The 119,139-nt window shown below is 35.1% G+C and overlaps 6 protein-coding genes, 4 long non-coding RNA genes and 1 pseudogene across 10 annotated transcripts; 5 read left to right on the forward strand and 6 right to left on the reverse strand.

The window, feature by feature from the left end:
- The first annotated feature begins 4,555 nt into the window (after positions 1-4,555).
- LOC25493080 (uncharacterized) lies at positions 4,556-5,211 on the forward strand. Its single transcript, XR_003010907.2, has 3 exons — positions 4,556-4,700; positions 4,803-4,947; positions 5,049-5,211. It is a non-coding gene; the product is annotated as an uncharacterized lncRNA (long non-coding RNA).
- Positions 5,212-10,370: 5,159 nt separating this feature from the next.
- On the reverse strand, positions 10,371-10,971 carry LOC25493082 (uncharacterized). Its single transcript, XR_003010837.2, has 2 exons — positions 10,815-10,971; positions 10,371-10,712 (listed from the first exon to the last, which is right to left on the reverse strand). It is a non-coding gene; the product is annotated as an uncharacterized lncRNA (long non-coding RNA).
- A 7,941-nt stretch (positions 10,972-18,912) lies between these two features.
- On the reverse strand, positions 18,913-19,499 carry LOC25493084 (uncharacterized). Its single transcript, XR_003010914.2, has 2 exons — positions 19,359-19,499; positions 18,913-19,268 (listed from the first exon to the last, which is right to left on the reverse strand). It is a non-coding gene; the product is annotated as an uncharacterized lncRNA (long non-coding RNA).
- Positions 19,500-22,529: 3,030 nt separating this feature from the next.
- LOC25493085 (uncharacterized) lies at positions 22,530-23,121 on the forward strand. The gene is made up of 2 exons (XR_003011715.2): positions 22,530-22,638; positions 22,751-23,121. It is a non-coding gene; the product is annotated as an uncharacterized lncRNA (long non-coding RNA).
- A 42,900-nt stretch (positions 23,122-66,021) lies between these two features.
- On the reverse strand, positions 66,022-70,059 carry LOC25493086 (receptor-like protein kinase HSL1). Its single transcript, XM_013601494.3, has 2 exons — positions 67,355-70,059; positions 66,022-66,919 (listed from the first exon to the last, which is right to left on the reverse strand). Exons 1-2 carry the CDS (start codon positions 69,960-69,962, stop codon positions 66,528-66,530), a joined length of 3,000 nt encoding a protein of 999 aa, XP_013456948.1. The 5' UTR covers positions 69,963-70,059; the 3' UTR covers positions 66,022-66,527.
- Positions 70,060-89,069: 19,010 nt separating this feature from the next.
- LOC25493087 (protein DMP4) lies at positions 89,070-89,690 on the forward strand. Its single transcript, XM_013601495.1, has one exon. The coding sequence runs from the start codon at positions 89,070-89,072 to the stop codon at positions 89,688-89,690; it is 621 nt and encodes a 206-aa protein (XP_013456949.1).
- Positions 89,691-90,016: 326 nt separating this feature from the next.
- On the reverse strand, positions 90,017-92,542 carry LOC25493088 (isoflavone-7-O-methyltransferase 9). Its single transcript, XM_013601496.3, has 2 exons — positions 91,665-92,542; positions 90,017-90,524 (listed from the first exon to the last, which is right to left on the reverse strand). Exons 1-2 carry the CDS (start codon positions 92,430-92,432, stop codon positions 90,222-90,224), a joined length of 1,071 nt encoding a protein of 356 aa, XP_013456950.2. The 5' UTR covers positions 92,433-92,542; the 3' UTR covers positions 90,017-90,221.
- Positions 92,482-93,921, forward strand: LOC112420903 (protein DMP6-like; annotated as a pseudogene).
- Positions 93,922-94,447: 526 nt separating this feature from the next.
- Positions 94,448-96,965, reverse strand: LOC25493089 (isoflavone-7-O-methyltransferase 9). Its single transcript, XM_013601497.3, has 2 exons — positions 96,152-96,965; positions 94,448-94,924 (listed from the first exon to the last, which is right to left on the reverse strand). Exons 1-2 carry the CDS (start codon positions 96,917-96,919, stop codon positions 94,622-94,624), a joined length of 1,071 nt encoding a protein of 356 aa, XP_013456951.1. The 5' UTR covers positions 96,920-96,965; the 3' UTR covers positions 94,448-94,621.
- A 10,254-nt stretch (positions 96,966-107,219) lies between these two features.
- LOC25493090 (triose phosphate/phosphate translocator, chloroplastic) lies at positions 107,220-111,395 on the forward strand. The gene is made up of 12 exons (XM_013601498.3): positions 107,220-107,576; positions 107,656-107,730; positions 108,115-108,180; positions 108,999-109,077; positions 109,473-109,593; positions 109,682-109,777; positions 110,025-110,137; positions 110,240-110,317; positions 110,450-110,566; positions 110,671-110,770; positions 110,893-110,993; positions 111,087-111,395. The coding sequence occupies exons 1-12, from the start codon at positions 107,335-107,337 to the stop codon at positions 111,102-111,104; spliced, it is 1,206 nt and encodes a 401-aa protein (XP_013456952.1). The 5' UTR covers positions 107,220-107,334; the 3' UTR covers positions 111,105-111,395.
- Positions 111,396-115,605: 4,210 nt separating this feature from the next.
- LOC25493091 (berberine bridge enzyme-like 17) lies at positions 115,606-117,225 on the reverse strand. The gene has a single exon (XM_013601500.3). The coding sequence runs from the start codon at positions 117,223-117,225 to the stop codon at positions 115,606-115,608; it is 1,620 nt and encodes a 539-aa protein (XP_013456954.1).
- Positions 117,226-119,139: the final 1,914 nt, after the last annotated feature.

Here is a 119,139-nt window from a genome sequence, read left to right on the forward strand (position 1 = left end):
ATCGTCTGTGTAGGGTTTTAGGGCTTTTTTAACGATGCTGTTTTTCGAGATATATACGCGTACAATGCATGATCATTTTGAGGCTTTCCCAAATGTCCACTTGTCTTGAGTTGTTGTGGATGGGGGAATATTTGGTTGAGGAGTTAGGGAAGAGCCAAAGAGGCACAAAAAACTGATATATATATATATATATATATATATATATAACATAATGCATTTTATGTGGGAGATCATAGGTGATAATTTTTTTTTCTTCAAAGAATCAGACATAATATTTTGTAAAAATGTGTTTCGCCTTTGGCAGTTGCTGCTTTCAAATACAAACATACTCATCCCTTGGATGTTAAGAAATTATGCTTAAACTGCATAAAGCTCACTGCTAAAATGTGATTATTATATTTTCATATTTTTAGGGTAGGAAATACTTATGCAGATCTGTAAGATAATTTTGGTATTTCAAACCTAGAATTTGTCTAATGTAATCTAATCCCGCCATTTATTTTTGAGAATATTTATAGAGGTAGGAATCTCCTTTCTAAATTTTTTTTACTATCATAAGTTTAGTTTATGCCCCCATGTTTTGTATTTTCTATTTTATTTTTAGGGTTAATTGTTGAAATAGCTCCTATAATATACACAAAGTCTGGAGATATGCCTCAATAAAAACACAGATTCCACTTTGTATTTCAGGATTATTTTCATCTTAATCATCCGATAGCCCAATCGCACATGAGGCGCTAATACGAAAGGGACATAGATGTCGTATTTTTTTAATGCTTTTTTACAGGTATGTATACGACATTAATATAAGGCATCCTACATAAAATTAGAATTTTCCGACAAAGAACAAATTGATTATCAATTTCTAAAGCGTCAAAAACTCAAAAACCAAAACAACTAAAACCTTAACTTTGAAATCATAATTTTAGCGGGTTTTTTTGGTGATACCTATATGTCATACCCCAAATTTGGACCGTTTAAAATCTTTTTTGTCCATATTTTGAAATAGTCCACTTTGTCTTTTATTCGTTTTTTTACCATTTAAAACTTGTGTTTTTTTGTCTTTAATCATTTAAAAAACTTTTATCTTGCATTTAAGTCCCCGCTTGCATTTTTACAACATTTAAAATCACTTCATCTGCATTTATATAACGCATTTTATAGTGTTTTTAGTCTTAACAGTCAAATGTATGAAATTTCGACAGAGAGGTTACTTTGGAGTACCTCATTTTGGTTTCCGAAAGAGACAATTTTTAATTTTATTAATTCATTTTTCTCCATCTTTATTATTATCTTTGATTCTCATAATTTAATTTCCTCTTTTATTTTTTCATCATTTGATTTTAACTTCCTTCTTTTCTTTGAATGTCACGTTTTTCATTTTCACTACAAGTATTTCCTTTTTAACTTTTTTTTATTGTTTTTTTAAGTCTTTAGTTTCAGTCATGTCCAGGTACAAAATCTATTGGTCCTTTAATCCAAAACCCTAGTTTTTAGCAGTATAAATAGCTGCAATTACTGCTACAAGAAAGGAGAGAAAAAAGAGTCAGAAAAACGCATCAGAGTCAGAAAACGGGTCAGATTGGTCCCTATCACATACAAACACCTTTTCCCTTTCTCTCTCATCTAGTTACAGATCAAAACACCACCAAATGATGAACACTCCATGAATCCTCATGAACATTCATGAACACAAAATCACAGAAATCCCATAAACAACAACAATTTTCCTTTGATTCACATATTCCGAATTTCAACAGAAACAACACTAATCATCATCATCGATTCCGACACACAAATCCAACTCAAACCGAACCGGATCTAAGCAAAATGAACCGAACCGGAGCCAAAGGAAAGCAAATCGGACTGGATTCGAGCTGGATCGGAGGAATTTAGCAAGAAGAAAGTGAATCCGAGCTTAAAGTAGTAGATCCGGTCTTCTCCGTTTTGAAACCGAAGGTAATTTCACTCAAACTTTCTTTGCTAGATCTAACTCAAATCTCTCTACCCTTTTTAAAACTAACACCGGATTTGTATAGAGGAGAAGGAGAAGAAGCTTTTGATGTAAAAAAATTTCAAAAAAAAAATTAAAAAAGCTCCGACGCGGCGGCGCTATGGCCGACCACCGCGCCGGAGCAGCTCCGACCACGCCTCCTCATCTTCTCCGACGACGTTTTTTTTAGAGAGAAGGGAGAGCTTCTCTCTCTAAGTTTAACTTAGGGTGTGTTTGGTTGTGAGAAGAGAGAAATAGGTGAGAGAGAGTTTGAGAAGAGAGAAATAGATGAGAAATAGAGTAGATTTGATGGGTTGTTTGATATAAGAGAAATTGAAGAGAAAGAGATACTACTATTTTTTGAAAAGACAAAATATCCTCAAATAGAAACAACATATAATTTATGATTAATTAAGTTGTTTTTTGTACAAATTAAATTAAACAACATATCATTTGGTTTTTCACCAATAACAATTTCTATTATCTCTGTACCACAACATTTTCTCAAATACACATGGCCTAAGCACTAGTAATAGTTTCCATTTTCACATTCATGTTTTTTTTTGTCTTTTATGACACAATGGAGGGATAAAATTGGAAAAGCCACAAAAAATTGTATCTCTCTCGTGTTTCTTCACTGAAGTGGGGAGACTCTAAAAAGTGTGGGGGCCCACAGTTTCTAACTCTCTCTTCCCACTTTCTAACCTCTACCAAACAAGAGAAATGTGGTATTTCTCTTCAACTTCTCTCTCTTCAATCTCTCTCTCTCTCCTTTTTCTCCTCTACCAAACAGACCGTTAGAGAGAGAATGATTGTTTGATTTATGTTGTTTTTTTGGTGAAACCACTTTATATAACCTCATCATTTTATTTTAATTCCATGTGTGTTTTTCTATCGTATTATCGTATATGGTTAAAGCTAGGTCGTCAGATCGTAGATCTAACGGCCGATGATGCATCTCATAGGTGGTTGAGTGTTTGTTTCTTTTATGTGGAATACTGCGTGCCTGCTGTTGAACCGTCAGATCGTTGATCTGACGGTCACTGTGCTTCCAGTATATTCTTCCTTTTTTCTGTTATTTTTTAAAACCGTTGGATCTTAGATCCTATGGCTGTGATGAGATCTTGGGATTCAGATCTGGACCTCTGGATTCATCCAACGGTCCAGATTAGATCCTGCTGAGCAAATTTTTTATTTCTTATTTTTAATTGTCTTTATTTTTAAATACTGTTTTTACACTTTTTTTGACATTTTTGTGTTTAGAAAAATTCCAAAAATATTGTTCTCACCATTTTAATTTTCTCTAATTTTAAAAATCCATCCTATTTGTTTTCTTTTAATTTTTTTTTGTTTATTTCTTATATGATGATCTTAATTGTTGTTTGTCTTAATTTCTTGCTTTTTATTACTTATGTCTCATTCACCATGATATTTCTTATGTTACTAACGATTTAATTTTTGTCTTGAATCATAGCATGCACATTTAATTTTCTCATCATTTTGTTTTGTCATTGATTTAGTGTGTATAAATAGGGAATTGATGTAATTTTATTTCTTGCATTTTATTTTGGCATAAATGCCTTAGGGTTGTATTTAGGAATTGATGTAATAATGTAGGTAACACAAGCACCGACACTACCACAATTTATTTACTGCTTTCCGCTCGTTTTTTTTACGACGTTACGTTAGTTTTCACCGTTAGTTTAGAAAAATCATTTTTCTCAAAAAATCAAATTTGCAAAACTTCAAAATCATTTTCTTAATAACTTTTTTCCTTTATTTCTTAATCAAACTTTCAATCAACCTCACTCATTTCTTTTATCTCATGCCTTGAGGTCTCTTTCTCTTCTTAAAACCATTTTCAAAAATCTTAAAATCAACCTAACCCACCAAAGAATTTTTTTAGTGGAACTACGTCGGTTTTGATCCCTTTCCCAAAAGGGTACGTAGGCAGAGGACTTGTCCTTCCAAATCAAATAAAAATAACCAAAAACATACTCCTTCTTCCTCCATTCTTTCACTTAGATTTTTAGGTAATAATTTTTCAAGTAAGCCAAATGAATTTAGCACAAGATAATCTAGGTAAGCGGTTCCTTCGGAGTACCGAAGTCGTTTAGGGTGCTTAACACCTTCCCTATTCGAAACCAACCCCCGAATCCAAAGTCTCGATAAGGGTTTTTACTCATTTTTTCCCTTCCCACGAATAAAAATTGAGAGTTCAAAGATTGACGATTCAAATCAATCAATGGTTTAATATCCGAAAATCGGGGAGCACACTATATAAAAATACATAGAAATGATCAGCCAAGTTTCATAAAATTCCAAAGACGCCTCTATTGGTATTTTTCTCTTGTTTATCATTAAGGCTAATAAAGAAATACGAATAATAATGAAAGGTTCATATAAAAAATGGATTACCTCTTATTACCAACCAGATTTGTACGTGATAATTTCAACTGACCACTTCAGTGAGACAAAAGGACAAGAATATATAATAATATTTTTTGTTTTACAAATGGTTTCTTTTAACAAGTGATATTTTTTTAAATTGAAGTAAGCAGAGTATGATGTCTTTTACATTATAAATACGTCAAACAAACTATTTGATTCTATTATATTCAAAGGAGGAAAAATATGGGTGAAACTTTGAAGTTTGTTTATACTATGTCCATCTTTCTTTCACTATTTCTTGTTGTAACCAGTATTGGTAATTCCCCTATATCATCCTTTTCAAATTCTCTTATTTACCTTATACACAATATTTTATCATCTTTTAATAACATTTTATTATACTTGTTTCACATTACAGTAGGTGAGGAGTGGAACTCGCATAGTTGGAACTCAGAATTCTATTTGAAGAAAAGTTGCAGTTCTGACTTTGATTGTCCAAGGACTATGTGCATAAAACTTTCCCTTGCGAGATGCTTTAATGACTTTTGTCACTGCTATTAATAGTTAAGTTGAAAATATTTTGTTTCTTTTAAAGCCTATAATTTTATTCTTATTTCATTTTTACTCTTATTATTTCTCTCACACTTTCATTTATACTTTTCAGACGTTTTGATTTCAATGATAGGACGAGAAGAAGAACACGTGACAAATTAATTAGTTACAAAACTTGTATTATAAGTTGTCCAACACAATAAAATAATGTAAAATTTATTAAATTGAGATTTATAAAATAAAATATTATAATATATATGAACGTAGTTTAAATATGTTTTTTTCGGTATGCATCGAGTTAAAAAAACAAGTGCATATTACAATCTAAAGCATAAAAACAAGTCAAAAAGTAGGAGAATGCAGGAGAAACGAACTTGTGATAAGTTGGTGGAAGAACTGGACTTGAAAGTGGAGGTTGAAGGACTGAAGTGCACTGGAACTCTTGGAGAAAATCTGAAGTTTCTGGGTTGCTAAAAACACAAAAATGATAAACTGTTCCAAACATACGTTTGAAACTATTTATATTCCCTCACAACCTTTCAGAAAACAGCGAGCACGATCTGGTGCAGTCCTTCACGTACAACCATTCACACATCCAACGTTTCTGATCAAATGCAGTTGATTTCCAAACGTCAGGATCAAACCAACAATTATGATGAAACCTTGGAAACGTAAACCGAGACACCCTCAAGGCACTAGGTACTCAAGTACTATCATAGCATTTACACGTGGCATCAAGGAACCAACGATCATGACCCCTTAGTCTCACCCTCGAGATGTGGGAATTGATTACTGAATGACAAACGACCAACTCTCTGACGGGAGAATCTTTCCAGTTCTACACAGCTTGAACGAGCGTAGATATGTGGAACACATGTTACCAAGATGACACATCACACATTGGCTGACGAACACACATGAAGGGTTAGCGAGCACAAAACGTGTGCACAACGTCGTTAACCCTGATATCGACATAGGCACAAATATGATAGGTCTTGAGGTATGTTCGCACTTTTTTTTTTTTTGAAAACTCGGTATCCGATCCAAGAATCGACTAATCCGAGGGGACCAATCCCACCGCCCACTTGCGGGGGCCCCGTTTAAAGCCAGAGCAAGCTCTGTATGGACTTAGCCCACCGAAATTGGCACCAGAGAGAATCGAACCTGAGACCTCTGGAGGAGCAAACTCCAAGATCTCAAGCAAACCACTAGGCCAACCCCAAATGGGTTGGTATGTTCGCACTTTCCCTCTTCACTCTTGATAAAAACTTATGAGACATCCCCTTGAGAACTATCCAGTTCTGCTACGGGCATGCCATAAGATAGCCACATCAAAGCAAGCATGCTTAAGATCCTGACGGATACATTCTCGTGAACGACACCGTTAACCCTGATATCAACATAATCACCGATGTGATAGGTTATGAGCTATTTCCATATCCCCGCCTATCCGGCCTACTCATAGTAAAACTTACAAGGTATCTCGTGGCGAGCAAACATTGTTCCGTCACTGGCGTGTCGGGCAAGCTTTTACACTAGCATGAGTACATCCCATGTATTATCCACTCCATCAGGATATATGTCAACTCCTCATAAGGCCTGCGCGATCAGTTCCCTCGCTCACTCTTAAGTCATCACTCTTTACCAATAGCCACGACTTGGGGGCTACTATTCTAGACCGGTCAAAGACCTAGGCCCAATAACAAATCAAGCCCAAATGAACAGAGACCAGTTCAAATGAACTTTAACGTCTCTTTCCCACATTCCCGCAAATATCTCACCGGCGGTTACACTTCCCACGATTTCGTAACCGTCAGACACATGTGTGCCATTACAACGACTCTGCATTCACCCACCTCTATATAAAGGGGGCTCCTCGCAGTCCCCAAGGTAGAATCTCTCTCACTTCTAAACCGCCATTTCTGACCTCTACTAACTTGAGCGTCTGATTGTTTGCAGGTACACACACCCTCGCCGTTCTAGTACTCATCTGACGTGTTTCCACCACCTTCAACCTCTGCATTAAAGAAACACCAGCAGTCACCTTCTGATCAGATTCGATCAAATACATTCAAGGGGAAAATATCAAAAAGCAATAGTAATTTTAAACAATTTTAAAATTAGTTATAGAAATAACATACAATTGAGACAAATGTTAATTGATTTTTGTTATACCCTGATTTTGGACCTAAAAATACTCGTTCAAATTTCTTTTTTAACACTGATATTTGTCAATTCTCTGTTATTTTTCTCTAAATCTTTACTTTCTTTTTAAAACATATTTTACTGCCTCTGCCTGTCTTTTCTTGCATTACAAGTCATTTAAGAACTCTCTGAAGCGTCGCATTACTTTTCTTGCATTTTATTTCAAAAAATCATACAAAAGGGTATTTTGGTCATTTCCTGCAGTGGAACCCATTTTAGTCCCTGTGTTTGCCTCTGAGCCTTTTCAATTTGTCTGTACAAATCATTGTTGAGTCTTTGTTTAAAAATCATTTCAAAAATTGCATCTGAGTCAGTTTAGTCCCTAGGGGCATTTTGGTCTTTTCCTGTCAAAATTTCGGCAGAGAGGTATTTTAAAATACCTCATTTTTGTAGCTGGTTCATTTTAGTCCTTTTGTTGATTTTATTTTTGGTTTCACTTTACGTTTTTTTCAAATTACCAATTTTAGTCCAATTTTATTTTTTTTAATTGCATTTTAGTCCACTTTTTCTTATTTGCTGTTTAGCCCTTCAAGTTTCTTATTTTGCAGAAAGGTCCCAAATTCATTTCAAGTCCAAGGCCGAGCCAAAAAGGTCCCAAACAGATGTCACCACTTCATTGGTCCAAGATCACACATGGCAGCCTATAAAAGGTGCATAGTGCCACACAGACCCATTCAATCAGTGCCAACTCACAAACACGTGAGAAGTTGCTCTCTCCATTCAGTTAGATCAAAAATCCAGAAATCATCAAGAACACAGAACAATCACAAACCCTAACCGTTTCGAATTCAACCAAAATCATCAAAAATCAACACAGATTCAACAAATTCATCACAGTTCTCAGTGATTCATTGAAGAATCATCATCATCGAACTGATTTCTCTGCAATTCAAGTGCGGATCCGTCACCGTTTGGCGACAAATCCAAGCACGATCACAGAGGAAACCGTGAGAAGAAGAGGGAAAGAAAACGAAGAAGATTGAACCGGTGAAGAAGAAGATAAAGATCCGAATCTGTTTCGAAGCAAGAAATCTCACCGGAAACGATTCAAGTTCTTCCTCAAAGATCTCCGTTTGAATCTCCAACTAAACCAGAGGTAAAACACGTGAACTTCATCTTTCTTTTTTCGAAAAGCATCAATAAGGACGAATCAATGTAGATCTTCAAAGTTTCTAAGAGTTTCTTTCAGCAAAACTAAAAAAAAACTAAACTAAAAAAAACACTTTCAAAACCGTATCAAGATCTTTAGATCTACATTGAATCAAGTTCTATTTGCGAAAACCAGCGCTAGAATCATGTCTAGGATGAAGAAACGAAGAGTTTGATGTAAGATTCGTGAATTTCTGGTTAGGTTAGAGGTGGCCGGAAAACTGGAGATCTCACCGGAGAAGATGAAGATTCCGGCGGACCTATGAAGGTTCCGGCCAGATCTTCATCTTCCCCGGCCGTTCATCCAGAAGTCCGGCAAGGAAAGGGAAGAGAGAGGCGAGAGCTTCTCTCACTAGGTGAGAGTTAGAGAGAGAAAGAGAATGAAAGAATGAAAAAACCGGTGCACACCTGCTTATATAAGCCAGTGAACCGGACCGGTCCAAGACCGGTCCAATCCCTTTCGTTCCTGGCCGTTGGATCTAGGGTTTCCTTCCCTGGATCAATCCAACGCTCCCTGTGAATCCGATGTTGGGCTTTGGGTTTGGGCTTAAGGTTCCTATTTGTTTTTGCTATTTTCCTGCTATCTGCACCATGTTTTCTTGCTGATTGAACCCCCAGTTTGCTCAATTTTTTCTCTAAAAATTCCTAAAAAATTGTTATATGTTTCTTAATACATTTTAACACTTTTGTGATATTTTTCAGTGGTTTAAAAATGATAAAAATATGTGTGTTATTTCTTCTTGATTAATTTTGTGTTTGATCTAAGTTTGTGTATTTTTGTGGTATATTTTCTCACACAATGTTGACATGTGATGTGGATGATTGGTGTGTAATTTCATGATGAATATGTTGCTGATCATGTGCATATCTTGCTGATTGTGGATGTAGATTTTCATGTCTTTCTTGTTTTGCAAGCAATGTGCGTTTTTATCAAGAAATAAAGTGCAAAATATCTTTGAAAATGTGTCATGATTCTTGGCTTGAATATGTCCTATTTGTTCCCACATTATAGCTCAAAATCAAACCCCTTTAACATTGCTATAATGAGGGGATTATAGGTCATATGCATGTCTAAGTGTCATAACCAATTTTAGGTATATTTTGCCACTTCATTTCATTTCATTACACTTTTTTTTCTCTCTTGCTATTCTATTCAATCTTGTCTCCCTTTCTACTATTTTTATGCCTTATGATACTAACCCTTTTCATCTCACATTTCATTCATCCCATTAGCATCATTTTTTTCATTTCTATATCAATTGGGTTTGTAATAATTTTAGATAGATTAGTTCTTTTTTAATTTCCTTGCAAGACCATAGCATGTATTTAGGACTCAATGTAAAGGACTATGGACACTATAAGGGATGTACACCGACACAAGCACTGACACGCACACACGTTGCATGATTACCGTTTAGATGTATGCTTAGGAAACACGATTTTTAGACAAATGCCAATCTTCAAAAAAATAATAAACCAATTCCATCACTCAAATTTTTTTCAAACAAACCTTGGAGTCAAAACTCCATTGAACTTTTTCTTTTATTTTCTTAAACAAATCCAAATGAATCCTAATTCCTACTTAGACTTTTTTTTAATAAACAATTGAACCAACATTCACTATTTCCTTCTCTTATGCCTTTAAGGCCTCTTTCTTTTCTCCAAAACCATTTTCCAACAAAAAATTAAAATCAACCAAACACACAAAAACATTTTTGAGAATGAACTACATGGAGTTTGATCCCTTAAATGGGTATGTAGGCATGAGGTCAAAACCTCTCCAAGTCCACTAAAATAAAACCTCAAACACTTTCTCCCCCCCATTCTTAACATAAATAAATTTCCTTTTTTCATGAATAGCATTAAAATAAAGTGTAGACATAAACTAAGAAGACGGCTCCTATAGAGTACTATAGTCACCGCGGGTGCCTAACACCTTCCCGTAGTGAAAACGACCCCCGAACTTCGAATCTAAGGGTTTTTTCTCAATTTTGCCCTTCCCAAGAAAAAATAGAGAATATCAAAGATTGAAAGGTTCAAGCCTAATTTATGACTTGACACCCGAAAATCGCGATAACAATTTTTTAACCAGAAAATTTGAACCGTAGATACATTAATATCTACTATTAATATCCAAACTATGTTGACACTCCGATAACACAATAATCATATACAACACCACAAAGTTATTATTAGTAAAAAGAAAAGAGAAAATACAAAATATGGGTTTGCACCCCCTACTCTAACCCCTAAAGCAACACCTCAAAATAAAATAGAATTAAAAATTACAATAGAGAACAAACATCTTGAAGAGACTAAACATCTTGAGGGCAATCACACGAACCCTCTAAACATGTCACGTCTCCGATGATACAAGTAATTTGATCATAGCAATCATAGTCCATATGGCAATGAAAAGATTCTGTAATGCGAAACAAATATAATGGAATGTTACTAAAAAATGATGAAATATTATGTATAAGGTAAATAAGAGAGTTTGAAAAGGATGAGAAAAGGAACTTACTAACGTTTGTTACAACAAGAAAGAGTGAAAGAAAAAGTATCATAACATAAACAAACTTTAAAATAACATCCATATTTTGCCTCATTTGAATGTAATGGAATGAAAAAGCTTGCTTGAGATATTTATAGTAGAAAAAATCATATTGTGATTTGTTCAATTGAAAAAAAGTATAACTTGTTACAAGAAACCCTTCATAAAATTAAAATTATTATTTCCTTAAAAAAGTTATTATTAAATGTGCCTCTGTCCCTAAGTATCACTAAAGTGATTAGTAGAACATTGTCTTAATTCTATGAGTTTTCCTTCCATCTTTTATTTCTCAAAGTGTTAAGACAAAGTGATCCCTTTTCCCGAATACATCTTATCTTTCTTATTAAAGCCAAAGAGGGGTATGTAGATATAGGTACATTTGTTATTAATCCCTTCTTCCCACTGGTAAAATTGTAAAAATTATTTTACCACCCTTTTTGATGGGTTAGGTATGTAGATAAAAAAATTGATATTTGTTTTCATATAGGGAAGGTGTTATCATTGGACCAAAAGAGAATCTAATTGGAATAAAAGACTTCAATTCAAATAACTATCAATGGAAATATAAAAATAATAATAGAACTTGCAAAGTTTTGGCTATAAACATTTTAAAAATGTTTTGTAAAATTGAGTTAGCCCTAGTTGTATTTAAAAAAAAAAAATCCTTTGTTGAATTAATTGGTAGAGATCATGGTTTAATTTAACAAACTTATGGGTTATGTATGTGGCAAAAATAATTTTATATTTGTTTTCATAAAATTCTTGGTTATACGGGAAGGTGTTAACATTGAACCAAAAGAGAATCTAAGCGGAGTCAAAAAACTTTAATACATTTTTTTTTAGTAAAATAAATTTTTTTTTGAACAATTTAGTAAAATAACTTTCTTTTTATCAAATAGTCTAGAGTTCACACAATTTAATTGCGGAGAAGTATAAAAAATAAAAATAAAACTCGTAAAGTATAAACATTTTAAATACCTTGAAATACAATTAGGCCTAACTTATAAAATGTTGATAGCCACAAATTTACAAGTTATATTTGGGCCTTTCTTAGCGATAAATTCTAACTTCTTGTTATTGTGTTTCTTGCGAACAAGCAACAGTTTAAATTTGGAGTTGCGATGACAGAACATCATATAATATTTTTGTTAACCACATCCTATGTCATTGATTGACAGCCTCAACACCTCTTTTGCTTCCAATTTTTTTAGATATAGCTTCAATTTTATCCCTAAGAAATCTGTGACCTGCAAGTAAAGCATCTTGGCTTCAAGATTCAAAACCTCTTTCTTCTTCACACATTCCTATCAATACCTTAAGGTCTATACTCGTTTAAGGATATGTTGTCAATGAGTTCTCGAATCTTGGTGGTTGTTTTGTTCTTCGTAGAATCACCTATAGAAGCATCTAACATCATTCTAGTTTGGGTCTTAAGATCGTTAGTAAAGATAAGGGTTACCTCCAGCTCAGTGAAATTATGCCCAGGGCACCTCCTTTTTTTTTTTTTTTGATAGGTCAAGAGCAAAATGACATAAAAAAGAACAGTGTCCAACTAAGTTGGGACCCTATTCTAATTTGTTGTCAATTGCTCATATATATTATTAAAAGAAAAAAAATTACAGAAAAAACTGGGGGGACATAAAACCTGACCCAGTCAACAACCTTAACGGGCAAAACCAAAAAATAAAAAATAAAAAATCCACAAAGTGGATCCAACCCTAAAGATTTCTAACAATTGAGCTCGGATCTAAAGTTTGGCGAATGAACCGATCGTCAACACGAAATCAGATCACGTACCATCAACTCCCTGCAACAAAGACAACAAGCATTGATGACTCTTTCAAGTCCATACAGTACCACATACAAATGCTTGAAAATGGGGGTGAATTCGACTGCCAACACGGTAATTAACGAATTCACGCGCACCAACTGATTAATTAGCCATTTCTGGCCCACATCAAGCGAACATACAAACACAACCGAGGCACCTTGAGGATGGCATATGAAATCGACCGCCAACACGGTGACGAATATCGCACATCCACAATTTACTTTGACAAACCACACAAATTCACGACCATTTCTAGCCCCACAATCCAAAATCGATCACGAGACCGAATCAGATTTTTAAAAAATGGCAACAACCCAAAGCAGTCCAATCCTTTAACGCAGTAGATGCAAAATTGAATCGTGAAAACCTGCAGAGAACAGAGATACCGAACTTGCAAAGAGACAAACCCAAATCTGCAGCAACCGTCCAAACCGAATAGATGTATGACAGAACCTCAAACCCAGTCACAGCGGCACGATTCAAGTGAACCCAAATCGTCGGCGCTACCGACGGACCAAAATAAACCGCACCTAAAATCTGTACCACCGATGAACCACCGTCGAGAGAACAGGGGAGAGTTGCGATGCGGATGGCATACCCACCACCATCGTCGCATCGCCAGCCACAACCATCTACATCTGGACGGAACAAGAAGGGAGGGCGACGTGATTGGGCTTTAGAGAGATGAGCTGGATACGGCGTCGAGAGAACAGAGAGGAAGGAGAGCGTTTGTGTTCCAAGGCACCTCTTAAGCAGCAACTTATATCTTTCTCATGCATCATAGAGGTTCTCACCGTCTTCTTGTTGAAAACTGGAGGTTTCTAGCCTTTTTACTATGTACTTTAAGGTTGGGAAAAAGCGGCTAAGAAAACAGGGTTTAATGGTGTTGCAAGCTTCTAGCAAATCAGTTAGATGAATATTACACTCCTCTTCTTCCTTACCTGAGTACTGGTTATCTTTCAGAGCAGTGAGAACTAAGTTCTTGATGTTAAAGAAAACAGGGTTTGCCGGTTGGAACCCTTGAGCCACCTCATCAAGGTTGTTTAATCTTTCGTAGTCTCCTAGTGTGACGCGTTCCATGACTTCCTCCTCTTCGTCAGATGATAAATCACTCAAATTCGGTAATGGAACAATTTTTGCTTCTCTCGCTTCCAGGAGGCGTTTCTAGAGTGCTCTTTAATGTTTGTCTACATCGGAGTCAAATAGCAAGGTGTATGTATCTTCCCCACACATATAATAACTCGCATGGGTTTTTTGAACAAGAGCTTGTGGTAGAGAATTAGACTAAACAACACAAAAGACACAGTGCATTAATGTTGATATTTTGAAAATAACCATGAATTTCTAAAATTTTATCATATCGACTTTCTCATATATGTATATAAAATTTTTGTTTATCCTCTAAAAAAAAAATTGTTTATGCAAATATAAGTACATAATATCGGCAACAGGTGTGGTGCAAACATTGAATAGTGTTTTGCATATAAAATAAAAATTTATTTAATAGAAACACTAAATTAATTTTGATTTTGAAAGTAGTCATAAGTTTTTAAAATTTTATCATATATCTACATAAAAATTTGTTTCGCATATATAAGTTAATAAAATCCATAACTACTGTGACTTAACTATTTAACAAATTTTTAAAACATATAAGAAAAAATATTGGGTTAATGGTGCTTTACCCCCCTGTAATATAGGTCATTTTGGTTTCCCCCCTGTAATTTTATTTTTTTGGAATACCCCCCTAAAGTCGTTTTTTTATGATCTATTAAGGGGGTATTCCAAAAAAAAAATACAAATTTACAGGGGGTAAATCAAAAAAAATATTTTACAGGAGGGAAAACCAAAAATGACCTATATTACAAGGGGGTAAAGCACCATTAACCCAAAAATATTTAATAAAAATACTACATTAATACTCATAATTTTCATTTGATATCCATAAACATTCTACAATATTAACAATTTAATTATTTTATATATAATTATCGCAGCGTAGCATGACCCGTGTGAAAAGCACGGGTCTTTTACTAGTTAAAAATGTAAAAAGCATCGTATTTTGCTTTCTTCGATTAAAAAAATTTCACATGTCATACAAGAAACCGGTCATAAAACTAAAATTATCATTAAACGTGTTTGTCCCTTTATGCCACAAAAGCGATGTGTTGAACTTAATGATTTCATACACAAATGATGTTTAGAGAAAGGATTAAGTCTTTCATACACAAAAGCGATGTGTTGAACTTAATGATTTCATACACAAATGACTGAAGAATAAAATAGGTTTTGAAATATGTTTAAAGAAAGGATTAAGTCTTTCGATTTATCTGTCCATCACTCATTAGTAATCTGCATTTAAAACATATGATTTCTATTCAGTTTACGACAATTAACAAAATAGCTCAGGTCAATCCCTTGACTCAGAGCCATCTCTTCTAATTATAATTCCCTAATTCCTTAGGTGAACCTATAATCATCAAAGGTTTTAAGTCCGTTAATTTTAGAATCACAACCTAACAACTTTCCATCCCTAGATTGTCTGTTAAATTGAACAGCATAAATATGTCTGAGATATAAGCTGGTGTCATTAGTCATGTAATCTCTAAGATCAATTTTATTGGGTCGAATCATAAAAGCATTACGCATAATTTATACTGAATAAACTGAAATAACATTCATGATAATTCAGAGTTACATATTACATACATAGTTTTAAAAACCGGACCAGTCATCGACTCGGTAAGGGCGTCGGGTCACTGAGTCAATGGTCGAACCACTGGATCATTGGTTGAACCGCATGACTAACTCGGTTTGAACCAAATAACTCGGTTGTCTGACTCGGTCATATAATTTTCTTGTATAAGTATTAAACCGAATTGAATCAGATGTTTCGGTCTCAAAATAAATTACATTATTTAAAAACAATATCATACTCAATTTAATTTTTATTTTATAAGCCATACAATACCAACCTCTCAATAAAAAAAGAAGTCATAAAATATCAAGATTAAACAAATTATCATAATAAAAATTAATGGTATTCTTAATAAAACAGTTTTTGTTGGTATTTGTAAAAAGAAAACATAATTGTTAATAGTTGTAAAAGAAAAGAAAAAAAACATTGCTTTGTTATTTTTGTTGATACGGGAGTATATTGAGCAATTATATCCATGAAACATTAAAAATGGGCCTATGCTTCTTCCCAAACACACCAGCCACCTCACATAAGAACAATGCTGTTTATTTTTTTCTTTCTTTGAGTTCTCTGCTTCTTCTTTGCAGCTTAATCGAATCATATTCCCATTCCATTTACAGTTTATAATCGAACCATATTCCTTTCTTCTCTTCTATTTCTTGTTTTCTGTTTTTTTTTTTTTATATTTTAAAATCTGAGTGTTGAACCGGTCCGGTTTTGTAAACCGGCCGATTCACCGGTTTTTACCGGTTTCCGCCGAGCCACGCCGGTTTACACCGGTTTGATTGCATGGCCGATCCAATAAATAGATCGAACCGGACACCCCACCGGTTCATGGTCCGATCGGTTCAACCGGCCGGTCCGAGCCGGTTTTAAAAACTATGATTACATATCATGAGCTAGAAGAGAATCATCTATGACCTAATCAATGGAAATTAACCACTCATGATAAAAGAATTTAAACAACAAGGTTAAAAGAAATTACAAAGAGAGATGTTTTACTCATCAAATTTCTTCAATCTGTGATGCTACTGTTCTACATGCGTGCGTGCGTTTTTGCTCCTGACTTTCCTTCCATTCCGTGCTCCCTGTCCAAAAACGTGAATCAAAGACCTAGCTCTCTTGTGGGCAATCGTGAATGTACAGAACGTGAATACCAGGCTGTTATGTAGCGCCCCTCCTTTTTATATGGCTCTGGCACTTATATTTTTCTTCACATGTTAATCCCTTGTTAATTCTCTCGGGTCCACAAATTATACATAGCCCAATACACCAAATAATCTTGCTGCTATTTTTCTACTCATAAATCCTTTTTCTTATTAGGTTAGACAAGTGCAACGTTAATTTCTTCTCATTTTCTTAAGCCTTAAAAGCATCTTACATTAGTTGACTAATAATAATAAGAAAATACTATTTGACTCAATAAATAAGAAATGATGCTTTATTTAAAATGGCTCCTAATTAAATACTAAACTAGTAAAAATTGACTAAAAATTCAACTAAAATTGACTCTAAAAGTAGTGTATGACTGACTGTCATCAATTAATATATATCAAAATTTTCGAAAAAATTCCCAAAATTTTATTTTATTCAAAAATATAATCTAAATGAATAATATGATATAATGGATATTGATTGATACCGGTATACAAGTCATGTTATATTGTTGAATAACATGCACTTAATTCTATTATTCATGATCTAATGCTATGTTTTTTTAATTATGAAAATATTTTCCAATATTTTTATTTTTTGTATCTATACTATATATAAAGAAAACTACCCCTTTTAGCACTTCGGGGTTAGATTTTTCTTTTCAAAAATACCCTTAATTTTCAATACAAATAACACATGTAACAAATAGATAAGAATAAGTTTAAATATTAAAACAAATGTAACAAACAAGATATGAATATATGTATATCTGTTTTTTTTCCTTTATCATTTAAATAGTATAACAAACTAGATGAATATATTTATACTTACTTTTTCATTATTCCAATTATAATTTTAAACAACTTTTTCTAAAATAAAGATTGTTGTTTGTGTCATTAAAAAAACAACAAACATTTATACTTTTACTTTTAATCAAAACCAAAATTTCATAAAAAAAAATAACGTTCATAATTTGATTAATCTATTACCAGTTTAGTATTGAACCTACAGTGTCACATACAAATGAGTGTTCTAGTTCTTGCTAAAGAATTATTTTATTATTTGATGATTAGATTGGAGAATATAATTATTCCAAATATAAATTTTCTAAGTGGAATGTTATTGTATTTTTTGCCAGTACAAAGAATACAAATAATATATACGATTAAATTAAGCATATTTGTTTTTGAAATTAATTAATTAATAAACGTAATGTTGTGCGTATGGACATGTTATATATATATATATATATATATATATATATATATATATATATATATATATATATATATATATATATATATATATATGAGATATATGGTTTTGCTAGAAGACATTTTTAGACATCTTTTTTGAAGGTGTTTTTTAGCAAATTATTCTATGAACATTTGTTAAAAGACATCAACTAATTTTTATGAAGGTGTCTTTTAACAAAGTTATAACTAAAAAGTGGAAATTACACCTTGAAGTGTGAGTTGCTAAAATACACCTTTTATATATATATATATATATATATAAAAGTGCTATATATATATATATATATATATATAATTATATAAACTTTATTAAACATATACAACTCAATTACAAAAACAGTCGGCTCTCGATTTTTAGTGAGAGAAACTCCAACTTCTCTCTATACTTTCTTTCCCATTCGTTCATCAAGGAGGGGTGGTTTTAGGTCATTTTTTGACCTAGAATCACCGCTCTACATCTTTTTTCTCTTTTCTTTCAATCTAAATAAGTGGTTTTCACATAAATCAAGTTTCTTCTTTTGTGTTTTTTTTTTGTTTAGATTTCGTCGTCTAAGTGCGGCGTTGTGTTGTTCGTCGTCTTGTGCGGCGTTTGATTTCGCGTCTTGTCGTGATGTTCGTTTTGTTCCTATTGAAAGATCGGCATCAGTCAATTACAAATTCAACAAATGATTTGGGCGTCAACGTTGCAGATCCGGAAGCATGTGAATTTCGGTGACTTAGGTTTTATCATATTTTTTGTAGGCATTTTGCCGTTTTATGCTATTAACTTGGATGTTGTGAGTTCGTTTGCAGATTCACCCTTTACGTTTTTAGCAATGTTTGTATCTGATGTACTCTATCGATTTGAATGAATGAATATCGTTTTGTTTTTGTCAATATATATATATATATATATATATATATATATATATATATAATTATGTGAAAGTATATTGGTCAATGGTCATCTTAATATAAAAATGATTTTTCAAATAAATTAGCATTATCATATGTTAATTGCTTTTTAAAAGGATTGACCATATGAAATTAAAAGGTCACTAAGAAGAGTCAACACCTTCTATTTGACAGTAATGTATGACTTATAAATAGACCTTAGCTAATTTGATCAAGAAACACAACACAACAAAATACAAAACACAAATATGCTCTAGTTTTCTTCTTCTACTACTCAGAAGTTGAGAGTAATAATTGTTATCGGTGTGGATACACGTAGAGTCTTCACAACTTTGTGAAGAATTTTTCAGACATCAAAAATTAATACAAAGATACATTTTTAATATCTAAACATAACATTTATAATTTAAACGTAAAATAGATCTAAATTTTACTCTGTTGCATGTGTACACTAGTTGTACTTTTTGCACATCCTACAAAACTGAGGGCAATAACACGAACCCTCAAAACATCTCACCCTTCCGAAGATACAACTCAACTCGCCCTCAACTGTTCTTTGCAATTATAGTCAGAATCGCAATCAGCGGATTCTGTAATGTGAAACAAATATAATAGAATGTTACTAATAGATTATAAAAGGTAAATAAGAGAGCTTGAAAAGGATGAGAAAAGGGACTTACCCACGTTCGTTACAACAAGAAATAGTGAAAGAAAAAGTATCACAGCGTAAACAAACTTCAAAATTCCATCCATATTTTACATCCTTTGAATGTAATGGAATCAAAAAGCTTGTTTAAGATATTTATAAGGTAGAAAAAATCATATTGTGATTTGTTCAATAGAAAAAAAGTATAACTTGTTACAAGAAACCCTTCATAAAATTAAAATTATTATTTCCCTAAAAAAGTTATTATTAAATGTGCCTGTGTCCCTAAGTATCACTAAAGTGATTAGTAGAACAAAGTAACAGTATTGTACCAAAAAAAAAAAAACATAGTAACGGTCTCCCATACAAATCTTATTGGCAATAACAGACAATCCATTATTTTTTTATCATCCTTTCATTTTTATTTGTATTTATTTTTTAGCCTTCAATATTGAAACGGTAAAAACACCGAATAACGATAGTAATTTTAAAAAATTTGAGGTAACCATATATTTATCATTATTAAATGTATCCTAAAATCAATTTTGATTTCCATAAAATGTATTTTATTTTGTGTAAATTGATTTTTCTACTAGAAAAATTGGAGTGTAAAATCATCAATATGCATTACTATCATACCAACTATGTTGGCACTTCAATAATACAATAATCATGTGCAACACCCAAAAATAATTATTAAAAAGAAAATATAAAATACAAAACATGGGGTACATAAAATAAACTTATGAAAGAAAAAAAATTAGAAAGAAGATTTCTGTTTCTATAAAAATGTCAAAAATAAATGGGGGGATAAATCTCACTAGAAAAATTCCTGAGTTTCAAGTAGTTTAGCCATCTAGTTTTTATCTTTCAAGGGATGAGGGTGCTATTTTACGAAGCAGCAGCCACCAAAGATGAATCATGTTCTAAGAAAAGAAATTTTGATGGCAAAAAAAGAACTCGTGGACTCGGCAGAGAGATTTAGTTGAAAGTGAATGGCTTTTGTTTGGGGTGCTAGAACAAGTCATGTTCGACTGATTTTGCCTTCTTCAATTACCTTCCACACCTTCGACTGATTTTTCCTTCACTTTCCAAAACTTACGAACATGTGCTAATTAAATTTGGGGAAATTAAAATCATGCGGTAGTTAATAGTTATAAGGGAATTATAAGAAAAACATTAGTTAAATTTGGAGAAACAGATGAATTGATGGTGTGTTAATGGCAGCAGATGAAAAAATAAATGAAGATGAAAAATGGGGTTAAAACTGACGTGAGTTAACTCACGTGAGGTATAACACAAGCGATAGTTAATTCATGCTGCGTGTGTTAACTTACGTTGGCACTCACACTAGCGTGAGTTAACATGTATAGGGGTGTTTTTGTCATTTTATTTGGGAGCAAGCAGTTTCAGTTGGGTAAAGAGCAGTTCTCTCTTAGAAATTTGTTCTAAGATTTTATCTAAATTTCTTATTAAAGCCCAAGAGGGATATGTTGCTATAGGTACATTTGTTATTAATCCCTTCTACCCCCCACGGGTAAAATATTAAAAAATATATTTTACTTACTCTTTGATGGGTTAGGTCTGTAGCTAAAAAAAATTGATATGTGTTTTCATATAATTCGTGGTTATGGGAAGGTGTTATCATTGGACCAAAAGAGATTCTAATTGGAATAAAAGACTTCAACGCACATAACTAATAACTTTTTCCCATTCATAAATATCAATGGAAATATATATAAAAAATAGAACTTGCAAAGTTTTGGCTATAAACATTTTATAAATGTTTTGTAAAATTGAGTTACGGTTGGTTGTATTTGAAGAGGTAGCACTTAGGTGACATAATATTTAATAATATTGGTGATATTGGTCAATCTCAGCGTCACAATTCTTGTAAAACAGAGAGAGAGAGAGAGAGAGAGAGAGAGAGAGAGAGGAAAAACCACTTGTGACATTGTGGTTGACCAATATCATAAATTATATATCACACAATTGCTATATGTATTTGAAGGTACTAGAAATACAAGAAAGAGAGTTTTATTTGTCTTGACGGCTTAAAAAAAAACTTTGTTAAATTAATTGGTAGAGATCATGTTTTAATATAACAAACTTATGGGTTAGGTATGTAGCTAAAAGATTGATACAGTATTTTTTTTCTGTATAATAATTCTTGGTTACATGGGAAGGTGTTATCATTTGACCAAAAGAGAATCTAAGCGGAATCAGAAGACTTCAATACACATAACTAATAACTTTTGCCCTTTCATAAATATCAATGGAAATATTTGAAAAAAAAATAGAACATATAAAGTTTTGGCTATAAACATTTTACATACCTTGAAATACAATTAGACCCTAACTTATAAAATATTGATAACCACAAATTTATAAGTTATATTTGTTTTTATTTAATATTTTCATTGACATTTATGAAAGGGAGAAACTTATTAGTTATGTATATTGAAGTTTCTTTATTCCACTTAAATTCTCGTTTGGTGCAGTGATACCCATAACAAAAAAAATTAAAATTAAAATTAAAAAGTGTACGTAACATAAATGCCTCTTTTAGTATGGAAAGTATTTCTTGAATACAAGAGTGAGTAATAAATAGTAGCTAACACCAGCTAAAATTTGGTCGGGATGCACTTTGATTCAAATATATATATATTTTTTTTTGTGATGATCGTGATTTGAACTCAGACCTTACATATTTATTCATTATTCCTATCAACTGAGGTAAATTTACGAGAATTTTTACGATACATTTATTATGTATGGGGATATATGGTTGCATCAACCGTAAATTATTTCTGTTTGGTCAACTGTAAATTATTTCTAAAACTAGTTTTGAACATGTTTAAAATTACTTTTTCTCTTTCGGTATTTTCCACCTCACTTTAGTAACATAAAGGGACAAACACAATTGATAATAGTTCTAATTTTATGAACCGTAACAATGATACTTTTTTTTTTTAATTTAATAAAGCACAATGTGATGTGATGTATCGCCGTGAGCTTAACTCAATTGGTAGGGATATTGTATTTTATATGCAGAGGTCGGAGTTCGAACTCTGAACACTACACTTCTCCGCAATTAAATTGTGTGAGCTCTCCACTAAGTTACTTGAAAAAAAGAAAAGAAAAAAACACAATGGGATGTTTTCTACATTATAAATATCTCAATCAAACTTTTTGATTTTATTACATTCAAGGGAGGCAAAATATGGCTAGAATTTTGAAGAATGTTTATACTATCATCCATTTTCTTATCATCAATTTTCTTTTACTATTTCATGTTCTCAACGTCAGACGTCGTAAGTCCCTTATCTCACCATTTCCAAAATTTCTTATTTACCTTAGTCCTTAAACATAATATTTCATCATCATCTTTTAGTAACATTCCATTATAATTGTTTAACATTACAGAGACAGAGCCGCCTGGGCCTCTTATTCCTTGCGAATTTGACTATGACTGCCCATTAATTGATTGTATTCGTACTTCCGATTCGAGATGTATTAATGGTAATTGTCATTGTCGCGAGTAGTTAAGCTGAAAATTAGGCAATTATTGCTTGTATTTGTTCCTTCCGTGGATTTTGGTTTAGTTCCTCAAGATGTTTGTTCTCTATTTCAACTCTTAATGATATTTCTCTATATGGGGTGTGAAGGTTAGGAGTGTCAAACCATATTTTGTATTTTATCTTTCTTATTAGATGTTTTAATGATGTATTTTATGTTTCTTATTAGATGTTTTAATTATGACAAATTTACTTGAACAAAGATCATGTTGATTTTGATATGTTTTGTTTTCTAACAATTTTATTTGAGAGTTCTTAAGAACATGATATTGCAAATTCACAAATCAAATATATTCAAAAGAAACGTACGTGAATTTGAAAATTAAAATGTGTTAAGAAGGGCCTTAGATTGATGGAAAAAGAACTTACACATCATATTAAACACGCGATTGACCAAAGAAATAAAAGATTAGATACAATCTCATGTCAATCAAAGAATGATCAAAATTCACTAATCTCATAAAACAAGACGACTCTATTTATAGCAAATGATTACTCAGGGTTTAAGAGTAGAAAACTGAGTTTTTTGCATCGATCCAGCTTGAAAAACAAGCTGCATGCAATTTCTGCTTGCATCCAGGCGCAAATGGCACCTACAGGGGCTCAAATAGCGCCCGAGGTAGTAGCAACACCGCCTTGTGTGCAAATGACGCATGGCCAGGCGCAAATGGCGCATGAGGCAGCCCTTGAGGCGTGAAATCTTGTGTTTTCTCCTGTTTTCGATCATTTTTCCATCTGAAAACTTCTAGGAACTTTAAATGAATTTTCTTCATTTTGTATTGTCTACAAAAACCTTCTAAGAACCATTGACTTCAATCTCCATATCTTTGATCCTTCACGTGATGTCTTGATTTGTCGATTTACATGATTTCTCACTACAAAACACTCAAAACACATGGAGTTTCATAATTTAGGATAAAAGTGAATTACAATGACGAGTGAAAACAATATGATACGTTCCTCAAACCATTGACAACTCCTCTAACTTTTATCTTATTTGTCTTCAAATACAAAGAAAAGTACTAAAAACATAACAAAAAATATCATACAATGCTCGGTCTCCAAGGTATTAGAAGATGGATCATGAAGTGAAGGTGCCCAAAGCCAAGACTGCAATGGCCAAATGGATAAGGTGATGATGTTTGGAAAAATGTCGGAGAAGATTACAACACATGTAATGGGGCATTACGGTTGTAATCCCTCGTATTCCAATTTTGGTCCATTTTTATTTCGTAATTTGGATGGCCATATGACTTTATGAGTGTATTATAGCCTCTAGATCTATATATAAAAAAAAGGCATAAAATAGCTCTGGTTCAATACCACTCTTTACTTGTAAACATTGAAAGCTCCTTAGTTTTATTGAATTCTTGTAATCGCCACTTGGCAACTTCAATTTAATTCAGGTTTATCTTATTTTCTTTATATTCTTATAGAGAAATGCTAATAACAAACTCTCTAACACACTCCATTTAATACACTCTCTCCAATTGGGCCACCTCATCGTCATTTTAAAACAGTGGAATTGGCAACCTGCTCTGCCGGTTCATAAAAGTAAAATAGAATGCTTCCTTTATTTATTATTTAATAATTAATAAAATAAAATAAAAATAGTTATTGTACAGGAAAAAAAACTAATTCATCATCGTTATCAAGAAAATAACACCATGTTGTGAAGGGTTCTTCTTTCACTTTTTTCCTCCCCCTTATTCTGTAACAATACGATACAAAACAAAAGTGTCCTTTCTCTTTTAGCATTGTTTTTCTTTCCAAGGAGTGAGCTTTGTTTTTTCCAGGATACATTCTTGAAATTTTTCCAGGAGCAATTTTACCCTTTCACATCTGGGCAACAATACCACTGATAAGAATGAAGAATTGAAGGATCTGAAGATTGTTTGAATTTGAAACGATGGGGTTTTGTTCATCATCATAGATTTGAAAATTCATCAGATATTGCAATCATGTTACACTCATGGCGGTGGAAAATAAAAGCCAGGTTGTGGATAGGGAATGCCAATTGAGGTTAGTGGTGACAGATAATAACCGTAAAATAAAATAGAAACAAAAAATGGAACTTGTTTAGCGGGTTAACATGTTAAGGAATAGAAAAGACATATGACATGGGCCAATAAACAAGAGTGTGTTTAAGGGAGTGTGTTAGAGTGTTTGTCAATAGAATTCCTCATTCTTATATTGCTTATTCTTGTTTACTATGATCGTGAATGATTTTTTTTTTTAAAACGACTAATTTATTAAGCAAAGTTGTCGCAAGATGCAAACAAACTCGCAAACAAGATTACAAAAGACACCAAACTGCACGGAAACTACAAGAGGAGAAACTACCCCAAGGAAAACCAAACAGCTGAAAAAGCCTAGCCTAACCGCTGCCCTCACAGCCAAACACAGAGGCCAAACAGCAAAACAGAAGCAGAAAAATAAACCAGTACAGCAGGTAGGAAAACAGAAAACCATAAAAAACCTAACTGCCCCCATACAAAACCTCCATAACCCAATTGTTGCACCCAATCCACTGCCCCGAACTCAATACTATCTTATCAGACACATATTTGGGTTCCAACACCACTCGTAGTAGAGGCACGACAGAATCTTCAACCGAGTTAGACACCACCTCCAAGACAAGACTTTAATTTCTTCTACTAGTTCCATCACCTCTTTCTCCTTGTCGTTAAAAATCTTATCATTCCTCATCTTCCAAATAACCCAAATTGCGGCATGCCAAATGAGTCTAAAACCCTTAATCAATTTCTTATTAGAGGCACCCGCATTCCAACACAACCAATGATTAAAAACATTTTGAGGCATCAAAAACATATTATCAACCCACTTAAGGAGTTCTAACCAAATCCCTCTAGCCACCATACAATGCGCGAAGAGGTGAATGGATGTTTCCGTCTCAACCTCGCATAAAGCACACCTCACCGAGACCTCCGGAGGAAGGGCGTTTCGCCTTCTAAGATTCAATCGCGACGGAATACGATCAAGCAAGACTTTCCAAGAAAGGGCCACCACTTTTGAGGGGGCCGGGCTTTTCCAAAGTTGGAGAAACACTCTCAACTCCTCCACACTCCAATTGTTCTCCACAATCCATCTCCCTTCAAACTTCGCATACATAGATTTCACCGTGAATTTCCCTTCGTCTTCCATCCTCCACACCCATCTGTCTTCACCGTTAGACCACACATGCCCCTCCAAATCTTCCAATAAATTAACCAAAAGTTGTTCCTCCCTTACAAAGAAACGTTGTCTCCACTCAAAACACCACTCCACCATCGGACCGGTATTCACCCCAATCTCCGCAACCAATGCCTCTTTTTGGTTCGACATAGAGAATAATCTAGGATATTTAACACAAAAAGGGACACCTTCTTGCTCTTAGAAATCAGATTAGGAGTCCAATGTTTCACCTCTTTGAAGATGTTGAACCACCACTCTTTGTGATGAACTTGTGCACTTTCTATCTCCCCTTCCTTCACAGACTTCAGAAGCACCATCTTACCACCCATCGCTGACACCCTAATCCATCCCAACCCTTCCATCGACAAATAGTGCTGCAGCAGAGCAGCATCCCTATGCACATGTAAAACCCCACATAACCTCCTCTTAGATGTTCCAACGCCTCTTCACTAGGCTTCACCTCCAACCAGTTCTGGACTTCCTCCTGTACCGCTGACCTTGTCTGAATTCCCGCAGCAGCATTCCGGTACGACACCCCTTCCGCCACCTTCACATCTGACCAATTTCTCCCCCCACCTCCACCTCCACGCCCAACACCCTCTCCTCCCTTCTTCCTCCCTCTCCTCTCTCCTAAACCTTGCTTTGTTCACCTTGAGCTTACACTCTCCCCACCAGACCTCTTCTAAACTTGCCTCCAGCAGCTCCATATTAGACACTTCCACAAACTTAACAAAACCGAATCTCCGGTTCCATCTGTCACGTTTCAAAGGCACATAAATCTCCCCCACCCTACCAAACGAACCGAACACCTTATGCATCTCAGAAACCAACATGTTCTCCGGGAAGTTGGTGAAGAAGAATGGAGAAGAAGTAGCATCAAGCTGCTTTTGATATCCACTCCTCCTATCCTTCGTCGGGCCTCCGTCGGATCCCCTAGCCGCTCCCACCTCCAGAATAGCAATGTTTCTCTCTTTGTCCTAAGTGGTCCCCTTTTCTCCCTTTTCCCCCTCTCTCTCTCTAACATCTCTTTAAGTTGAAGACTTTGTCTATAGATCATATACATCTGATCGTGAATGATTAAAATCTTGTTTATCTTGGATAAGGGGGGAAATCCATCCAATTTCTTTCTACTTGTTAGTCGTGGGTTATTTATTGTTCGTAATTGTATTACATATATGTGTTTGCATGATATTAGATATCAATCGCTGGAACAAAAGTAAAAGATTGATGTTCGATATACAAAGAAATTGTTTCGCATTTTATGAACTTGTGTAATTCTTGATGTTAAGCTATGTGATTTATTTGGTTATGAACCTATGTATTTGGTTTAAGTAATCTATGACTGGCGATTGTATTTTGTTTAAGTTCTTTGGCTATCAACATTTACAATCAAAACATGCATATACACTGGATCACAGACTACCCAAAATATCAATAGTTTATTCAATTCTAAACACTAACATTTCCATCATATTTTGAAAAACAATATCATATAAAACTGTTATACCCTGTTTTTGGACCTAAAAATACTAGGGCCCAATTTCATTTCAAACTTTGTCAATTATCAAATTTCAACTACACAGTTCAAATTGTCTCTGCCTCGCAGTATTTTCAATCACAATTTTACCTATGTTTTTCTTGCATAAAACCTTTTAAAATGTCTTTACTTGTCTTATAAGTCATTTAAAAGTGTCTCTGAATCATTACATTGCTTTTTTCTACAGTTTATTTCAAAATTTGCAAAAAGTCATACAGAAGGGTATTTTGGTCATTTCCTGCAGTGGGACCCATTTTCATCCTTGTGGCTGTCTTTGAGTCTTTTCAAATTGATTCTTTTTACATTTCATCAGTAAACCTTGTTAAAATCATTTCAAACTTGCATCTGAGTCAGTGTCAAGTCGACTTGAGTCTGTTTAGGTCGTTTTTCAACCCTAGGGGCATTTTGGTCATTTCACGCAAAATTTTGGCATAGGGAGGTTACTTTGAAGTACCTCATTTAGGCCATTGGTTCGTTTTAGTCCGTTTGTTGATTTTATTTAGGTTCACTTTACGTTGGGTCAAAATTACAAATTTTAATTCATTTTATTTTTACTTTGCATTTTAGTCCCTTAATTTTTTTAAAATTGCATTTAAGTCCAAATTGTCCAATTTTTATATTTTGAGTTCTGTTTTTAAAAAAAATTGCAGTCCAGTCCCATATTTTACAAAATTGCAGGGAGGTCCTCAAAGTCAAATTACAAGGCAGCGCCCAAGTCACAAGTTCAACGCCACATGGCAGCTTCTCATTGGGTCTCAAATACAAGTGGCAGCCTATAAAAGGCGCATTCAATGCACAGTCAAAAAAAGGTCAGAGATTCATCAAAAAACAGATTTTCTTTCTCTCTCCATTCTGTTACAGATCAAAACAGAAAAACCAGAGAAAAAATCACCAAGAACACAAACCCTAGAAAATTTTCCAGAATCGAAATCCATCAAAAGTTCTCAGTGATTCATTGAAGAATCATCATCATCGAACCGAATCCTTCACAATTCTAGTGCAGATCCGTCACCAATAGCGACGAATCCAAGCACGATCGCGAAGGATCCGAAAGTTTGAGAAGAAGAGGGAAAGCAAACAGAATCGAAAACGCAGCAACAACAGCGAAGCTGAAGCAAACAGAATCGAAAACGCAGCAAAACACGCACGCGAGCAAGCACGCGCAAGCCAGCAAGCAAGCAAGCAAAACGCGAGCAAGCACGCGCAAGCCAGCAAACAAGCAAGCAAAACGCGCAAGCAAGCACGCGAGGCACAAGCAGCAAGGACCGTGACAGAAAACAGGAGGAGGTAAGCATCCTCTTCGTTCGCTTCTCTTCCTTTTTCCACCGTTTCTTTACAAAAATTTCATCAAGATTCAAACTCAGATCTACTCCGATTCAAGCTTTTTTCGAAAAATCTAAGTTCGGATTCGAGAAGTATACAAAAAAGGATATCTAAAAATGTAAAAATTTCTCGAATCGGAGCAGTTTGATTTTCCGGCACGGTGGCGCCGCCGCCATCCGCCGCGCCGGAACGGAGGAGTTAGCCGGAGAAGACGACCGGAACCTTAGAGAGAAGTGAGAACTTCTCTCACTAGAAGGGAGAAGAGAGAGAAGGAAAAGGAAAAAATGAAAAAAACCGGACTGGACGCATTTATATAGAACTTTGAACCGGTCCGGTTTACTTTCGGTTTTTTTCCTTCCTTTCTCAGCCTCTAGATCAATCCAACGTCTCCTGTGCAATCTGAGCTTTTTGAATTGGGCCTTTGGTTTGGGCTTTGATCTTTTACGTTTTTGTTTGTTTTCCTGCTATTTGCACCATATTTCTTTGCTGTTTGAACCCCTGCATGCTTAAAATTTTCTCCAAAAAATCTCCAAAAATTATCACATGTTTCTTGATATTTTCTTAGTGTTTTTATGACATTTTTGCACATTAAGGATCTATGAAATTTCTGTATAATTAATTCATAGCATTTTAATTCTCTTTGAATTATTTGTTATGGATTCTTCTTCACACATTTGTCCTTGATGTGAGAATATGTGATAAAAACTACTTGCTGTGTTAATATGAGAGATTTGTGCCTTTAATTTCATGTTGATTTGCTGTTTTGATTTGGTTCATAAGTTCTTGATTTTATGAACAATATATGCATATTTTGAAAGATATAAAATACCAAGTTTATTCTAGAAAATATGGCATGAAACCATGCTTGCATGTTCCCAATAATTCCATGCTATAACTTGAGATAAAGAAAACTCTTTCAAAATTTGTTAAAGCATGAGAATTAGAGGCCAAGAATGCTTTAGGTTTCATACCTAAATTTTTAGGGTTTAATGTCATTTTGTTAACTTTTTGTGCCATCTTGCATGCTTTTATTTCTTAGTACTTGTTATGTTTTTTTTCTTTTCACTAACAAGTTTATTTCCATGTTTCATGCATCTCATTTAGCATTCCCTCCACCTTCTTTAGCCTAGCATTTATTTTTGCAAGTTTTAATTCCTTTAGAGATGTAATTTGTCATCATTATTTTGTAGCTTGGCAAAGGGGCCATAGAATGTATTTAGGCAATTTTTGTAATATGGACTATGGACACTATGACGCACCGACACGCACACACTCACCTTAGATGTATGCATAGGATTGTATGGTTAAATAAGCGTTTAGGTTTTAAACACTTAGAGAAAATCCATCTTTTTTCCAAAAAAAACAATTGAACTTCACTTCAAAAATGTTCATAATAAATATGAAGTCGACACTTCATTTTCTCCTTTCTTTTTTCTTAAGAAAAATTCAATTCATCTTAACCATTTAGACTTTCTTTTCAATCACTAATCAAACCTCACTTTTTGCTAAATCTAATGCCCTTGAGGCCTCTCGTCTCTATTCTTCAAAATCTCTTTTCAAACTTAAAATCAACCAACAAAAACAAAAACTATTTTTGAGCAAGAACTACGCCGGTTTTGATCCCGTAAAACGGTACGTAGGCAATGAGTCAAAACTCCTCCAAGCCGAAATAAAATCAAATTCTACTTCTTCTCACCCCCATTCTTCACTCAAATAAAACTTCTTTTCTTTCAATAAGTAGGCAATAAAAATAAAGCGTAGAAATCAACTTAGGAGAGCGGCTCTTATGGAGTACCATAATCGCTCCGGGTGCCTAACACCTTCCCGTAGCGAAAACGACCCCCGAACTTAGAATCTAAGGGTTTTTCTCAATTTTGCCCTTCCCAAGAAAAAAATAGAGAATATCAACGGTCAAAAGGTTCAAGTCCAATTAATGGCTTGGCACCCAAAAACCATGATAACAGAAATGGCGACTTCACTGGGGATCTTTTTAAGCGGGTCGCGCCTAGTTTTCCTTAGTTTATATTTATGTTTTATTTTATTGCTTACATATGTGAATATTTGTTTACTTTCATTTGACGTGTGGGGTGAGAATATCAAAAGTCCTATACCCGGGCTGAGTGAACTTATGTTTAGGTAGAGATATAATCGACAATTCGATCCGGGGGTTGCCTCGTGTATTGGATTATGCGATCAATCTCACATAGCTGAGGCATTTTGAAGGTGATATTGTCGGCGTGTGTTGTCATGCTTAGGCACTTCACTTTCAATTGTTCGACGAAGCTATGAACCGTAGTTACCAAACCCATCCTAGCCTTTTTAGGACGTAGTGCGGTGGCTAAATTGAGTGTTGTCTCAAACTTTAGTCGTCACGCGATACTACACTCAAACTAGACCTTCTCACAAATAATCATGGAACAGGTGTCGTCCCGTACTACCATGATATATGTGAGAGAGGTTGCAGTTTGGGAACTGTGTTAGAACCTTGGTTACTACTATCCAAAGCCTTAGTTCACCGGACGCCGTGTCCATCCGTGGCCTTGTTACTTTGAATCTCAACCCACATTATAACTAAACAACACAATCATGCATACATGCATTCATGCATGTTATACCCCGTTTTTGGACCTAAAAATACTGGGCCCAATTTCATTTCAAACTTTGTCGATTATCAAATTTCAACTGCACAGTTCAAATTGTCTCTGCCTCGCAGTATTTTCAATCACAATTTTACCTATGTTTTTCTTGCATAAAACCTTTCGAAATGTCTTTACTTGTCTTGTAAGTCATTCAAAAGTGTCTCTGAATCATTACATTGCTTTTTCTACAGTTTATTTCAAAATTTGCAAAAAGTCATACAGAAGGGTATTTTGGTCATTTCCTGCAGTGGGACCCATTTTCATCCTTGTGACTGTCTCTGAGTCTTTTCAGATTACTTTTAAACATTTCATCAGTAAACTTTGTTAAAATTCATTTCAAACTTACATCTGAGTCAGTGTCAAGTCAATTTGATTCAGTTTAGGTCGTTTTTAGCCCTAGGGGCATTTTGGTCATTTCACATGAAATTTTGGCATGGGGAGGTTACTTTGAAGTACCTCATTTAGGCCATTGGTTCGTTTTAGTCTGTTTTGTCAATTTTATTTTTGTTTCGCTTTACGTTTGGTCAAATTACGTTTTTTATTCAATTTCATTTTTAATTGCATTTTGGTCCCTCAATTGAGGTCCCAAAGTTGCATTTTTAGTCCAGAATTTTCCTTTTTTACATTTCAGTCCTTTTTTGGTCAATTACAGTTTAGTCCTTAAGTGTTGTTTTTTGCAGAAAAGTCCATTTTTTGTACAAGGCCGTGTCACTCTTTTTTCAGGTCCAGGTGTCACTTTCTCATTTGTTCAGAGGCACACATGTCATGCTATAAAAGGTGCACAGTGCCACGCAGAGCCACAATCACACGCCAACTCACCAAAACAGAATTCAACTTTCTCTCTCTTTTCTGTTAGATCAAAACAGAATCAACAAAAAGCTTCAAAGATTCAGCAATGGCAGAAACCCTAACCGCCTCAATCCACCATTGATTTCCACCAAATCAACACAAAATCACCAAATTCAACAGAATTCAACAAAGTTTCTTTGATTACGCGTTGGTTCTCAGAGATTCGATACGGAATCATCATCACAGAATCAATTTCCTCGCAATTCAAAGTGCGAGTTCATCACTGAAACGCGACGAACTCAAGCACTGATCACGAGGAAACAGTGAAGAGAAAGAAGAGGGAAGAAGCTAGGTTTAAACCGGTGAAGAAGATGAAGATTCACGTGCAAAAATACTGATTTATTTTCAGTAGCTCAATAACAAAATCATCAAAAACGCAGCAAGCAGATCACGGTTTTCTGAAGAGGATTAACCAGAATCTCCATTAAAACCTCAGGTATAACTTCAAACACTTCGTTTTTCTCATAAAGATCATAAAGAAGTTCAATCACTGGAAAACGATGTAGAACTTAGTGATAAAAAAAACGTTTTGGTTTAAGAAAATTCGAAAACCAAAAACACCTTTGAAACCGAAACTGAAATCAATAAGATCTACATCGTAAACAAGAACGTGTCCTCTCAGTTTTTCCTCATCAAGAACAGTGGCGAGACCAACGTGATGTGAATCTGTACGAATCAAAACGTTTCAATTCGAAAAGGATAAAAAAAACCTCAAAACAGTTTCACGTCGCGTCAAAGTTCTAGATCCACATCGTTTAAAGCCTTTGTTCACTTCATCTCTTTCGGAAAATATCAATCCAAGTGAATCAACGAAGATCTGTGCCAAATCCATGGAATTTTATCAAAAAACGAAAACTCAACTTTCTGAAACCGTAAAAGAAAACATCAGATCTGCGTTGATTCACGATTCAAATGCGAAAACGGATTATGGATTCATGTTTAGAAGAAGGAGGCGAAGGATTTGATGCAAGTTTGGTTGGATTCTGGGCGCTGGTTCACCGGAGAAGATGAAGCTTCCGGCGAACCACCTAGGTTTCCGCCGTGGCTTCATCAACTCCGGTGAGGAAGACTGATGAGAGAAGAGAGGAGGTTCTTGTATGAAGAGAGAGAAAGGATTTGTAAAATGAAAAAAAAACCGGTGCTCTCTTGTTTTTATAAGCTAGTGAACCGGACCGGTCCAAGACCGGTCCAGTCCCTTTGTTCCTGGCCGTTTGATCTAGGGTTTCAGAACCCTGGATCAATCGTACGTCCCCTGTGCATCCGGATCTTTTGAGGATTGGGCTTGAGTTTGGGTTTAGTTTTCTTTCACGTTTTTTTGCTTTTTTGCTACTTGCACCATACTTGCCTGCTGTTTGCACCTCTGTTCATGTTAATTTTTATCAATAAATTCCAAGAAATTTACTACGTCATTTTACTATTTTTCTTGATAATTTTCAGTGGTATTTTACTTGGAAAAGTTGATAAAAATTTTAGTGTTGTTTTGTCAAGGGTTTTTACTATTTTGAGTCACTTTTCTCGCATTTTTACCCGTTACCTCGTATGCATAATGTTTGTATTCGTCATGTTTGATTTGCATACTATTTCATATGAATTCTGCTACTGTTTGCTATGCGTATGTCACTGTTTTGATGTGTTAGGTTTTATTCTTGCATCATACGCATTATTCATCACATGTTTCCGGCTTATTTTCATCGTCACTCTATCGTCTTATGCCATACTTTCTTCTATCACTTTATGCCGTATTCTTCTTTTACCATTTTCTACTAACATTTCCTTTCATGTTGATCACTTCATAGCACTTCATTATCCTCACTATTGTCTTCTTTAGTTTAGTTTTCTCTTTTACAAATTGTAATTCATTTGGTGATGTAATATTTTACCATTGGTTTGTAGCTTGGCAAAGAGGCCATAGAATGTATTTAGGAAATGTTGTAATATGGACTATGGACACTATGACGCACCGACACGCACACACTCACCTTAGATGTATGCATAGGATTGTATGGTTAAATAAGCGTTTAGGTTTTAAACACTTAGAGAAAATCCATCTTTTTTCAAAAAAAACAATTGAACTTCACTTCAAGAATTTTCATAATAAATATGAAGTCAACACTTCATTTTTTCCCTTTCTTTTTTTCTTAAGGAAAATTCAATTCATCTTAACCATTTAGACTTTCTTTCTAATCACTAACCAAACCTCACCTTTTTTTGCTAAATCTAACGCTCATGAAGCCTCCCAATCTCCTTCTTCAAAACCATTTTCAAAACCTAAAATCAAACAATTAAAACAAAAACAAGTTTTTTAGCAAGAACTACGAACGGTTTTGATCCCTTAAAAGGGTACGTAGGCAATGAGTCAAAACTCATCCAAGCCGAAATAAAAATGAAGTCTTACAACTTCTCTCCCCCCATTCTTAACTAAATAAACATCCCATTTTCAAAAGTAAGTAAAAATAAGCGTGAATATAGACTTAGGAAAACGGCTCCTATAGAGGACTATAGTTACTCCGGGTGCCTAACACCTTCCCGTAGTAAAACCGACCCCCGAACTTAGAATCTAAGGGTTTTTTCTCAATTTTTCCCTTCCCAAGAAAAAAGAGAGATATCAACGGTCGAAAGGTACAAGTCCAATTAAATGGCTTGGCACCCAAAAACCATGATAACAGAAATGGCGACTTCACTGGGGATTCTTTTAGCGGATCGCGCCTAGTTTTCCTTAGTTTATATTTACGCTTTGTTTTATTGCTTACATATGTGAATACTTGTTTACTTTCATTCAACGTGTGGGGTGAGAATATCAAAAGTCCTAACCCGGGCTGAGTGAACTTATGTTTAGGTAGAGATATAATCGACAATTCGATCCGGGGGTTGCCTCGTGTATTGGATTATGCGATCAATCTCACATAGCTGAGGCATTTTGAAGGTGATATTGTCGGCGTGTGTTGTCATGCTTAGGCACTTCACTTTCAATTGTTCGACGAAGCTATGAACCGTAGTTACCAAACCCATCCTAGCCTTTTTTAGGACGTAGTGCGGTGGCTAAATTGAGTGTTGTCTCAAACTTTAGTCGTCACGCGATACTACACTCAAACTAGACCTTCTCACAAATAATCATGGAACAGGTGTCGTCCCGTACTACCATGATATATGTGAGAGAGGTTGCAGTTTGGGGACTGTGTTAGAACCTTGGTGACTACTATCCAAAGCCTTAGTTCACCGGACGCCGTGTCCATCCGTTACTTTGAATCTCAACCCACCTTGTCCTTTGTAAACTAAACAACACCATCATGCATACACGCATTCATGCATAAACATTTTTCATGCATTCATCGAAGGGTTTAAACAAATGGAAATTTTTGTAAATAATTACAGGTATGAAGAAGACTAAGTGCTACAAGTTCAAGGAAGTGGATTTGGTTAGTTTGAGAGAGTTGGCACTCAAGGTCAAGAGTCAAACAGGGTTCCGACTCCGATATGGGGGATTGCTTACTTTACTCCGAACCGATGTGGACGAGAAGCTAGTGCACACTCTAGTGCAGTTTTATGATCCGAGCTTCCGTTGCTTCACTTTCCCGGACTTCCAGTTGGTTCCTACTCTCGAGGCTTACTCCAATCTAGTGGGTTTACCTATAGCCGAGAAGACGCCTTTCACCGGTCCCGGGACTTCTCTTACTCCTCTGGTTATTGCAAAGGATCTCTACCTCAAGACTTCCGACGTCTCCAACCATCTTATTACCAAGTCTCACATCCGGGGGTTCACTTCGAAGTATCTTCTTGATCAGGCTAATCTCGGTACTACTCGTCAGGATACACTCGAGGCTATTCTTGCTTTGCTTATCTACGGGCTCATTCTCTTCCCGAACCTCGACGACTTCGTGGACATGAATGCTATCGAGATCTTTCATTCCAAGAACCCGGTTCCTACTTTGCTAGCGGATACCTACCACGCCATTCATGACAGGACTCTCAAGGGCCGTGGGTATATTCTTTGCTGCACATCTCTTTTGTATAGGTGGTTTATTTCGCACCTTCCGAGTTCCTTCCATGACAACTCGGAGAACTGGTCCTACTCTCAGCGGATTATGGCCCTCACTCCTAATGAGGTCGTCTGGCTCACTCCTGCCGCTCAAGTGAAGGAAATCATTATGGGTTGTGGAGACTTTCTCAATGTACCTCTTCTTGGTACTCGTGGAGGAATCAACTACAATCCCGAGCTTGCTATGAGACAGTTTGGTTTTCCTATGAAGTCGAAGCCCATCAATCTTGCTACATCTCCAGAGTTCTTCTTCTATGCGAATGCTCCTACCGGAAAAAGGAAAGCTTTCATGGATGCTTGGTCCAAGGTTCGAAGGAAGAGTGTGAAGCATCTAGGTGCGAGATCCGGTGTCGCTCATGAGGCTTATACTCAGTGGGTGATAGATCGAGCTGAGGAGATTGGTATGCCTTATCCAGCTATGAGATACGTGTCTTCATCCACTCCGTCTATGCCTCTGCCTCTACTTCCCGCGACTCAGGATATGTATCAGGAGCATCTAGCCATGGAGAGTCGTGAGAAGCAAGTGTGGAAAGCTCGGTACAATCAAGCCGAGAATCTAATCATGACTTTGGATGGTAGAGATGAGCAGAAGACTCACGAGAATCTAATGTTGAAGAAAGAGCTAGCTAAGGCCCGGAGGGAATTGGAAGAGAAAGACGAGCTGCTTATGAGGGATTCCAAGAGAGCTCGAGGACGACGAGATTTCTTTGACAGATACTGTGATTCAGATTCCGAGTCCGATGATCCTCCGACTACTTCCTATGCTTGAGAGCTTCATGTGTTTATCTTGTTGAAATTTCAAAGTCTTCCTGTTAAAGATACTATGTAGTTTTGATTATTTGCAAGATTTCTAATTTGTTTTAAAATCCTTCGATGAAAAAATAAGTCTTTTGCATTCGCATTTGCATATCATGCATCATATGCATCATGCATTGGTCACAAAGGCTTCCAAGTGCTTACTATCTCCTGGTTCCTCTGCCTCAGTGTGAAAAGTGGCTCGTGCTCAGAGAGTTTACGAACCAGATAGAATTGATCGAACCAGAGAATACAGAAGAAAGAAAAGGGCTATGGAAGAAGAGAACGCTCAGCTTCGCACCGAGTTAGCCTCTCTAAGGGAGGAATTGGCTAAAGCTAATGACGTCATGACTGCTCTACTAGCTGCTCAAGAGCAATCAGCTACAGCTATCCCTACAACCACAGCTGCACCAGTAACTACAAGCGTGCTCCCTACCACTTCTGCAGACAACCGCTTTACTATGCCAGTGGGGTTTCCGTATGGGCTTCCACCGTTCTTCACTCCCGTTGCTACAGCAAGCACCTCGGGCACTGCTAACAATGTTCTGATCCCTGCAACAAATGCCGCCTCCATCATTGCTACTTTGCCACAAACAACAGCAGCTGTCACTGAGCCTCTGGTACACACTCTGCCTCAAGGTATTAACATCAACACACAGCACAGAAGCATCCCCGTAACCAAGACTATGGAAGAGATGATGGAGGAACTTGCTAAAGAACTCCGTCACGAGATCCAGGCCAATCGAGGGAATGCAGACTCTGTCAAAACTCAAGACCTTTGCTTAGTGTCAAAAGTGGATGTCCCTAAAAAGTTCAAGATTCCGGACTTCGACCGGTACAACGGGCTAACTTGTCCTCAAAATCACATCATCAAATACGTCCGGAAGATGGGCAATTACAAAGACAATGATTCCCTTATGATCCACTGTTTTCAGGATAGTCTGATGGAGGATGCCGCAGAGTGGTATACTAGTTTGAGTAAGAATGACATCCATACCTTTGATGAGTTAGCCACCGCTTTCAAGAGCCATTATGGGTTTAACACTCGACTGAGGCCAAATAGGGAGTTTCTCAGGTCCCTATCTCAGAAGAAGGAGGAAAGTTTCCGTGAATATGCGCAAAGGTGGAGAGGGGCAGCTGCCCGTATCACTCCTGCTTTAGATGAGGAAGAAATGACCCAGACGTTCTTAAAGACGTTGAAGAAAGATTATGTTGAGAGGATGATCATCGCTGCCCCGAACAACTTTTCGGAGATGGTCACCATGGGAACCCGTCTTGAGGAAGCCGTCAGGGATGGAATCATTGTGTTTGAGAAAGCTGAATCTTCTGCAAGTGCGTCGAAGAGGTATGGTAATGGACACCACAAGAAGAAAGAAACGGAAGTGGGGATGGTGTCAGCTGGAGCCGGTCAATCAATGGCTACTGTTGCTCCTATCAATGCAGCTCAAATGCCTCCGTCATACCCATATATGCCATATTCTCAGCATCCGTTCTTCCCACCGTTTTATCATCAGTACCCTTTGCCACCGGGCCAGCCTCAAGTGCCCGTCAATGCAATTGCCCAACAGATGAAACAACAGTTGCCGGTTCAACAACAACAACAAAATCAGCAAGCTAGACCTACTTTTCCTCCTATACCAATGTTGTATGCAGAGCTTCTTCCAACTCTACTCCAGAGAGGGCATTGTACAACTAGACAGGGTAAGCCCCCACCTGATCCGTTGCCTCCAAGGTTCAGGTCTGATCTCAAATGTGACTTTCATCAAGGTGCCTTAGGTCATGATGTCGAGGGGTGTTATGCTTTGAAGTATATCGTGAAGAAGCTCATTGATCAAGGGAAGCTGACTTTTGAGAATAATGTCCCACACGTCCTCGACAATCCTCTTCCAAATCATGCCGCTGTGAATATGATCGAAGTGTGTGAAGAAGCTCCGAGACTTGATGTCCGCAACGTCGCAACTCCTCTGGTACCTCTACACATCAAGCTGTGCAAAGCTTCTCTGTTCAATCATGATCATGCCAAGTGTCTGGGATGTCTCCGTGATCCTTTGGGTTGCCATGCTGTTCAAGACGACATTCAAAGCTTGATGAATGATAATCTTCTGACTGTCAGTGATGTTTGCGTGATTGTGCCAGTTTTTCACGATCCGCCTGTCAAGAGTGTACCTTTGAAGAAGAATGCTGAGCCTTTGGTGATAAGGTTGCCAGGACCAATTCCTTATGTTTCGGACAAAGCAGTGCCATACAAGTACAATGCTACTATGATAGAAAATGGAGTAGAGGTGCCTCTAGCCTCCTTTGCCACAGTAAGCAATATTGCCGAAGGGACTTCTGCAGCGCTAAGAAGCGGGAAAGTCCGTCCGCCGTTGTTTCAGAAGAAAGTAGCTACGCCAATCACTCCACCAGTTGAAGAAGCAACTCCAACCGTTGTTTCACCCATTGCTACAGATATGAATCAGCCAGGCAAATCTATAGAGGATTCGAATTTAGATGAGATTCTGAGAATAATAAAGAGGAGCGACTACAAGATCGTTGATCAGTTGCTGCAGACTCCTTCGAAGATATCTGTCTTGTCATTACTCTTAAGTTCTGAGGCTCACAGGAATACTTTGTTGAAAGTGCTGGAGCAGGCTTATGTTGACCACGAAGTCTCGGTAGATCGTTTCGGTGGCATAGTGGGAAATATTACTGCTTGTAACAACCTCTGGTTTAGTGAAGAAGAGTTGCCGGAAGTGGGAAAGAGTCACAATCTGGCTTTGCACATCTCGGTAAATTGTAAATCAGACATGATATCAAATGTGTTGGTGGATACCGGTTCCTCTCTCAATGTAATGCCCAAGACAACTCTAGATCAGTTGAGCTACCGTGGGACCCCGTTGAGGAGAAGTACTTTCTTGGTTAAAGCTTTTGACGGATCTCGAAAGAATGTGCTGGGGGAGATAGACTTGCCGATAACCATTGGCCCTGAGAATTTCTTGGTTACTTTCCAAGTGATGGACATTAATGCATCCTACAGTTGCCTGCTGGGAAGACCGTGGATACACGATGCAGGTGCGGTTACTTCCACCTTACATCAGAAGTTGAAATTTGTGAAGAATGGAAAACTCGTTACAATCCATGGTGAAGAAGCATACTTAGTCAGCCAATTGTCTTCTTTTTCTTGTATTGAAGCAGGGTCTGCTGAAGGGACTGCTTTCCAAGGTTTGACCATTGAAGGTGCAGAGTCTAAGGAAGCTGGGGCTGCTATGGCTTCTTTGAAGGATGCTCAGAGAGCCATCCAAGAAGGTCAGACTGCCGGCTGGGGCAAGGTGATACAGCTCTGTGAGAACAAGCGTAAAGAAGGTCTCGGGTTCTCCCCGTCATCAAGGGTTTCCTCGGGAGTCTTCCACAGTGCAGGGTTTGTCAATGCTATCTCTGAAGAAGCCACTGGATCTGGTCTCAGGCCTGCATTTGTTACACCAGGAGGCATTACGACAAATTGGGATGCCATTGACATTCCTTCAATCATGCATGTTTCTGAGTAATGTGTCTTGTTGCTTAAATGCTTTGTTTTCAAAATAACAATCCTCTCGCTCTGCCCAAAGCGAGAGTGATATTTTCTGTAAGGGCATGTTTGTTTCGGCATTGCCGTTGATTAATAAAATTTTGTCGTTTCTTCCACGACTACTTTTTTAGTGCTTTTTCCCTTGGAAACAATGGTAATGCCAGAAAAAACCAAAACGTCTGTATTTTCTTATTAATTTCAAAAATCTGCATGAAAAAAAAAAACTCTTTCTAAAACCATCCAATCATTATATGCAGGTTGAACCATAATAAACCCGTTGAACACAGTAATCCTACGGTTCCTCCAAATTTTGATTTCCCTGTGTATGAAGCCGAGGATGAGGAAGGTGATGATATACCATATGAGATTACTCGGTTACTTGAGCAAGAAGAGAAAGCCATTCAGCCTCACCAGGAAGAGATTGAGCTTATCAACATAGGTACCGAGGAAAACAAGCAAGAAATCAAGATTGGTGCTACTCTAGAGGAAGGGGTTAAAAAGAAGATCATCCAACTCCTCCGGGAATATCCGGATATTTTTGCATGGTCGTATGAAGATATGCCAGGGCTAGACCCTATGATTGTGGAGCATCGGATCCCCACCAAGCCTGAATGTCCTCCCGTCAGACAGAAATTGAGAAGGACTCATCCTGATATGGCTCTCAAGATTAAGAGCGAGGTTCAAAAACAGATTGATGCGGGTTTCCTAATGACAGTTGAGTATCCTGAATGGGTTGCCAATATTGTGCCTGTGCCAAAGAAGGATGGTAAAGTCCGGATGTGTGTTGACTTCAGAGACCTGAACAAGGCCAGTCCAAAAGACAACTTTCCATTACCTCATATTGATGTGCTTGTTGATAATACTGCTCAATCTAAGGTGTTCTCCTTCATGGACGGTTTCTCCGGTTACAATCAGATCAAAATGTCTCCTGAAGATAGAGAAAAGACATCTTTTATCACTCCATGGGGTACTTTCTGCTACAAGGTGATGCCGTTCGGCCTAATCAATGCTGGTGCTACCTACCAAAGGGGAATGACCACTCTGTTTCATGACATGATTCACAAAGAAGTCGAGGTATATGTGGACGACATGATTGTGAAGTCAACAGATGAGGAGCAGCATGTTGAATATTTAACAAAGATGTTTGAAAGGTTAAGAAAATACAAGCTGCGATTGAATCCCAACAAATGTACATTCGGTGTCAGGTCCGGAAAGTTATTAGGCTTCATTGTCAGCCAAAAGGGCATTGAAGTCGATCCTGATAAAGTCCGGGCCATCCGAGAAATGCCAGCTCCACAGACAGAGAAGCAAGTCAGAGGCTTCCTCGGACGTTTGAATTACATCTCTCGATTCATATCTCACATGACCGCAACTTGCGGGCCAATCTTCAAGCTACTCAGAAAGAATCAGCCTGTTGTATGGAATGATGAATGCCAAGAAGCTTTTGATAGCATCAAGAATTACCTGCTGGAACCACCTATCCTTGTCCCTCCCGTGGAAGGAAGGCCTTTGATTATGTATTTGGCAGTGTTTGATGAATCCATGGGATGCGTGCTTGGTCAACAAGATGAAACTGGAAAGAAAGAGCATGCTATCTACTATCTAAGCAAGAAGTTCACCGATTGTGAAACTCGGTATACAATGCTTGAGAAGACTTGTTGTGCTTTAGCTTGGGCTGCCAAACGCCTGCGTCATTATTTGGTGAATCATACAACTTGGTTGATATCCAGAATGGATCCGATAAAGTATATCTTTGAGAAAGCTGCTGTTACTGGAAAGATTGCACGCTGGCAGATGCTTTTGTCAGAATATGATATTGTGTTCAAAACTCAAAAGGCAATCAAAGGTAGCATTCTTGCCGATCACCTTGCTTATCAACCTCTTGACGATTACCAACCAATTGAGTTTGATTTCCCCGATGAAGAGATCATGTATTTGAAATCCAAAGACTGCGAAGAACCGTTGATTGATGAAGGTCCAGATCCCAATAGCAAGTGGGGTTTAGTCTTTGATGGTGCTGTCAATGCTTATGGTAAAGGAATTGGGGCAGTCATTGTATCCCCGCAGGGGCATCATATTCCTTTTACCGCCCGAATTTTGTTCGAATGTACAAACAATATGGCTGAGTATGAAGCATGTATCTTCGGGATCGAGGAAGCCATTGACATGAGAATCAAACACCTCGACATCTATGGAGATTCTGCGCTCGTCATCAATCAGATAAAGGGTGAATGGGAGACCCACCATGCTAAGTTGATTCCTTATCGTGATTATGCGAGACGTTTGCTGACATATTTTACAAAGGTTGAGCTGCACCATATTCCTCGTGATGAGAACCAAATGGCTGATGCTCTTGCTACTCTATCCTCCATGTTTCGAGTAAACCATTGGAATGATGTGCCATTAATCAAAGTGCAACGCCTTGAAAGACCTTCACATGTGTTTGCTATTGGGGATGTGATCGATCAGGCTGGTGAAAATGTGGTTGACTATAGACCCTGGTACTATGACATCAAGCAGTTCTTGCTGAGCCGTGAGTATCCGCCGGGTGCTTCCAAACAAGACAAGAAGACCTTGAGAAGATTGGCCAGTAGATTCCTGTTAGATGGAGATATTCTGTACAAGAGGAACTATGACATGGTATTGTTAAGGTGTGTTGATGAACATGAAGCAGAGCAGTTAATGCATGATGTACATGACGGTACCTTCGGGACCCATGCTACAGGGCATACTATGTCGAGGAAGTTGTTACGGGCAGGTTACTACTGGATGGCCATGGAGCATGATTGCTACCAATACGCCAGAAAATGCCACAAATGTCAAATCTATGCTGATAAGATTCATGTGCCTCCGCACGCTCTCAATGTTATGTCATCCCCATGGCCGTTCTCAATGTGGGGCATCGACATGATTGGAAGAATTGAACCGAAGGCTTCAATTGGTCATCGTTTCATCTTAGTGGCAATTGACTACTTTACCAAATGGGTCGAAGCAGCATCTTATACCAATGTGACCAAGCAAGTGGTAGCTAAGTTCATCAAGAACAACATCATCTGTCGATATGGTGTTCCCAGCAAGATTATTACTGACAATGGTACCAACCTGAACAACAATGTGGTGCAAGCTCTTTGTGAAGAATTCAAAATTGAGCATCATAACTCTTCTCCTTATAGACCTCAGATGAATGGTGCAGTTGAGGCCGCCAACAAGAATATCAAGAGAATTGTCCAGAAGATGGTAACCACTTACAAGGACTGGCATGAGATGTTACCCTATGCTCTGCATGGCTACCGTACTACTGTGCGCAGTTCAACCGGGGCAACCCCTTTCTCTCTTGTATATGGTATGGAAGCAGTTCTTCCTTTGGAAGTGGAGATCCCGTCTCTCCGTGTGATCATGGAAGCAAAGTTATCAGAGGCTGAATGGTGCCAAAGCCGGTATGATCAGTTGAATTTGATTGAGGAAAAACGTATGGATGCCATGGCTCGTGGACAGTCATATCAAGCAAGAATGAAGACTGCCTTTGACAAGAAAGTCCATCCTCGAGAATTCAAGGTAGGGGAACTTGTATTGAAAAGGAGGATAAGCCAGCAACCCGACCCAAGGGGCAAGTGGACGCCTAACTATGAAGGTCCTTATGTTGTCAAGAAGGCCTTCTCCGGTGGTGCTTTAATCCTTACACACATGGATGGTGTGGAACTTCCAAATCCAGTGAATGCCGATATAGTCAAGAAATACTTTGCCTAGAAATGTGAAAAGAACAGCGTGGTAGGTCGAAAACCCGAAAGGGCGGCCTAGGCAAAAATGCGCTTCCCGGTGGATCGAAAACCCGAAAGGGCGGTCCAGGCAAAAATAAGGGACAAAAAACAAATATGAAAAAGCTCGCTGAGATTGTTCGCAACTCAGGCAAAAATGAGCGTCTCGATGAATCGAAAACCCGGAAGGGCGGTTCATGCAAAAATGAGATTGAAACAAAAGGCAAGTAACTATATCTGGCTAACCACCGTCCCCTTGGGGCATCTGCAGCTGTTAATGACCATCTTCATCAAAAGCTCCTACACTTGCGAATTCAAAGTTTCCAGGAAATGTAATGATTACTGTGTTCAATGTACCACCAACCAATAAAATTACCATTTTCCAAGCTTTGTGAATCCGTGGAGTCATGCCTTTGGCTGACCACCACTCTTATACATCAATTTGAGCCTTTGCTTTTGTTTGAAAACTCTATTTTTTTTCTTCCACTTTCAAAGCTATATACAAAACATTTTCTTTCTATTTTGATAATGACAATGCTTGAAACAAACATTTTGAAAATTGAAAACTTTTTGTCTATTTTGAAAAGCAAACCTGAGCAACAGGGTACATTCAAATGAAACATGCATGAGCGAGAGTATGTTGATGTCTATTTCAATATATGTTACAAGCAGGTTCTCCTCCGGGATAGTCTGTGGTCAATGGCAAGAATGAAAAAACAGAATAAAAATGCATGAAAATAAATGAGCTCGATAAGTTGAAAACCCGAAAGGGCGGCTTAGGCAAAAATGAGCACCCCGCTGGATTGACAACCCGAAAGGGCAGTTCAGGCAAAAATGGGGCATTGAAAAGAATTTATTGCCCCGGTGGATCGAAAACCCGAAAGGGCGATCCAGGCAAAAATGGGATGCAAAAAATGAACGAATGAAATTAAGAATATAACATGCAAAAAGCATTGACCACAGATGCAATGTCTACAACATATCCAGCACTGAAATGCCCAGCACAACGGCGTTTTCCCCAGTGGAGTCTCTCAAGACTCTATCCCCAGCAAGTTACATACCTACCGGCCCTCGGCCATGGTTCCGATACGTCTCCCAACGACGTCATCTCCATAGAGGATCTCCGAGAATGTGTAATATAGCACGAGCCACTACGTGCCCAATACTCTAATGTCTTGTCTTCCCCGTGAAGTCGTGCCTACAAAATGCCAACAGTCATGCATTACAAGCATTCATACATGCATAATCATGCATATTACGTGCCCATGCATTTAATGAAACTGTTATATCATCCATGCATATCGCATTTCCAATGTCAACATCAGTCTCAATTCAATACTCATGTCAGGTTCTCTGTCAAAACCTTGTGAGCCAATAATATCGGTCAATTTCTACCTTTCAAATCAAATCGATGTCAAGTCAATCTCAATCTATATTTTGTCAAAAAACCAATCCCCAGTGAATATGTTTCTGTTTGGTCAAGTGGCTAGTTCAAGTCCAAGAACAGCTTGTACCTATCAATTTGTTTATGTTATCGGTCGAGTGCCCAGCTCAATCCAAGAGCAGCTTGTACCTGTCAATATGTTTCCGTTTGGTCAAGTGGCTAGCTCAATCCAAGAGCAGCTTGTACCTGTCTATCTGTTTCTGTCCGGTGGAGTAACCAGTTCGCATCCAAGAACAAGCTCACACCTGTTTATTTGCCTTTGCTTTCGGTCGAGTGACCAGCTCAATCCAAGAGCAGCTTGTACCTGTCAATATGTTTCCGTTTGGTCAAGTGCCTAGCTCAATCCAAGAGCGGCTTGTACCTATCTATCTGTTTGTCTCCGGTGGAGTAACCAGTTCACATCCAAGAACAAGCTCGCACCTGTCTATTTGCCTTGCTTTCAGTCGAGTCACCAGTTCGAATTCATAAGAACAACTCGTACTTGCCAATTTTCCCTTTTTTCCAGTCGAGTCACCAGTTCGAATCCATAAGAACAACTCGCACTTTCCAATATCCCCAAGTGAGTCACCAGTTCGAATCCATAAGAACAACTCATGTTTGTCCAAGTAACCTCTATCCCCTGTGAAGTGACCAGTTCGAATCCATAAGAACAACTCGCAGTTGTCTGTTTGTTTCATCCCCGGTCAAGTGGCTAGTTCGAATCCAAGAACAGCTTGTACCTGTCCAACTTGTTTCTAGTTTCCCGTTACTCTGCTATTCACTATCTTTGTCAATGTCTATCAATCCCGCAATGGATACGACATATTTTGTTAATTCCAATCCCCATGAGGTCTTGCATTCATAATCCAAATGATGCATGGCATGCATATTATTTGAAAATGGGTAGGCGTATTTTTACGTCCAAACACAGTGCAAATGCTAATATTTAAGTATCTTCGTCCTGTCAAGCCAAAGACTCCGTCTCTTGACTCTCCAGACAAAGAAACTTAAATAGGGGCAGCTGTTATACCCTGTTTTTGGACCTAAAAATACTGGGCCCAATTTCATTTCAAACTTTGTCAATTATCAAATTTCAACTGCACAGTTCAAATTGTCTCTGCCTCGCAGTATTTTCAATCACAATTTTACCTATGTTTTTCTTGCATAAAACCTTTCGAAATGTCTTTACTTGTCTTGTAAGTCATTCAAAAGTGTCTCTGAATCATTACATTGCTTTTTCTACAGTTTATTTCAAAATTTGCAAAAAGTCATACAGAAGGGTATTTTGGTCATTTCCTGCAGTGGGACCCATTTTCATCCTTGTGACTGTCTCTGAGTCTTTTCAGATTACTTTTAAACATTTCATCAGTAAACTTTGTTAAAATTCATTTCAAACTTACATCTGAGTCAGTGTCAAGTCAATTTGATTCAGTTTAGGTCGTTTTTAGCCCTAGGGGCATTTTGGTCATTTCACATGAAATTTTGGCATGGGGAGGTTACTTTGAAGTACCTCATTTAGGCCATTGGTTCGTTTTAGTCCGTTTTGTCAATTTTATTTTTGTTTCGCTTTACGTTTGGTCAAATTACGTTTTTTATTCAATTTCATTTTTAATTGCATTTTGGTCCCTCAATTGAGGTCCCAAAGTTGCATTTTTAGTCCAGAATTTTCTTTTTTTACATTTCAGTCCTTTTTTGGTCAATTACAGTTTAGTCCTTAAGTGTTGTTTTTTGCAGAAAAGTCCATTTTTTGTACAAGGCCGTGTCACTCTTTTTTCAGGTCCAGGTGTCACTTTCTCATTTGTTCAGAGGCACACATGTCATGCTATAAAAGGTGCACAGTGCCACGCAGAGCCACAATCACACGCCAACTCACCAAAACAGAATTCAACTTTCTCTCTCTTTTCTGTTAGATCAAAACAGAATCAACAAAAAGCTTCAAAGATTCAGCAATGGCAGAAACCCTAACCGCCTCAATCCACCATTGATTTCCACCAAATCAACACAAAATCACCAAATTCAACAGAATTCAACAAAGTTTCTTTGATTACGCGTTGGTTCTCAGAGATTCGATACGGAATCATCATCACAGAATCAATTTCCTCGCAATTCAAAGTGCGAGTTCATCACTGAAACGCGACGAACTCAAGCACTGATCACGAGGAAACAGTGAAGAGAAAGAAGAGGGAAGAAGCTAGGTTTAAACCGGTGAAGAAGATGAAGATTCACGTGCAAAAATACTGATTTATTTTCAGTAGCTCAATAACAAAATCATCAAAAACGCAGCAAGCAGATCACGGTTTTCTGAAGAGGATTAACCAGAATCTCCATTAAAACCTCAGGTATAACTTCAAACACTTCGTTTTTCTCATAAAGATCATAAAGAAGTTCAATCACTGGAAAACGATGTAGAACTTAGTGATAAAAAAAACGTTTTGGTTTAAGAAAATTCGAAAACCAAAAACACCTTTGAAACCGAAACTGAAATCAATAAGATCTACATCGTAAACAAGAACGTGTCCTCTCAGTTTTTCCTCATCAAGAACAGTGGCGAGACCAACGTGATGTGAATCTGTACGAATCAAAACGTTTCAATTCGAAAAGGATAAAAAAAACCTCAAAACAGTTTCACGTCGCGTCAAAGTTCTAGATCCACATCGTTTAAAGCCTTTGTTCACTTCATCTCTTTCGGAAAATATCAATCCAAGTGAATCAACGAAGATCTGTGCCAAATCCATGGAATTTTATCAAAAAACGAAAACTCAACTTTCTGAAACCGTAAAAGAAAACATCAGATCTGCGTTGATTCACGATTCAAATGCGAAAACGGATTATGGATTCATGTTTAGAAGAAGGAGGCGAAGGATTTGATGCAAGTTTGGTTGGATTCTGGGCGCTGGTTCACCGGAGAAGATGAAGCTTCCGGCGAACCACCTAGGTTTCCGCCGTGGCTTCATCAACTCCGGTGAGGAAGACTGATGAGAGAAGAGAGGAGGTTCTTGTATGAAGAGAGAGAAAGGATTTGTAAAATGAAAAAAAAACCGGTGCTCTCTTGTTTTTATAAGCTAGTGAACCGGACCGGTCCAAGACCGGTCCAGTCCCTTTGTTCCTGGCCGTTTGATCTAGGGTTTCAGAACCCTGGATCAATCGTACGTCCCCTGTGCATCCGGATCTTTTGAGGATTGGGCTTGAGTTTGGGTTTAGTTTTCTTTCACGTTTTTTTGCTTTTTTGCTACTTGCACCATACTTGCCTGCTGTTTGCACCTCTGTTCATGTTAATTTTTATCAATAAATTCCAAGAAATTTACTACGTCATTTTACTATTTTTCTTGATAATTTTCAGTGGTATTTTACTTGGAAAAGTTGATAAAAATTTTAGTGTTGTTTTGTCAAGGGTTTTTACTATTTTGAGTCACTTTTCTCGCATTTTTACCCGTTACCTCGTATGCATAATGTTTGTATTCGTCATGTTTGATTTGCATACTATTTCATATGAATTCTGCTACTGTTTGCTATGCGTATGTCACTGTTTTGATGTGTTAGGTTTTATTCTTGCATCATACGCATTATTCATCACATGTTTCCGGCTTATTTTCATCGTCACTCTATCGTCTTATGCCATACTTTCTTCTATCACTTTATGCCGTATTCTTCTTTTACCATTTTCTACTAACATTTCCTTTCATGTTGATCACTTCATAGCACTTCATTATCCTCACTATTGTCTTCTTTAGTTTAGTTTTCTCTTTTACAAATTGTAATTCATTTGGTGATGTAATATTTTACCATTGGTTTGTAGCTTGGCAAAGAGGCCATAGAATGTATTTAGGAAATGTTGTAATATGGACTATGGACACTATGACGCACCGACACGCACACACTCACCTTAGATGTATGCATAGGATTGTATGGTTAAATAAGCGTTTAGGTTTTAAACACTTAGAGAAAATCCATCTTTTTTCAAAAAAAACAATTGAACTTCACTTCAAGAATTTTCATAATAAATATGAAGTCAACACTTCATTTTTTCCCTTTCTTTTTTTCTTAAGGAAAATTCAATTCATCTTAACCATTTAGACTTTCTTTCTAATCACTAACCAAACCTCACCTTTTTTTGCTAAATCTAACGCTCATGAAGCCTCCCAATCTCCTTCTTCAAAACCATTTTCAAAACCTAAAATCAAACAATTAAAACAAAAACAAGTTTTTTAGCAAGAACTACGAACGGTTTTGATCCCTTAAAAGGGTACGTAGGCAATGAGTCAAAACTCATCCAAGCCGAAATAAAAATGAAGTCTTACAACTTCTCTCCCCCCATTCTTAACTAAATAAACATCCCATTTTCAAAAGTAAGTAAAAATAAGCGTGAATATAGACTTAGGAAAACGGCTCCTATAGAGGACTATAGTTACTCCGGGTGCCTAACACCTTCCCGTAGTAAAACCGACCCCCGAACTTAGAATCTAAGGGTTTTTTCTCAATTTTTCCCTTCCCAAGAAAAAAGAGAGATATCAACGGTCGAAAGGTACAAGTCCAATTAAATGGCTTGGCACCCAAAAACCATGATAACAATGCATAAATATTTTTCATGCATTCATCGAAGGGTTTAAACAAATGGAAATTTTTGTAAATAATCACAGGTATGAAGAAGACTAAGTGCTACAAGTTCAAGGAAGTGGATTTGGTTAGTTTGAGAGAGTTGGCACTCAAGGTCAAGAGTCAAACAGGGTTCCGACTCCGGTATGGGGGATTGCTTACTTTGCTCCGAACCGATGTGGACGAGAAGCTAGTGCACACTCTAGTGCAATTTTATGATCCAAGCTTCCGTTGTTTCACCTTCCCGGACTTCCAGTTGGTTCCTACTCTCGAGGCTTACTCCAATCTAGTGGGTTTACCTATAGCCGAGAAGACGCCTTTCACCGGTCCCGGGACTTCTCTTACTCCTCTGGTTATTGCTAAGGATCTCTACCTCAAGACTTCCGACGTCTCCAACCATCTTATTACCAAATCTCACATCCGGGGGTTCACTTCGAAGTATCTTCTTGATCAGGCTAATCTCGGTACTACTCGTCAGGATACACTCGAGGCTATTCTTGCTTTGCTTATCTACGGGCTCATTATCTTCCCGAACCTCGACGACTTCGTGGACATGAATGCTATCGAGATCTTTCATTCCAAGAACCCGGTTCCTACTTTGCTAGCGGATACCTACCACGCCATCCATGACAGGACTCTCAAGGGCCGTGGGTATATTCTTTGCTGCACATCTCTTTTGTATAGGTGGTTTATTTCGCACCTTCCGAGTTCCTTCCATGATAACTCGGAAAATTGGTCCTACTCTCAGCGGATTATGGCTCTCACTCCTAATGAGGTCGTCTGGCTCACTCCGGCCGCTCAGGTAAAGGAAATCATCATGGGTTGCGGAGACTTTCTCAATGTACCTCTTCTTGGTACCCGTGGAGGAATTAACTACAACCCCGAGCTTGCTATGAGACAGTTCGGTTTCCCTATGAAGTCGAAGCCCATCAATCTTGCCACATCTCCAGAGTTCTTCTTCTACATGAATGCTCCCACCGGACAAAGGAAAGCTTTCATAGATGCTTGGTCCAAGGTTCGAAGGAAGAGTGTGAAGCATCTAGGTGTGAGATCTGGTGTCGCTCATGAGGCCTATACTCAGTGGGTGATAGATCGAGCTGAGGAGATTGGTATGCCTTATCCAGCTATGAGATACGTGTCTTCGTCTACTCCATCTATGCCTCTACCTCTACTCCCCGCGACTCAGGATATGTATCAGGAGCATCTAGCTATGGAGAGTCGTGAGAAGCAAGTGTGGAAAGCTCGGTACAATCAAGCCGAGAATCTAATCATGACTTTGGATGGTAGAGATGAGCAGAAGACTCATGAGAATCTAATGTTGAAGAAAGAGCTAGCTAAGGCCCGGAGGGAATTGGAAGAGAAAGATGAGCTGCTTATGAGGGACTCCAAGAGAGCTCGAGGACGACGAGACTTCTTTGCCAGATACTGTGATTCAGATTCCGAGTCCGATGATTTTCCGACTACTTCCTATGCTTGAGAGCTTCATTTGTTTATCTTGTTGAAATTTCAAAGTCTTCCTTTTGAAAATGCTATGTAGTTTTGATTATTTGCAAAATTTCTAATTTGTTTAAAAATCCTTCGATGAAAAAATGAGTCTTTTGCATTTGCATTTGCATATCATGCATCATATGCATCATGCATTGGTCACAAAGGCTTCCAAGTACTTACTATCTCCTGGTTCCTCTGCCTCAGTGTGAAAAGTGGCTCGTGCTCAGAGAGTTTACGAACCAGATAGAATTGATCGAACCAGAGAATACAGAAGAAAGAAAAGGGCTATGGAAGAAGAGAACGCTCAGCTTCGCACCGAGTTAGCCTCTCTAAAGGAGGAATTGGCTAAAGCTAATGACGTCATGACTGCTCTACTAGCTGCTCAAGAGCAATCAGCTACAGCTATCCCTACAACCACAGCTGCACCAGTAACTACAAGCGTGCTCCCTACCACTTCTGCAGACAATCGCTTTACTATGCCAGTGGGGTTTCCGTATGGGCTTCCACCGTTCTTCACTCCCGTTGCTACAGCAAGCACCTCGGGCACTGCTAACAATGTTCTGATCCCTGCAACAAATGCCGCCTCCATCATTGCTACTTTGCCACAAACAACAGCAGCTGTCACTGAGCCTCTGGTACACATTCTGCCTCAAGGTATTAACATCAACACACAGCACAGAAGCATCCCCGTAACCAAGACTATGGAAGAGATGATGGAGGAACTTGCTAAAGAACTCCGTCACGAGATCCAGGCCAATCGAGGGAGTGCAGACTCTGTCAAAACTCAAGACCTTTGCTTAGTGTCAAAAGTGGATGTTCCTAAAATGTTCAAGATTCCGGACTTCGACCGGTACAACGGGCTAACTTGCCCTCAAAATCACATCATCAAATACGTCCGGAAGATGGGCAATTACAAAGACAATGATTCCCTTATGATCCACTGTTTTCAGGATAGTCTGATGGAGGATGCCGCAGAGTGGTATACTAGTTTGAGTAAGAATGACATCCATACCTTTGATGAGTTAGCCACCGCTTTCAAGAGCCATTATGGGTTTAACACTCGACTGAGGCCAAATAGGGAGTTTCTCAGGTCCCTATCTCAGAAGAAGGAGGAAAGTTTCCGTGAATATGCGCAAAGGTGGAGAGGGGCAGCTGCCCGTATCACTCCTGCTTTAGATGAAGAAGAAATGACCCAGACATTCTTAAAGACCTTGAAGAAAGATTATGTTGAGAGGATGATCATCGCTGCCCCGAACAACTTTTCGGAGATGGTCACTATGGGAACCCGTCTTGAGGAAGCCGTCAGGGATGGAATTATTGTGTTTGAGAAAGCTGAATCTTCTGCAAGTGCGTCGAAGAGGTATGGTAATGGACACCACAAGAAGAAAGAAACTGAAGTGGGGATGGTATCAGCTGGAGCCGGTCAATCAATGGCTACTGTTGCTCCTATCAATGCAGCTCAAATGCCTCCGTCATACCCATATATGTCGTATTCTCAGCATCCTTTCTTCCCGCCATTTTATCATCAGTACCCTCTGCCACCGGGTCAACCTCAAGTGCCCGTCAATGCAATTGCCCAACAGATGAAACAACAGATGCCGGTTCAACAACAACAACAAAATCAGCAAGCTAAGCCTACTTTCCCTCCGATACCGATGTTATATGCTGAGTTGCTTCCAACTTTACTCCAGAGAGGGCATTGTACAACTAGACAGGGTAAGCCCCCACCTGATCCGTTGCCTCCAAGGTTCAGGTCTGATCTCAAATGCGACTTTCATCAAGGTGCCCTAGGTCATGATGTCGAGGGGTGTTATGCTTTGAAGTATATCGTGAAGAAGCTCATCGATCAAGGGAAGCTGACTTTTGAGAATAATGTCCCACACGTCCTCGACAATCCTCTTCCAAATCATGCCGCTGTGAATATGATCGAAGTGTGTGAAGAAGCTCCGAGACTTGATGTCCGCAACGTCGCAACTCCTCTGGTACCTCTACACATCAAGCTGTGCAAAGCTTCTCTGTTCAATCATGATCATGCCAAGTGTCTGGGATGTCTTCGTGATCCTTTGGGTTGCCATGCTGTTCAAGACGACATTCAAAGCTTGATGAATGATAATCTTCTGACTGTCAGTGATGTTTGCGTGATTGTGCCAGTTTTTCACGATCCACCTGTCAAGAGTGTAACTTTGAAGAAGAATGCTGAGCCTTTGGTGATAAGTTTGCCAGGACCAATTCCTTATGTTTCGGACAAGGCAGTGCCGTACAAATACAATGCTACTATGATAGAAAATGGAGTAGAGGCGCCTCTAGCCTCCTTTGCCACAGTAAGCAATATTGCCGAAGGGACTTCTGCAGCGCTAAGAAGCGGGAAAGTCCGTCCGCCGTTGTTTCAGAAGAAAGTAGCTACGCCAATCACTCCACCAGTTGAAGAAGCAACTCCAACCGTTGTTTCACCCATTGCTACAGATATGAATCAGCCAGGCAAGTCTATAGAGGATTCAAATTTAGATGAGATTCTGAGAATAATAAAGAGGAGCGACTACAAGATCGTTGATCAGTTGCTGCAGACTCCTTCAAAGATATCTGTCTTGTCATTACTCTTGAGCTCTGAGGCTCACAGGAATACCTTATTGAAAGTGCTGGAGCAGGCATATGTTGACCACGAAGTTACGGTAGATCGGTTTGGTGGCATAGTGGGAAATATTACTGCTTGTAACAACCTCTGGTTCAGTGAAGAAGAGTTGCCGGAAGCGGGAAAGAGTCACAATCTGGCTTTGCACATCTCGGTGAATTGTAAATCAGACATGATATCAAATGTGTTGGTGGATACCGGTTCCTCTCTCAATGTAATGCCCAAGACAACTCTAGATCAGTTGAGCTACCGTGGGACCCCGTTGAGGAGAAGTACTTTCTTGGTCAAAGCTTTTGACGGATCTCGAAAGAATGTGCTGGGAGAGATAGACTTGCCGATAACCATTGGCCCTGAGAATTTCTTGGTTACTTTCCAAGTGATGGACATTAATGCATCCTACAGTTGCCTGCTGGGAAGACCGTGGATACACGATGCAGGTGCGGTTACTTCCACCTTACATCAGAAGTTGAAATTTGTGAAGAATGGAAAACTCGTTACAATCCATGGTGAAGAAGCATACTTAGTCAGCCAATTGTCTTCTTTTTCTTGTATTGAAGCAGGGTCTGCTGAAGGGACTGCTTTCCAAGGTTTGACCATTGAAGGTGCAGAGTCTAAGGAAGCTGGGGCTGCTATGGCTTCATTGAAGGATGCTCAGAGAGCCATTCAAGAAGGTCAGACTGCCGGCTGGGGCAAGGTGATACAGCTCTGTGAGAACAAGCGTAAAGAAGGTCTCGGGTTCTCCCCGTCATCAAGGGTTTCCTCGGGAGTCTTCCACAGTGCAGGGTTTGTTAATGCTATCTCTGAAGAAGCCACTGGATCTGGTCTCAGGCCTGCATTTGTTACACCAGGAGGCATTGCGACAAATTGGGATGCCATTGACATTCCTTCAATCATGCATGTTTCTGAGTAATGTGTCTTGTTGCTTAAATGCTTTGTTTTCAAAATAACAATCCTCTCGCTCTGCCCAAAGCGAGAGTGATATTTTCTGTAAGGGCATGTTTGTTTCGGCATTGCCGTTGATTAATAAAATTTTGTCGTTTCTTCCACGACTACTTTTTTAGTGCTTTTTCCCTTGGAAACAATGGTAATGCCAGAAAAAACCAAAACGTCTGTATTTTCTTATTAATTTCAAAAATCTGCATGAAAAAAAAAACTCTTTCTAAAACCATCCAATCATTATATGCAGGTTGAACCATAATAAACCCGTTGAACACAGTAATCCTGCGGTTCCTCCGAATTTTGAATTCCCTGTGTATGAAGCCGAAGATGAAGAGGATGATGATATACCATATGAGATCACTCGACTGCTTGAGCAAGAATCAGCCTATTGTATGGAACGATGAATGCCAGGAAGCTTTTGATAGCATCAAGAATTATCTGCTGGAACCACCTATCCTTGTCCCACCCGTGGAAGGAAGGCCTTTGATTATGTATTTGGCAGTGTTTGATGAATCCATGGGATGCGTACTTGGTCAACAAGATGAAACTGGAAAGAAAGAGCATGCTATCTACTATCTAAGCAAGAAGTTCACCGATTGTGAAACTCGGTATACAATGCTTGAGAAGACTTGTTGTGCTTTAGCTTGGGCTGCCAAACGCCTGCGTCATTATTTGGTGAATCATACAACTTGGTTGATATCCAGAATGGATCCGATCAAGTATATCTTTGAGAAAGCTGCTGTTACTGGAAAGATCGCACGATGGCAGATGCTTTTGTCTGAATATGATATTGTGTTCAAAACTCAGAAGGCAATCAAAGGTAGCATTCTTGCCGATCATCTTGCTTATCAACCTCTTGATGATTACCAACCAATTGAATTCGACTTCCCAGATGAAGAGATCATGTATTTGAAATCCAAAGACTGTGAAGAACCGTTGATTAATGAAGGTCCAGATCCCAATAGCAAGTGGGGTTTAGTCTTTGATGGTGCTGTCAATGCTTATGGTAAGGGAATTGGGGCAGTCATTGTATCCCCGCAGGGGCATCACATTCCTTTTACCGCCAGAATCTTGTTCGAGTGTACCAACAATATGGCTGAGTATGAAGCATGTATCTTTGGGATCGAGGAAGCAATTGACATGAGAATCAAACACCTCGACATCTATGGAGATTCTGCGCTCGTCATCAATCAGATAAAGGGTGAATGGGAGACCCACCATGCTAAGTTGATTCCTTATCGTGATTATGCGAGACGTCTTCTGACATATTTTACAAAGGTTGAGCTGCATCATATTCCTCGTGATGATAACCAAATGGCTGATGCTCTTGCTACTCTATCCTCCATGTTTCGAGTAAACCATTGGAATGATGTGCCAATAATTAAAGTGCAACGCCTTGAAAGACCTTCGCATGTGTTTGCTATTGGGGATGTGATCGATCAGGCTGGCGAAAATGTGGTTGACTATAGACCCTGGTACTACGACATCAAACAGTTCTTGCTGAGCCGTGAGTATCCGCCGGGTGCTTCCAAACAAGACAAGAAGACCTTGAGAAGATTGGCCGGTAGATTCCTGTTAGATGGAGATATTCTGTACAAGAGGAACTATGACATGGTATTGTTAAGATGTGTTGATGAACATGAGGCGGAGCAGTTAATGCATGATGTACATGACGGTACCTTCGGGACCCATGCTACAGGGCATACTATGTCAAGAAAGTTGCTACGGGCAGGTTACTACTGGATGGCCATGGAGCATGATTGCTACCAATACGCCAGGAAATGCCACAAATGTCAAATCTATGCTGATAAGATTCATGTGCCTCCGCATGCTCTCAATGTTATTTCATCCCCATGGCCGTTCTCAATGTGGGGCATCGACATGATTGGAAGAATTGAACCGAAGGCTTCAAATGGTCATCGTTTCATCTTAGTGGCAATTGACTACTTCACCAAGTGGGTTGAAGCAGCATCTTATACCAATGTGACCAAGCAAGTGGTAGCTAAGTTCATCAAGAACAACATCATCTGTCGAAATGGTGTTCCCAGCAAGATTATTACTGACAATAGTACCAACCTGAACAACAATGTGGTGCAAGCTCTTTGTGAAGAATTCAAAATTGAGCACCATAACTCTTCTCCTTATAGACCTCAGATGAATGGTGCAGTTGAGGCCGCCAACAAGAATATCAAAAGAATTGTCCAGAAGATGGTGACCACTTACAAGGACTGGCATGAGATGTTACCCTATGCTCTGCATGGCTACCGTACTACAGTGCGCAGTTCAACCGGGGCAACCCCTTTCTCTCTTGTATATGGTATGGAAGCAGTTCTTCCTTTGGAAGTGGAGATCCCGTCTCTCCGTGTGATCATGGAAGCAAAGTTATCTGAGGCTGAATGGTGCCAAAGCCGGTATGATCAGTTGAATTTGATTGAGGAAAAACGTATGGATGCCATGGCTCGTGGACAATCATATCAAGCAAGAATGAAGACTGCCTTTGACAAGAAAGTCCATCCTCGAGAATTCAAGGTAGGGGAACTTGTATTGAAAAGGAGGATAAGCCAGCAACCCGACCCAAGGGGCAAGTGGACGCCTAACTATGAAGGTCCTTATGTTGTCAAGAAGGCCTTCTCTGGTGGTGCTTTAATCCTTACACACATGGATGGTGTAGAACTTCCAAATCCAGTGAATGCCGATATAGTCAAGAAATACTTTGCCTAGAAATGTGAAAAGAACAGCGTGGTAGGTCGAAAACCCGAAAGGGCGGCCTAGGCAAAAATGCGCTTCCCGGTGGATCGAAAACCCGAAAGGGCGGTCCAGGCAAAAATAAGGGACAAAAAACAAATATGAAAAGCTCGCTGAGATTGTACACAACTCAGGCAAGAATGAGCGTCTCGATGAGCCGAAAACCCGAAAGGGCGGTTCATGCAAAAATGAGATTGAAACAAAAGGCAAGTAACTATATCTGGCCAACCACCGTCCCCCTTGGGGCATTTGCAGCTGTTAATGACCATTTTCATCAGAAGTTTCTGTGCTTGTGAATTCAAAATTTCCAGGAAATGTAGTGATTACTGTGTTCAATGTACCACCAACCAATAAAATTACCATTTTCCAAGCTTTGTGAATCCGTGGAGTCATGCCTTTGGCTGACCACCACTCTTATACATCAATTTGAGCCTTTGCTTTTGTTTGAAAATTCTATTTTTTTCTTCTACTTTCAAAGCTATATACAAAACATTTTCTTTCTATTTTGATAATGACAATGCTTGAAACAAACATTTTGAAAATTGAAAACTTTTTGTCTATTTTGAAAAGCAAACCTGAGCAACAGGGTACATTCAAATGAAACATGCATGAGTGAGAGTATGTTGATGTCTATTTCAATATGTGTTACAAGCAGGTTCTCCTCCAGGATAGTCTGTGGTCAATGGCAAGAATGAAAAAACAGAATGAAAATGCATGAAAATGAATGAGCTCGCTAAGTTGAAAACCCGAAAGGGCGACTTAGGCAAAAATGAGCACCCCGCTGGATTGACAACCCGAAAGGGCAATTCAGGCAAAAATGGGGCATTAAAAAGAATTTATTTCCCCGGTGGACCGAAAACCCGAAAGGGCGATCCAGGCAAAAATGGGATGCAAAAAATGATGAATGAAATTGAGAATATAACATGCAAAAAGCATTGACCACAGATGCAATGTCTATAACATACCCAGCACTGAAATGCCCAGCACAACGGCGTTTTCCCCAGTAAAGTCTTCCAAGATTCTATCCCCAGCAAGTTGCATACCTACCTGCCCTCAGCCATGGTTCCGATACGTCTCCCAGCGACGTCATCTCCAAAGAGGATTTCCAAGAATGTGTAATGTAGCACGAGCCACTACGTGCCCAATACTCTAATGTCTTGTCTTCCCCGTAAAGTCGTGCCTACAAACTGCCAACAGTCATGCATTACAAGCATTCATACATGCATAATCATGCATATTGCGTACCCATGCGTTTAATGAAACTGTTATATCATCCATGCATATCGCATTTCCAATGTCAACATCAGTCTCAATTTCTACCTTTCAAATCAAATCGACGTCAAGTCAATCTCAATCTATATTTCGCCAACAAACCAATCCCCAGTGAATATGTTTCTGTTCGGTCAAGTGGCTAGTTCAAGTCCAAGAATAGCTTGTACCTATCAAATTGCTTATGTTATCGGTCGAGTGCCCAGCTCAATCCAAGAGCAGCTCGTACCTGTCAGTATGTTTCCGTTTGGTCAAGTGGCTAGCTCAATCCAAGAGCAGCTTGTACCTGTCTATCTCTTTCTGTCCGGTGGAGTAACCAGTTCGCATCCAAGAACAAGCTCGCACCTGTCTATTTGCCTTGCTTTCAGTCGAGTAACCAGTTCGAATCTGTAAGAACAACTCGTACCTGCCAATTTTACATGTTTTCAGTCGAGTCACCAGTTCGAATTCGTAAGAACAACTCGTACTCGCCAATTTTCCCTTTTTTTCCAGTCGAGTCACCAGTTCGAATCCGTAAGAACAACTCGCACTTTCCAATATCCCCAAGTGAGTCACCAGTTCGAATCCATAAGAACAACTCATGTTTGTCCAGTAACCTCTATCCCCTGCGAAGTGACCAGTTCGAATCCATAAGAACAACTCGCAGTTGTCTGTTTGTTTCATCCCCGGTCAAGTGGCTAGTTTGAATCCAAGAACAGCTTGTACCTGTCCAACTTGTTTCTAGTTTCCCGTTGCTCTGCTATTCACTATCTTTGTCAATGTCTACCAATCCCGCAATGGATACGACGTATTTTGTTAATTCCAATCCCCATGGGGTCTTGCATTCATAATCCAAATGATGCATGGCATGCATATCATTTGAAAATGGGTAGGCGTATTTTTACGTCCAAACACAGTGCAAATGCTAATATTTAAGTATCTTCGTCCTGTCAAGCCAAAGACTCCGTCTCTTGACTCTCCAGACAAAGAAACTTAAATAGGGGCAGCTGTTATACCCTGTTTTTGGACCTAAAAATACTAGGGCCCAATTTCATTTCAAACTTTGTCAATTATCAAATTTCAACTGCACAGTTCAAATTGTCTCTGCCTCGCAGTATTTTCAATCACAATTTTACCTATGTTTTTCTTGCATAAAACCTTTTAAAATGTCTTTACTTGTCTTATAAGTCATTTAAAAGTGTCTCTGAATCATTACATTGCTTTTTTCTACAGTTTATTTCAAAATTTGCAAAAAGTCATACAGAAGGGTATTTTGGTCATTTCCTGCAGTGGGACCCATTTTCATCCTTGTGGCTGTCTTTGAGTCTTTTCAAATTGATTCTTTTTACATTTCATCAGTAAACCTTGTTAAAATCATTTCAAACTTGCATCTGAGTCAGTGTCAAGTCGACTTGAGTCTGTTTAGGTCGTTTTTCAACCCTAGGGGCATTTTGGTCATTTCACGCAAAATTTTGGCATAGGGAGGTTACTTTGAAGTACCTCATTTAGGCCATTGGTTCGTTTTAGTCCGTTTGTTGATTTTATTTAGGTTCACTTTACGTTGGGTCAAAATTACAAATTTTAATTCATTTTATTTTTACTTTGCATTTTAGTCCCTTAATTTTTTTAAAATTGCATTTAAGTCCAAATTGTCCAATTTTTATATTTTGAGTTCTGTTTTTAAAAAAAATTGCAGTCCAGTCCCATATTTTACAAAATTGCAGGGAGGTCCTCAAAGTCAAATTACAAGGCAGCGCCCAAGTCACAAGTTCAACGCCACATGGCAGCTTCTCATTGGGTCTCAAATACAAGTGGCAGCCTATAAAAGGCGCATTCAATGCACAGTCAAAAAAAGGTCAGAGATTCATCAAAAAACAGATTTTCTTTCTCTCTCCATTCTGTTACAGATCAAAACAGAAAAACCAGAGAAAAAATCACCAAGAACACAAACCCTAGAAAATTTTCCAGAATCGAAATCCATCAAAAGTTCTCAGTGATTCATTGAAGAATCATCATCATCGAACCGAATCCTTCACAATTCTAGTGCAGATCCGTCACCAATAGCGACGAATCCAAGCACGATCGCGAAGGATCCGAAAGTTTGAGAAGAAGAGGGAAAGCAAACAGAATCGAAAACGCAGCAACAACAGCGAAGCTGAAGCAAACAGAATCGAAAACGCAGCAAAACACGCACGCGAGCAAGCACGCGCAAGCCAGCAAGCAAGCAAGCAAAACGCGAGCAAGCACGCGCAAGCCAGCAAACAAGCAAGCAAAACGCGCAAGCAAGCACGCGAGGCACAAGCAGCAAGGACCGTGACAGAAAACAGGAGGAGGTAAGCATCCTCTTCGTTCGCTTCTCTTCCTTTTTCCACCGTTTCTTTACAAAAATTTCATCAAGATTCAAACTCAGATCTACTCCGATTCAAGCTTTTTTCGAAAAATCTAAGTTCGGATTCGAGAAGTATACAAAAAAGGATATCTAAAAATGTAAAAATTTCTCGAATCGGAGCAGTTTGATTTTCCGGCACGGTGGCGCCGCCGCCATCCGCCGCGCCGGAACGGAGGAGTTAGCCGGAGAAGACGACCGGAACCTTAGAGAGAAGTGAGAACTTCTCTCACTAGAAGGGAGAAGAGAGAGAAGGAAAAGGAAAAAATGAAAAAAACCGGACTGGACGCATTTATATAGAACTTTGAACCGGTCCGGTTTACTTTCGGTTTTTTTCCTTCCTTTCTCAGCCTCTAGATCAATCCAACGTCTCCTGTGCAATCTGAGCTTTTTGAATTGGGCCTTTGGTTTGGGCTTTGATCTTTTACGTTTTTGTTTGTTTTCCTGCTATTTGCACCATATTTCTTTGCTGTTTGAACCCCTGCATGCTTAAAATTTTCTCCAAAAAATCTCCAAAAATTATCACATGTTTCTTGATATTTTCTTAGTGTTTTTATGACATTTTTGCACATTAAGGATCTATGAAATTTCTGTATAATTAATTCATAGCATTTTAATTCTCTTTGAATTATTTGTTATGGATTCTTCTTCACACATTTGTCCTTGATGTGAGAATATGTGATAAAAACTACTTGCTGTGTTAATATGAGAGATTTGTGCCTTTAATTTCATGTTGATTTGCTGTTTTGATTTGGTTCATAAGTTCTTGATTTTATGAACAATATATGCATATTTTGAAAGATATAAAATACCAAGTTTATTCTAGAAAATATGGCATGAAACCATGCTTGCATGTTCCCAATAATTCCATGCTATAACTTGAGATAAAGAAAACTCTTTCAAAATTTGTTAAAGCATGAGAATTAGAGGCCAAGAATGCTTTAGGTTTCATACCTAAATTTTTAGGGTTTAATGTCATTTTGTTAACTTTTTGTGCCATCTTGCATGCTTTTATTTCTTAGTACTTGTTATGTTTTTTTTCTTTTCACTAACAAGTTTATTTCCATGTTTCATGCATCTCATTTAGCATTCCCTCCACCTTCTTTAGCCTAGCATTTATTTTTGCAAGTTTTAATTCCTTTAGAGATGTAATTTGTCATCATTATTTTGTAGCTTGGCAAAGGGGCCATAGAATGTATTTAGGCAATTTTTGTAATATGGACTATGGACACTATGACGCACCGACACGCACACACTCACCTTAGATGTATGCATAGGATTGTATGGTTAAATAAGCGTTTAGGTTTTAAACACTTAGAGAAAATCCATCTTTTTTCCAAAAAAAACAATTGAACTTCACTTCAAAAATGTTCATAATAAATATGAAGTCGACACTTCATTTTCTCCTTTCTTTTTTCTTAAGAAAAATTCAATTCATCTTAACCATTTAGACTTTCTTTTCAATCACTAATCAAACCTCACTTTTTGCTAAATCTAATGCCCTTGAGGCCTCTCGTCTCTATTCTTCAAAATCTCTTTTCAAACTTAAAATCAACCAACAAAAACAAAAACTATTTTTGAGCAAGAACTACGCCGGTTTTGATCCCGTAAAACGGTACGTAGGCAATGAGTCAAAACTCCTCCAAGCCGAAATAAAATCAAATTCTACTTCTTCTCACCCCCATTCTTCACTCAAATAAAACTTCTTTTCTTTCAATAAGTAGGCAATAAAAATAAAGCGTAGAAATCAACTTAGGAGAGCGGCTCTTATGGAGTACCATAATCGCTCCGGGTGCCTAACACCTTCCCGTAGCGAAAACGACCCCCGAACTTAGAATCTAAGGGTTTTTCTCAATTTTGCCCTTCCCAAGAAAAAAATAGAGAATATCAACGGTCAAAAGGTTCAAGTCCAATTAATGGCTTGGCACCCAAAAACCATGATAACAAAAACTAACAATGTGAATACAAATGATTATTAATACTTACTTGTAGAGTTGTTGATGACTTGCTTGATTTTAATGAAAGGTTTTAATGAAAGGAAATGGATGAGATTCGTCTGAGTGAGATCGGAGAGAGGAAATTGTGTTTTTGTGTTTATGAATAAGTGTTAAATGTTGTTGTTGTTCTGGAATAAATCCAGAACGCAGCGGCAGTTAACTGTCACTACAGAAAGACCAAACGACAATTAATTGCAATTAGGTAGCAAACTGCAGTTAACTATCATTGGGGTTATAACATCATTTTGGAGTGCATAAGAGTAATTCTTGAAGTTTAAAGAGCAATTTCAATAAGATTCAACACAATAAAACAGAAATTATACTCTATACCCTTACATTGATACCTTCACCCTTACAAAACCTAAATAATTCCAATTTTATCCTTTTTACTATTTAATTTATTACACATTTGTTTTTCACCCTATACTTTCAACATTTTTTAGTTCATGAAGAGTGCACCCCTTCATGTCATTTTAGGTGTATTTTTCAGAAAACAGACACTAACATTTCCAATTTCAACTCTGTCCGGAACAGTTAAACAATAGTTTCCGGTTTGTTAAAAAATTCCAGAAAAACGTAAATTAAGATTTCCGAAAATTCATATAGGAAATCTTTATCTTTATCTTTATATATTATATATCAATATCAAAGACAATTTCATCGTGAGGTCTTTCAAGTTTCAACCCTTGCTAGCTCATTATCCCATTCCAGAAAAGAGTATTGTTAGTTAAAAGAATATGAGATTAGAGACACATGTTTAAGTTATCTGATATTAATTTTGTTTCCGAAAACATGTGGTTGTGTTTTCCGGACAACATATGTGAAGGAGATCAGTTTGATTCTTTATCCGGAAAACCAAACTTGGTGTTTCCGCTTTGTTGGATCTACCAAAAATCATCAATAAATCAATTTATTCTAATTTCATAATTGAATTAAGAATGAATCAATTTTTTTAAATGGCAGAATGAATCAATTTATTATGTTGTGTTTCATCTTAGTTTAACAACATTTTCGCTCTCTCTCTTTCTCTCCTCGTGTGAATAGAAAATTCATGTTGAAGAAATGCCAAAATATGAGGATTTTTACTTTATATAAGAGGGTAAAGTGGGTGGTTTAGATAAAATGTTGGAGTGAGGGTATAAATGTAACGGTGTACGGTGAAATTTCCCAATAAAACATCTGGTTGGGCCTACTGAAAAATCATGATATTTGCACTTTGGGTAAAGCTCATTATACCGATGATTCCTCAATAAACACCTCAAAATTATTCACTTTATTAAAAAAAGACGATCGAAAGTTACAGTCCATCAAATTTTTACACGCAAAATAGCCAATCATAAGTTACGTAAAATGAGGTACTTAACTAGCAATCAACCAATATATCCACCCATTTCTCTGTTCGACTAGTTTGGGTTTTACCCTATTGTCCCTTTTTTAGCTCAACATACAAAACAGAAAACATCAACCTTTCACTTTTAGATTCTTTTTTTACTTGTCAGTTGTCATCCACACATGAAAAGTGGCATCATTGATTCTTTTTGTTTTTTACTTGTCATCCACACATGAAAAAAGAGACACCATTGATACAAAATCAGTTCCCAAACATAACAAACTCTGATGCTGAAAATGCAACTAGGCTAACTCAATTTTATAAAACACTTGTAAAATGATGATAGCCAAATCTTTACTAATTCTTTTTTTTCTTTTTCAAACAGTTTAATGACTAAAATCACACGGTATAAGTTTGAAGAAATGGAGAATTTCGAGGTGAAATATCAACTCCTGCATATTAATGTTAATAGAACTTATCATCCAAGCTGCACTTTTTCTTTTTGAAGAAACTAAATTAACATACCCAAATTGACATCATGAAAAATCGAATCTAAGACCTTAAAAACACACTCCAAAGTTTCAAGTGAACGTCATCAAATCAACCCAAATGGTTTCCATTGATATTTATGTGGGCAAAAGTTATTACTAGTTACTATTAGATATGTGTATTAAAGTTTGATTCCACTTAGATTCTCTTTTGGTCCAATGATAACACCTTCCCATAACAAAAGATATGAAAACAAAATTCACAATTTTGAAGCCACCTACCTAACCCACCCAAGAGGCAGGTAAAAATCTTTTTAAGTTTTAACTAATGTACCTAACGGAATTGATAGAAACAGTTTTTTTTTCAAGTATGGAAATAGATTTCCTGAATACAAGAGTCAGTAATACTAACTATTAACTAACACCAACTTAAATTTGGTAGGGATGCACCTTGATTCGGACCTACTTTATAGGGTAAAAACATCAACTTCTCAAACCTCTAATTTCCCCCCAAATAAAAAAAATCAAAATCATCTCTTTTCTTTAGTCCACTTTGTAAAGCAAAGAGCATGCGTGGAAAAGATAATAGAGAGAAGTTGGCTTATAGAGTTATAGTATAAAATAAAAGCTTCAAACTCCCCACATTCAGAATCAAAGAATCCAACTCTTGCAAGGATTTCACTGATTCAAGCAACACTTCCATGGTCTGAGGCATCATCATAGTAATAAGGGGATAATTTTCCATCTTTCTTGGCAGGTTTCATTTGGTTCTCTATTCCTACCTCTTGCAACATCTTCACTACTCTTCTCATTGAAGGCCGGTTGATTGGAAGAGGACTAGTACACATGAGGCCAATGTTGAAAACCTTGCAAATTTCTTCTTTGAAACATGAATCAAGCCTTGAGTCAAGTACATGATCTACGCCTTTCTGATCCAATGTAGTGCAAACCCATTTAACCAAATCTTTCTCTCCGAACTCAGGATCCACAGGGCGTCTTCCAGTAACTAATTCAAGTATAACAACACCAAAACTATAAATGTCGCTCTTCTCGTTCACTTTGAGTGTGTATGCATATTCTGCAGGAGAAATGGGATCATGTCAGTTTGTATCTAAAGAAACAGAGATACTAAACATTAGGAAACTTTTAATAGGAAAAAATGTGTATCATATGAAACTAAGTGGATAATTGTATTGTAAAGTTCAAAAGAAAATTAAAATATGCTAGAAAACAGATACTTAGACACCATGATATATCCATACTATATAATAATACCAAGTAGCTAGAATACCAACAAAAACAGAACACTTTTCACTAAGCAACAAAGATAATGAAAGCATTGCCCATGCATGATACTAACATTGTGACTTGTAGTTCCTAATAAGCCATATACTATGAGTCAAGCACAAGAACACAAGTACTAACACTAAATTTACCTCAGGTTGTTAAAAAGTAGGACTACATAGAACATATGCAGAAAAATGAAATAAAATGAAGAAATTAAAATGCTAACCTGGTGCAATATAGCCACAAGAACCAGCTATGATGGACATGGATTTAATTCCTTTCGCAGTGGTTTCGACTACTTTAGCTAGTCCAAAATCTGCCACCCTTGCACCAAAGTCTCCATCCAACAAGATATTGTTAGATTTAACATCTCTATGAACAATTGGGGGAACACAGTCATGATGGAGATAAGAGAGTCCATCTGCAGCATCCACAGCTATCTTGTATCTTGTTGGCCAATCCAACAACCCTCCTTTACTGCTATGAAGCAAATCACCAAGACTACCATTTTGCATATACTCATAAACCAAGAGTTGGCAATCCCTTGTGGTACAACAACACCATAACTTGACAATGTTCTTGTGTCTAATTTTTCCCAATGTGTCAACCTCTGCATCGAAAGCGTTGTCTTGAACCCTACCTTTCTCAACATCTCCACTCTCCACTTCCTTCCTAGCCCCTCCCCATATCTTCTTCACAGCAACAGCTTCTCCACTGTTAAGTACAACCTTGTAAACCTTACCGGAAGAACCACTTCCAATGACATTATCTTCGTCAAGACAATTTAAAATTTCATCTTCACCGAAACCCAGTTTATGAAACGACATCAAAGTCCATTTCGATTTATCAAAAGCCCTTTTTGAGTCCTTGAAATTTTTGTACCTAAAGTAAAACCAAACAACACCAACTAAGAACACCAAAAGAGCAAGAACAAAAATTGCTCGAAGCAACCAAACATAACCCAAATTCTTCACTTCACTCCTACCGTCACACAATCCTTTCAAATCTCCACACAAACCAGGATTCCCAAGGAAACTTAACCTATACATTTCCTTAGCCAATTGAGGAGGTAGTTCTCCAGAAAAACGATTATAAGACAAATTAAGCTGATTAAGCTTCAAATTCTGCAACCCATGAGGGATTTTCCCAGAAAACTGATTCCTAGAAAGATCAAGAAAATTAAGCACAGACAAACTCCCAATCTCATCAGGAATCTTTCCACCAATCTCATTGTTAGCCAAATTCAAATCATTCAACTTCTTCCAACTATGAATCCCCTTTGGTAGTTCCCCAGAGAGCCTATTGTTGTGAAAATCAAGAATCCCAAGCTGGCCAAGATTCACCAAACTATCAGGAAGTGAACCAGTGAACATATTATCACCAGCAGAAAACTCAACAAGATTTTCCAACCACCCAACCTCATCAGGAACAGTTCCAGATAAATTATTCTTGGACAATATCAACAACGAAAGGTTCCCTGCTCCAGCAATAGTCTTCGAAATAGAACCCGAAAACGAGTTATGAGCAAGCTCAAGAAGATACACATGAGGAAGACCCCAGATACCCGCCGGAACCTCACCGGAAAACCGATTAAAACCCAATCTCACACGCGTCAAACTCTGACAAGTCCCCAAACTCGCCGGTATCTCACCGGTGAACAGATTATATATCATCAAAACCTCCTCCAACTCACCAAAATCACACAAACTCGCCGGAATATTCCCCCAAAACTGATTACTCGAAACATCAAGCCACCTCAACGGCGACCTCTTCCCTAAATTCTCCGGCAGCCTTCCAGTTAACCGGTTTCCAAACAACCTCAACTCATACAAATTCGGTGAGTTCGCTATACTCGCCGGTAACTCACCTTCAAAACGATTCTCATAAAGATTCAAACTCTCCAACGGTAATGAACAAAGCTCAGCCGGAATCCTCCCTGTTAAATGATTCATTGACGCATCAAGAAGCCGTAAAGAACTCAAGTTCCCCATTCCCTTAGGTAACTCACCTGATAACGAGTTATTATACAACTCAATCTGCATCAAACTTGTTAATTCAGTGAGCGAACTCGGAATAGAACCATATAAATCATTTAAAGCAAGGTCCAAATCCTTAAGTTTCTTAAGCTTTCCAAGTGTTTCAGGAATAACACCAACGAGGTTGCATTGTGTTAACCAAAGCACTTCAAGGTTTGTTAAATTACCAATTTCCGGTGGAATCCGACCCGGGTAAAACGGGTTGTAAGAGAGGTTAAGCATTTTCAAACTAGTTATATTTCCAAGTGAAGGTGGAATAGTACCTTCTAGAAGATTTGAAACTAATGAAAGTATTTCAAGTGATTTAAATGATCCGAAAGATAAAGGTATAGGACCTGAGAAATTATTACCGGTAAGGTCAAGGTAAATAAGTTTAGGAAGAAGAGGTAAAGTTTCTGGAAGAGAACCGGTTAAAAGATTCTGAGAGAGATCAAGGTGAATGAGATTTTGACAGAGGGAGATTTGAAGAGGAAAAGTTTGGTTAATGGAGTTGTTAAAGAGGTTAATGGAGGAGAGATTAGGGAGACGACAGAGGATTGAGGCTGTGAATGGACCTTGAATGTTGGTGTTGGAGAGATTAAGTTCAGTTACGGTGGTGTTTGTGGAGTCACAGCGTACACCGTACCAGTTACAAGGAGTTGTGTCTCGAGGGTTCCATGAAGAGAGTGTTGAGTCTGGATCGTCTAAGGTGAGTTTGAATTGGTAGAGGTATAAACCTTCTTGGTTTAAAGATTTTACGTTTGTTGAAAGGGTTAAGATTGTTAGTAGAATGCAGATCAAATGGACTAGTGTTCCCATTGTGAATGTGAATGTGAATGGTGAATGAAGGAATGGTATCAATTTATTTATCTGTTTCAAAGAGAGAGAGTATTTGAGTGTAGTGTACCACGCATGGTACTGTGGTACTGATTACTGTGTTTGTTTTTAGGAACAAAATATGCAACTTGTGCTGAGTTGGCATCGGTGGAAACTTGGAATTTCTTTGTGAAAGGAAATTTTAAATTTGATGGTTGACGACAGTGCTCTTTTTCTTTCGTTCGTTCTTACAAGAAGACAGGGTCATTTATCTTATAATACTTCTTCCGTTCATTTTTAATTATTACTTTTAAATTTTTTATATAAATCAAGACAACAAATGCATTTTATTATTTTTGATACAACAATTTTTCTTTTTTCTATAATAATCTTCCTAATTTAATATCTCATTTCATATATTTCTCTTTCTGCAATAAATAATCAAGGATAACAATATTAAAACAACATTTAATGTTATATTGAATTTTGAAAGTGACAATTAATTAAAAACAAAAAATTTCTGCAAAAGTGCAATTAAAAAACAACAGAGGTAGTAGTAACTTCCGTATTGATATTATACAATTAAGAAATGACATGTTAATTTTCCTACCTTCTATTTTATTTAACTTCACTTTTTCCTTTTTATTTATTTTCTACACATATAAATAAACAAAATGTGAGTTAAATTTAAGTAACAAGTAGCAACAACTAACAACCGATGGAAGGTGGTTTTGAACCGATAAGAAAATGATACATTATTGATGTTTTTTTATTGACAAAATACATTATTGATGTTGGTGTTAGGTATAACATACATATTACTATGATCCCTTAAGAAAAAAACATACATATTATGATGATGAGATACTCCATCCGTTTTAAAATATAAGCAAATTTTAATTTTTAAGTTCATGCAATTAATGATGTATACATGAACCTAAAAAGTTAATTGCATGAACCTAAAAAGTAAAATTTGCTTATATTTTGAAACGGAGAATGAAAGTTCATTGAAATCTTTTTAATTTGACTAATATTTATTCGACTATCTAAATATTGACTATAATTATTAAATTGACTTCCTCTTTCTAAGCTTTTTTTTGGAATGAGGTAGTATTTTTTTTACTAAAGTAAAGTTAATTATTATCATAAATCAACCAATATTCAATGCAAAAATGATAAGAATAAAAAATACGGTGATTAACCCAAAAATAGGTCGCTCTAACTAAAGTATGGGCAACTATATTTGCTTGTTTCATGAAAAACTTCACCTCAAAGTTGGACCGAGGTAGTATTAATTAATGATTTAATTGAAAAAAATGGAGTAACTAATATTAGTACATTATTAAAAATGGAAAGGGTTTACAGTAAAAAAAAATTGAAAGGGTTAATTTTTTTTTTTTTTAATACGGACCAAATGTATGCTTAAAAAGTGTAAAATTAGTGAGAAATATTTATTTTCCTTCCCAAAACAGCACACATGAATCATGAATGAATGCATGTGCACATTTTTTTTCTTTTCTTTTGCAACATTATTTTTCTCCTACGCATTTAAAAAACAAAGGATGGCTCTCCTTTGATTACACAGATTTGACGCAATTCCAGGCTCCGAGTTTTAAATATGGAGAGTTAATGACAGGCGTTCAAATTAAGGTCTTGTGTTTCCTTCATTTTGGTCTTGTGTTTTGTTCATCTCTTCCACACAAAAAAGACCACATTGGATATTGAGTTTGATTAATTAAGATGACACTATTAATAATAAAAAAAACAAATTCCCACAAGTATTTTTAGAGAATCAAACACAATTTTGGTCATCAAAATTATAATGAGTACTTTACTGATATTTATTGAAAGAGTTGATAATATTAATAGTACTACTGCTACTAATATAGTACTGGTATCAATTTTGCTTAGTTTAAATATCACTAGGATAGCACTTAGGTGATATTGACATTATCAATCACAATGGGTCAAAATCTTCTTCATTTATGTCCTTCTTCATTTTTACAATTTGGAGAGTTATAGACACGCAAATTTTTGAAAAATGTAAAAAATAAAGGGAACTTCTACGGTACACCTCACAAATTGAGGTGTATCAGTACTCCATCTTCAAATATTTACAATTTAACGATTACTTTATGAAATAAAGAGTTATTTATCAATATTTATATTTTATAAGACATCATTTTATAAGAATAAATATCATTTCATTGTTTATAAGAATCATATTAAATTTTTAACATTTTCTCATAAAAAATAATAAATATTCTTTGTTATATGTAACAAAAATTAAAAAAGTGTAAAATTTTATTTCGCTGACACTTTCGGTAACTAAGATCTAATTATTGTAATTTTTAATGATAGAAAACAATTCTTTTTCTTCGAAAAAACAACTCGTTTCAATATGAATTTGATGATTTAGTGTACCATAGAATTTGCCAAAAATAATTAATGATGATGAGACATACTTAATGGTAGGACCCACCATCTATTCTTTTGTGTCTATCTCTCTTTAAATTGCAAAACCCCATTTATTTTAGTAAATGGAGAGGACTTAACCCCAATGCTGCAAATGAGAAGAAAAAATAAAAATCTTATGAGAGAGAAGAAAGCCACTTAACATTGTGGTTGATCAATATAATATGACATTATGGTTGATCAATATCACGATAACCGTGTCAATGTGTTGAATGAGTCGCATGCCCGCCACCAATCATCTACTCCATGTGTCAACTACAAAGTTCTGTGTAATCACTCGGTTGGTGGGTTTTAATATGTTTGGTGATGCGCATATTTATGCAAGAAAAGTTCGGTGGTGCATTAACAAAAAACTAAACCAACAAGGATTTGAAGTGCTTAATTTGATGATGTTATAGAATCTAGAAATTTATCATCTCAATGTTTAATTTTTGAATTCCTCTCTTCAGAATTGGACTCACTGACATCCGTGCATGTACTAGTTTAGACTTTAGAGCCATTTTTAATCATAAGTTTAAGAGAAATTCAAAGTGTCAGATTCGATTTTTACCTTGCCAATTTCATTAGATTGGTTTTGTTTCTTAAAAAATAAATTAGGAGAAATACTAATATTTATTCAATCATTTTAAAACATTTTTTATGTTTTTATTCTCTTTGTTGTTTTTGTCTTAAAAGAAAAGGAAAAAAATAAAGTTGTCTCAAAATTGCCATTGTTCATAATTTAAATTTTATTTTGAATTTTTTAGCGATTGAATTTAATTATAAGCAATAGTATATTCTTACATGAATTATTCCCTTAGACTAAGTTGGTCCTGGTTTTAAATGATAAGGCTATGTGTTGTGCATGATATTTAGCTCCTCATTCTTCAATGCCCCACAGGACCATTGACGTTCAACAAATTAAATGGAAGTCACGGGAAAATACACTTCTGGGATACATTTATGTTTGAATCAACTAACTTCTGCAGTGTCTGCATTTGAATTTTAACCATGGCATATACATATATCTACACAACGATCAAAATTGATTAGAAGACACCTATTCAAAGTAGAAATAGGTGGAACCCATATATAACTCTACCAACTGGATTTATTTACATTCAAAACAGTACATTGAGCTGTTGGTGACCATATGACAGAGGAATTACTACAGACTGCAAATATTATGATATGATATATATTGCTTCCTCAGTGTGGCATTTGGCAAATTCCATAACCTATTTCTTTGAAGAAGGACGTACTAGTATTTAATTTTTTTGATTCATGTAAGACAAGAATAAGTAATAGGGTAGATTCTTAGTTATTAGTATTGGCTTAAAGGGTACTCATAACTCTCAATACTCACTACCAAGTTTTACAAGTGGGTTGTTGCTACATAACTTTCTTTTTGATAAGGTAGTTGCTACATAACTAAGGTCATATAATGTGCATCCTTTAAGGGGCCCCCATGTAGTAATATAGTAGAACTACAAAACATTAAACATTAATGATTACATTTTGATATCAAATCACCAATATAAAAACAGATCAGCTAAAAAATAAATAAAATGTTTTTTTAACAAGTGGCGTAAAAGTTAATAGGGTCATTTACTTAACAAATATCTCACATTTAACAAATAATTAAATAATGATTTTCTCTCATCAGCAACTAACAGATCTCATGATCAAAAGAAATAATAAAATATGTATAAGTTTGTCTCATCTTTTAGAAGGAAAGAAATAATATTGATATTAACATTAACTTTTATATAATAATGTAAAGTTAGTGGAACATATTTAGGTATTTTTCATTGGAGTCCATACTAATCATGTATTACCATTGAAGTCATTTGATCCTTAATATGTATTTTTATTAAAAAAAACTATAAATAAATGATGTGTACACGTGAGATCTATTTAAGAAGTCCTTATTAGTTCAGTACCATTGTGAATGCTCTAAGAGCATTGTTTAAAGAACTCACAAAAGGAAACTTTAGCTTAGAAATAAGTGAAACACATATAAAAGTCATAAATACACAATTTTCAATATAAAAATGCTTAAACAGTGTCCTAAAGACACTTGCTAGTACTATCCCAAAATAAATACCACCATTGTTATATTCGGTATGTTTTTTGTCTAAATAACAGAGACATTTAATTTATTTGTTTAATCTCTCCATCCCTATAAATAAGTACGTATACTTTAATTACTTTCTTTAAAAAAAAATCGGTAGTTTACTTAATGTATCTATTTTATGTAGTATTAATGTACCTAAAATAGTGTTTATGGGTATGTTTGGTTTGCAAAACAGTAAAAACTAGACAAAACAGTACAAAATAAAATAGTACAACACAAGGCAGAACAGCACATGACAAAATTTTTATGGCATTCAGTAAATTTTTGTTTTATACGATTTTTGGGGGACAAAATGCTATTTTGATATTTTAGACAACTTGTATATGGGGCAAAAAGTTGTGCTGTGGTTTGGTGAGGAACAAAAATATGAGTTTTTGTCCTGTCCCTTGCCTCCAGTTTATTCTGTATCTGAAACAGTTTTACAAATCAAACACTGGACAATTAGAGTTATTCTGTCATGATCTTTATTTTTTTTAGTAAATCAAGCCCACCCTATATGTGTATGTAGTATATTTTGTCTTTTTATATTATAATAACACACTTAGTAGTATTAATTAGGTGTTTGTTTGAAAAAGAAACAATAATTGTATATAGTAATTTAAGGATTAAATTTGTAGTCAAATAAATGCTTATATTTAGGAAGAGAGGAAGTATCTTATAACACCCTAGGTAATAGAAGAACAGTTGGGGGACAAATGGTTTTGAGCCGGAACAATTTGATTAGAATTTAGACATGTCAAGTCATCGTTGTGTTGTGTTATTGTAGCTAAATGTATAACTCTAATCATATGTTTTTATGAACTTGAATAGTTAGGTGAAAACTGTTTTGCCGATCATAGATTCATAGCATGTCACCCGCGGGAAAACATGGAAGAAAATTCAATGATCACCTTATTATATGACTACTTGGCCTGCTAAAATAGGATTGAATATGCTCAAATATTAGACATGTGTATTTATCACGATATTGGTTAATTAGATGTATAGTGTGTGTGCATAACATGCACAGTGAATATTGTCCTCATATATGGTTACGTGTTCTACAATTGATGCTATTTATTGTCTCCTTGTTGTTGTAAAGTGTGTGTGAACCTCGAATTTTTTTCTTTATTTGGTTTGGTAGCAAAGAAGCATTGGTTATCATTTTGAATACCGGTATGGTATGAAGACTAAATAGTGACTGAAGTAAATTGGTTTTTACACTTTATACAACATGCATGCGCATGGGTAAAGAAACATAAAAGCGTTTTCTTTGCTGTTTGCACCCTTCAACACGGTTGTGGTACAGTCAATTTATCTCAATTCTGACTTTTTGTTTTGTTTCTCAATTTATCATAGTAATTTACAGTAATTAAAAATAATGTTGAGAAGTAACATGAGTTAGAGTCTAGTGGAAGCGATTAATCTTTAATGATGTCAATTTTAGTAGACTAATTTAGTTTTTTAACACTGTTACTTAAAAAATTATGTAAAAAAAATTAATAATTGAAACAAAATAATTAAAGTTACCTTTTGGCAAATGTTTATCCTCTGAAAAGAAATGGATTTGTCTACCTTTTGGCAAATGTATACAGCTTCTAAATATGTTTCTTTTACAAGAAAGAAAGTAACAATCTTGGTTGACTCGGTTGTGATACGCTCAATGTAAAATGGACAGTAGATAGTGGATATGTCCAATTCATACATAAGTCACTTTCACATGCACACATGCGTATAATTCTCAAGAAGATCAAATGAAGATAAATAGTTTAGGAAAGTAGAAATAGATTTTTTTGAGTGGCCGGATTCGAATCCTAAACCTTATATATAGTATGCATTGTTCATATTAACTGAGCTAACCTCACGAAGATGAAGTAGAAATAGATTTGCTCATGCTACAAAAAGTTCATAATCCCAATTCCCAGATGAAAAAAAAAATCGAAAAATAAGCAAAGAGAAGGTTCCGTTTGGTGTTTGTCATGCTCATTCATGATGTAAGATTGCATTACACAACATTATAAAAATATTTAGAAGCTGTATACATTTGCCAAAAGGTAGACAAATCCATTTCTTTTTCAGAGGATAAAGATTTTCGGAAAAAGAGATACAAATAAAAAAAGAAGTACAGCGAGCCAATTTCATAAAAAAATAAAAATTAGGGAAGTTAAAGATACATTTTTAAACTTTATCACACTTATGTACGATAGTAATAATCTATATAAAGGGTTTTCAAAATCTATTCAGTTGTAACTTGTGGTCCTTACTAAATAGACAATCCAAAGCACATTCTTCAATAATGACTTAAAATCTGATTCAAAATCAAGGAAAAATATTGTAGCAGGTTTTCACATTGTTTTACTTTATCAGATGAAAAAAAAAAAATAGTGGTCCAACAATTTTATTTTTTTAGGAAATTTAGTTCAAGGTCTTTTGAAAGAGTAAATCACCAAATTGGTCCATGTCTTTATACGTAATACCTAAACTGGTCTCTGACTATATTAATAATAACTCAAAATGGTGTGTCTTTGTCAAATGTTTATCATATTGGTCTCAAACTCTATTAGTTCTTTTGTATTTTAACTCATTAATGTATCAAATAAGATCCAAAAGGCATTATATCATTAACCACTAAATAATATTCAAAAGACATTGAGCCATTAACACTCAAAATATAAAGTAACTAATAGAGTCATGGACCAATTTGAGACAAGTTTGACAAAGACTATTTTAAGTTATTAATAGAATTAAAGACCAATTTAAAAGTTTGATACAAAGGCATAGTCCAATTTGATCGTTTACTAAAAAAAATTGTTATATGGTTTAGGGTGTAAGTGTGCAAACCTGGTTCATTATATTAACTATGAAGGTAGAGAATCATCGTGAGCTTAGCTCAGTTGGTAGGAATATTGCACGTTATATGTAGGGGTCGGGGTTCGAACCCCAAACACCCTACTTCTCCACAATTAAATTGTATGAGCTCTAGCCACTAGATTACTTAAAAAAAAAAAAAAACTATGAAGATAGAGAAAGGTTCGAAATGAGAGTAAAGTTAAAGGTGGATCCAACCCATTTGAGTATGTTCATTATTGTCGTCTTACACTTCCAAGTCTACCTAGTTTTCCTCATGCTACCATCTCTCACTTTTTCATAGTGCCATAGGACTTTCTCTGTTTATAAACTGTGGAAAAGGAGTACTTTGAAGCCACTTTGGGGAAATTTTATTTTTTCAACTTTTGGTACAAACACTCTTGTTTCCTAATGTTGTGAATGATTAGTGGAATGAGATTTGGGGAAGATCCCAGTAAGTACATATTTATTCCCTTAATCTGAATAATTTAACACAACATTCTTTTTTGACAAATGCCAATTATAAAATAACATACAGTAAGTTGTATAATGTAATGTATATATTGCAAGCATGAACTTTCATCAAATTATTTACAAGACAAATCAATGATTCATATGGGAACACATGCATATTCTACAAACTACACCACCTCTCCTCTTCTGGGGCCTAAAGAGAAAGGGTATACCAAAAAGATTAAGCTCACACCAACTCTTAATTACTTTAGTTTCCTTTTTTTATTTCATGATGATTGTTTCACATATCAAGCACCAACCAATTAGGATTCTTTTGACAAGTGTCCAATTAAGATTTAAGCAACATGTTTTAGTTAATCAAAGATGCAAAACGCGTTTGAGGCTTTTAATTAGTCACATAAATTAGTGACTAGATTGGCCAGCTAATGTTGTGCATAAATTATCATATTTGTTTCTCATCCATATAAAAGATTAGTCATGTTAACCGGTGCCCTTCAAATACCTGGTTAAGGAAATAAAATAAAATAAAAAGTTTTAAGTTAAAAATAATACTTTTTAGATTTTTGAGGAGTTGATTGCACAAATTCAACTGTCATATTATATTTGCTTCCTTAACCAGTTCTCTAGGAGGCATCAATTAACATTTCTTATATAAAAGATTAATGTCATTTTTAACAATCATTGTGAAATCAAGTCATGACATGATGGCAAGATGGTGATGATGCATTGTTGATGCTATTTTGATGTATAATCTTGAAGCAAGAGATGGGTCAGGGCCATGAATTGTTTCATCATTGAAACTGCCTAACTGGTGTCAAATTCTATGGTCGAGAAAATGTTATTGGATTGCATTATTCTGTATGTAATTCATTATCACAAGTTGATAATAATGGAAGTAAACTCTTGCTCAATGCCTTAAATAGCAGCATTGGTATAAGATTTGAATCATTGTACCATGTGACAGAATATCATATGTGAATCTTTTTCTGACCCGATTTATACCAGTTTGTCCAAGGCAGAACAGTTCTCTTTTGCATAGTCTTGTACTAGAATTGAAACTTGGTAAAAAACTAAAAACATGTAATCAAACCAAACAACAAACCTAATTTGTTCTCGGTTCAAATGGTTGTATTGATCGATTCAGTTCGATTTTTAAAACATTGGTTATGCGGTGCTATTTCCACATCAAGCAAAAATCACGCTAGGAACCACGTTTGCAGTGAAACTACATATAGTAGCTTTTCCAAATAACTGCAATTTTTGCTTTGGGACGCGAGAAAACTTATTCCACCGCACATCCAAACAAGCTACTAGAGTATATAACCATCTAGGTACCTGATTAGAGAGAGATAATTTATTATTAGAGGATTCAACTAGAGATAACATCCCAAGATGGAAAATTGATTGATGGATGAATATTCCCTTAGCATGTATTTTGTAACTTGCATTTTGCAATTATCCATCATATCCATCCAGTCACATGTGCTGGGTAGAATAAGAAAAAGTAGAATTGAGTGGTAGAGGCATGTCATGTACAAGACTTCAGCACTAGAATACAAAGTCTTTAGTGGTCTATAGCCAAAGGATTAAGCACTTCTCTTTAGTACTATTTTTTTTGTATACACATTTATCCTTTATTATTATTGAAGTATAAAAGGGAATACAAGCAAAGTTAAAAGACGGAAAGTATAATACGTATAGGAAAGTAGAAACACACAAATGGAGGCCTTCAAGTGTTGGTTGGTGGTACTGATTCCTTTTTAGACATAGGAGTGAAGTGTAGTGTAGATGCTAGTATACCCTTCATTCATAAAAGGAATGGTGTATATGTATTCAAATGGTGTAAATCATTGCATGTGAACTTGGTAGGTTTGTCGCTGCATTTTAGTAGTTAAAATTGTTTTTTTGACTATATATTTTGATAGAAAGAGAGGGTTGGCCCAACCAACCATCGTATTAGTGGTTTGTTTGGAACCGCGGTAAAAGGGCCACTATCGTGCGTTTTTCTAATGCTATAAATAGTAGTTTCTTGTTTTTTTTTTTCATGGTGAGGGGCCTAGATGCTCATGTTTGGTTACGTATAAGCTAACCCAAACACACGCTAAGTCTTCGTCTAAAAATATAATTTTTTTTTTTATTACTTAAATAAAAAGCAACGTACTCCACTATTTTTAAAATTAAAATTAATAAAAAAAATTCTAAAATTAATATTGTTTCAATAAAGAAGGTCTCATGAAAATTTGTCTTAGTTCTCCATACATGCAATGTGGGATAAAGACATGATTTTTTTTTCTTCTCAATTTAAAAGACATAATTAGTTAGACGGTTTTCTGTTCATGTTATGTGGTGCACACATAACACTTTAGATGCATACACCATCAAATATCATCAATAGTAAATTCCTTTCCCTACCTACCTCAAATTGAGGGAAATGGTCAGAAACAAATAAATGACTAGTAGATAAAGAAAGCAAAACCGATTGAACAAAAAGTTCATGTTGTCAATTATTAAGGAGAGAAAAAGATGCATCCTTCATGATTTTGAAGGGCTATTGCTCTATCAACATGCTTGTTTGTGCCTTTGTAACGTAAAAATCCGGCTAAACCTTTTACGGTCCATGCAACTCATCATCACTTCCTCCACGCTATATCCCATGATTGAAACATTTGAAGTTGAAAGGTGAAACATCGATTATAACTTTGTGAATAGTGAAAGTTTATTGGAGTGATTCATATAGATTTGTCAACTAGTTTACAAACAAGTGCTCGTATATATTTTTACTCAATTAATTAGTTCTAGACTAGAAGCAAAGGTTCACCATAAGGGTCCACTTGGCTGGGGCCAGTAATTCCACAATCTTGAAGACATAATTTTGAAGTAGTAATTAAGGAAAGTAAATAAAAAAACACTAGTAAAGTTTTTGAAGATCCAATTATAACAAAATATGTCGTGCTTGCTTTTATTTTCCATCAATTTTTTTATTTTTTTTTACAAAATATGTAACTTTTCAATCATATTTGTAACTTTTTCATATCATTGTGTAACTTTTTTGAATAAAGTCTCTAATGCAATGTAATGTTGTTAATTTTACATGTTGTAGCAAAAATACTCTCAAATGTCTTCATTAAAAATTGGATGTCTTAAAGTTACATACTCTCAAATCTCAAGAGTCAAGATTCATGAACAAGGTAAAAACATGTACAAAAGTCAATGATTTTACTGGCCCTGTCTTGCCTCAGAAGCAAAGTAAGAAATTACTAACCGTTAGGGGGGCATGCTTATGATACATGTGTCTTAAAAGGTATTCCATCAGTTGCTAATTATAGGTAAATTTAACTATCTAAGTTCATTCAGTTACATGTGGTCCATACATCATTAACTGAATGAATCTAAAAAGTTAAATTTATTTATAATTGACAACGGATAAAGTACATGTTAAAAAACTTAAAAAGAGCAACTTTATATTAAAAAACATAATATTTTAACTTTTAAAAAGTTAAATGTACGACTTTCGATACATATATTTCTATCATGAATTTTTTTAACCTTGAGAGAATTTTAACTCCTAATATGGAGAGGCACAAGTTAGCATTTATCGTATTATTATTATTATTGGGAGTTTCTACGATACACCCTTAAATTAAGGTGTACCGGTACTCCTGTTTCATAAATCAATAAGTTAACGATCATTTTTATGTAAAAAATAGCTATTCGTCGACTTTTATATTTTAGAAAATATTATTTCATAAGAAAAAATATCATTTCATTTATAAGAATCATACTAATTATTTACATTTTATTGAAAAAATAATAAATATTCACTATTATAAGTAATAAAAAATTAAAAAAAGTTGAATTTTGCTTCGACAACACTTTTGAAAAATAAAATATTGTTATTATAATTGTAAATGATAGAAAATATTTTTTCCTAAAAAAATATAACTCATTAAACTATTAATTTAAATATAGGTGTACAGGTACACTCAAATTTTTCGAATGTACCATAAAAATTGCCTTATTATTATTATTATTATGTGGTTTGCACACAACAATAAAGTGTTCAAAATAAATCCAAAACGATTATGATGCCCAACAAAAGGAAAAAGAAATACTTTTTGGTTTATTTGTATCAGTCATAACACGTATTTTAGGACATACACTTTCCGTTCATCATTATAAACAAAAATTTACATTTTATATTCATTCAATAAATGATATATTAAAACTATAAGAAAAAAACTCAACATGGGGACAAAATAAAATGAATTTATTGATTTAGTTTGAATCATCAAGTTCATGGAAATATTGATTTGAATATACTACACCCTAAATTGCTACTGCTTTCACTTTCATATCGTTGCTGCTGTCATACTCATGCCTATTACTCTCACAATTGTTGTCATGATCATTATTTATGCAGCTATCAAACGGCACGCTGCAACTAAATTAAGTTGCTACAAGCACATCTCACCCATCACAATTGATAATCCAATGAGTCCATTGCCACGGTCCCTACTACTCATTGGAGTTATACCATCACCGACACTTGAATTTTAGTTGCTTTTTATGTATGTATTTTTTTAAGAGGTAATTGCTCTTTGTATATATACACACAAATTAGTTGACTTATTATATTCATCGTATTTGGAGAATTTTTTTTTGAGGGGAGGGATGGTTTGTTTTGTTTTTCTAGAGCCCCTATTCGATGTGGTTTTTTGTTTTATGTTTTGAAATGTTCAAAAATAAATTTTGAGTTTGAGTCTTAAAAATTTTCAAATATGAATTTTGAATTTTGAAGTGTCTCATTACTTCATTGTTTTCATTATGTTTCGTACACACACAAATAATTTGTATATACTCCCGTGAATATAAGCAACTGCCGTCGGAATAGGGACAACGATTGAAACAACGGTGGTGTGAGACAATTTGTGTATTTCGAACCAAAAAAAAAAAGGAACCTAATTTCATTATAATACGAGAATTCCTTATATAAAACCATAAATGTGTAGAGGCAAATGAGTTAATGTAAAATTTGAGGTATTAGACTTCATTAATATATAAACGTCATATACAGTGAAACAAAAACATTTTTAAGCAAGGAAGAGTCACCTTCAAGTTGTGGTTTCCACTTCCGCTGCAAACATGAGTCCTCTTTGATAGATAATTTGTAAATATATTTGTTAACGTTCATTGTTGAACCTTGAGATATACTCTAACTCTAATGAATTTTTATTTTTTTTGACAAAAACTCTAATGAGTTTTAATTTTTAAAAACCAACTTACCTAAACTTTTATTTACTTAAAAAAAGAAGAAAAAAAAATTAAGCGGGAGACAATATTAACTGTGGTGGTATTTATGGTAGACGAGCCATATCTGGCTCAAGTCCAACCAAATTAGATATGGCAGTTGCCCTGCATCTGGCAACTTATCCAACTCTATCATTTGGTACTTGTTTGTTGCACAAGACAAAACCAAAGACACTGTTAGGTTGATTGTGATAAGTTCACCGAGGCTTGCTTGGATATGAAGCCTCATGGTTCCCTCACTACCATAGAAGCAAACTAAAAGGAGCCCTCATGATTCTTATCAGAGTTTTGCTCTTCACTCGGTACATTTCGCTCGTACCCTGCAGTCATGTTCAAAATGCTCATACGCTGGTTAATTACCGCAAGTGTAAACTAGTGCGCAAGATAAGTGGCGCAAAGTGACTACTTTTTTTTTATTTATTCTAAAATATTTAATTTACTTTATTCTAAATTATTTGATCACTTTATTCTAATTTATTTATGCACTTAAAATAAATTCATTTTTCTACTAATTCAATTTTTATTTATTCAATACATAAGCATAAACATAAAATAAATGCGAAAATAAATACAAATAAAAAACAAAATTAATAAATATAACTCTCATTTTATTAATATGATTCAAACATTACAATATATAATACATATATTTTACCCTCTTCTGTATATGCCAATAGCTCTTGGGAAAAATAGTGATCCGTCCTGTTCGGGAAAACGATATCAAGACCCCTTGAGTTAAATTTAAATTTGGTTCCTTTTATACCCCCATGATGATTCTTTTTACCCACGGTAAAAAGATTTTGGGAGTAAAAGGAAGCAAACCTAATTTTACCTCAAGGCATGATGTCTTTTTCCCGAACCTAACGGACCATTACTTCCCCCCAAAAGCCACTGGCTAAAGGGGTATAAAGACCCTAGAGACTATAGAAACAAAGAAGAAGAAGAGAAAGAGGGGGAGAGAGTGGGAGAAGAAAATGTGAGGATAAGAGGAGGTATGTAAGAGTTTTTATAGGTGGTATAAGGTAGATAGCACTTAATGAGGTCCAAAAACGTGTGAAAAATTTAAGAAAAATGTGTAAAAACCAATCAAAACTATTGACCACCGTTCAAGAAACGTTTGTGCTGCAGTTTTTACCACCGGCCAACTTGCGGAAGTTAACTCGCGCATAGGCTCAGTGTTGCGTGACATAAGTCATGCAGAGCTTGTGAGGTGCGTGTGTTAAGTCACGCTACGTGACTTAACTCACGCAGGGTCATATTTGAAAATCATGCAGGGCGCGAGCGAAATGTGCTGAGTGAAGAGCAAAATTCTTCTTACCAAGCCTCCAAAACCTACTTTTCCTGGGCTTTTTCATGTACATCTTTATCTTTTAAAAACCTTTTTTTTATTAACACTCTAAATTTTCACCTCCTCTCACCCACAAACAATCATGAATGTGTAACCAATCTATTTATTTTCAGTTTGCGACATCGTTTTATGATTGACATGAATATAAAACATGTAAGCATATGTAATCTAAGTTTCAATAAATTGACACAAGGTAATTTAACTCTACTCGACTTACATAGCCCGCGTAAACTGAGTTTGCAAAGGCTACACAAATTGAATTTACGTAGATCAGGTAAAATGAGTTTACTTACGCCATGTTTTGGGAAGTAAGACAAACACCCAATGATTAAAAAAAAATACAATGCTAATAGCATCCAGTGCACACAGTAGATGACTTTCACAAAACATTCAATCCGCGCCAATCACATTTGATTGTATCTGAACAAATCAATTTAAATTAATTTACACTATATTTCTAATTCTAACCAAGGCATCTCTGATTACAAACAATACCAATTTCCGAAACCAAAATCAACACCATCTCTGATTATTCTTTTGTATCACTTCTTTTGTTGAAATTATTCCTTACTAAAATTTTAATCAATTTTGGAGAAAGGGTGAATGTAAAATTGAATTGAGTGTTTCTGGGTTTTAGCATGATTTGAGATGAATATGTATCCATTTGATGGTCAGGATAGGGAGACAGAATATAATACATTAATCATGTTCTCTTTAAATCTCATGTTTGATGCACCAAAAGGATAGGATAAAATAAACCATTTTCATATCCTATCCTGACTTTCCTTTGTAATTTCTATCCTGAGTATATGCTGATTTATAAATTATCCTGATGGGATTAGAAAATCAATTCTTATTTATTATCTTGATATTCTTCCTTTTTAAAAATATTATCATTTTTAAAATAATGATAACATGTATTTTCTGTTATAATTAATAACATGTCATTTTTACAATATTTAATTAATGATGAGAACAATTTTTTCATTTAATTATATTGATATTCTGTTTGTCATCATGTGCGCATCAAACACATGATATGATTAATGTTTATCATGCCCTTATCAAATCTTATCTCTATCCAATTTTATATCATATTCTGCCTCTATCCTATCCTGACCATCAAACGGACCCTTTATGATTTGAGATTGAAAGGGGTTGGGAAAGAATTTGAAATTTATTTGATTTTGAGGGTAGTTTGGTCATTTCATTATGCATCCAAAGTTTTTTTGGGTGAGTAGAAACTTTTTTAGTATTACTTGGGTGTGTTTGTTTCAAGGTTTGTAATATGATTGCCGGGAACGTGAGATTGAAAATGTAACATTTTCATGTTTGTTTCAAGTTTTAAAAATTTGTTCCCAACAATATTATATTTCCAGAAATGTTATTTACACATGATTTCTTCTATTGTTATTCTCATGTTTAAAGAATGAGAATTTAACATTCCCATGGAAATAAAACTCAACTTGCTATAAATTCTCACTACTACAAACATTTATTTTCATTTTTATTTTTTTAATCAATTAATTTCTAAAACATTCCAAGTAAATCTAATTTTTACCAAACACATGGGTAGGAATGTTATTCCTTGAAATATTATTCCTAAGAATGTCATTCTAAGGAATGTAATTTCTTGCCTTGAAACAAACACACCCTTACAATTGAATACTAATAACAAATGGGTTTGTCTAACATGTGTAATATTGCACATATTAAGGTAACTAAAAGTAACAACTTTTTATTGAAAAACAACAACTATTTATTAAAAAGTTATATATTAAATACAAAATGTACAAGTTCCAATGCAAAATTACTATTTTAAACTTCTTATCATGTGCAAATTCGCACATGATAGAAAAACCCATAACAATAATAATATATTGTGGTTTTTTTGGTACAAAATATAGGTGGATTCTAGGGTGAGGGTTCAATTAAGTCCCTCACTAGTGGATCATGAAGAAAATACCGTTTGATTGAATCAACGGTTGAGATTTATTGAAAATAAAGTTGAGAACATCTAGACATTTTAACATACAATCTTGTCCCTGTTATATCTCTTCATCCTCTTCAACTCCCCTGAAATCTGTAAATCTAGAAGATGCTTGCAGAAAACATCTACATCCATTTGAAAATGAAAAACCAGATATGGGAAAATGACAGGAACCCAATTTCTTGGTGTTGATAACTATTGTGTCAAAAGAGAAACCCTTAAAATTTGAAACTTTAATACTTCATGTTCATGGTGAAAACGCAACAAGAATAATGTTCGGTTATGGCCTTGTAACACACAAACAAATCAATTGAAACTTTGGTTCAAATGAAGGTGATAAAAAATGGGCATTGAACTTGTACAAAAAAAAAAAAAAAAAAAAGGCCTTTGAACTTTAAAATTGTTTGGAGGAACTTTGCAAAATCATTCTGCTTTTTTTTGTTTTTAGCAAACATATATAAGCAAAGAGAACTAATTAAAGTTGAAAGTTTACAATTCTTTAATTTTCCAACAAAATCACTTACGCAATTGAAAAGGAGGTAGATGAGGAAGACATTATGGCATGGTTGTGTGTGAACATGTGTTGATGGTCTCATTTTTTATTTTAATAAATCTAAACCATTAATTAGATCGAATGGTATTTTTGTCATGGTTCACCGATGAAGGACTTAATTGATCCCTCACTCTAAAATTTACCCAAAATATATTGTAGTTTTACTCCGATCAAATGATTAATTTTTGTAGCCATACACCGAAGACTTCTAATTTACAGCAAAAGGTGTACCTATTATAATTGAATAAAAAATGCTAGTTCATTCTAATTTCTTTCTTTCTTTTAATTTTTTTTTCTTTGGTTATGGCTGGGGTTTGAAATCTAAACCTTACATATATTATACATTGTCTCTACCAACTGAACTAAGCTCATGGGGACTTTCTTTTATTTAAATTTACATTCTAATTTCTAATACATGACAAAAATGTTCCAGCCATCCTTAAAAAAAATGTTACAATAAAAAAATAACATGACAATAATGTTTTTTTAATTAGGTAAAATAAGTGGACGGACCAAAGCAAAGGTTAACTAAGCTCACGTAACACATGCATCATGTGCTTATAAAGCATGCCCATGCAAATCTCAGTTAGTTTATAGTCATTGAGTCTCAGCAAAAAATTCCTCTGGCACCAAACTTCATTCTTCATCAAAAGTTAATGATTGAAATCTCACGCATTATCTCTCTTATTTCTCTTCTATTCCGCAAGCTTTTGGATTCATAACTGTCACGTATAAGGCAAAACCTCCTCCTAATCTTTTTTACAACCAACTAACTTTAAGCCATGATGAACAAAGAACCACAAGTTAAAATCTGATAATATCAAGTTTTCAGTTGGTGTTTTTGACAAGTAAAAACAATATTACCTTACTTCCCCCTATCTTTGGCTCCATTCCGATTTAGTCTTTCAAAATGTAAGGCTGGCCAATTTAGCTCCTCAAATTAAATATGTGAAATAGTAATTTGGACCTTAAATTGAACGTTAGTCAAATAGTATTTTTTTTTTTTTTTTTTCCAAATTTGATACCAAAATTTTAAATGTTGTATATATTAACCTTGACGTACCATGAGACTATTTAAGTTTTTCTTTTTCTTTTTTTGACAAGACTATGGAAGTTATTATTCACATCTTTTATTACTTTTCAAAGATGTTAATTAAAGAAATATTTTGATGGAGGGACTAAATTAATTAACTCTCTTTAATTTAAGGAATTAATTTGCTATTTTGTGATTTGAAGGACTAAATGGTTGGATCCTAATTTCGAGGACTAAACTATTTTTGCCTCAATTTTATTATTCAAAACACGTATACATCAATGTATCTAAAAATAAGTCATTTTACATTCAACTCAATTTTATCTAAAATTAATTTTATAAAATCAATTTGACGCAGAACAGAAGTCAGGATTAGCAAGCGTTAAACCTAAAAGATAAACAGACTCCAAGTGACAAACTTGTCAAAAAGGGTTTATGGAATCCACCAAAATTGATAAATGTTCTCTATAATTTTATTGAATAAAAAATTTTCTCTTAGGCTACGAACATTTAACTTAAATACTACGGAAATAACAAACTCAAATGGGCCGAAAATAACAAACTTAAAAAAAAAAAGCTGTGCTGAAATAAAAAAAATCCAGTTTTGGGCCTTCAGATCACTTCGAATGGCTAAATTTACCCCTGCATCACGACGAAGCGATGAGTTATGCTTGTGGGCAAATTCTCTTCCCGAAAAGGTACAATTTGAATCAATCGGAGACCGGATGCCAAATATGCACTATTCCCATTGAGTCTTTCTTGAGTGTCACTTCGTCTTCGATATATGCAGTCAGACTGCTACATCAAAATTGATTTTAAGGAAAAAAAAATGTCTTTTTATCAAAATTAATTTTTATTATTGCTTACGTAGCCCATACTTCCCCCAACTCCCATCTAATATGACTATATGTCTTTTTATCAAACCTATGCTCCAAAACAAATGCTTATCAAAGCAAAACAGAAAGGCATTTGAAAAGTTCTTCAAGCTATGGATGTTAAAGTATCAAACCTCTATGATGAACAAAAACTACCATTTCTTCACAACATGGAGATTGTAGAACCACAAAGAAACCTTTTTCATAGAGCCATCAATCAAACATGTAAAAGCACAGCTCATTTAGCCAATCTTTTACCAACAGGCACTGTCCTTTCATTCCAACTTCTATCACCAATATTCACAAACCAAGGCAAGTGTGACCACGTTACACAGTTAATGACTTTATCACTTTTAACCCTATGTGGTGCCTCATGCTTCCTACTATGCTTCACTGATAGCTTCAAAGACAATAAAGGGAACATATGTTATGGATTTGCCACATTTAAAGGCTTATGGATCATTGATGGATCAGCTACACTTCCACATGAACTTGATGCAAAATATCAACTAAGGTTCATTGATTTCATGCATGCAATTATGTCAATTTTGGTTTTTTCAGCTATTGCAATGTTTGATCATAATGTGGTTAACTGTTTCTTTCCATCACCTTCATATGAGATGCGTCAAATCCTTACTGCATTGCCTGTTGGAATTGGTGTTTTCTGTAGCATGCTGTTTGTTGCATTTCCTACTCATAGACATGGAATTGGCTTCCCACTTTCAACAAATTAACATTTATATATAAGGCCTTTTTATATTTATATAATTATGTAGCAAATTATTGGTATGTTTGGTTGTACGTTGAAGCGTGAATTCTCACGTTTCGATGCCATTCTACCGTGAAAATATAGAAGCCACAAATTGGGGCATCAGACTGAACGTCGTATTGAGTGAACTCTCACCGCTAAAGCAAATGTATACTATATTATATTTGAAATATATAATCATGAATTCAACGGAATTCCAATAATTAGAATCATGCTGATACCTCATGAAATTGAATTCGACTTTATTGAATAAAAATATGTTTTAGCAAATATCAATTTGTTACATCAAAGTAACTTGTGCAAGGCACTACTAAACTATTTGCATTTTATTTTGAGAAATTGATGTCACACAAATTACATTCTTATTCTTGTTATTACACTGGTTAGGGGCCACCTATATGTCACTTGAGTTAAATATAAGTGGCTCCTTTATTACAGTCCCCTTATAAATATATTTGAAGCAAAAATACAATTATTTATTAAATTACAGCAAGGTTTAAGGATAGAGCTCAATAAGAGACCTAAAACCAAATGTGAGGAAGATCTTGTAATATTTGAAGCCAGCTTGTAAGAAAAGTTGTTTCCATTCTTTTTCATTTCTCTCTTTTCCATTGAAACAGGTCATCATAACCACATCAAGCAAAAGCTTTACTTCTGTCATTTCATGTTCATCTTGTTTTTCATTTATCACTGCATCTATGATTATCACTTTTCCTCCTTTCTCTTTTCCAGAAATAGCTTTCTTGCAATTTTTTAGTATTTTAATGCAATCATCATCACTCCAATTGTGTAACACCCACTGCAAAATATAGAAACTCTGTCAATAACTTTTACTAATGATACATATATACTGTGCTAATTATAAATTGAACCTATATTTGAGTTTCAACACAAATACTAGTATGAGCTATTAATAAATAACCAGCACAAAAACATAGGATTGTTGATGGTTCGGTTCAGGAAGGAAACCGAACTAAACCAACCGAAACCTTAACCATTAATGGTTCGTCCCAAATTGAGCTGGTGTAAAGGTTGGGTGCACCGGTTTTGTGGTTCCGAACCAAGCCGAAGATACTTTTACAAAAAACAAACGGTACAGTTTTTAAAAAAATGTTTTTTTGTGAACCGAACTATACCAATTTGCTATTGTTAACTGATAATTAGGATTGCTGAAAAAAGAGAAAAAAATCAAATATTATGATCATTTAAAAACCAAAATCTGAACAAACCCCACTGGAAAAAGAAAAAAAAACGAATTTGGACTCATGGACCGATAATTCAACATAGACACATCAACATTGATAATAATTTGTGTTGAGAGTCCGGGAGCACATGGAGCGATAATAGGCTAAACGTCTAGGACCTTCTAAGAGAGAGACACCACACTCTTACCCAAAATCCTAAGGCATGAGGTTTACGAGTCTCCTCCCTTAAATATTCAACGTTTGCTCCATTTCAAGTTGATGTGGGACATTATCACTCACACTTGATTTCCAACAATCTCCCTCTCAAGTGTGACTCACCCACATCACTAGGATGATCCAAACTATGATCCCAGTCCCACTCCCCCAGCAAACCTAACCAGGCTCTGATACCTTGTTGGGGAGTCTACGAAGCGCTTGGAGCGGCAATAGGCTAAACGTCTAGGACCCACTAAGAGAGAGACACTACACTCTTCCCAAAAGACCAAAACCCTAAGACATCAGGTTTATGGGTCTCTTCTCTTAAATATCCAACGTTTGCTCCATTTCTAGTCGATGTGAGACATTATCACCACACTTGATTTCCAACAATTTGAATAAACAAAATGATTAAATATAATAAACACATGTATCGATGTAATACACTTTCAATCTGAAATATCGGTTCATATAGTATTAGATGTAATTAAAAACAAACAAAAAAAAAGGCATCATGCTAACTGTTGTATGATATATACCTTGAGCGAAACAGCATCAGCTTGAGGGATGGATTTAAACATGTTCCCACCAACAAAACTCAAGTTATTGGTTCCTGTTAAACCTGAAACAACCTGTGGAAGGTCCAGGACAATGTACTTCAGCTCTGGAAACGCCTCACATATAATCTTAGCTGTGTTTCCAGTTCCACCACCAACATCAACCAATGAACCAATCCCTTGAAAAACAGACTTACAATCTCTCAAGGCCAACCTCACAACATGAGAATCACTTTCCATAGCATCATTAAAAGTCTTCAAGTATGAAGAATTTTGATGAATAAAATCCCAATAACTTTCAGGGCCTAATGCAGTCTCAACAATTGTGAGATCCTCTCCACAAGTCCATTTCCCTAAATGATTGTACGAGCCAACAATAGGTGGAATGTTCAGCAACCGAACCATTGAAGATAAACAATGATCAGTGGTAGAGACAAGGAGTTGTGATGTTGGAGTAAGAGTATATCCTTCTTTGGTTTCATCAATTTTGACAATTGCAAAGAAATCAATGTGTGCTAACAAGCGCATTAGTCGACCGACGCATGTTTCTTTTGATTGTGGAACCTTAAGAGCTGAAATGAGCTCAGAAAGAGTAATGGCTTGGCGATGGTTGTGGATGATATCTGGTATTTTAAGGTCAAGTGCCCATTTGACAGACATTGGATTAAGGTAACTATACATGATTTTGTATAAGTGTGTTTGAGCTTGGAAAAGCTCGCTTGGTTTGTATAAGTCATTTTTAGAAGCCATTAGAATAATGAATTGAAGATTGTATTGCTCTTCAATGGTGCTTTTATATATGGCTTAAACGTGTAAAAGCACAGCTCATTTAGCCAATCTTTTACCAACAGGCACTGTCCTTTCATTCCAACTTCTATCACCAATATTCACAAACCAAGGCAAGTGTGAGTCACAAAAAAAACCAACTGTGTAACGTGTGTGACCACGTTACACAGTTTTTTTTTTTTTTAGTAACGTTACACAGTTAATGACTTTATCACTTTTATCCCTGTGTGGTGCCTCGCGCTTCCTACTATGGATTTGCCACATTTAAAGGCTTATGGATCATTGATGGATCAGCTACACTTCCACATGAACTTGATGCAAAATATCAACTAAGGTTGATTGATTTCATGCATGCAATTAGGGAACTTCTACGGTGCCAATCATGCAACTGAGTCTTTTGAAGTTAATTTTAATCTTAATGTTTGATTCATTTTTAAATTGTTGATTACTGATTAACGATCAATAGTATTTCATCTAGTAATGCTTGCAACATCTTGGACTTACATGTATTATTTTATCGTTGGCATCTTTAACATGCAAACAGAGTTGTTGATATCATGTGATAGTCTTAAGTACGTTACACTTTGTGGGGTGTTGCACTTTAAACAAGATAGGATAAAATTAGATTAAGTGTATTCTTGTTAATATGATGAATTGATGATATTATGAGGACTGAACTTTTGATGCCACTTTACAAACAGTGGGGTGTTACTCACAACACTTTTGATGTTATAGTGTTAACTTCGCCAGAAAAGTCATTCTCATGACTTCACCATAAAATTTTACATACAATTATTATTAAAATATGTCTATATTTATTGTATGATTTATTTGTAAATATTCATTAACAATTCATTACCCATAAATTATATTACCTTCGTCCCTATATATAAGACTCTTTTGCTAAAATTACGGGAATTAAGAAAATGAATATTTGTATTAAAGTTGTTTGTAATCAATATTGTTTTTACAATTTTATCTTTTAAGAGAGAGTTGATTTATGTTTTCCGTATGCTATTTATTGCTGATTGAAGAAAAAGATGTATAATAAATAAGGGCATGTATGTAAAGAAATAATTAATGTAGTTGAAAATAGTAAAGTGATCTTATAAAAAGGGACAAAAAATATTCTCAAAATGGTCTTATAATTAGGAACGGATGTAGTATTCATTAGCAACTATTTAGTTTCCAAAATAGGATTGACAATAGTTGTATAATATTCACAAATCATATCAAGAAATTACATTCTTACAATTATGCCAATCTTGGTTTTTTCAGCTATTGCAATGTTTGACGATAACGTGGTTAACTGTTTCCTTCCACCACCTTCCCATGAGATGCATGAATTCCTTACTGCATTGCCTGTTGGAATTGGTGTTCTGTGTAGCATGCTGTTTGTTGCATTCCCCCCACTCATAGACGTGGAATTGGTTTCCCACTTTCAGCAAATTAACAGTTATTTATAGGTCCTTCTTATATCTTATATTATATTTAGTTATGTGATGCAGAACGAAAGTAAAGGTTAGCAAGCGCTAAATTTAAAAATAAACAGACATTGTAAGCGATAAACCTATTAAATTAGGGTTTCTGAAATCCACCCGATTTGAGAGAAAAGTCTCGAATATTTTTATTGAATAAAATAGTTGTCTCTTAGGCTACAGCTGTTAAGCTTAAATAGGCAAATAACAAACCCTAATGGCCGAAAATAACAAACTGAAACAAAACAAACAAATAATAAAATTAAATTGAAATAATAAATACTAATAAAATACTAAAGAAACCCTCCTACATCTAACAAATTATATTATATATCAAGTTATGAATAATATTGAATTTTACTATTTGGACAGCATGCTTGTTGACACTTCATGAAATTCAATTCAAATTTTATTGAATAAAACATGTTTTTTACCAAATATCAAATTGATACATCAAATTCTGATGTAAGTTGTGCAAGGCACTACAAAACTATTTGCATATTTTTTGAGAAATTGATATCACACAAATTACATTCTTATTCTTGCTTCTTATTACACTGGTTAGAGGCCATCTATATATCACTAGAGTTAAATATGAGTGGCTCCTTTATTACAACTATAATATAAATTTATAACAAAGCAAAAATACAATTATTTATTAAATTACAGCAAGGTTTAAGGATAGAGCTCAATAAGAGACCTAAAACCAAACGTGGGGAAGATCTTGTAGTATTTGAAGCCAGCTTGTAAGAAAAGTTGTTTCCATTCCTTTTCATTTCTCTCTTTTCCATTGAGACTGGTCATCATAACCACATCAAGTAAAAGCTTTACTTCTGTCATTTCATGTTCATCTTGTTTTTCATTTATCACAACATCTATGATTATCACTTTTCCTCCTTTCTCTTTTCCAGAAATAGCTTTCTTGCAGTTTTTTAGTATCTTAATGCAATCATCATCACCCCAATTGTGTAAAACCCACTGCAAAAATAGTCATACGTACGTAGATCAGAAACTCTTTCTAACTTTTGCTAATATTTTGAGTTTCAACACAAGTATTAGTTATGAGCTATAAACCACAAGCACCAATACATAGTATATATCATGACTGAACCATTACAAAAGTTAGGTAAAATCAGCACTGTATTAGGATCGGTTTGGGTTGAGTTTGGCCAAACCCAAGACCCGAACTATATAAGGTACTCTGGGTGAGGTAAAATATTCACATGTTACACTATTGAGTCGGTACCCACTAATTTTCGATTTCGATTAAGTTTGGTAATAGGTTATCCAAATTATTTTTCTGTTTTTTTTGTTAACATTAAATGAGTAAATGATGAGTCATCGTATTTTTTTCATAAAAAATACTCAACTTTTGTATATCTTATTTTCACTATATTTCAGCGTAAAAAATAATAAATGATAATATCATATAATGAATTTCAACATAAAATACTTGCAACAAACTAAAGTTGCATGGCATGAAATTGCATTAGCATAAAAACAACCAAAAAGTGCAAACATCCGAATTATTTTCAATATAGAGAATGTCTTTTGGCAATTTTGAAAATTAAACTTGATTTATGACCAAAAACTTTTGTATTCTGAGTTTATTCGATTTTAGTCTCGTTTTACGCGAAACCCGTTATTTTTTTAGTTTTTCATTTTTAAAATCTTACTATCCAATTATCAAACTCAACCCACTTTTTAGGTTTTTTTTTATTTTATGGATTTGACTGAATTTTCGGGTTGAACCAACACATGTACACTCCAAGGTAAAACTGAATCGAACTATTATTGGTTTGTTCCATATTGAATTGGTTTAAGTGTTCGGAACACCAGTTCAGTTGTTCTGAATCAAATCAGAACTACCTTTGCAAAAAATGAACTGTAATTTTTCCAATCAGACTGTATCAAATTGCTATTATTAATTGATAAAATTAGAACCATAAGAAAAATCAAAACCGAACCAAATAGAATACTAGGACTTTTTATGAAAACCAAAAACTAAATTGTTAAATCAAATCGCATTCAGAAGAATCAAACTATGACGGGTAGTTCACGAACTAAATTAGTCATAGTTCGATTCTTTTTAATACGCTAAGGGATATGTAATTAAGATTATATATATATATATATATATATATATATATATATATATATATATATATATATATATATATATATAATTCTAGTTGTATGATATACCTTGAGCAAAACGGTATCAGCTTGAGGGATAGATTTAAACATGTTCCCACCAACAAAACTCAAGTTAATGCTCCCTGTTAAACCCGAAACAACCTGTGGAAGGTCCAAGACAGTGTACTTCAGCTCTGGAAACGCCTCACAAATAATCTTAGCTGTGTTTCCAGTTCCACCACCAACATCAACCAATGAACCAATCCCTTCAAAAACAGAATTACAATCTCTCAAAGCCAACCTCACAACATGAGAATCACTTTCCATAGCATCATTAAAACTCTTCAAGTATGCAGAATTTTCATGAATAAAATCCCAATAACTTTCTGGGCCTAATGCGGTCTCAACAATTGTGAGATCCTCTCCACAAGTCCATTTCCCTAAATGATTGTACGCGTCAACAAGAGTTGGAGTGTTCAGCAACCGAACCATTGAAGATAAACAATGATCAGTGTCAGAGACAAGGAGTTGTGATGTTGGTGTAAGAGCATATCCTTCTTTGGTTTCATCAATTTTGACAATTGCAAAGAAATCAATGTGTGCTAATAAGCGCATGAGTCGACGGACGCATGTTTCTTTTGATTGTGGAACCTTAAGAGATGAAATGAGCTCAGAAAGAGTCATGGCATGGCCATGGTTGTGGATGATATCTGGTATTTTAAGGTCAAGTGCCCATTTAACAGACATTGGATTAAGGAAACCATACATGATTTTGTATAAGTGAGTTTGAGCTTGGAAAAGCTCACTTGGTTTGTATAAGTCATTTTTAGAAGCCATTAGAATAATGGATTGAAGATTGTGTTGGCTGTGATGCTCTTCAATGAACTAAAGGGTGCTTTATATATGAGTATGTGCCGCCTTAACCCTCACTATTTGTTAAAAATAAAAATAAAAATTTGTATATGGCGTATGAAACAAAAAGGAGTAATGATGAAGTTTGACTAACTTATCAAGACTCAGACAATAAATTATAAAATAAATAGATTCAATTAAATAATTGTTTGGCTGGATACCGTATCTGAATCCGAATATCGGGATCTCACATTTTGTATGAATTTTCAAGTGGTTATTGTTACTTCGTTTATTTATTGAAAAGAAATAAAAATTATCTTTGTTTTCTTATCTTTAACTTTTATTTTATATATGTATCAAAGATTATTTACATAAGTGGTGAAACCTTAGACAAATCTACACAAATATGTTTTCTCCTATATATCCCATACATCATAACATTTGCAGGTTTAAGTGTTGATCCTCTATCTAATGGATCAAAGTTCACATGCGCCTCCTTCTTCACTGATACTCTCGCCCGCCTTAATATATCAAAAATGACATCCCTAACAAAGTCATGTATGTACTTAAAGTAGAGAAGCTCCTTACATTAAACGGCATGCTCCCCAAAAGTATTCAGACACGTCTTACGACAAACAATTAGACAATTAAGGGGTGACTGCACCATATGAAGATATTAATTCAAAAAAGTTTGATCCGGCTCAGAAACTACAAAGAGATCAGGGCACTCATAGATGCACCATATGAAGATATTAATTTAATTGATCTGTTATGATGTGATATATTTTATTTAATTACGTATTTTATGTTGTCGAATTATATTTTATCTATGGTTAGTTATATGTTGTTGAATTAAGTTGTTTTATTATGTATAATTTAAATTTTCATTATGTTTTACTTTATGTCAAAAATGTTCATTTAAACCCTAAAATTTGTCGATCATTTATTAAACAAAATTTTATAGGTGTAAGTGCAATTTGGATTATATAATCCGAATTCATTGAGCATAAGATTCTTTTGTATGGTCCACATTGCACCGATAATTTATGTGGTCCACAACGTCCAGATACTTCTATAAATAAGTGTTTCTGTTTTCATTACCAGCAACACACACCAAAAAAAACCAAGAATTTTTTTGTCATTGTGCTGAAGATCTTTCTTATGCGGTCGCAAATAGACAACTCTCTATTTGACTGCATGATGAAGATCTTCAGCATGCTGTCAAAAATATATAGATAGATGGATACAAAGTATGATGAAGTTATGATCTAGTTGCAGATCTAATCTCGAAGAGGTTCTTATGAACTTGATCTAGTTGACCTGCTGGTCAAAATATGTTAGTTGGCAGGCCTGCATGATCAAGTTCAAAAGCACCTCTTCGAACATCATCCTAGAATATTATGTTGTTTTAAGTTGTTTACTTATTATTATTATTTTCTATGTTATCATCCATGAAAACCCTCCAAAAACATAATATGGGGCGTTTGAATTATATAATTCGAATTTGTTTTAGACTGTTTCAGATTATATAATCCGAACACCCTCAAATTTTTAGGACGCTGGCGTTTCACCAATGGTTTGGACGGTTAGTGGAGTGTTTAATGCATTTTTGGACGGTTGGATTGTGGAACACGTTTTATTTGACTGTAGTTATGATCTAGGACTTATTTTAGGCTATAAATAGGTTTGCATCTTCAACAAACTTCTTTATTCTTCACTTCACCTTTTTTCTTACTTTTTATTTAATATTTTTTAGTTTTTTAAGAGTGACTAGGTGTCATGGTCATTGTTGACCGTTCATATAATCCCTGCAATTGCTCTGCAGCTTATGCGGGGATTATACGACGGTCAGCATAGACTTTTGACATCAAAGAAAACACAAAAATCACAGTTCGAAATACTTCGGATTTTATCTTCCGAAATTTGTTATAATCTGGTTCGGATTATATAAATCGAATGAGGAGTATTTTTGGTCTTTTTTGCAAGATGCATGAGAATAGCATGAAAAAAGTAATAGTCTTAAATATGTCAACAAATTTTAATATGTAAGGCCTTTTTAATTTGTATAGGAGGCCTTATTATTTATAAAATTTGATGAAAAAATATTTTTATTGGAAGGACTAAAACGAGAACTTTAGTACCCTTAACACCGGCCCTAATCATTGATGACGTATCACGAATTGCTGATTAGTTTTCACATTGCGTCCTCACGGTACGGGTGCAACAACTCTCTTCTTGTCGTGGCGTGCTCTTTCTCTATTAAAACGTGTGATATAATCACTGTGTGTGGCTGTGTGCTGGTCTTTTTTTGGAAATGCACAGTGATCAAGCAATGCAGCAATGTGAATGTGGTGGTATCTTCCTTCTGTATATGTTAAGTCACGGGTCAGGCTGATGTTTTTGACCCAAAAAAAAAATCTCATGTGTATAACGTCGGATCTGCCAACTTTATAACTGAAACTGAAAGTTTATAAGGAAAAAAATGCATTTTTTTAAGTGTTTTTTTATATGATTCTTCACTAAACTACTTATAATTTTTTAAAATATAAATTTTTTTCAAAGTTTCTTATAGTTGAAAAAAATGTATTTTTAGTGAAGATCCATAAGAAATTAAAATAAAATAAATAAATGCATCTAAGTTTTATCTTAGTTTATAACGTATGTTTAGTGGCAAAACTAGCATAGGATTAATTAGAAAAGAAATATGTAAAATTTATTTTTAAAGATAATATATTAAACTTAAACGAACAAAATATTTTTCAATAATATTTACTTATTGATCTGTCTAATGAAGATCCAGAAAAGAGTACGGTTGTGTTGAACGTTTTGTTGCGGTAGACGTTGATCCTTTGCGGTGGTCTTTACGATGGAGGAGAATTGTACTTGCATGTACGTTAGCAATCCAACGCTCAATTCACTATGAGAATGAGGTGGATATGTGTGAAATGTGGTAAAAGTAAATCGTACCTTTGATGTGACACTATGTCACCCTTATATAAGCGTATAGGAGAATAATTGCCTCCATAAAATATGACGCCTCTGTAGGAGACGGTTAAAGATCCCTTCAACGATTCAGCTGGACCTAGACGTGCTCTAATGCGGTGTTCCACACGAAACTTAAATTGTGCCCTCGCCGTGTTTGGGCCTTATTTTGTTGGCTCTTAGCCGATCCGGAACACTTATATAAAATATAAATAAGCAACAATTAAAAAAGGAAACAAAACAAAAACTGTAACAAAAGAAATCAAAGATGTTTCATGAGTGAAATTCATTCATAGTTGATTGTGTAATAAATAGATTAAAAATGTCATTTTCAATGTAAATAATATTGAACTATTTTCAGAAAAAAGAAAGAAAAAAAAACTCATCATCCATATTCGGAATTGTTGGTAAGAGCTTGGCATTTTAATCTCAAGGTGTTGAGTTCACATACTTAAGAAAATAGTTGTAAAATGATCATTAATGTCACTTTTTAATAAATAAATAAAAACTCTCATTTCTTTAGTTTAAAAAGAAAAATGTTGTAAGACTCTAAAAATGTAAAAAAATCAGATGAATTAATGAACTTTGTGTTCGCGTTATTTCTCCTTGGGGTTATTACTAAGATAGTCAAGTATAAAAATGTATTTGTTCAAAAAATAAAGTCCGGAAGTCAAGGCTACTTCAATGATGTGCAAGGCTTCACCATTGTGTATAGTGATTAAAGTAAAGTTGTTTGTTAATGGTGTTCTTGAGATATCTCCTTAGATTAATAGACTTGTTAATCAGACTTTATTGACAAACCAAGTTCGGAGGGTTAATGTTATAAACAACCCCACTTTATAAATTTAAAGAATGGTAACTAACCTAGTTATATGTAGAAAAACATTAATTAACAACACTAATTGAATTCTTAGAAAGATATCATGTTGATATATTGGGGATGGAGTATCTATTGACACTAGTTAAAGACTCATCCAGTCATTTGTAGTTGTTATATAATGTTATTGGGGTGAAGTTTCTATTCCAACACACCGTGAACTTTAATTTATTTTTCAAAACTTGGGAATCGGATGAAGGAGGCTTTGTCAGACTTAGAAGAAGTGTAAATATTAATATTAATCTTAAACAATCAAATTTTTTAAAAAGACAAATTAATCCACTAATTCAATGATTTTATTTGATTAGATTAGGGTAATAACGGAAATTTGGTGGTTATTGATTTTCCTAAATTAGTAGTAGAAGTAGATATGGGAAGACTATTGGATTCTGTATCACAACGGTTTAAAGTTCTAAATTCTAACCCATAACTATTTGAAAATACAGATGCTCGGTGGCATTTAGGGTGGGTGAGGCAAAGAGTTTCCCATTATAGGAAAGTTAATTTTGACCCTTAGATCAAGTAAAGAACACATTTTTATCATAGACTCTCAACACTATATCTAACCACTCATCTTCTACAACAACTTTTCCGTTTCCCCCACCACCTCACCAGACCTTCTCTTTACATCCCCAACTCCGACTGTTACCTCTGGACTTTGGTCCTCCACCAATGCTGACAATTAGGTGAAAACCCCGTTTAAATCTAACAAAAGTTCATGGAATTATTATGCTCAACATTATTATGCAAACAAAAGTATCCCTCTCAAAGCTGTAGTGCGAGTGTCTAAATTTAATTCACTGTTCTTTTCTCGAAGCTATGAACCAACATTGTTTTTTAGGAACACCCAAAGTTAAGAAATTAACAAATAAATTATCAACCTGATTGAATTTAACAAAATAAATTCAAATCAACCAAAAATATAAATTTACAATACAATTTTTTAGATCTGGCCGCTTTTTGCTTGCACCTCTCCACAGAGAGGTGACTTTTGGATTTTGTAATTAAATGGCTTTCAATGTATGAACCGTGCTAAAATGGGTATCTCTGTGCAATGGGTTTTCTAATTATGAAAATGGTTTTTGCAATGAGGTATCTGGTGGGGAGAAAGTAGGGAAATGAGTTTGCAGAAGATGGATAGTTAGATATAATGTTGAGAGTCCATGGTAAAAATATGTTCTTTACTTGATCTAAGGATCAAAATTAACTTTTCCATAGTAGGAAACTCTTTGCCTCACCCACCCTAAATGCCAGAGATAATATTATGAAGATTCATATGATTAATCAACATGAAGAAGATAGGTTGAATGTGGATGGCTTCTAGAGAAGGATATTACACTCTAAAATCAAGTTACCAATGATTTCAAATTGGTAGAGAAATCAAACGGAAGGTTGATAAGTCATAAGTGCGCAGTTTTATCGCGTAATAGTTTGTCAATTACCAAATTATTTTTTCTAAGTTGAGTGGTTAAGAAAATTGAAACTTTTATTTTTTTTTGAGCAAGAAAATTGAAACTTAGAGATTGATTGTTTGGTATAAAAATTAGGCTTAATTGCACTTTTGGATCCTATCTTTTCAAAAGTTGCGGTTATGGACCCCTAACTAATTTAAATACAAAACAGCCCCCTATATTTTGATTCTTTGGCAGTTTTGGACCCCCAGTCCATTGTTGACTCGGTCAACGCTGACGTGGCACGCGTCAATTTTATTTTTTTTTGCCTTGGGGGTCCAAAACTACCAAAGAATCAAAACATAAGGGGTTGTTTTGTATTTAAATTAGTTAGGGGTCCATAACCGCAACTTTTGGAAAGATAGGGGTCCAAAAGTGCAATTAAACCTAAAAATTAACAATAATATGAAGTCTCCTTAAGACAGTTATTTTATCATAATTAGAGCCGTCAAAACGAGCTATCCAGCCCGCAACGGGTCGGCCCATGGCGGGTTCGGGTTTTGCGGGTCGGGTCAAAAAGGCCCGGAAGATAATGGGCTCAAAAATATTTGTCCAAACCCAACCCTTTGCGGGCTTTCGGGCCAGCCCGGTTACTTAAAGCTTTTAATTTAAAAATAAAATATTACATCAAAAAATACCTACACAACTCAATTAGCAATTTTCCTTCAAACAAAAAAACTCAATTAGCAATTTATCACTGTTTTTTTTTTATAAAGTATCTCACTTCTTAGAATAGTCGTCCAAATTTATATTCATAACATTTTCATTTAAGCAATTCCATTTAGATTACAGTTTACAAAGTAAAAAACAAATAGTTCTAGTTATGTTCACAAGCAAGCACGTTTCATAGCAAAATATAATGAGCTACTCCAGCTGAATTCCTAAGATAAATGTAGCAGTACAACTTTATTCAACAAATGTGCATAATATTTGATTCTGTGCAAATATTACAGACCAAAGATAGTTTTATAAAACCAGTTTTCCAACATGACTTATGATTTATGTAGTTCTAACATGACTTATGTCGTTCTATATCAATTGATTTCCTGATCACCGAATTCCATACACATAACACAAAAAATAATTATAAATTAAACGGGCTACATGCGGCCTGGTCGGGCTAGCCCGCGACGGACTCGGGCTAAAAAGGCCCGGTTTTAAACGGGTCCAAATTTTTGTGTTCAAACCCTACATTTTTTCGGGCTTTTGTGGACCGTCCCGACATGTTTTGACGGCTCTAATCACAAGCAAAAGATATTTTTAGAACCAATGATACTTTCATGGTGAAATCGTTTGCAAAACTCTTCATGTCCAATTACCTTATATCACTTCAAGAGAAACTAGATTATTTTCATGTTTTGAATATCTTGTTCTATCTTATATCTCTAAAGTCGAGAGAACAATGAAATTTATAAGGTTTATAGGGCTAAGGGTGGTCGTATTGGCCTTTGCTTTTTGTAGTGAGGTGTTCGTTCTTCTCTGATCTTTTGGCTACTGACATGATGGTTCTTGCTATTCACATAATAATGTGATTTTTCCTTTATTTTTTGGCTAAATTGTATTTTTGGTCCCTTAACTATTTAGGTAGTATCGCTTTGGTCCCTTAATTAAAATTTGATTTATTTTGTTCCTTAACTTATCTCTGTTACACAATTTGGTCATTTCCGTTAGTTTTAATTCAAAAATGTTAGGTTTTTTTCATTTTCTTCTCCTCTTTTTCATCTTCATATCATCTCCATCAACCTTGAACAACAAAAATCCCAGAAAAAATACATAAGAAAATGAAGAAAACCTAACATTTTTGAATTAAAACTAACGGAAATGACCAAAATGTGTAACAGAAAGAAATTAAAGAACCAAAATAAATCGAATTTTAATTAAGGAACCAAAGCGATAATACCTAAATAGTTAAGGGACCAAAATTGCAATTTAACCTTATTTTTTTAACCGTTTTGCATTGACTTGGTCTTTGAGTACCACCACTAATTAATTTCTTATCTTCAAAGCTTGGTCAGATGCATTTTTGTCATCACTTTCTTCATGTTTTCTTGTTCTTCTCCTATAAAAAAGAAATTAAACAAAATGTAGTAAATTGAAACTAAAATCATATAAAAATACTAACTATTAAGTAAAATATAACCATAAAAATATATTAAAAAAACAGACTTATGAAACTTCTTCATGCTTGAACTATTGTTTGTCCTTAAGCAATGACTTTAAGCAGGAAAAAAATTAGGAACAAGCGGACATTAAGAACAAAGAACGCAACGTCAAATACAAGTGTGGACATTAGGCAAAGATAAGACCAAGGGTTCACCAATTCGAGTTCCAAGTTAGAGGCTTAGGCTCCTCTAAATAATATGTTTTTAATAATAGAGCTCTTATCTTAGAAGATCACTCAATTCATAATTGGATGTCTGGAATCCGCTCAAATTTCATCAAAGATAATGTCTTAATATAATAAACTTGATTATAAATTTATATCGCTTGTGAAAGCAAGCACAATTAAAAAGGACACTTTTCAAAGGTTGTAACGGGTTTTTCCAAGAGGTTGGAATATAATTTTTTTTTTTTTTTTTTTTTCAACCAATATGGATGACCTTTAGCAATATGAACAAAACACCTTCAGCAATTGACTTGTGATAGAATCCACTTGAGCATTTTGTCTCTTTTTCTCTTTTTTTCATTTCTTTTTCATCAATTTTTTTCCTTTTATTCTATCCCCCTTTCTTTTTCTTTTCTTTGGATTGTTTCATTTTTTATTAAAAATATCAAGAAGAATTTTCACGTTAAGCTCAAGAGACATATATTTTTCTTTCCTTTTCTTTTCACACTCGGTTGCTCCATTCATACTTTTTTTTTTTGTGGTGGTCGGGGTTCGAACCTCGAATCTTATATATATTATGCATTGTTTATACCAACTGAGTTAAGCTTCATTCATACTCTAAAAGATACACAAAATTGATTGATTTTGTTCAAATATTTTGGGACCAATGATTTTTTTTTTTCCATTTTTAGGTTCAAAGTTGAACAAAATGTAGTAATTTAAAATAAAATCATAACCGGAAATTAAATATCCTACAACAATTGTAGGGGATCTAATTCAAATGCAATTGGGCATGAGCATCTATAGCATCATGCTTTAAGCCCCCACAGATGATGCTAAAGTAATAGTGATATTTTGCTGGCTTATTTTCCCAACTATAATGATAGCATAGCACACGTTTAAGTTTTTTTTTTATTGAATTCAATTTTTTTCATGAAATTCAATTTAAAAACGCATAAATTTAATTCATAGAATGAATTGATAAATTATATCAAATTATTATTATTTAAAAAACACAAGCATTTTACTGCCCTTTTGTCTAACAAAAGGTTTTCAACTGTTAAAAAAACAAAAACAAAAAAACTCATTTTTTTCTTGTTCTTTTCGGTGACAAAATGAGTCATTCCGTGACATTAGTTAAGTTAGTACTTTGTAGTTTGTAGAGAGGAACACTAACATCTAAATAAATTGATAGTAACCTCTAACGTAACTATCGATCACAGGCAAAGAAGGAACATGACACGATAAGGCACCGATGATTTTTTTGAACAAAATAGAAGCTACAGTCACACACTCATTCATCCAGTCACCACCAATCAACCATTCCACATTGGACACAAATCTCCCACAATAGATAAGAGGACCCCACTCTCTCCCATCCAACAATAGCCATATCCTCTCAACTCCACCATACCATCCTACTCTCTCACAAAATTTCTCCCATCCACTCCATCAGAAAATCTTCATCAACGACAATCAATTCATCAATGACACCTAGCTCATGTGTTTGCGAAACACGCAATTATACCCAACACACAAGATAAAAAAACGAGTAAACGATCTTTTTGATCTTTGAATGTCTGAGGCACTCGATATATTTCTAAATGTATTGGAATTGTAAAGTTTCTTTTAATTTTGAAAATTCAAATTCAGTCCAAAGACCGACTAAGGTGGTGACCAATCTTATTGTCCACTAGTAGAAATCCGCTAAACCAGAGCTCCAATCTCATGGTCAACTAGCGGGAGGCCGACTAATTCAAGGGATTGACTTCATCATCTACCAACAGGAGACTCATTTAAAGTCAGAACAAAATTTTGTAAATATCAGTCACAAAAATCTCTCCCATACCATCCTACTCTCTCACCATCTCTCCCATCCACTCCTTCAGAAAATCTTCATTAACGACAATCAAGCCATCAACCACACCTAACTCACGTGTTTGTGAAGCACGTAATTATACCCAACACACAAGATTAAAAAAAAAAAATAAACAATCTTTTTTATCTTTGAATGTCTGAGACATTGGATATATTCTTAAACGATGAATGTCCATAACACTCACTTTCAACACTCTTTTTAACATTCTTATTTTTATTGGATGAGATCAATGTATATTTCACCACTTTGTTGGGTTCAATTTTCAAAATAGAGTCACAATAATTTAAACTAATAAAAGAGTGAGTATTAAAGAGTGTTCAAACGAGAGTGTTATTAGCATTGTTCTTCTTAAATATATCAAAATTGCAAATTTGATATCCGTACCGATTAATGTGGTGATCAATTTTATTGAGGGCTGATTAATTCAGTGGATCGATTCTACTATTTCCAACGAAAGTTCTATTTAAAGTCAGAACAAGATTACATATAAACTAATCACAAGAATTGATGTTGAGAAGATTCAAACTAGAGATATCTACACCACCGGACCAATCTATGAGGACCAATCCAAGTCTATATTTCAAACTAGAGATATCTACACCACCGGACCAATCTATGAGGACCAATCCAAGTCTATATTATTAGTCATTTTAATCTTGAAATCTATTTATAAATAGTCAATTTATTTATACAAATTATTTTTGGTTGTTTAATTTAGTATATTTTTGCAAAATAGTGTTTTTAAAAAATTTGATACATTTAAAAACTAGTAAGGAAATATTTGCTCCAAAGAAGAGACGGTTAACGAGAACCACAGGTACCAACACCAACATCATCCATATATCACTCTCTACTTGTTTATCATCTTCCCACATTTTGATCCCAATGGAGTCACGAGTGTTGTCACGCGCCACCACACTCTCCTCCCTCCCTCGTCTCAACAAACTTCATCGTGAACATCTCACCAATGGCGCTTCCATCCTCTCCGTGAAATCGATCGGATCAGTCTCTGATGGCGGGAACCTTGTCTTTGGAAGACAACTTCGTCCTGAACTCTGTTCACCTGCTCTTAAGAAAAGTGGTGTACTCCTCCGTCCTTGCCTCGCCGCTGCCGATGATTCCGCCGGGTGAGGTCCGTTTAATCCGTTCTGACTTAAAAACTCTGTAGTGTTACTGTACTCACTAATGTTGTTTTTTTGTTTACAGTGGAGAGAAGGTTGCTCCGGTTGGATTCTTTAGCAAGTATCCGGCTCTTACCACCGGTTTTTTCTTCTTCACTTGGTAAGTCACGTCGATGAAACATGATACATACACGACCATGACATAGACATTTATAGAGACACGAACATTACCCAGACACTAACATATACAGTATATAGTAGCCACATATAATAATTAAAAAAAAAATAGTATAATTTAATATAATCATATGTATCAGTGCCGGATCATGATACTAATATGTGTCAAACACCGGACACGGCTACAATACCTAGGACAGTGTCTGTGTTTGTGTTGTGTTTCATTTACTCTGTTTTTTGTTTTGTTAAGCTTGTTTGTCACTGTAACTGTGTACTTGAGATAAACACAAACCACATCGTTTGTGTTGTGTGCCGGATCATGATCGCTTTAACGTGTTGAATTTACGTTTTTGTTCTTTTGATGCAGGTACTTTTTGAATGTGATTTTCAACATCCTAAACAAGAAGATCTATAATTATTTCCCCTATCCTTAGTAAGTTGTTACAATTCGTTTTATATTTCCATCTTTGTTGTGTTCGTTCATGTATTCCATGTCTTAACCTTATTTTTTTTTATTCATTGTATCTTCATGTGCTAAAAAGACAATTATGGAATAATTAACTAATACCTTATATAGTGTTATTGAATTTTTTAAATTTACTACCTTCGTCCCTAATTATAAGAACATTTTGAGAAAAAAATTTGTCGTTTTTTATAAGATCATTTTGTTATTTCCAACTACATTAATTATTTCTTTACATACATGCCTCTATTATTATACATCTTTTTCTTCAATCAACAATAAATAACATATTGAAAACATAAACAACTCTCTCTCTTAAAGGATAAAATTGTAAAACCAATAATAATTGCAAACATATTTAATACAAATATTCACTATCTTAATTCCCGTTATTTTTTCAAAAGGGATCCTATAATTAAGGACGGAGGTAATATTATTTTCATTTATTTTATATTAGTTTAATTGTATGCTACAATGTATCTACTTTTTTTTACGATGATCAATCAAATCTAACTTAGATAAATCTTAGAAGTCATTCAAATCACGTAAAATTATATCTATATTCATATCTAACTTAGAAATCATTCAAATGATTGTTTATGATGATCAATCGCAAGATAGTAACCTTTTTTACAATCAGTTGCATCAAAATTCTCTTAGAATTCTATAATTGAATTTCATTATGCATATGTTAGATTAGACTTCTATAGTATATATGAAATTAAAAAAAAAAATCCTTAGTTTCTTGTCATAAGTTTTGTTGACTTTGATTGACTGTGTTTGTGCAGCTTCGTGTCGGTTATCCATTTATTGGTGGGAGTGGTTTACTGTTTAGTCAGCTGGACTGTGGGCCTTCCTAAGCGCGCTGTAAGTCTCTCAGCCCATTATCCCCTAAACCATGATGATTGCTTAATAGGTCCCTTGAATTACTCAAAATTTCGCGCGAACAAACATTAGGAGTTAGACCTGGTCGGTTTTATAAGCTATAAAATGTTCATCAGAAGTTACGACCTGAGGAATTGAACAATTCTGAGGGGCCTGTTGAGCAATGCTAGCTACGCCACCACTTCTCTGAATTCACCATGTTATGTTATTAATCGGTTAAGGTTTTTTCATGAAATCAACCTTTTGAGACACTACTAGTTTATAGTTTCACTTTCACAATAAATAAAATTTGTTAGGTTATTTTAATTGTATTTTATTTTTCATGAATGATCTAATATATGAACGATAATTATAGTGATATGGTGTTTTTTATGTAGCCAATAGACGGCAACCAGCTGAAGTTGCTGATTCCTGTAGCTGTCTGTCATGCATTAGGCCATGTGACCAGCAATGTCTCATTTGCTGCAGTTGCTGTTTCTTTCACACATACCATCAAAGGTGACATAAAACTTTATGATAAAGATATGGAAGGAGATCTACTTTAATTTCTAACTGTGATAATTGAAATTAAACTTGTATGTTTCAGCTCTTGAGCCATTCTTTAATGCTGCTGCTTCACAATTCATACTTGGACAATCAATTCCCATCACTCTATGGCTCTCACTTGCTCCCGTTGTTCTTGGTAACTTCTTAATTATCTCTTTCATTATTCTTTCATGTTCAGCTATGATTATCTATACATTTATTTTAGTTCCACTTATAACAACACTTCATGTATGCATGAAACTTATTTTATGTTCAAAGTAGTATTTTCTGTGTATATACTCTAATCTTGAGCTCAAACTCCAAACATAAAAAAAAGGATAATATGCAGAATAATTTAATTAGTCATTGGAATTTGTAGTAATTTTGTTTGTGATACTTTTCAGGTGTGTCATTGGCATCATTGACTGAGCTCTCATTCAATTGGCTCGGCTTCATAAGTGCTATGATTTCAAACATTTCATTTACATACAGGAGTATCTATTCAAAGAAAGCCATGGTTAATTATATATCTTCTTCTACAACTTCACTCCTAGCTAATATACTTAGAATTGTTTTTTCATATTGCATTATTATTATTATTAAATAACTCTTTGTGCAGACTGATATGGATAGTACCAATGTCTATGCCTACATTTCCATCATTGCTCTAATTGTATGCATACCACCGGCCTTAATTGTGAGTGAATCGATTAACATTTCTTATTTCCCATGAATTAATACTTAATCTCTATTTATGTGGATTTCTATTATAAAATACTTCCTTGCTTTGGCATTGCATCCTCAATTGTTTCATGATTTGATCCCATAGATTGAAGGGCCTACACTGTTGAAGACCGGCTTCGCTGATGCAATTGCTAAAGTAGGTTTGGTCAAGTTCGTATCAGATCTCTTCTGGGTTGGTATGTTTTACCATCTTTACAACCAGGTAAATCTTCATTTTCCATGTAATAACATAAATTTTGAATGATATTAAGCCTGCTGAAACTATATATTATATATTATATACCTACATTTTTCATCGATCACCAGGTAGCCACCAACACATTGGAGAGAGTGGCTCCTCTCACTCATGCAGTTGGCAACGTACTCAAACGTGTATTTGTCATTGGATTTTCAATCATTATCTTCGGTAAATATTGTTTTCTTCCATCATATTATTGCACTTTTAAGTTTTGCGAGTGTTTATTTATTTATATTGGGTTTCCATTCAAGAAATCTGACATTTTGATTGAATATAAACGCTTGACACAGGTAACAAGATTTCAACCCAAACTGGTATAGGAACTGCCATTGCAATTGCTGGAGTGGCACTCTACTCCTTCATCAAAGCCAAGATCGAGGAAGAGAAGCGAGTGAGTGTTGTTTTCATTTGATTTCTGTACCACAATTGCATAGCAAAATAACCAAATACAATTAACATTATTATCCTTTCTTTTTCTTCTCAGCAAGCAAAAGCAGCATAAGGCGTCAACTTGGAGGATGCTTGCACTGTAAATCATCACAAATTTCCTTCAAAATAATTGACTTTGTTGTTCAGTACTGTACTATCATTGTGATAGCGCGCATTTCATTTTCCTTCTTTATTTTTGTCAAATCTTTCCCCTTGTTCATTCAGAAAACAAGGACTTGCTGATTTGCAGTCTTCTTTTGATGACTGAAAAATGATGTATCCATTATTGCCATAAATAGCTCTTAAAACTATTATCAAAGCTGTATTCATAATCTTAATGCACACAACAACACACATGAATGTAGTCTCTGGCTTTCAAAACATGGTTATTCCAAGACATATAAACCTCTTAGTTGGTTGTTGAGTCTCAACACCATCTCATGAACTAAGCACATTAGGAATTTAAAATCTTTGGTAACTTTCCAAGTTATTTTTGGGACTTGAGACATAATTTCCCCAAGTTTTTTGCTCTTCATATCTTCAATGTACTTTGTCTCGTTGCTTCCATAATTTCTACATGGCATCGTTGTTTGGATCAATCCTATGATCTATATAAAGACTCAAAACACTTATACTTGCCTCGTTAGGGAAGAAAGTGACAAACAATGACTCAAACCAAAACGTTACAAAACCTTTCTCTAACCATTAGTATCACCCCATGCCTCCGGTGATCGAGAGTCAATTGTGATACTTCAATCCTATAATGTCAAACCTAAGTTTCAACAAGGCGTTACCGTATGCATCCAACGTACAAGAAAAAAAGTTGAGCATGTGACTCCAGCATCCAAAATAATTAGGAATGGCAAATGCAAACCATCACAATAACATGACATCTTAACAAAAGGAAACAAAACTTTGAATTAAAAAGAGGCAAGAAAAGAATCGGAGTGGTAATTCAATTAGATGATAAACTTCTCTAAAGTATGACACATCAGCATAATAGAGGTTTGAGAACAACTTAGGGGGTGTTTGTTTCCAGGTTATAAAATTTATTCCTGGGAATATGAGGATGGGAATGCACTTTCTCATGTTTGGTAGAAGGTAAAAGAAAAATATACCTGGGAACAAATTATACCCAGGAAAATTTTTAACCCATGATCTCCCCATTTTTATTCCCATGAAAAAGGAGTTGGGATGTTTTATTCCTAAGAATGACATTTGCCTTGCTACATGAAAACCCCACTACCAACCATGTTTTTTCAACTGCCAATTAATTTCTCAATACACTGAACGTGTTGATTTTTTTCTTTTACATACTCTACATCAAGACATTGTTATAATGTATGTTATTATGTAATCCATCTATTATTTCTTTATGTTTTTTTTGGTTTGTGCAAAAAAATATTTATGTGTCTATTCAAGTTTTCAACAATATTGTTCTATTCTATCAATCAACTATATGAAAACATAATTTTATTTTATGGTGTATTTTGAAATGCTTCAAGTTATAATGAGAATAAAATATAGTAAATAAATTCAAATTGATTTAGAAACAAGGTAGAGGTATTTTTATAACTGTATCATGTTTTTTCTAGGAATATATATTCCAAACTAAACACCAATTAGCTATTTATGGGAACATTTTTTGAAAATATTCCTGGGAAATTAAAATACTAACCAAACATTTTTTTTTAAAATACCCATGAATAAACTTCCCACTACTTTATTCCAGGTAAGTTATTCCTGGAATTAATTTATGAATCTATGAAACAAACGCCCCCTTAAGGTTCGATTACAAAGATATAAATTTGTCTAAATTCATGTTTAGCGTATGTCTAAATTTAGTGGAAAGTTAAAGATAAATGATAACCAAAAAATATGTCCATGTAGTCTCTCATAATGAGCATGTTGATATATTTTCTTTTTTTTGTGATGGCCGAGGTTCGAACCTCAAACCTTACATATATTATGCATTAATCATTTAGTGGAGAATAAATGATAAAATAGTTAAGAGAGAAGGAAAGTTTCAAGAGAAAATGATGAGAGATACCATTTTTCATTAATTTTTTTATATAAAAAATGAGATGCTTTTTTCTACTAAATAAAGAGATACCTTAACATGTAAAAGTTAAAGAATAAAATTGATCAATAAATGTCATTATATAGAAATTATAGTATAAATTAATCCAAAATATGAAATAATAATATGTAGTATAAAAAAACAAAAGTGTAGTTGATCGAATTAGAATAAAATAAAAGTTTTTATGCCGTTGTGAGCTTAACTCAGTTGGTAAAAATAATGCATAATATATGTAAAGTCTAGAGTTCGAACCCCGAAAAAAAAAAAAAAAACTTCTTTAGAGATTTTAAGTTTCTATCATACATCTAGAATTGAAGTCCAAGAAATTTTAACGATAACTATTCTATAATTAATTTACACCATCATGTTCACAAGCCAAAATAACGTAAGGACTATCCGTAATTAAATTCAATCATTGCCAACACTAAAAATGATAATTATCCTAATAAGTTTCATCACCATCCATAAGGTTCACAACTTAATTAATGAAGAGAAGAATAATTAGCTTCCGTTTATTAACAGAGCTTAAACTTCTTGTAAGGTGACTTTGGTGTGACAAAGCTCTAAAATGCTTAGACTTCTTTCTAAATATTATGCATACAACCTGAAAACCAAATTTTTTTAAAAATAAAAATAAAAATCAGTCTTGTTAAGAAAGTAATGTGCTCACTCTCCATATATATATTCCTATATAATTATATAAAATTGAAAAGTACCATTTAAAAGTTGGTTGAAGAAAGCAATGATGATGATTCAAAACTAAAATTTATACACATAATGATCATGGATAGAATAATGGCCCTTGATAAAAATAAAATTATAACCAACCAATTAATTTATCAACAAAAGTGTAGAAAAATTTCTTTTGTGAAATTGATATCAGTAGAAGACATGGTGAAAACACTCAGATTGAGTGAAATTGTCAAACGTGTATGAATAAGTAGAAAATAAATATGACATAAGTTATAGTTACAAAGGGTGAGAGAGAATTCAAAAAATTAAGCTTTAAATTTTTCCATTTTGTAAATTATATTTAAAGGATTGTTAAGAAGTACATCCATCCAATGATGAAGATGTAAAAAATATTGGAATGTTTTAATAGATTTTTAGGTGCATAAAAAGTTACTATTAGATTCTTGTCCAATGCCTTGTATGGTTGAGTGAAAAAATAGATGTGATAAGTTTATATGTTTCCTTTTTATATAATGTGGGAAGTTATGTATTTTTTTTTTTGTGGTGGTCGGAGTTTGAACCCTGAACCTTGCATATATTATATATTGTTCATATCAACTAAGTTAAGTTTACGAGGACATTGGAAGTTATGTTTATGTAACTAATTTTCTATTTAACTTGCAAAGACAATGTTTTATTTATTGGTCATATCATATGAAATCAATTTATCAATTTAATTTTTTATTTTTTTTTTGTGATAATTTGTAGAGTAAATCATGCTCCCCTTTTTTAAGAGATGTTTGAATTATATTTTCCTTCCTTCTTATGTTCTAATATATATCTTCGTCTCTTTGAAAATAAAAATCTAAAATAAATTATATTCTTCTCCTCTATCCTCTCCCCTAAGAGATGCTTATATTACAATCCCCTTCTCTAAGATTTATTTATTTACTACATTTTAATCTATTTTTACATAAATAAATACTTTTACGATATCTATAAGTCTTGTTCCACCATTCATGCAAATATAATTTATTTCTTTTTAATTTCAATGACAATGATAAAAAATAAAAAAAATTTATCATTAACTTAATGATTTAAAATATAAAATATATTTTTTAATACCTATATTTTATTGGTTTTAGTAATTTTTAAATTAATTTATTTAAAATAATGTTCAAAACTATGTGAATGATATTGTATATCAAAAATTGGGTAGAATGTGATTTGAATTTTGATTATAATAAAATGCACTCACACAATTTTTCATTGTCATGTGTGAGTCAAATTTTCGTTACTAAACTATTACAAAATAAAAATACAAATTATTAAGGAAGAAAAGTGTAGATTTAAACATTAGAGGATAGGGGAGCGTAAATCAATCTTCTCATAAGGGAGATAAATGTAATATTTTCTAATATATTTTGCATAAGAGGGGAGTGTAATGTAATTTCAACTCCTCTCAAAAGAGTGGTGTATTTTACTCTAATTTGTATTAGTACAAATAGACATTGAATGCATCAGTTTTTTGGGTAGGAAATGTATAATATAATTAAACATTAAATTGATATAGTCGAGAGTTGCACGGTTTCAAGAGAGGTTACACGTTTAATTGATACGTTGGAGAGTTTTAAGGTTGTTAGAGATGGGAGAGAATTTGTAGAATGCCACATTAGCACAATATTTGCATTAGAATAATCCAAAGTTTGATTACAAAGATATATATAGAATATATATATAAACGATAGAAGATAGATTGCAATGCATTCATTGTAATATTATCCGTAATTGTATTATGCCATTTATTTCACAAGAATTGACATTACATATGACTTTTAGATGACCGAGTAGGTATGCTCTGTTCATATCTGAAAAAATTATCAGGATCAACCTTGGTTTTAACACTCATTAATCTTTCAAAATTTCCTTTAAAATATTTGCTTCCGTAAATTCTAGAAATGCTAATGTTTGTTACGTTACTTGGATGATTGGCACCAATATCACCATCTCTATAGTTGAGAAAGGTCTCCCTTGGAGAATTTGAAACATATGGTGTCATGAATTTATAAAACGACCTTGAAAAATTCACGTTACGTTTAATAACTTCAGGAGATTCTTCAATCCAAGTATTATAGTACTCAATCAAGAACAAATTCCCTGCTCTATGGGGAAACGGTGTTTCTGATGACAATATCTCTTCCATCCTTCCACCATAAGGATTCCATTCCATATGCAACGTCTCACCATCAATCATCATTTTCCATATGGATTCTATATTTTTCTTTGAAATAGGTTTTTTCACATAGTCTGATTGAGCTTTGAAATTAATTGCTTCAGACTCTTTTGGTTCATCCAACAATGTTTCTAGAGGAGTACCAATTGGCTTATTCCACCAAAAGAGAGTTGAATTAACCCAAGGCATTGACATACAATCACTTTTTTTCAAACCTAATTCAGGGAAACTCTCGTTCATCAAAGGTAAAAGTCTTTCAATTGTCCCTAAAAATTGGCCAATAAAACTAACTTGTACTACCTTTTTTCCCCCTTGACCAATTTTAACTACAATAGGTTTCACTCTAATGAAAAGATCTTTATGCAATTTTGGTGCAACTAATTGCCATTTGTAAATAACATCGGTTGCACCTTCATCTGCATTCCTTTTCACATTGAACACAGTAACATGTGGTGTAACTTGAACCAATTTAAGTTTCCATGAAAGAATAACACCAAAACTAGCACCACCACCACCTCTGATAGCCCAAAAGAGATCTTCTCCCATTGACTTTCTATCAAGAATATTACCATTGACATCAACAATTTTTGCGTCAATGATATTATCAATAGAAAGACCAAATTTTCTCATCAAATTTCCATAACCACCACCAGAAAAATGACCACCAGCACCTACAGTAAAACAGACCCCGGATGGAAAAGCAAAAGAATTGTTTTTATTTCCAATTGTATAATAAATCTTACCAAGTGTTGCACCTGATTCAACCCATGTTGTTGATTCTTGTAAATTGACATCAACTGAATTGAGGTGAAACATGTCAAGTACAATAAAAGGCACATCTGATAAATATGATAAACCTTCATAGTCATGCCCTCCACTTCGAATTCTTATCTGAATGTTGTTACTTTTGGCACATTTAATTGTTGCTTGGACATGAGAAACATCTTTTGCAGTTATAATTGCCAAAGGCTTTGGGGTTGTTGTTGCTTTAAATATCTTGTTTAGTATTCTTACATTTAGTATGGCTGAGAATGAGGTATTGTTTGGTGTGTAAATGACTTCAGAGGCAACAAAGTTTGAAGCTTGAGAATTATGAGAAAAACAGTTAAGAAAATTTTGAATGGGTGATTGTGATGTTGTTGTTGTTGTAATAGATACGACAATTGTTAACATTGTCAACAAAAAAGATGGTGCTTCCATCATTTTCATTGTACTAATAACAATATGGTTTGTTTTTTATCAAAAAAAAAATATGGTTTTTTGCCTCTTTTGTTATGTATCTCTATTTATATCGATGTATTCTCTACTTTTTCCACGTGTTTTTAATAACATTCTTTGTCTCATTTAATGAAAAATTGAAATATTAATTACAATCTAGTCAAAAAAAGTATACTTGGTCAAAAATTAAAGCTAAAAGGTATATTAGTAAGAAAGGAAATAAACTTTTGACTTAAATATTATTAAAAAATTCTTTAAAAGGAAAATACTTTATTTAAAATTGACTTTTTTTTTTCGAAGAAATTTTAAAACAAATTAACGAAAGTTGTGGGTGTCGATATATTTAAAGAAATACAAATCCAACATCACTAACAAATTTAGAGTTGTCAAAACGGATTAGGCCCACCGGGTCGGGCCTTCATCCCTCTAGTTTAGTGTGGATCAGACCATAAAAAAAAAGTATTACTTTTCCCACCCTATAGGATTCTCGCGCGCCCTGTGTTTTTTTTCTTTCAAAAATGCCCTTGAGGTTTCCGGATTTCATAATCCGGAATGGTGTTTTCCTTTGTTATAGGGTGAAAAATGGAGTTACGGATTTTGTAATCTGGAAACTTAAAAAAATAGGGCGCGTTACATGATGTTTTCGGACTACATAATCCGAAAACCCCCTAAACACCATTTTTTAAGGTAAAATAGTTCGGATTATATAATCCGAACTGTATCAGCATAAATCCTAAACATATTTGTAACATGTATAGCCATTTTAGGGACAATATTAATCTTCCTAACTCTTATCCTTTTGTTTTAGGTCATTGTTATCTGTTCTTAGTCAAAAATCGGGTTTTCAGACTACTTGATCGGATTGCTCTGAAACTTCCCTATAAAATTAGAAAAAATTCAAGGACCATGACTCTCCTAAAAGGGACTTCTTTCGGGACTCCGCCCCTCAAAATCCAAAATTCCATTGTTTAGACCCATTTTTCATTTTTTTTAATTATTCATATTCTCAGAAAAATCTGAAAAAATTTGCACTGGTTTTATTTGATTTTTAAAATTTTTTGGTGGTATTTTTATGATTTTATTTGACAGGATTTTAGCATTTTTACTTAGTTTTTTGTGGTTTTTAAAAGCAAAACTCAAAACTATTGAAATGTGAGAGATTCTGATGGCTGATTATACATAAGAATTGTCCGGATTATAAAATCCGAAATAGTAAACATGATTCCGGATTATGAAACCCAGAAACCTCAAGGGCATTTTTGGAAGAAAAAAAAAGTGCAGGGCGCACGAGAATCCTATAGGGTGGGAAAAGTAATACTAAAAATAAATAAAAAAAACGACCCTGTCTTTTTGGGTCAGGCCATCGGGCCTGCATTTTACATGGCCGACCCTTTTAAAAAAATAAATAGTTTATAAATAGTTTTATTAGGTAAAGACTGAATTATTTTATTATGTAATATTGAATTTTGTTGTCTTTGAGGTTCAATTTATGAGTTGTGATAAATACTCTACTTTTGCATTGATTCTTTTGTGCTAATTATCCCTATAGATGTTGATTTAATAGATGTTTTATATAACATTTATCTAAGTTTACGATGACATGTGATTTATTTGATGTATAATAATTTATGTAATATTTTTTATTAAAAAAAATATGTGATATTGTTCATTGCACTAACCCATCGGACCGTGTAACCCACTACTAATTGGGTTGGGCTCAATTTTAGTGGCCCATGAATCAAGTGGGTTGACCCACTCCGACCCATTTATATGAGCAAGTCCACCGGACCGAGGCATGTTGGATCGGGCCGGCCCATTTGACAACTCTACGTGACAATAAAAATAATAAATCCGTAAACAAACTACTAACATCCTAGTTAATAAGATAAAATGATAAAATGCCTG

This window comes from Medicago truncatula, chromosome 4, assembly GCF_003473485.1.
Source record: "Medicago truncatula cultivar Jemalong A17 chromosome 4, MtrunA17r5.0-ANR, whole genome shotgun sequence".
Lineage (NCBI taxonomy): Eukaryota > Viridiplantae > Streptophyta > Magnoliopsida > Fabales > Fabaceae > Medicago > Medicago truncatula.

What these genes read in the sequence shown, in the direction of transcription:
- LOC25493091 (XM_013601500.3), bottom strand. Translation starts at nt 117,225, where the DNA reads ATGAAAATGATGGAAGCACCATCTTTTTTGTTGACAATGTTAACAATT.
- LOC25493090 (XM_013601498.3), top strand. Translation starts at nt 107,335, where the DNA reads ATGGAGTCACGAGTGTTGTCACGCGCCACCACACTCTCCTCCCTCCCT. An exon ending in AATTATTTCCCCTATCCTTA is followed by an intron (nt 108,181 to 108,998) that starts GTAAGTTGTTAC and finishes GTGTTTGTGCAG; the next exon opens with CTTCGTGTCGGTTATCCATT. An exon ending in GCATACCACCGGCCTTAATT is followed by an intron (nt 110,318 to 110,449) that starts GTGAGTGAATCG and finishes TTGATCCCATAG; the next exon opens with ATTGAAGGGCCTACACTGTT.
- LOC25493086 (XM_013601494.3), bottom strand. Translation starts at nt 69,962, where the DNA reads ATGGGAACACTAGTCCATTTGATCTGCATTCTACTAACAATCTTAACC. An exon ending in TTGTGGCTATATTGCACCAG is followed by an intron (nt 66,920 to 67,354) that starts GTTAGCATTTTA and finishes TTTCTCCTGCAG; the next exon opens with AATATGCATACACACTCAAA.
- LOC25493087 (XM_013601495.1), top strand. Translation starts at nt 89,070, where the DNA reads ATGGATGTTAAAGTATCAAACCTCTATGATGAACAAAAACTACCATTT.
- LOC25493089 (XM_013601497.3), bottom strand. Translation starts at nt 96,919, where the DNA reads ATGGCTTCTAAAAATGACTTATACAAACCAAGTGAGCTTTTCCAAGCT. An exon ending in CTGATACCGTTTTGCTCAAG is followed by an intron (nt 94,925 to 96,151) that starts GTATATCATACA and finishes CTATTTTTGCAG; the next exon opens with TGGGTTTTACACAATTGGGG.
- LOC25493088 (XM_013601496.3), bottom strand. Translation starts at nt 92,432, where the DNA reads ATGGCTTCTAAAAATGACTTATACAAACCAAGCGAGCTTTTCCAAGCT. An exon ending in CTGATGCTGTTTCGCTCAAG is followed by an intron (nt 90,525 to 91,664) that starts GTATATATCATA and finishes TATATTTTGCAG; the next exon opens with TGGGTGTTACACAATTGGAG.